This window comes from Chelonia mydas, chromosome 9 (assembly GCF_015237465.2).
Source record: "Chelonia mydas isolate rCheMyd1 chromosome 9, rCheMyd1.pri.v2, whole genome shotgun sequence".
Classification (NCBI taxonomy): Eukaryota; Metazoa; Chordata; order Testudines; family Cheloniidae; genus Chelonia; species Chelonia mydas.
In genome coordinates this window covers 57,359,979-57,503,838 of record NC_057855.1, presented here as the reverse complement: position 1 = coordinate 57,503,838, position 143,860 = coordinate 57,359,979, and the positions used below count along the sequence as shown (strand labels likewise).

At 47.1% G+C, this 143,860-nt stretch overlaps 3 protein-coding genes across 11 annotated transcripts in view; all 3 read right to left on the bottom strand.

Moving 5' to 3' along the window:
* Positions 1-45,670: 45,670 nt before the first annotated feature.
* Positions 45,671-69,949, bottom strand: LOC114018591. 5 transcript variants are annotated; one of them, XM_037909392.2, is made up of 8 exons: positions 69,563-69,949; positions 68,181-68,309; positions 61,785-61,917; positions 60,458-60,633; positions 53,886-54,064; positions 51,409-51,553; positions 50,349-50,479; positions 45,671-47,218 (listed from the first exon to the last, which is right to left on the bottom strand). In XM_037909392.2, exons 2-8 carry the CDS (start codon positions 68,233-68,235, stop codon positions 46,292-46,294), a joined length of 1,746 nt encoding a protein of 581 aa, XP_037765320.1. In that variant the 5' UTR covers positions 68,236-68,309; positions 69,563-69,949; the 3' UTR covers positions 45,671-46,291. The 5 variants fall into 5 exon arrangements, with proteins under 5 accessions (XP_037765320.1, XP_043378739.1, XP_027674430.2 ...); XM_043522804.1 differs by lacking the exon at positions 69,563-69,949 and adding an exon at positions 69,129-69,241; XM_027818629.3 differs by lacking the exon at positions 60,458-60,633 and having other exon boundaries at positions 61,798-61,917.
* Positions 69,950-74,177: 4,228 nt separating this feature from the next.
* On the bottom strand, positions 74,178-103,829 carry FAAH2 (fatty acid amide hydrolase 2). 5 transcript variants are annotated; one of them, XR_005226783.2, is made up of 12 exons: positions 103,453-103,748; positions 98,772-98,854; positions 96,261-96,397; positions 94,166-94,375; positions 88,320-88,439; positions 87,312-87,447; positions 85,917-86,034; positions 82,856-82,975; positions 80,763-80,874; positions 78,926-79,120; positions 76,905-77,351; positions 74,178-75,167 (listed from the first exon to the last, which is right to left on the bottom strand). XR_005226783.2 is itself a non-coding variant. In XM_037909007.2 (11 exons), the coding sequence occupies exons 1-11, from the start codon at positions 103,681-103,683 to the stop codon at positions 77,176-77,178; spliced, it is 1,638 nt and encodes a 545-aa protein (XP_037764935.1). In that variant the 5' UTR covers positions 103,684-103,829; the 3' UTR covers positions 75,496-77,175. The 5 variants fall into 5 exon arrangements, 1 of the variants encoding a protein (XP_037764935.1); XR_006283833.1 differs by lacking the exon at positions 74,178-75,167 and adding an exon at positions 75,496-75,647 and having other exon boundaries at positions 75,688-77,351; positions 103,453-103,755; XR_006283834.1 differs by lacking the exon at positions 74,178-75,167 and adding an exon at positions 78,571-78,751 and having other exon boundaries at positions 77,220-77,351; positions 103,453-103,751.
* A 19,824-nt stretch (positions 103,830-123,653) lies between these two features.
* LOC102946163 (transmembrane protein 47) overlaps positions 123,654-143,860 on the bottom strand; it is a 21,366-nt gene continuing 1,159 nt past the window's right edge. The window contains exons 2-3 of the mRNA XM_027818620.3: positions 126,753-126,893; positions 123,654-124,979 (exon numbers count right to left, since the gene is read on the bottom strand). Coding sequence (XP_027674421.2) covers positions 124,798-124,979; positions 126,753-126,893 — 323 coding nt within the window. The 3' untranslated portion in view covers positions 123,654-124,797. The remainder of the gene's footprint in view (positions 124,980-126,752; positions 126,894-143,860) is intronic.

Sequence of the window (143,860 nt, the reverse complement as noted above, 5' to 3'; positions counted from 1 at the left end):
CTGGCCCCATATATGGTGTTCATAGTAAGACATTCGTTACATTAGTTATTAAAAAGGGTGGTAACTCTAGAAAATTGCTTTACACATGAGCTGTGGTTTCCAGATCTCCCGTTTAGAAGCCAGACATGCCTATGTAGTCTCCCATTCTCCATGGGGTCGTTGTATATTTAATTCTGTCTGGCTACCTATAGGGTATGCAGGGCTCTCACCACAGGAGCATCTGAGCACCTCACCTGAACTCAGCTACCTGCATCTTGTTTAAAAAAACAATTGATCAGTGAGATCAGGTTGCTCATGAATAGACTGGTCTTTAGTAATTTAAAAATAATTCTAGCCCTTATGCAGCATTTTTAATCAGCAAATTTCAAAGCAATTTGCAAAAGTGGTCAGTATCATTAACCCCAAATGGGGAAACTGAGGCACACAGCGGCAGTGACTTGCCCAAGGTCACCCAGCCGGCCAGTGGCAGAGCCAGAAATTGAATGCTGGTCTCATGAGTCCCAGTCCACTGCCCAATTCATTAGGCCACACTGCCTATTTGATCCTAATTTGACCCAGTTATGCACAAAACTAGACCAGGACAGGTTTCAGAGTAGCAGCCGTGTTAGTCTGCATCCGATGAAGTGAGCTGTCGCTCACAAAAGCTTATGCTCAAATAAATTTGTTAGTCTCTAAGGTGCCACAAGTACTCCTTTTCTTTAGACCAGGACAGTCCATCTCACTGGCTGTAGAAAAATTCTGGCATGCTATCTTGTGGTTCTAATGAAGCAAATCAAATCAGGTCTAAGACCAAAGCAGGGAGATGCAGGCAGGTTTGCATGCACTTTCCAGCGGTCGATGCCAAACTAAATGTCAGATTTGGTTTGATTCCAGTTGGAGCTGGACAGGACCTGCCCATTAGGACCAAACTCTGCCTGGCTTATCGGTGCTGCCAGCCAAGTGAAAGAAAGACTCAGTAATGGCTCTTACCTTGCACCCCATCGCTCTCAGAATACATGGGATAGGTGTCCATGTGGCAGGCTGCCAAAAGCACTGCCAGGGTGCACACCAGAACCCGGGGATGCATCTCCTGGACTCCTCTTCTCCTTGGAAACTTGATCAACGTTGTAGGAGCCTGCCAGCCTGATGCAGGGCTAGGAAGGGACCTCTTCTTTTATACATTCCTCGTGTATCAATCTCTGTGAGATCAATGTGTCATCATTGTGATTCTCATCTTCCTAGCTGGCCGGCCATCCATCCTGGTGACAGAGCCAGGCATCACAATTGTCACCTGGGTGCCATCCCTTAAATCTCCCCCTATCGCCACTTGAACAGGTGGTGTTAACAAATGTTTGGACTGGCCCTTGAAGAGCCCCACTGTTTACGTTGGCCATGCTGAACAGGAGAAGGGGTAGTTCCCCTCTCTGCGCCCTGACGTCACGGGCCTGAGAGCCTCACAATGAACATAGCAGGTTTCGGCCAATGCTGAGTGGAAAGCTGAGGAGAGACGAGAGTGAAACAAAACTGCCATTTGTAGAAAACCTGCAGTTCCTTTTCACAGGACACTGCTTTCCAAACATCACTGTGCCATTTTCCCCAAAAACCCTTCAGATCAGGACTTTCCCAGCCAGGGTTAATGATAAAGGCCCAGATCTGCAAAAAATATTTACGCACCTATAACTCCCATTGATCCTAACTACCTTTGAGGATCTGGGCCAAAGTACCCCACTTCAAGACATCCCCTCCTATTCCACTCCCGCTGAGAGATAATGCAGACCCTCTTCCACAGGACACACACTAGAAGTCCCCATTCTCCAACAACCACACAAGTTTAGTGGTCATCTTCCCCCTCCTTGAAACCACAGGTCGGAACAACTAGCACAAGGCTGCTGCTGAAGTTCGCAAGGGGACCCCTTTTCTTTCACTGAACCCCAAGCTATGGCTAAAGGGCCTCCTTCTAGGGGATGCCAAGATTAGTACAATCACACCAGGGTATTGATAAAGTCCCCTCTCCCAGGGATGCCCCGATTAGGATGGTCCATGCCCATAAATGTTAGGGGATTTTCACTGGGTTGTGCGATTTTGTACACACTGCACCATTCATATTTGTTTCTATATTCTGGAGATTTTCAGTTTTGAGTTTAATATTTATTCTTCCATGTGCAAAGGTGGTGGCAGGAGATCAGGGGAGGGAAAGCATTGCATTGTTGGCTTCACTCCACCCTACACACGCTCAGGCAATGGATATGAGCATAAATAGTCAGGGGGAAATTGGGACTAAACTAAGGTGTCTTATGAAAGATGGAGGTTTCATGTGTCCCTGGTTAGCTCTTTGGGGCTCTTCCCCTACTTCTCCCACTCATGGTCTCCACTGGCTGGATGTTCCACACCACGGTCACTATCACACAGCCAATGGCAGATTAGCCACTAGGTCCAAGCCCTTGGAACCCAGCCAACTGGGGGCCCCAAGCTTCCGCCTGGTGGGTTGGGTGGGGGAAGCCCCTGTGCCCCCCCGACCCTGTCCCCAGCAGAAGCTGCAGAATGAGGGAAGCCCTCCTCCCAGCAGCACTGCTCCACCCCATCCCCAGCAGAAGCCATGGGACGGGGGAAGCCCTTTCCCCACTGGCAGCACCCCACCCCATCCCATCCCCAGCAGAAACTGCGGGACAGGGGAAGCCTCTCCAGCAGTGGGGGGGGGGGCGGGGCAGAAAGGAGCAAATGGGTTGTGGAGTGGGCAGAATGGGGGGGACCATGGGTGGAATAGGGGCAGGGTCCCGAGGAAGGGGCAGAAAGAGGTGGGGCTGTGGGTGGGGCTGCAGATGGAAGAGGTGGAACGGGGGCGGGACTGCAGGTGGAAGGGGTAGGGAGGGGCCCCCTACTTGTTCTGGCCCAGGGCCCCAGGAAACCTTAATCTGCCTCTGCACACAGCCCTTGCCATGGAAGAGTGGACAGGGCTTGTTGGAGTCCATCCACACCATCTACTGAGTCTATTGAGTTGAACTATTGAGATAGGTGAGGTACTGACTCCCCTTCCTCTCTGCTGTGCAGCCAGGACATGCTCCCCCACCGGTGTCCCGGCGCCTAATGAATGGAAAATGTAATGTTCACCACTTTACAGTAACAAGCATCATCAGTGGTGTTGCTAGAGCCCAAGCTCTGGGATCTTCCTACCCATCAGGATCCTAGAGCCTGGGCCCCAGCCTGAGCCAGGAAGTCTACACAGCCATGAACCAGCCCGACGGCCCAAGCCTGCGAGCCCAAGTCAGCTGGCACAGGCCAGCTGCGGTGTCTAGTTGCTGTGTAGACATTGCCTAAGGGGAAATGGGGCCAGCCACACCTGTGCCTGAATTAATTAGTTGCTTCCAGCCTGAGGAAGCAGGGCTAAGAGGGGTCAGGTGACAGATTAATGGACACCTGGGCTTATCAAAGGACAGAGAGCGTGAGCAGACTAGAGAGGGAACCACAGGCTGGGTGGCTCACGCCCAAGGCAGGGTCTGTAGGGGAAAGGGAACGTCACAGGAATCAGCCTGGGCCCAGTGTCTAGCCCAGAGCACAGAGAGAGAGAGAGAGACTCTCAGATGTAGCCCAGAAAGGGACAGGGCCTAGACGATGGGTTGAAGAGAAGTCCCCAGTGGCAGAGGGACCTTTTTGCTTGTTTGGGACTTTTTAGTTGGATTTTGCTACCCCAGGAGGGGTCTGTTTGCTGTGATGTGGCTGGAGGCTAAGCCACATCTCCAGCACAGATCTATGTGTGCAGTGCCAAGGAGACCAACCTCAGGGAGGGAAACTGAGGCTGACAGTGCCAGCTGCATCATGCTCAGCCAGCAGGGAGCACTATGGGGCAGCCACGACCTGTGATGGGGGCTAGTGTATATTCCATAACATCACATTTAAAGGCTTGTTAGAAATTGCACCAAGATATTTCCAAAGTAATTGGCAATAAAAGAGATTCTTAGAAATGTTGCTCAAAGGAGGGGTCATGACTCCAAAGAGGGTTGCAAATAGGTGCCAGGGGATCATGACCAACTTGCCTTTCCCGTAGTGTATGTGTGTGTGTGTAGCGGTGGGGGGAGTCTTGCCATAGACTAAGCTTTTGGGGGCCAGGGACCGTCTTTTGTTCTGTCTCTGCCCAGCACCTAGCACAGCAGGGTCTTGCTCCATGAATGGGGCTCCTGAGCGCAACGCTCCTACAAACCATAAATAACAGTAGAGGAGAGGAGGGATGTTGGAGGGGCTGTGGGTTGGAAAAGGCTGAGGAAGAAAGAAATATTTTGCCTTCCACTTGCTGAGAAGAGCCAAATTAGATACAGCGTGGTTGGGGGACTCTTAGACATGCATTTGCTGTTGCTCCCTCTCCTAAATTGAGGCTCATTTTTCGTGCAGCAGCTTGAGGGACTGGACTAGTGATCATTACCTTTGTCTGCACGTCATCACCCATCAGCCAAGGCCTAAATGAGACTGATGAGGCCCAGCACTTATCCATCCTCCACCCAAGTGCCAGCCAGATCAGACTATTCTCCTCTGATGAAATCCATTTCTATTTCCAATTTGTTTCCACTGTCTGGATGTCAGATTTCTTGAGATAGAATGAAATATCCCTGATGGGGACCCATCACTCTTGTCATCAGACGAAACAGGCACGGGGGCCAAGAAGTGAGCCAGAGAACAGTCACAAAGGGCCAGGTAAAAAGGTGGTGTGAGTGCAGAGATCGGCGATTACGTCCTATCAGTGATATAGCTTTGCTGGTCCCAGTCTAGCCCAGATCTCAGAACCACAGCACAGCTGGCTGGCAGATGGTGCAGGTTGGGATTGATAGTCAGTGACTGAGATTTAGGAGGGCCCAGGGCTAAAATAGCACAGAGAGCTGCAGGCCAAGAGGAAAGGGCGTTGGTATTGCTTTGTGGAGGCCCAGGACTTGGAGCACGGGTACAGCGTGGGGCACGGGTCACTTGCTGGAGGATTCTCTGCACCCTGAAGTCTTTAAACCACGATTTGAGGACTTCAATAGCTCAGACCTAGGTTAGGGGTTTGTTACAGGAGTGGGTGGGTGAGATTCTGTGGGCTGTGTTGTGCAGGAGATCAGACTAGAAGCAACTGAGGATGTATTAAACTCCCAATGTTACAGCTTCTCTTTGACCTTGGATGGGTAGATGCTGCCACCACCCAAATGCAAAAAAAAAAAAAACCCTTTTGAGAACCCAGAAAGGCGCACTTGGGAATTCCTTCCTGTGGGGTACCCTCAAGCCCTTTCACCTCCCCTCCAGAGAACAGCTGAGAAAGAAAACAAAGGAAATCAGCTGTTGCCACCAGCTAATTAAACAACATAAGCACAAACCTCTTAGGGACACAAAGATCCAATCTTGTTCTTAAAAAACGTAAATTTTATTAAAAACAAAAAGAAAGAAAATACATCTGGAACATAGGCTTTTTGCTACATCAAAAAAACCCCCAAAACAATTACAACAATTAAGCATCATGGTAGCTCTCTTGAGGGTTAGCTTAAAGATTACAAGCAAAACAAAAGCACCTGGTGTTAGCACAGGGGAGTCCACAAGCCAATAAGAAATAAAAGAAATAACCTTAATCGCGTCTTCCTAGACCTTCCCTGACTTACTTACGTATCTGGGGTTTCAGAGAAGCAATCTCTAGGTATGATCTGATGGTTTTTCATACCTGGCTTAAAGCTTCCTACATCATAGTTCAGCCCTGTTCCTGCTCTGCGTGTCCTCTCTCTGGAGAACAACAAACAGACAAAGGGAAAGTTTTTTCCCAATTTTAAAAAGTTCTAGCCCTCCCATTGGCTCTTTTGGTCAGGTGCCCACTCCCTTCTTTTTACCTATGGGCTTTTTTAACGCTTTACAGGTAAAGCAAGTAGAGAACAGATATCAAGAGGGATTTTATAGATAACTGGCTGGCTGGGTGTCCACAAAAGGGAGCTACCCCCCGCCTCATTTATCACAGGTTTGAATGTGCCGTATGTGGTTGCCTGATTACATCCTCTATTTTATACATTTCTGCTGTTCACGTCGTCTCCCTGGATGAACAGCAATATATTTGCTAGTGGTCTCATGGTCTCAAGCTCCCACTGCTCCATTCACCTCGGGTAGCTCGTCTCCCTGCAAGCAGTTCCCTATCCCTGCTCTTGCTGGTGGAGCTGCAGAGGAGAGACCCATGCAGCCACACTGTCGGCGGTGTCTGCTGCAGGCGCCGCCCGCCTCAGCTCCCATTGGCTGGGGGAGAGAGACAGAGATACCATCACTAGTGGCCAGACAGAGTCTGCCATGGAGGCAGCATCATTAGTTGCTAGGCAGAGTCCGCCATTGAGGCAGTGTCACTAGTCACTGGGCAGAGTCAGCCGGGGCGGCATGAGGCCATCCCCCCTCCCCAAGCGCTGACTCCGTGGCCAATGGGAGCTCCGGGGGAACGGCGCCTGCACGAAGGCAATGTACCTGGTGCCTACAGATAAGATAAGTTGAAGATAAGAAGAAAGCAAAGAGGTTCTTTCTAGCTGTTGGCATTGCAGGTCTGTGTAATGAAATGGGGCCCTTTATTTAGTTTTTTACCCACTGACCCATGTAATGTTGGGAGGTTGTGTAGGACGAGCACCAGCAGGAGCACCAGGAGGCACTGAACCTGATGGGAGCATAATCCCAGACACACAGGGAGGGTTAGAACCACCCACTGCCCCATCTCTTTAGGGTAGTAGCCATGCTCCTCACCCCCTGCACCCCCTGTGGACAGACCATGACTGTGCCTCCTCCTCAGCCGCTTTTATGCCCAAGGAGGCCCAGCCCAGCAAGGTCCTGCCGTCAGCAGAGCGTGGAGTGTGGGAAAGTGGAGCAGGAACTGCCTCGTGGTAGGATGGTGTTGGTGAAGGTGCTTGGTGGTCCCTGAGAGACCAGGTTTCTATTCTTGGTGCTGCCTCTGCCAGTGATGTCCTGTGTGACCTTGGGCAAGGCCTCAGTTCCCCAGCTGTCACACAGGGATAATAATAACCCATTGTGCAGGGATAATAACCCATCTCTCTCTCACACACACACACACACTCACACACATGGGTTGCTTGTAAACAGCCTTACAGAGAGACGTCTCGACCTAAAAAAAGGAAAATTGACGACGAACACCGCCAACTCTAAGATAAGTGGACTGTTGATTATTTTGTCATTGGGTACAAACAGACTGCCTCATGCTTGATCTGCAAAGACAAAGTTGCTGTTTTAAAAGACTACAGTATCAAATGACATTACACAACGAAACATGCACAGCAATATGATAAATATGAGGGAGAAGAGAGAGAGAAGATGGTCTTACAATTGAAAAAAGAATTAGCGAAGCAGCAGCAGCTTTTTCAGAAAGCGATAAAAGAGTCAGAGTCAGCAGTTTTGACAAGTTAGGTCATGAGTAAAATGATTGCTAAGTGTGGGAAGCCATTTACGGATGGTGAATTTATTAAACAATGCTTTATTAAAGCCAGTGAGATCGTATATCCCATAGGCTGATATTGCTGAAAACATCTCTTCTATCTCCAAATACAGTAGCAGAGTGTATTCTTGAGCTTTCTAAAGATATCGATGGACAGCTGGTCAAGAAAAGCACAGCTTTCCGCGCATATTCAATCGCAATTGATGAGAGCACCGATTTGGTTGACAGTGCGCAGCTTGCCATATTTGTGAGAGGCGTTGATGAAAACTTTGCAGTAACTGAAGAACTGCTCAACTTGTCAACAATACGTGGTAGAACAACAGCCAGTGAAATTTTTCACTGCCTCACGAAAGCACTGGAACAACGTGGACTGCCATGGCACTTGTTAGCAGGCTTAACCACTGACGGGGCCCCACCAGTGATTGGTCAAAAAAACAGATTGGTAGCACTAGTACAAAGAAAGATGGCCAAGCAAAACGCTGAGCAATCAATAGTGGTAAAATGCATCACTCACCAACAAGGACTGTGCAGTAAATCTTTGAAATCTGACAATGTCACATCAGTTGTTGAGAAATGTGTGAATAACATTCGCTCAAGGGGCTTGCAGCACAGACAGTTTCATGCTTTCTTGGAGAAAACTGAATCTAATTATGGTGACTCACTCTACTTCACTGACATGCGCTGGCTAAACAGGGGTTCTACTTTAAAGAGATTCTTTGAATTGAAAACAGAGGTGAAAAGATTCATGGGAGAAATTAAAATGCCTGTACTACAATTTGAAGATCACAAATAGATGACAGATCTTGCTTTCCTTGTTGATGTAACACAAGAGCTGAATACCCTAAACCTGAAGCTGCAAGGTCCAGGCCAGCTGGTGACAGCAGTGTACGTTAATGTGAGAGCATTCACAACTAAACTAAAATTGTGGAAAAATCAGAATTCTCAGGGGAATCTCACTCATTTCCCAGCATGCAAGTCACTCATTTCCCACATGCAAGTCACTTGTGGAAGAGCTCGGCTCTGAAATACAGGTCAGTGGTTCTGAGTACACTACTAAGCTTGACCTGCTTTTGCAAAAATTTGATCAGCGGTTTGCAGATTTCAGAAAGCACAAAGAAAGCTTCGATATGTTTGCTCATCCATTTTCTGTTGATCTGGAAATAGCACCATGGGATTTACAAATGAAACTTATTGATATGCAGTGCAACACATCTTTAAAGACTAAATTCAGAGGAACCGAGGATGTCACAGAGTTCTTCAGACAGCTACCATCATCTTCCCAAATCTTTGCAAAACCTTCAGAAAAATCATGACCTTGTTTGGCAGTACTTACATTTGTGAGAAACTTTTTTCCACAATGAATGTAAACAAGTCAAAATACCGAACACAACTATCTGATGCACACCTTGCTGCAATCCTGAATGTTTCAACTGCTCAGTCACTGAGGCCAAACATCAACAAACTGACAAAAATGAAGCGTTGCCAGGCGTCTGGCAAACACTAAAAACTCTCTGGCAGGAGAAGAATTGCATAAAGTTGTATGACAGTTTTATTATTTCTAAGAAATTCTAAATAAAAAATACAATATAAATGTTTTATTTTCTGAACACCATCTTCAGTGACATTATTGGCCCACTGGAAAGATTTGAGGACTGGCACTGGCCCTAAGGTAAATTGAGTTTGAGACCCCTGGTCTAGATAATAGTTAGTTTTGCCTTGAGTGCAGAGGACTAGACTAGAAGACCTCTGGAGTCCTACGATTCTATGATTTTCTAGTCCTATTGATTCTATTATTTTCTAATCTAGCTTTTCTCAGAATGACTCTGAATCTCTGATCACACACTTCACCACAGAAGGCCCTAGCCTGAAATGCCCTTCCCTCCTCCCCACCCCCAGTCATAAAGCGACAGCTTGCAATCCCAACAGAATCCTCATTGCATAGAGCTACCTTAATATGCTCTGTAGCCAGTGGCGTCTCATCTTCCACAGAAATGCAGGGGATGTGGCTGGGGAAAAAGGGGCATGGCAGACCACGCCTATCCCAACTGCCAGAACAGCCCCCTGGGGGCCATGGGTAGCCAATAGAAAATAGAGCTGCCCTGAGGATGCTCTCACTTGTGTCAGAGGGTCAAGGATCTAGGGGGATTGCAAAAATAATTTAATGCAATCTCAATCTTTCAACAAGCACAGCATGGTCTGGGGTCTCCTTTTCCTAGCCCACTGGCCACAGAGGGATGCAAGAGAGACACACAAGAAAGGAAATAAATGTGGCTGATATGCTGATTTAGCCACATCCCGTTGACTGCACATGGCCAATGCCCCTTAATCCAGAGGACTAGCCTACACTGTTTCCCTGTTTTCTGTTTCGCCTCTCATACCCACCAGAGGTCGCTAGAGCTCTCCCATCCACAGCTGCAGGGGAGTGGCTCATTAGGGCTTGCTTGGACCAGAGTCAATGCAATGAACTGAAATGCCCATAGTTGTTCTGAGTAAATCTCAGACTCACTTCCACAAGCGCTGGAGATCACAGGCTGTGACCAGCGTTGCCACCTCTGAGATACAGGAAAAGCAGCCACTGGAACCTCTGAGAGGCAGGAAAGCCAGCCACTGGTCAGCCCTCACCCACCAGCAGAAAGGGGCCTCATGCTGATACAGCTAATTATTACTAAAGTGTTTTAGAGAATGATTGTACATACACACACACACGTATTTGTGTGTTATTTTATCATTTGTCTTACCTTATCCTAACCTGGCGCCGCAGTTTGGACCATGGGGTGTGAATAAGGCTACGTTTTAGTCACGGGTATTTGTAGTAAAAGTCATGGACAGGTCATGGGCAGTAAACAAAAATTCACAGCCCGTGACCTGTCCATGACTTGTACTATATTCCCCTAACTAAAACGTGAGCCATGGGTACTCTGGGGGAACGGTCCAGGGGCGCCACGAGTGCTGGTGGGGGCGGGTGGCAACGCGCTGCCCGGGACTCCTGCTGGTGCTGGGGGAGGGAGGGCAGGTGGTGGCGCATGTCCCGGGACCCCTGCTGCTGCCAGGGGAGGGGGCCCGGGCAATGGTGCGCATCTCAGAACCCCTACTGGTGTTGGTGGGGGGCAGGTGGCAGTGCACGGCCTGGGACCCCTGCTGGTGTTGGGGGAGGGCGAGAGTTGGCAGGGCTGTCAGGCTCCCTACTGGGCTCTGTGTGTTCCTGCAGCTCCTAGGGGTAGGAAAGGCCAGGGGAGCTCCCTGCAATGCCCCTGCCATGAGCTCCAGCTCCTCAGCTCCCATTGGCTGGGAATCGCAGCCAATGGGAGCTGCAGGGCCGGTGCCTGGGAGCACGGGCAGCGCACGGTGCTCCCTGGCTGCTCTACCTATGAGCTGCAGGGACATGCCAGCTGCTTCCGGGGAATCTCCACAGAGGTAAGCGTCGCCATGCACCCCAACCCGCCACCTCAGCCCCAACCCCTTCCTACACCCAAACTGACCCCAAACTGAAGGATGTGGAAAAATTGGAAAGAGTCCAGCGGAGGGCAACAAAAATGGTTAGGGGACTGGAACACATGACTTATGAGGAGAGGCTGAGGGAACTGGGGATGTTTAGTCTACGGAAGAAAAGAATGAGGTGGGATTTGATAGCTGCTTTCAACTACCTGAAAGGGGGTTCCAGAGAGGATGGCTCTAGACTGTTCTCAGTGGTAGCAGATGACAGAACAAGGAGTAGTGGTTTCAAGTTGCAGTGGGGGAGATTTAGGTTGGATATTAGGAAAAACTTTTTCACTAGGAGGGTGGTGAAACACTGGAATGCGTTACCTAGAGAGGTGGTGGAATCTCCTTCCTTAGAAGTTTTTAAGGTCAGGCTTGACAAAGCCCTGGCTGAGATGATTTAACTGGGGATCGGTCCTGCTTTGAGCAGGGGGTTAGACTAGATGATCTCCTGAGGTCCCTTCCAACCCTGATGTTCTATGATTCTATGATTCTATGACCCAGCAGCAGACAGTGCTGCTGGCCCAGGGGCTGACTGATCTGCTTGGGCAGCCACACTGGGCGCTGCAGAAGTCATGGAGGTCACGGAAAGTCATGGAATCCATGACTTTCATGACCTCCATGACAGACATGTGAGTTGTAGCACTCTAATGTGAAAAAAACACAGCACATTGAAGCTTTTAACCAGCAAGGCAGTAAAAACCTGGCCAACTTAGCTGTGACCAAGGGAAATATTCTATTTAAATTTTCAGTGGGGACATTTGCAGCAGGGGCTGTATGACAGTTAGCTGGAGACTTTCCATTGTCCTCATGAAAAGACTGTTTGCCAGGCTGGCAAGCCAGGAACTTCAGAAGTGGAAACATTATTAAACAGCATCTGCGAAAGATTTGTTGTGGCTACTGCCCCTTTGAGCTGCAAAAGCCCAACAGGTCAGGGATTTATTCCATTAATCTATCTATTGTGCTGATGGTATCTGAGTGCTTCACAATCTGTAATGTATTAACCCTCACAACACCCCTGTGAGCTAGGGAAACATTGTCCTCATTGTACGGGAGGAGGCACAGAGTAGCTAAGTGACTCGCCCAAGGTCACAGGCAGTCTGGGGCAGAGCAGTGACTTGAACACAGGTCTCCTGACTCCTAGACCAGTGCCCGCCCCACTGGACATCGCTTCCTACCAATCAGTACTAAGCAGAGTGATACCGACATGCTACAGCTCTGCAGCTCAGGCTGCCAGCAGTTGGTATTACAGCTGCTGCCTGCACGGCCCAGGGAAGGAGTGGGAGTCGGTTGGGTTATTTTAGCCCATCATGGTTTCATATTTGTTTACAAAGAACCTGAGAACCAGCCTAAGGAGAAGACTATCCTCTCAAGTGTCTACACCAGCGTGCTCCCCAGCAGATGATTCAATGCAGATACAAAGCATGGGGGTACGTGTGGGTGGCATCAAGGCTATAGCAGACTGGGGTTAGGATGGCTGCATTACTGATGCATGCTGAAGCCTGCATGTGAATTATGCAGATCCTCCCAGAAGTGCAGCATGGGCAGTACTCAGGCCTGGGTGAATGACAGAGCTAATGAACCACAAGGCCGCTTGGCTAGAAATGGCGCTAAGGGAGAGTGACTAGGGGCTCCCATTCTAATGAGTGAAGGCATTTGTTCTAACCCCGACAGGTCGTGAGATAGCAGGACTTAATTCTTCAGCATCGTGATTTATAGACAAGCTCGTTTAGAGCCTTTCTAGAGATTTAAATATTGATTAACTATTTCCTAGTCAGTCATTGCTAGTAAAGCTGCCGCCCCCTGCCTTCCTGGATGTTTTCCTATTTTCTCCGAGGCCAGTACAATTAGCTTCAGGGCACTCAGGCAATTCGGTTTTATCAGAATTAGTATTAGTAATAAAAATACCCTGTACAATATTTCTGAGCTAGCTTTTCTGAGTAGGGCTCACTTCAGCTGCTTTTTCCTATGTTCTTTGATCTGGCAGCTGCAGGAGTCAACGTGCAGATCACTGAGCAGACAGCAATGGAGAGCCAGACCAAGGGGTTAAAGATGAGTCAGAGCGCACACAAGCCTGATTTGTCTCTTACATTGGTGTTTCAGGAGCTGTGCTCAGAATGAATCACAGCCACCCCAGGCTGGCTTAAGGGACCCCACTTGCCAGGTCTGAGGCCAGGCTGCAGCCCAAATGTCTACACTGCTATTTTCAGCCCTGCAGTGGAAGCCCCAGTCAGTTGACCCAGACTCTGAGACTCGGTGCTGGGTTTTTTTTTGCTGTGTAGATGTCCCCTGGGCCTACAGTACTGCAAGCCTCAAGAGACCAAATATCCAGAGTCAGACACTCAAAAATCATGAGCTTGCCCCCAAAATCATGAGGACTTTTTATTTTATTTTACTATTAAGTCAAATCAGGTTTTTGCAGCCTGGCTTTTTAACTCCCTGCTAGTCCTCTGCCTGTGTGTGTGTGGGAGGGGAGGGAGGATTTCGGGCATCTGTAGTGCATGTCTCTCCCTGACTGCTCAGATGGAGACTTCACTTACCCTCCCCTCACCCCTAAACTAGGAGAACTGCTGGCCAGTCCCCATTATTCCCCGCGCAGCAGCAATACTCCTCTGCCTCCTCCTGCCTATGGACTTCTCTACCTGGCACCCAACACCACCACTTCCCCGACTCCCCGTTTCCCTGCTGCCCGTGGCCCCAGGACCCTCTCTGGGGGTCACACATGAAGGCAGGGCAGGTCTCTGCCCTCAGCCCCAAGGCTCTCACATAGCACTCTTCCTGCATGCCCAGCCCTGAAAATCGCAGGGTCCCATCATGTCATTAGCAACAGCTTCTCCAGCAGGCACTAAAATCCCATGATGTATGATCAGTTCACAGGAGCTGACAACACTGCCCCCTACACCCTTCCTGCTCAGAGGGGACCCCCTTCCTCACCACTGCCTCCCTCAGCCTACCTCCTACCTCCTCATTCCCCTGCACCCCTCAGCCTTCCTCTAATCCCTACATCTCCCTGTACCCCACTTAGCCTATCTCCTGCCCCCAACATCCCTCCAAACTTGATTCCACTCTTTGCTCTTGTCTTTCTATATAGGTTTTTAGACCATGGTAATCTCCATAGTAATGAGTGCCCGCTAGTAGTGCATTAAGTAATGTCTTGTGCTGTTTGTTCTCCACAGAGGGAGAAGCATGTGGAGTGGGATGTGTCATTTTGGGAGTGTTTGGGATGGGTTTTTTTTTTATACATACACCTGTTGCCATGTGTTTCTGTTAGAGAAGACGGTCAAAGAAATGCACCTTGCCCTGAGAGGAGAAGGGAAGGAGGCTTGCGATGGTCCTTAGCCCTTGGGGAAGTTCAAACAACAGTCTTGGACTGGCCCCCATAGAAAGTTGTGTCTAACACAGAGACGAGATTCACTCCTATTGCTGGGAGTTCCATTGGGACAGAGGAACCAAGCTGTCAACCATAGTCTTCATCCTGGAGCTTTAGATGGTCTTTAGGAAGCCACGGACCACTTTGAAGATAATAGCCATGAACTTAAACTTGATATTTAGCATGTGTTCAACTCTGTTGTTTTTATTAGGTTTTCTCTGTAATGCATTTACCTTAAGAATAAATGTGCTTGCTTAGACAGCGCCGAGTGGTAACTTGTAACTGCAGGCAATACACTGTCCATAGCCCTTGGAGAGAAAGTAGCACACAGGCCCTGACCGTTGGGCAGACTGGCTTGCTGGGGATATCACAGCATAAGGCCAGGAGCTGTGCACCCTTAAAGCCCCCTGTCAGAAGGGAGGGGGAAAAGGGTCTCTGCCCAGAGACAGGTGATGGCTGGAGACCCAAGACCTGATGGAGCACTCCTGGAGCAGACCATAGACAGGTGCAGTTCCTCTGAAACTGCAACAACTGGGAACTGATGGGCAGGATTCCTTGGGAGGCTAATATGAGTAGCAAAGGAGACCAGGAGAGCTAGCTGTATTTTGAAGAAGCCTTATTGAGGGCGCAGGAAGAAACCATCCCGATGTGCAGAAAGAATAGCAAATATGGCAGGCGACCAGCTTGGCTTAACAGAGAAATCTTTGAAGAGCTTAAACACAAAAAGGAAGCTTACAAGAAGTGGAAACTTCAACAGATGACGAGGGAGGAGTATAAAAATATTGGTTAAGCATGCAGAGGTGTAATCAGGAAGGCCAAAGCATAATTGGAGTTGCAGCTAGCAAGGGATGTGAAGGGTAACAAGAAGGGTTTCTACAGGTGGGTTAGCAACAAGCAGAAGATCAGGGAAAGTGTGGGACCCTTACTGAATGGGGGCGGCAACCTAGTGACAGATGATGTGGAAAAATCAGAAGTATTCAATGCTTTTTTTTCCTCGGTCTTCACAGACAAGGTCAGCTCCCAGACTGCTGCACTGGGCAACACAGTATGGGGAGGAGGTGAGCAGCCCTCAGTGGTGAAAGAACAGGTTAAGGACTATTTAGAAAAGCTGGACATGCACAAGTCCATGCAGCAATGCGTCCGAGGGTGCTGAGGGAGTTGGCTGATGTGATTGCAAAGCCATTGGCCATTATCTCTAAAAACTTGTGGCGATTGGGGGAGGTCCTGGACAATTGGAAAAAGGCAAATATACTGCCCATCTTTAAAAAGGGGAAGAAGGAGAATCTGGGGAACTACAGACTGGTCAGCCTCACCTCAGTCCCTGGAAAAATCATGGAGCAGGTCCTCAAGGAATCCATTTTGAAGCACATGGAGGAGAGGAAGGTGATTGGGAACAGTCAACATGGATTCACCAAGGGGAAGTCATGCCTGACCAACCTGATTGCCTTCTATGATGAGATAACTGGCTCTGTGGATGTGGGGAAAGCAGTGGACGTGATATACCTTGACTTTAGCAAAGCTTTTGATATGGTCTCCCACAGAATTCTTGCCAGCAAGTTAAAGAAGTATGGATTGGATTAATGGATTATAATGTGGATAGAAACATGGCTAGATTGTCAGGCTCAATGGGTTGATGTCTAGTTGGCAGCCGGTATCAAGTGGAGTGCCCCACGGGTTGGTCCTGGGGCCGGTTTTGTTCAACATCTTCATTAATTATCTGGACGATGGGATGCATTGCACCCTTAGCAAGTTTTCAGATGACACTCAGCTGGGGGGAGATGTAGAAATGCTGGAGGATAAGGATAGGGTCCAGAGTGACCTAGACAAATTGGAGGATTTAGCCAAAAGAAATCTGATGCGGTTCAACAAGTGGAGAGTCCTGCACTTAGGATGGAAGAATCCCATGCAGTGCTACAGGCCAGGGACCAACTGGCTAAATGGCAGTTCTTGCAGAAAAGGAGCTGGGGATTACAGTGGATGAGAAGCTGGATATGAATCAACAGTGTACCCTTGTTGCCAAGAAGGCTAACAGCATGTTGGGCTGCATTAGTAGGAACATTGCCAGCAGATCAAGGGAAGTGATTATTCCCCTCTATTTGGCACTGGTAAGGCCACATCTGGAGTATTGCGTCCAATTTTGCCCCCCCTGCTACAGAAAGGATGTGGACAAATTGGAGAGAGTCCAGCAGAGGGCAACGAAAATTATTAGGGGGCTGGGACATGACTTTCAAGGAGAGGCTGAGGGAACTGGGCTTATTTAGTCTGCAGAAGAGAAGAGTGAGGGGGGATTTGATAGCAGCCTTCAACTACCTGAAGGGGGGTTCCAAAGAGGATGGAGCTAGGCTGTTCTCAGTGGTGGCAGATGACAGAACAAGGAGTAATGGTCTCAAGTTGCAGTGGGGGAGGTTTAGGTTGGATATTAGAAAACACTGTTTCACTAGGAGGGTGGTGAAGCACTGGAATGGGTTACCTAGGGAGGTGGTGGAATCTCCATCCTTAGAGGTTTTTAAGGCCCGGCTTGACAAAGCCCTGGCTGGGATGATCTAGTTGGTGTTGGTCCTGCTTTGAGCAGGGGATTGGACTAGATGACCTCCTGAGGTCTCTTCCAACCCTAATCTTCTATGATTCTATTATTCTAATATGGTAGTAGTGTGTGTGGGATCTGTGACAGTGTGAATAAGTGCCAACAGCAGTGACAGCAAGTTCTGTGGAAGGAAAAGCATAGAGACAAGTGTCTCAAATCTTTTCAGGAAAAAAGAAGAGCAACAAGAGAGACAGGAGCAGGAATTAGGAACCACTGCAGAAAGAGCACCAATCGGAGGTGGTGGCTATGCTGCGCTTAACTGATCTGAGAGGGGATGGGGTAGCCCCTCCAGACAAGGAGCAAGGAAAGCTCCCTTTTCCTCCTACAGGGTGTGCTGGGGGCTGAGGAGACAGTACCATGCAAACAGTCCAGCAGTGGTAGCCATGGTGGTCACTGGTTAGAGGTCCAGAGACATGAAGGCTATGTGGAGAAGGCTGCTTGTGCAGGAGGCAGGCCTGAAGCCACAGAAGCTTGGTGCCCAGGACAAAGGCCTCTGGCTCACCCAGGAGAAGAAGGTCAAGGCATACTCTGGGAGCTGGGAGAAAGGACATGGAGACGGTACCCTACCAGGGCTAGCAGGCAAACAGGTGTGGGTGTGGTGTACCCCAGCACTCTGCCTGTGGCCTGAGTCAATATGGCCGCCACAGACAGCTCTGGGATTCTGACTGCGGGAATGTGCAAGCCTGTATTTTGGGTTGTGTTACTTTAAACCAAATCCAGCTTTTTCTCTGGGAAGGGCAGAGCAGGTGAATCAAACTCCCGCAGTGACTCCAAACATGCAGAGGGAGATGTCAGCCAAAATGCAAACAGAGAAGGGCAGGAGGGGAGTTGGATTTCCCACTGCGGGCAACATAGGAACCGAGCTCTGAGACAGCTGGGAAGGAGGGGGAATGATGTGGGGTGAGAACTCCTTCAGCAAGGGCCAAATCAGCCTATACAATAAATGTGGGAGAGTGGGCAGCAGGGATTGTCACGCACGCACACATACATGGATGCTCACATGCACAGAGGATAGGCAGGACAAGTTCAGATATCAAACAACAAATCCCCCAAAAAATCACAATATAATCAGGTTTTTTAAAATTTCCTGAATTTTGGGCCAATCTCTTGATTTTTGAACTTCTGGGGTTAGCAATACTGTTAGAGTGGCCTGAAAAATGTGGGAGGCCTGTCATGACCCCAGCCAAAATACATTTTTATGCACTTGATACAGACAATTCACAATTGTATGTATACGTTTATTACATAAGAATCACATTCAATTTTTACTGCATGAAAAATTTCATACCTATTTATTTTTATTGATTTTAAATGCAGAGAGAGATGGGCACCAGAATTTCCACTGAGGCAGGGTGAGCAGAAAATTCAGTTAAATTCCCTAGCTATAGATAATATTTTGTTTAATAAATCAGTAAGTTTTAAATGCAAAACATGTTTTGATAAATGTTTCATTCTTTTGTATCCAACACATTTAAGAGTTTTATTTAACATTTCTAACTGAATTTCAATTTCCATCCAAATACATTTTGATAGAAAACACAAGTAAAAAATTAATCATCATCTAGTAAATAAGAAATGCTTCACATTTTGTAACATTATAAAAAATGTGAAAAATAAGAATCTGAATAAGTGTAAGTTAAGTTATATAATTTCTTAAATAAATGTGTATAGATATGGTGTACACTCCTGCGTAGCAAAAGAAGCATCAAATTTAGTGTTAAGGCTATATTTAGTTGCAAATCATTATATTTTAATGCTTACCAACCAATGAGAATTAACCTTTTGTTAGAAAAATAACTAAAAAGTACAAATACAAAATAAAATTAAAATATTTATTTAAATCAAGGTTTCCTACTTGCTGATTAAAATCATTATTAAAATTGGTGATTCAAATGTCTTCAGCTTAAATCAATCCACCCTGCAATGAGGTGATAACTAGTTTAGATTTTTAAATTTTAACCTGTTCTTGGCTAACAGTGGCGATTGTCCAACATAACCTAACAAAACAACTTCGAAAATTCTTCATGAGTAGCATTATTGTCTGATATATTCTTCCATTTCATACAGTTCTTCTGAGCTGCAGAATGTCTTCCTTTTGCCCAGACGTGTTGAAAGCATGCTACAGGAGGACCATTAAGCTTGAGTCACCTGCAGGATGTCAGTATGCCAACATGAATTGATGATCTTGAAGAAGTACTTGTTCATAGCACTAAATCCACATTCACTGATGGCAGGCAGTAATTTCACACAAATTAAAAGGTTATTCAGAGCATCAAGACGTAGTTTCACTCCAAAATCTTTGTAAGTTCAGGAGGCTTGCAAAATCTTTCTTCAGGTATGTTGGCAACAAGAAGAAAGCCAAGGAAAGTGTGGGCCCCTTACTGAATGAGGGAGGCAACCTAGTGACAGAGGATGTGAAAAAAGCTAATGTGCTCAATGCTTTTTTTGCCTCTGTCTTCACTAACAAGGACAGCTCCCAGACTGCTGCGCTGGGCATCACAACATGGGGAGTAGATGGCCAGCCCTCTGTGGAGAAAGAGGTGGTTAGGGACTATTTAGAAAAGCTGGACGTGCACAAGTCTATGGGGCCAGACGAGTTGCATCCGAGAGTGCTAAAGGAATTGGCGGATGTGATTGCAGAGCCATTGGCCATTATCTTTGAAAACTCGTGGCGAACGGGGGAAGTCCCGGATGACTGGAAAAAGGCTAATGTAGTGCAATCTTTAAAAAGGGAAGAAGGAGGATCCTGGGAACTACAGGCCAGTCAGCCTCACCTCAGTCCCCGGAAAAATCATGGAGCAGGTCCTCAAGGAATCAATCCTGAAGCACTTACACGAGAGGAAAGTGATCAGGAACAGTCAGCATGGATTCACCAAGGGTAGGTCATGCCTGACTAATCTAATCGCCTTCTATGATGAGATTACTGATTCTGTGGATGAAGGGAAAGCAGTGGATGTATTGTTTCTTGACTTTAGCAAAGCTTTTGACACGGTCTCCCACAGTATTCTTGTCAGCAAGTTAAAGAAGTATGGGCTGGATGAATGCACTATAAGGTGGGTAGAAAGTTGGCTAGATTGTCGGGCTCAACGGGTAGTGATCAATGGCTCCATGTCTAGTTGGCAGCCGGTGTCAAGTGGAGTGCCCCAGGGGTCGGTCCTGGGGCCGGTTTTGTTCAATATCTTCATAAATGATCTGGAGGATGGTGTGGATTGCACTCTCAGCAAATTTGCAGATGATACTAAACTGGGAGGAGTGGTAGATACGCTGGAGGGCAGGGATAGGATACAGAGGAACCTAGACAAATTGGAGGATTGGGCCAAAAGAAACCTGATGCGGTTCAATAAGGATAAGTGCAGGGTCCTGCTCTTAGGACGGAAGAACCCAATGCACCGCTACAGACTAGGGACCGAATGGCTAGGCAGCAGTTCTGCGGAAAAGGACCTAGGGGTTACAGTGGACGAGAAGCTGGATATGAGTCAGCAGTGTGCCCTTGTTGCCAAGAAGGCCAATGGCATTTTGGGATGTATAAGTAGGGGCATAGCGAGCAGATCGAGGGACGTGATCGTTCCCCTCTATTCGACATTGGTGAGGCCTCATCTGGAGTACTGTGTCCAGTTTTGGGCCCCACACTACAAGAAGGACGTGGATAAATTGGAGAGAGTCCAGCGAAGGGCAACAAAAATGATTAGGGGTCTGGAACACATGACTTATGAGGAGAGGCTGAGGGAAGTGGGATTGTTTAGTCTGCGGAAGAGAAGAATGAGGGGGGATTTGATAGCTGCTTTCAACTACCTGAGAGGTGGTTCCAGAGAGGATGGTTCTAGACTATTCTCAGTGGTAGAAGAGGACAGGACAAGGAGTAATGGTCTCAAGTTGCAGTGGGGGAGGTTCAGGTTGGATATTAGGAAAAACTTTTTCACTAAGAGGGTGGTGAAACACTGGAATGCGTTACCTAGCGAGGTGGTAGAATCTTCTTCCTTGGAAGTTTTTAAGGTCAGGCTTGACAAAGCCTTGGCTGGGATGATTTGATTGGGGATTGGTCCTGCTTTGACCTCCTGAGGTCCCTTCCAACCCTGATATTCTATGATTCTATGATTCTATGAATCTCATGAACATACAGCTGAAACTGACAGCAGAATTCCTTTATTTCCTTTTCTCCATGCAAACCACTTTGTTCTCCAGTTGGCCAGAATACTGGATCGAGAACATTTATACTGGCTATGAGCTCTCTGTCCGTCTCTGGGGCAAATTGTTTCTTTATGTTGATGGAAACTATTGGTAATATTGCATGGCATTTATTGATACATAGTGTGTCTGCTGCTTTCTGTGCTTTGAATAAATAATCACCTGGTTGTTCTTTCATGGCTTTAAAAATGTCTACTTGCTTAAGTAACAACTTGTGTGCAGTCACAATACTTACATCAGTCTTCTGTAAACCTCTGCTAGTTCCGTGCATTCTAGATGAGCATCATTCAACATTCCCAAGTCTTTCAAAACTGCATTAGATGTTATCTTTGTCTTAAGGCCATCATACTTGCTTCTCTCTCTATTGTCTTGAGACATGTCTTGGGGGGCTTCTTCAAAGCGCCTACATGAAGCTGAGTAGGAGTTCCAGGTGGCATTTGTGGTTCTAAAACTTAATGCCACCCAATGGGTGTCAAGAATTTTGCCAATCTTTGGCAATTCAGATCCAGTTTCACTGTCATATCTTTCAAGGGCTCTTTTGTCTTTTGGTGACAGGCTGTAAAGTAAATACAGAGATCCTACCAAAAATATGAAGTGGTTGACACCAGAAGTTTCATTAACTGTATCTTCAATAGCCACTCAAGTCAGTGAGCCAAACAATGCCAGGTAACAACCAAGATGGTTAATTCTAGCTTCACCAGACTGCTATTTATCCCCAACATTATGTAAGCTCCATCAAAACACGTTCCTACCCAGATTTCTTGAAGAAGAGATTTCTCTGTACCACAACTTTCAAAATATGCCAGGAGGTAACCTTTGATATCCTCAACTGTCATTTCACTAAGCTCAACCAAACCAAATAATATAGTAATTGGATTATCTTCATTTCCAAATAGGCCACACAGATAAATAATCGGCATAGAAGAGACATTATTGATGGCCATGCTTTCTTTTCATCAAAATAGATAGTTTCTTTCCTTATAGATAGTTCCTTTCCTTTCCTTATGTAGCTAACAAGTTTCTTTTTTATTTCTAGAGCAATATGACCAATAATGTCTACAGCATCGTGTTGCTTTGCAGAACTCTGCCTAGTTCAATTCCATTAGCCTCTTGAATACTACTAGTTTTGGATGATCAGCAAAAGTCAATTTATTTTTGAAATATAATATGCAGTCCTAAACACTTGGGTAGTTGTTTCTGCATGGCTGGAATTACTAATATTTACTGAGGTTTCTAACTTACTGTCCTGTCTTTTATCATAATTTCTTCTGCTGCAATGTGTATTGTGCTACTGGATTATTTTTCAAAGCTGTTTCTGTCTAAAACACCTACCATTTGAGAAAATGTTATGTGTGTGTCAATCCACTTAGCCAAAAGTAATCCGTGAGGGAGCAGAGACAGAGACTGGGCACAGCATGATCGCATGCGCCAGGTCCAATACCATTCAAATTTGGCCTGGCTACTCCTCTGTCATGCCAGCAGGGAAGGGGTGCCACCATTATACTGCCAGCTCTGGTTACTGCATCCCCATTGGCAGAGGTGCGCCCCAATCCACCCTACCATCAGTAACGGAGAGGTGGTGGGACCAATGAGTGGTGTTGTGACCTGGTGCATGGGCTCCTGTGTTGTTCCTCATTGACACAGACTCTGACTCCTTCCCAAGCCACCCAGCTCTCGTTACTCCCTCCCCACTGGTGGAGGGGTGCCACTGTTGGGGGGCCTCACCAGAACCTGGAGTACTCCCAGCCCCCAGACTGTCAGACAGTGGAGAGACAGTACCTGGGGCTGGGTGGTGTGTGGTGAAGATGAAGCCTGTGTTGATGGGGAAGCAGAACTGACTCACTGAGTGGAGCAGTACAAGGCAGCATCCATCTGGCTCAAACATAAAAAAACAACCCACAGTCTTCGTCTGCGATCCCCTGTGAGAGCCCTCACTTTAATCACTGTCCATGTCTGGGTGAGAATCGGTAGCTCTGTGAGGCATGAACCCTGAGCCAGTAGCTCAGAGAGGCGTGAACCCAAAGCCGATAGCTCTGAGAGGCGTGAATCCAGAGCCCACAGATCAGAGAGGCATGAACCGAGAGCCAGTAGCTCTGAGAGACATGAACCAAGACCCGGTAGCTCTGAGAGGAATGAATCCATAGCCGGTAGCTCTGAGCGGCGTGAATCCAGAACCAGTAGCTTTGAGAGGCATGAACCAAGAACCGGTAGCTTTGAAGGGTGTGAACTGAGACCTGGTAGCTCTGAGAGAAGTGAACCGAGAGCTGCTAGCTCTGAAGGACATGAACCCAGGGCCAGTAGCTCTACGAGGCATGAACCCAGAGCTCTGTGTGGTGTGAACCCAAAGCTGATAGCTTGGATCAGTGTGAACTGAGAGCTCTCAGAGGTGTGAGCGCTGAGGGGTGTGAACAGCCCTAGCCTCTCAAAGGCATATTAATGACACTCAGACATGGTGATGGGTCTGCAAACAGCAGTCCAACAGAGGACTGTGTGTGTGGCTGGGCATGGAGAAGCACTCCAGCTGCTGGGCTAAGTACTGGGGGCCTGCCTCTCTGTGAGGGGCAGGTGACCCTGCTGATGTTCCTAGGGGGAGAAGAGGGCTCTGGTGGGAGGGAGGAAGGCCACTACCCCGCAGATGTGGGGAGGGGGACAATGGCATAGGGTGGCACAGTGAAGCCATGGGACCCCCCCACATCATGGTGCAGCGAGGGCCCTGAATTGCCTTACCCCAGCCCTGAGCCCAAGTACCAGCAGAGCTGCTGCCATGTTACAGCAGGATTGGTATCGATGCTCCTTTGCAACGTCTCAGTCCCTGTATCAGCAGTCACATGTGATGATCCCATTCAACCTTGCAGATCTGATGCCTTCTGTAATACACACAGCATCCCTGCAGCACAGACACAGAGCTCTGGGGCAGTTGGACCAGCCTCCTCAGACAGACCCCTGGCCTATAGGTAAATTCGCCACACACTGACACGCTAAGTTCTGGAAACACACGGCTGCTGAGACTGGATATAAAGAAACCTCCCCTACAACCTCAGCACCCCATTTGAATAAAACCACAGGAACCTTGGCAGCTGGTCTCTGTCTCACAGTGCTAGGCACAACTGTTATTAACCACCGGCACCAGGCATGCCTCATTTTACTGTTGTCGCTAATCTTACAGCTGCTGGAAAATTCTATGCAGCGCAGCGTGCTTCTAACTGAGTGCAGCATGGATGCAGCTTGAGAAAGTGAGAAAGCCTATACATCTCCTCGGAAACTTTGGCTCTTCAAAGGTTACACTGAAATGTCATCAGCCTTTTGTCTTTTTTCCATTGTTAATGATTCTGTTGAATAAAGCACACACGCCATTAGCTACCTCGTCTATATACTGAGCATAGGGCTCGGGTAATTCCCCAGCTCTTGTGAGTAATCCATCCGAATTTCCATCAGCGAGAGATCCATGCATGTGCCAGCTTCCCAAATGAGACACATTAGTTGTTAAAGCCCAGAACTGAGCATCAAGGGATCTAGGGGTCTATACCCAGTTCTGCTACTGAAACACTGTATGAGCCTGGGCTGGTCACATAAAATGATCTGTGCCTCAGTTTCCCTAGCTGCAAAATGGGGATAATAATATGGATTTAGCCCACAGGTAGCAGGCTTTGGGGATTAATTCTTTAATGTTTCTAAATTGCTTTGAGCTCCTCATACAGAAGGTGCTAGAGAAATAGATCACATTAGCATCTCACCTAGCTCTCTCTGCACTAGTTTCTCTGCAAACAGATTATACAGGGAGAAAGAGAGAGTACCTCTTTCTTGCACTGCTCATCTCTCTCCATCCCCATCTTTTAATATTATTTTTTTCTAACATTCAGCTGGGCACTTAAATAACCCACCAAACAGCAATGATAAACATGGACTCAAGAGTGCAACACAGAGCTGGTGGAAAATTTCTGCATTCTACTTTGTGAATGAAAAATATCATCAACATTTCAAATTTTAATTTAAAAAAAAACATAGGGAACAAAATTCAGAAATGTTGGGAAATGTCAGGTTTCAGAGTAGCAGCCATGTTAGTCTGTATCCGCAAAAAGAAAAGGAGTACTTGTGGCACCTTAGAGACTAACCAATTTATTTGAGCATAAGCTTTCGTGAGCTACAGCTCACTTCATCGGATGCATTCAGTGGAAAATACAGTGGGGAGATTTATATACATAGAGAACACGAAACAATGGGTGTTACCATACACACTGTAACCAGAGTGGTCACTTAAGGTGAGCTATTACCAGCAGGAGAGCGGGAGGGTGCGGGGGGAAACCTTTTGTAGTGATAATCAAGGTGGGCCATTGTGATATATCATTGTGATATATGCCATCATGTGCCAGCAGTGCCCCTCTGCCATGTACATTGGTCAAACTGGACAGTCTCTACGTAAAAGAATAAATGGACACAAATCAGACATCAAGAATTATAACATTCAAAAACCAGTTGGAGAACACTTCAATCTCTCTGGTCACTCGATTACAGACCTAAAAGTGGCAATACTTCAATAAAAAAACTCCAAAAACAGACTCCAATGGGAGACTGCTGAATTGGAATTAATTTGCAAACTGGATACAATTAACTTAGGCTTGAATAGAGATTGGGAGTGGATGGGTCATTACACAAAATAAAACTATTTCCCCATGTTTATCCCCCCCACCCTCACCCCCCGCTGTTCCTCAGACGTTCTTGTTAACTGCTGGAAATGGCCCACCTTAATTATTACTACAAAAGGTCCCTCCCACCCCCCCACCCCCGCCGCCGCTCTCCTGCTGGTAATAGCTCACCTCAAGTGATCATTCTGGTCACAGTGTGTATGGTAATACCCATTGTTTCATGTTCCTGTGTATATAAATCTCCTCACTGTATTTTCCACTGAATGCACCCGATGAAGTGAGCTGTAGCTCACGAAAGCTTATGCTCAAATAAATTTGTTAGTCTCCAAGGTGCCACAAGTACTCCTTTTCTTTTTGGGAAATGTGTTTAACCCCATTTTTCACACACCTCTATTAACTACCAAATCTGTGTGTTAATGTCTTTTTTCTTTTGCTTATAGACCAGCCATTTTGTATCCTGCCAAGATGCCAAGAGTTGACTTTTTTTGTTTTAGTTTTGCTTGCTTGCAACCAGCTATTCTTGCTGCACCTGAATTCAGTTTTAATTCTTAATCTGAGTTGATATCAAGGGTTAGGTATGGTTAGGCAGGGCAGAGACCTGATTGGCTGGATGTTTTAAGTCTGAATTTTAGATAGTACTTTCACCTTGACTTCTAAAGTTGTTGAGTTGCGTCCTGTATTGGTCATATATTTAGCTGTCATTCCCTAATGGGCAATGGAAATATCCCCATCAGACTCTAAGTCTGCAGCATAAAGTCTATGACAATCCTTGGTGGCTGGTCTCTGTTATGCCATTCATTTTTCTTTCAGTCAGCCTGTCCTCCTCTTCAGGTGAAGATAAATGTCTGGAGACAGCAGCCACCATGCCTATTCTTTTGGTTTCTACTTCAGGACTGAAAATACATCTGGTGACAGATTGGGAGATTTAAATCCACTGAGTAACAGTTGCAAACACACCCAAGTGATTTAGAAGCCCAACATCTTGCCTACTCTAGAAGGTTGTCTCACTTTAATGAGTTATATAGTTAAAGTGGTACAGCCCCCTGGTGTGGATGCAGCTGCACTGGTGAAAAGGTGCTTTACACTGGTAGAGCTACTCCCATCAAGGCAGGGGAATGAGCTGTGTCAGGATAAGGCACCCACACTACAGCTTGTAACAGTATAACTATTTCATTAGAAAAATGACACCCTAACTGACACAGGAAGGATGCTCCAGTGATTAGATATTCTGGGCTGGGTTCAATCCCTGGCTCTGCCACATCCTGTGTGACCATGTTCAAAACACTGAGCCTCTCTGTGCCTCAGCTCCTCATCTGTACAATGGGGATGAGAGCCCTGCCTTGCCTCACTGGGGTTATGAGGCTGTTGGAGATTGTGAGGCGCTCTCATACTACCCTGATGGGGCAACACATAAGAACCTCAGATCAGTAGTTATACTGGCAGAACGTTGAAGTGCCCAAGTCTCATTGACTCTCATCTCACAGATAAATTATTGTACAATTGTCAAACATAGAGGCCCAGATTCTGATCTCCCTGACACCGGAAGTACATTGGCTTCAGCATTTCTCCTCGTTTTCACTGGTACAAGTGAGACCAGAATCAGGTACATCTCACACACATCCACCACTTGAGAGAAACCCACAGGTCTGATCATCCTTTTGATAACCCAGCCAGTCACATTCCACCCTGCTGCAATTTTACAGGTAACCTCAGAAAGTGCCTGTGCACACTGGCACATTGCTAAAGGCACTCAGTGTTGTACCTGGTGGATCCCCTGGAACCAACCAATCTGAAATTGGAAGATGAAGGTGCAGGACTGAAAATCTGAGTGTAGGAACAAGGCTGCCTGAATAGCTGTCAGGAGCTCCAGAGGGCATGCAGCACATAAAGGCAACTACCAGCTCTCTGCTGAAAAGGAGCCAGAGAATTGTGCTATGTGGTGCACACTCCATGCTGCAACTATAGCCACTTGGGATGGACTCCATCTCCAGGACCTGCTGAACAACATTCTAATACTTCAAACTCATATTGAACCCTTCCTCAGAGGATCTCAGAATGCTGCCCTCAGGATTAATCAAACCTCAGAATAAGCCTGTGGGCTGGGTCTATATGGAGGCATAAAGAGGTTACGTGCCTTGCCTCAGCTCACACAGCAAGTCAGTAGCTGAGCCAGACACTGAACTCATGAGTCCTGATTTGCAATCACTTGCTCTCCAGCTATGTAGCCCATACTCCCTCTCCACCCCAAAGAGGTGCCTGAAAGAAACTGGAACAAAGGACTGTAACTACAGGGGGTGTGAGTGATTACTGGACCCAGGCCATAAGCCACAATGTTGGTCTGAAAAGGACTGGACCCAGACTAGGAAGGAGTCTAGTCTGTGAAAAAAGCTTATTGGGACATCTCTGAGGGTGAGATTTACCTGTATTCAGTTTCCTAATGTATTAGGCTTAGACTTGTGTGTATTGTTTTATTTTGCTTAGTAACTTACTTTGTTCTGTCTGTTATTACTTGGAACCACTTAAATCCTAACTTTTTATATTTAATAAAATCACTTTTGCTAATTAATTCATAGAATCATAGAATCATAGAATATCAGGGTTGGAAGGGACCCCAGAAGGTCATCTAGTCCAACCCCCTGCTCGAAGCAGGACCAATTCCCAGTTAAATCATCCCAGCCAGGGCTTTGTCAAGCCTGACCTTAAAAACCTCTAAGGAAGGAGATTCTACCACCTCCCTAGGTAACGCATTCCAGTGTTTCACCACCCTCTTAGTGAAAAAGTTTTTCCTAATATCCAATCTAAACCTCCCCCATTGCAACTTGAGACCATTACTCCTCGTTCTGTCATCTGCTACCATTGAGAACAGTCTAGAGCCATCCTCTTTGGAACCCCCTTTCAGGTAGTTGAAAGCAGCTATCAAATCCCCCCTCATTCTTCTCTTCTGCAGACTAAACAATCCCAGCTCCCTCAGCCTCTCCTCATAAGTCATGTGCTCTAGACCCCTAATCATTTTTGTTGCCCTTCGCTGGACTCTCTCCAATTTATCCACATCCTTCTTGTAGTGTGGGGCCCAAAACTGGACACAGTACTCCAGATGAGGCCTCACCAGTGTCGAATAGAATCCAGAGTAATTAATCCAGAGTAAGTAATTAATACCTGGGGGAGCAAACAGCTGTGCATATCTCTCTATCCGTGTTACAGAGGGCAGACAATTTATGAGTTTACCCTGTATAAGATTTATACAGAGTAAAATGGATTCATTTGGGGTTTAGACTCCCAGAAATACTGAATACTGGGTGCTGGGAAAGTCACTGTTAACTGAGAAGCCCCTGGGCTATGTGAAACTTAGTTCCAGTGAATTGCAGAGAGATGTGGCCCAACCTCTGGGTCTGTGCTGAAGCTGACTGGAGTGTTAAATTCAGCAAGATGGGAGTGGAGGAAAGCCTTCTCTAGCAGGGGGGTTTGTTCTCAGTGATATTCCAGCACATCTAGTGACAGTCTTGAGGGAGTTTCTGTGACCAAACCTGTCACAATCCCCTCTGATGACTGAACGAAAACCAATGATATTTAAAAAAAAGCTTTTTAATTACTGTCTCACCCAGCACAAGACATACATCTGGCGTCAGCCCAGGCTGATTTCTAGAGCAGCATGATTAATTCCGAGCAAACTATTTTTCAGAAGATTTGAGCCTCTCTGATTTCAGTGGGACTTGTGTAAATCACACTGAGCTCAGTAGAGTTACTCCAAATTTACATGGGTGTAACTAAGACCAGAACCTGACTTCTTTCCTGCTCATCGACTATCTGTGGGCAGCTCATGATTTTCCTCAAATGCATTGCTTATTCCAAGGTTAGTAATGGGCATTGTTGGTGAGTTTAATCATCTCTGAGCAGTTCAGAAAGGTCTTTCCACCATCAGAATGACACTCACAACACTGACACTGCCTTGCATCCTCTCAGCCCATACCCATGTTATACCAATAAAATAAAAACCAGCAGGATGTTATTAAAGGGGAAAAGGCAAAATGCCACATTTATTGTGAATACAGAAAGAATCATAGTAAGCAGTTAGTTATAGCTATAACATTCCATTCAATTTCATATTTATTCACACATTCATTCATACACACACACACACACAGGTTCTGCAAGGTTGTTATCATAGTTACCAGCCTTAGAGTTGCTCATGCCAAGCCACTGGCCAGGTGGCCAGGACATGAGGAGGGAGCAGGGCCTTGTCAGATGCTCATCTAACGCTCCTGGAAGTTGGTTTGCAGAATCAGTAACACTTGACAGAACGATCACTGGCAGAGTCGACATAAATGGGGCATGTACACGGCCAAAGCAAAGTCACTGACACGTGAGCAAACGTTGCCCAGTTTTTTCAGAAGAGCTCTGCATCCCAAATCAGGAACAGATTTTCAGAAGTGCTCAGCATATCAGGTGGCTATTGGGTGCAGAGCTCTTTAGAAAATCTGGCATCAACTGTGGGTGCTGAACACTTGAAAAACTGGCTCTTTATTCTTGAAAATTTGACCCTTTGGGCTTCAGTGGTGCATCCATAAGTGGTACAAAGGGCGTACGCTGGTGTGTTCTGCAGTACTCATCCAGCTGCAATTATTTCATTCTAATGAGGCAAGAGAGGATGAGATCCGCTGAAAGTTTTTCTTGCCTTTTTTTTTTTTTTAAATAAAATTATTTTAGGTCCCAAGTCTCTTGCCATAGAAGTTCATCGGAATTTTGTCATTGACTTCAATGAGAGCAAAATGTGGCCCTTAGTTGCCAATCCAGAATGGAAGAAAACAGACATTTACAGAAGAAGGATGAGTATGTTTGCAGCACAGTCTCCAAAAAGAGTTTCAGAATGACAGCCACAGACAGAGCAATGGCCACCCCCAAATCATAGAACAGAGCTGGTGAGTGAGAATAACTCTCGCCAGATTTAGCAGCTCAGAAATGACTATGCCTGTGCTCATGAAGGGGAAATGGAACTCAGGGTTTCAGTTTGCTGCTGGAAACTTTTCTCAGAGTGCAGAGAACCTGGGGCTCCCTTTGCCGGCACACACATCAGAGCGGCTTCCTACACATCTATCCGGGAGTGGATCCCAGCCAACAGCCCCAGTGCTCTCGCCCTACTCAGCCCCTGAGCAAAGGCATTGGAGATGTGGCTACACAGCATGCTCTAAGTGGTGTCCGGGGTAGATCTGTATTCCCAGGCAGAAATAGAACAGTCACCTGCAACATGTTTATTATTTCCCTGGCATCCATTGTGATCTGCAGCACCCCTACTCGTCCTGCCCTGGGCCTCACACAGTTCTGCTACTGCACCTCAGCCCTGACTTGCAGCACCTTGTTTTCTTGTCATTGTCAGGGCGGGCAGATATGGCCAATCATGCTGTCCTGGATGGTGACTTTGTGATGTGGAGAAATATTGATTGTAATCTCCCCAGGGCAAGGACTACCTTTATGTTCGGTATCTGTGCAGAGTTTAGCATAATGGGGCCCTGATCTCGGCCTGGGTTCCTCCAGACACTCCAGCAATACAAAAAAACAAACAATAATAATAGACACTAGATCAGCTAGCCTCAAACGCCCTTCTGTTTGAGAGAGTTAGAGCAGGTGTATGTCTGTGCGCACCCAAGCACTTAGTGTGTGTGTTTTAAACTAGCCTCTGTCAGTTCATACAGAAATTCTGGTGAAGGACAGGAAAGAAACCTTGTTAAATTGCCATCTCACAACTGCAGCTAATAAACCACAACCTGGGGCCGCCGGGAAGGTGCCTCCATCAGCTTTTTGTTGTGATTTGTAGATTAGTTCAGGGCTGGGTGTTTCCAGACATGAAGAAATCCTGCTGAGCAAAGGGGATAGAGGCATTTTGTCTCATTTTAGCAAAACTGAGGAGTCCCATCCCCCCAAGAAAGATGTGTCTAGGGACACAAAATTGGTTTCCTGCCTGTTAGAAAAAGTTAAAGGATGATATAACACAGCTCCATAGAGATCACATAGGGGCAGATTCCTTACTGGTGGATCCACTAACTTTGATAGAGTAGCACCTAGGGTGAATTTAGCTTGTAGATTCTAATAAGGCTGTTGCTGGACCATTATATCTTAATGTTTAAATCCTGTCCTTTGTTTTGCTGTAACACATTCTTAGGTGCCACTGTACTCACTTGGCTTCTGTAGAGATTGACTTGAAATGATGAGCTAAAAGGAAAGCGTTTCTCTCCTTCCAAGCTATCTCTGTTTTTCTTCTTACCTCATTTTAAGTTCTATGCCCTGGCAATCTCACTCTGGCAGCGTGGGCTGGGGAAATTTAATTAGATGGGGAAAATATAATGAACGTCAATTTTATTTTCGGAGAATGTGGTTCTCTAGGTTTCCTTAAGAAGAAATGAGACAATCAGTCATACTGTTTTACCCCAGGAGCAGGGGGACAGGCTTCAGGCAGCATGATAGGCAGTGTAGGCTAGTGGATAGGGCACTGCCAGGAGAATTGGGTTCCATTCCTGGCTTGGTCTCTGACCTGTTATATGGCCTTGAATGAGTCCGGCCTGTGTCTCCCTTATTACCCCATGTTGGTCTTGTCGATCTAGAGTGAAGGCTCCTTGGATCATGGGCTGTCTGCTATCGTAATGAGAGAAAGCCTGGAGCACAGGGCCTGCCTGAACCACAGTCAGCAAAGCCAGGCCATGCTAGGAGCCAAAGTCAGGCCCTGTCATAGAGCAGACGCTTGCTCACAAGTTCACTGACCGGTACATGAACTTGGCAAAGAACAGTTCAGCGTTGCTAAAACACAGGCACTCCTACGAGGTGCTAGGCACTGAGTATTCATGTAAACACATTCCAGAGGGCTAGCACAGGCACATCCCACCCTAGAGTTCTCAAGTAACAGCATAAACACAATCCTGGGCGACTGTACAGGAACACACTGACCCCGAGCCACACAAGGATGGGAGAACAGGATAATGACTGGCAGGGGTGAAAGTGAGCTGGTATGGGCTGGTACGGCATACCGGTAAGAACCCGCACTGGCCCGTACCCAGCCCACATTAAAGTGCTTTAACACCCCTGCCCCTTTTGCTCCGTCCCTCGGCCGCCGACAGGTGGGGAGGGGGTGGGGGCAAAGGAAGCAGCTGCCCCGGGACCGGCAATTTAAAAGGGCCCAGGACTCCAGACGCCGCCCGGAGCCCCGGGCCCTTAAAATCACAATGGGAGCCCCAGACAGTGCAGGCCAGGCGGCCTGGAAGGGCAGGGCTGGCTGAGTGATGCTGACCCCCCAGCCCCGCCCCTTCCACCCAAGACCCCACCCCTTCGGGGGGCTGGAGCCAGCTCCCACCCCAGTAAGGGTCCTGAGTTAGTTTCACCCCTGATGACTGCGGATGTTTTGTTCATACCAGCAGGTTCAAGGTATAGGGTGAGTAACTAACCACGTCAGGACTGTGATATGTAACTTGTTTGTATCATCGTATAAAAGAGCAATCACAGGAGGGGCATGTTTGTCCAGCTGAGGGAGCGGCAGAAATCCTGCTGCTGACTGAGCTGGTCCATTGATCACGGGCACACGCATTAGTGTGCCTGTAGCACTTACGGGGCTCTAGGACCAAGCCTCAATGACAATAAATCTGGCTAAGCACCTTCACCAATAAACCGAGTCTGTGGTCTTTCTGGGTAGTACTATCGATGTCTGCAGAGCCAGCTGTCCGCAAAGCAGGCTATCTGCAGGGCTGATACAGCATACGGCAAGAGCCTACACGCACGCCAACTGACAACATCTGCTACTATGTGTTTGCACAGCACTTAGCACAACTGGGCTTCCGCTCACTAGCGTCTCTAGGTTCTGCTATAATAACAATTGTTAATATGACTTGGGGCTGGGTTTCCTTAGGTCTATGGCACACAGAGCCCTGACTGTGTTAATTGGAGAAATGTCCTTTTTCTGCTTTATGTCTGCATTTAGACCATTTGCCATGTCTTTATCTTAAGGTTATTATTACTTGTTATTGGTATTATCTTATACCCAGGAGGCGCAGTGGTGGACCAAGACCCTGTTGTGCTAGGCACTGTAGAAACACTGTATAACAAGACAGCCTCTGCCACCAAAGAACTGACTAAGCATAAGACAAGAGACAACAGATGGATGCAGACATCCGGCAGGGGCCTGGAAGGAAACCATGACAATATTGGTCAGCATGCGGAGCAATGGTCTCAGCAAAACAGAACTTCAAGAACCTTAATGATCTGGGCCTAAGAGCTCTCCCACTCTGAGACGAGGCCCATTGCCTACTACTGCACTCTTCTGCATGACAGAGTTGTCTTTCACAAGGGTAAAGCCTATGTGAGCTTTCTCAGGGACTAGCCCAAAGGTATGGAGCTTGCTGTGAGGGAAATCTAACAACCATCACATACATTGCCAGGTTCCATTCCACCTGCAAAGAGCATGTCTCCAGCCAGCCTCACTCATAGAAGCACAAGAGCACATCAGGCATAATTCAGCATTTCAAAAGTCCTCACATGGCTTTTCCCCAGGGGGAGAGAGAGAACCACACGACAGCTACTAAACACCCCTTTAATGTATCTCAGCAAGATGTTCCGATACCACAGTGATGGACAAGATAAGAACCTGAATAAAGTTTCTCTGTTCTGAAAACTGCTCTATAATGACTTCACAGTCCATTATGCATCTGTTGATGTTATCTGGTTACGGTCATATATACATATATTTAATTATGTAACTTTTTAGTATAATTTAAATAAAAAAGCTAACAAGCTTCTGTATAAATAAATCTCCCCCCTCCCCGCCCCGCTCCGCGCTATTCTATGGTCTTGCACAATTAAAGGTGTTCAGAGGTTTCCAGTACCATTGTCTGACAAGTTTTCAATCAAGATGGGCTGTTTTTCTAAAAGCTCTGACCTAGGAATTACCGTGGGGCAGGTCTCTGGTCTGTGTCACACAGGAGGGCAGACTAGATGATCCCAGTGGGCCCTTCTGGCCTTGGACTTGCTGAATCTATGAAGCACCCAGCATTGGCAACTGTTGGAAAAAGGATACTGGAGTAGAGGGACCATAGGTCTGGCCAATGTGGCTTTCCCTATGCACTTCTATTCTTCGTAATGTACTATATTTCACAGGTAATCCACTCTGTACACAGGGGCAGAATACCTCAACAGAGGCATCACCAGCTACCTAACCAATGGCATTCTTATGTGTGACTCAGTGCTTATTAATCACTTAAGGTACATCTACACTGCAAAAAAAACCCACCAAAAAACACACTCTGTGGCAGCAAGTTTCAGAGCCTGGGATGACAGGCTTACACTATGGGGCTAAAAAAAACCAGCGTAGATGTTCCCGCTTGGGCTGGAGCCAGGGCTTTGAGATCCTCCTCCCCCACTGGCTCTCAGAGCCCAAGCAGGAATGTCTATATGCTGCTCTTTTTAACCCCACAGTGCAAGCCTGAGTCAGTTGATGCGTACTTACAGACTCAAGAACATAAGAACAGACATACTGGGTCAGATCAATGGTCCATCTAGCCCAGTAGCCTGTCTCTGACAGTGGCCAATGCCAGGTGCTTCAGAGGGATTTAACAGGGCAATTATCGAGTGATCCACTTCATCCTCCAGTCCCAGCTTCTAGCAGTCAGAGGCTTAGTGCAGGGATAGTCAATTATTTTTTGTCAAGGTCCAAATTTCTTGGTCAAAGTATAATCAAGGTTCAGGCTCCAGAGAAAATAATTTTAAAAAATAACAATGACAATAAGTAAATAAAAAGAGTTTGGGGTCCATTCAAAAGCATCTTGTGGTTCGGATTTGGCCCACGGTCCATCTATTGACTATTGCTGATTTAAAGACACCCAGAGCATGGGGTTGCATCCCTGACTATCTTGGCTAACAGCCAGTGATAGACGTATCCTCCACGAACTTATCTAATTCTTTTTTGAACCCCATTATAGTTTTGGACTTCCCAACACCCCCCAGCAATGAGTCCCACAGGTTGTGGGAAGAAGTACTTCCTTATGTTTGTTTTAAACCTGCTGCCTATTAAATTTCACTGGGTGAGCCCTGGATCTTTTGTTATGTGAAGGGGTAAATAACACTTCTTTATTCACTTTCTCCATATCATGCATGATTTCATAGACCTCTATCATATCCTTAGTTGCCTCTTTTCCAAACTGAAAACTCCAAGTCTTTTTAATCTCTCCTCATATGGAAGCTGTTCTATACCCCTAAACATTTTTGTTTCTCTTCTCTGTACCTTTTCCAAATTCTAATAAATCTTTTTTGAGATGGGGCCACCAGAACTGCACACCGTGTTCAAGGTGTGGGCATATTGTGGATTTATATAGTGGCATTTAGATATTTTTTGTCTTATTTTCTATCCCTTTTCCAATGGTTCCTAACTTTTTGTTTGCTTTTTTGACTGTTTCTGCACACTGAATGGATTTTTTCAGAGAACTATCCATGATGACACCAAGGTCTCCTTCTTGAGTGGTAACAACTAATTTAGAGTCCATCATTTTGTATGTATATTTGGGATTATGTTTTCCAATGTGCATTACTTCACATTTATCAACACTAAATTTCATCTGCCATATGCTTGTCCAGTCACCCAGTTCTGTAAGATTCCTCTTTAACTCTTCACAGTCTGCTTTGGATTTAACTATCTTGATTAATTTAGTATCCTCTGCAAACTTTGCCATATCAATGTTTACTCCTTTTTCCACATCATTTATGGATATGTTGAACAGCACTGGTTCCAGTACAGATACTTGGGGAACCCTGTTATTTACCTCTTTCCATTCTGAAAACTGACCATTTATTCCTACCCTTTGTTTCTTATCGTTTAACCAGTTACTGATCAATGAGAGGTCCTCCCCTCTTATCCCATGACTGCTTACTTTGCTTAAGAACCTTTGGTGAGGGACCTTGTCAAAGGCTTTCTGAAAATTCAGGTTCACTAGATCCACTTGTCCACATGTTTGCTGATCCCCTCAAGGAATTTGAATAGATTGATGAGGCATGATTTTCCTTTACAAAGGCCATGTTGACTCTTCCCCAACAAATTGTGTTAATCTGTGTGTCTGATAATTCTGTTGTTTACTATAATTTCAATCTATTTGCCTGATACTGAAGTTAGGCTTATCAGCCTGTAGTTGCGAGGATTGCCTCTGAAGCACTTTTTTAAAAATGGGATCACATTAGCTTCTGCCAGTAATCTGGTATGGAGGCTGATTTAAACAGTAGGTTACAGACCACAGTTAGTAGTTCTGCAATTTCACATTTGAGTTCCTTCAGAACTTGGGTGAATCCCATCTGGTCCTGGTGACTTAGTACTGTTTAATTTATTAGTTTGTTCCCAAACCTCCTGTAATGACACCTCAATCTGGGACAGTTCCTCTGATTTGTCACATAAAAAGAATAGCTCCAATATGGGAATCTCCCTCACATCCTCTGCAGTGAGGACCAATGCAAAGAATTCATTTAGCTTCTTGGCAACAGGCTTGTCTTCCTTGAGTGATCCTTTAGCATCTCAGTTGTCCAGTGGCCCTACTGATTGTCTGGCAGGCTTCCTGCTTCTGATGTACTAAACAAAAATGCTGTTAGTTTTTGTTTCTTTTGCTAGTTGCTCTTTGAATATTTTTTGGCCTGACTAATTATAGTTTTAAACTTGACTTGCCAGAATTTATGCTGCTTTCTCTTTTCTTCAGTAGGATTTGACTTCCAATTTTAAAAGCTGTTTTTCTGTATCGCTCTTTTACTCTGTTGTGTAGCCATAGTGGCATTTTTTTTGGTTCTCATATTTTTTTTGTTTTATTTGAGGTATATGTCATAAATATAAAGGGAAGGGTAACAACCTTTCTGTATTTTACAGTGCTGTAAAATCCCTCCTGGCCAGAGGCAAAACCCTTTCACCTGTAAAGGGTTAAGAAGCTAAGATAACCTAGCTGACACCTGACCCAAAATGACCAATGAGAGGACAAGATACTTTCAAATCTGCCGGGGGGAACAAAGGGTTGGTCTGTCTGTGTGATGCTTTTGCTGGGAACAGATCAGGAATGCAGCCTTACAACTCCTGTTAAATTAGTAAGTAATCGAGCTAGAAATGCGTTAGATTTCCTTTTGTTTAATAGCTGGTAAAATAAGCTGTGCTGGATGGAATGTATATTCCTGTTTTTGTGTCTTTTTGTAACTTAAGGTTTTGCCTAGAGGGATTCTCTGTGTTTTGAATCTGATTACCCTGTAAGGTATTTACCATCCTGATTTTACGGAGGTGATTCTTTTACCTTTTCTTTAATTAAAATTCTTCTTTTAAGAACCTGATTGATTTTTCATTGTTCTTAAGATCCAAGGGTTTGGGTCTGTGTTCACCTGTACAAATTGGTGAGGATTCTTATCAAGCCTTCCCCAGGAAAGGGGGTATAGGGTTTGGGGGGATATTTTGGGGGAAGACGTCTTCAAGTGGGCTCTTTCTCTGTTCTTTGTTTAAAACGCTTGGTGGTGGCAGCATACAGTTCAAGGACAAGGCAAAGTTTGTACCTTGGGGAAGTTTTTAACCTAAGCTGGTAAGAATAAGCTTAGGGGATCTTTCATGCAGGTCCCCACATCTGTACCCTAGAGTTCAGAAGGAACCTTGACATGGTGGCAGAGCGGTGGGATCATTTTGAGATCATTTTGAACCAGAAGCACAGCAGAATTTTAAAAGGTTTTGTAAAAGTGATTGCAGCTGTCGATTCTGTCTCTCCACCTGGGGGACAGAGCAGCAGGCATAACAAGAGGATTTTTCTGTAGGCTGAGAACAGCTATCAGAAAAGAAAAAAAAAGGTTGTAGCACAGCAAAATTTTACAAGCCAGTTTTTGTTTTGTTTTGTTTTCTTTCTAACTCTCGGGTGTAAAGTTAGTTAAAAACAGAGAGGTTAGGATGACAGACTGCACTGTTCAACAGAAGTTGGAATTAGCCAGATTTGAGGCTGAGGAAAAACAAAAGGAACATGAAAGACGGGTAGAACTCAGAAAGATGGAAATGGAGGCAAAAAAAAAAAGAAATGGCAGCCAAAGAAAAAGAAAGGGAGGATGCCCACAGGAGAGCTATGGAGGCAAAGGAAAAAGAAAAGGAGGAGAAGAAAAAAGAGAGGAAGCATGCACTGGAGATGAAGAAGGCAAAGGCTCAGCAGAATATACCGAATAACCCAAACAGTCCTTCCCCAACAATCCACAAATGGGAGTGACTATGTCCACAGTATGATGAATCCAGTGATATTGCTGAATATTTTCTCACCTTTGAGAGACTGTGCACACTCCATCAAATTCCTGAAGCTCACAAGATGACCACATTGGTTGCAAAATTGACTGGAAGAGCTCTGGACATATTCAATAAGATGCCTATTGAGGAGGCTTCTGACTATGGTAAATTTAAGGATTTGGTTTTAAAGCAATTTAAAGTTACACCTGAAACTTACAGAGTAAAATTTAGAGCCCTTAAGAGAGGACCTGGACTAAGTAATGTGGCTTATCTAAACCAGATGAAGGATCTGTTAGATAAATGGGTCAAAGGAAGGGGTGTAACTAGTTTTGAAGGAATGTGTGATTTGATGATTCAGGAGCAATTCCTGAATATGTCCAAGGAGGATATAAAACAGTGTTTATGTGATAAGAAATTGGACTCAGGAGAAAATGTTGCTTCTTATGCTGATCAATACAAGCAGTCCCAGACCTCCAGAGAGGCAGGGAAAACCGGAACAAAATGGGTGGAGGGAGGAGAGAGGAACAACCCTGGTCACAGTTGGAGCAGATACCAGAAGGGACACCCTCAGACCACACCATACTACCGGGAGCAGCCCAAGGCCCCAACTACACACCAAGGAACACTCCAGACACCTTATCGTCCCGCCACACCATTCTCCAGCAACCCACCTCGCCCCAGTGACCCATCAGCTGGACGATGTTTTAAATGTCACGAGCTGGGGCATGTAAAGGCCAACTGCCCCAAGAACCCCAACAGAATCACACCAGAGGTCCTCAGGCCCAGATACCTCCCAGATACCTCCTCAGAGCGGAGGGAAACTGTGAGTGTAGGCGGGAAGAAGGTCACCGCGTGGAGGGACACCGGAGCACAAGTGTCAGCTATCCCTGCTTCCTTAGTGGACCCCAATTTAATCGACCCAGAGGTCCAAGTGATGATTCAACCCTTCAAGTCAAACTCTTTTGACTTGCCTACAGCCAAGTTGCCGGTCCGGTACAAGGGCTGGTCAGGAACATGGACTTTTGCAGTCTATGATGATTATCCCATCCCCATGCTGTTGGGAGAAGACTTGGCCAATCATGTGAAGCTAGCCAAGAGGGTGGGAATGGTCACCCGCAGCCAGGCTAAACAAGCTGTCAAACCTAGCTCTGTTCCAGAAACTTCTACCAGGACCCGGTCAGAGGTTATGGAACTGGACCCCATGCCAACATCTGCAACAGCAGTAGTGGATCCAGTCCCAGACACCCAGACAGAGCTAGTCTCAAAACCGGAACCGGCGGAACAACCAACACCAGAACTATTGCCAGCACTGAATCCAGTACTTTCAACCCCAACACCAGAGGGCCCCACTGAACCTGCACCGGCAGCAGCAGATAACCCTACACAAGAGGTTCAGCTGGAGCCTGAACCCCAACATAGTGCACCAGCGGAGAGCCATTCACAGTCAACGGAAACAACCATCACTTCCAGAGGGACCAAGCCCAGGTCCACAATCCAATGAGGAACTGATGTCTCCAGCATCAAGGGAACAGTTCCAGGCTGAACAGGAAGCAGATGAAAGCCTCCAGGGAACTTGGATGGCGGCACAGAGCAACCCACCACCTCTCAGCTCTTCTAATCGATCCAGGTTTTTTGTAGAAAGAGGATTTTTATACAAGGAAACTCTTTCTGGTGGACGCCAGGAAGACAGGCACCCTCAAAGATAGTTGGTAGTTCCAACTAAGTACCGAGTAAAGCTTTTAAGCTTAGCCCACGATCATCCTAGTGGCCATGCTGGGGTGAACAGAACCAAAGACCATTTGGGAAAGTTGTTCCACTGGGAGGGAATGGGCAAGGATGTTTCTACCTATGTCCGGTCTTGTGAGGTGTGCCAAAGAGTGGGAAAACCCCAAGACCAGGTCAAAGCCCCTCTCCAGTCATTCCCCATCATTGAGATTCCATTTCAGCGAGTAGCTGTGGATATTCTGGGTCCTTTTCTGAAAAAGACAGCCAGAGGAAAGCAGTACATACTGACTTTCATGGATTTTGCCACCTGATGGCCGGAAGCAGTAGCTCTAAGCAACACCAAGGCTAAAAGTGTGTGTCAGGCACTAACGGATATTTTTGCCAATGTAGGTTGGCCCTCTGACATCCTTACAGATTCAGGAACTAATTTCCTGGGAGGAACTATGGAAAGCCTTTGGGAAGCTCATGGGGTGAATCCCTTGGTTGCCACCCCTTACCATCATCAAACAAATGGCCTGGTGGAGAAGTTTAATGAAACTTTGAGGGCCATGATACATAAATTCGTAAATGAGCGCGCCAATGATTGGGACCTAGTGTTGCAGCAGTTACTCTTTGCCTACAGAGCTGTACTCCATCCCAGTTTAGGGTTTTCACCATTTGAACTTGTATATGGCCGGGAGGTTAAGGGGCCATTACAGTTGGTGAAGCAGCAATGGGTGAGGTTTACACCTTCTCCAGGAACTAACATTCTGGACTTTGTAACCAACCTACAAAACACCTCCGAACCTCTTTAGCCCTTGCTAAAGAAAACCTAAAGGATGCTCAAAAAGAGCAAAAAGCCTGGTATGATAAACATGCCAGAGAGTGTTCCTTCAAAGTAGGGGACCAGGTCATGGTCTTAAAGGTGCTCCAGACCCAAAAAATGGAAGCATCCTGGAAAGGGCCATTCACAGTCCAAGAGCACCTGGGAGCTGTTAATTATCTCATAGCATTCCCCACCTCAAACTGAAAGCCTAAGGTGTACCATATTAATTCTCTAAAGCCCTTTTATTCCGGAGAATTAAAGGTTTGACAGTTTACAGCCCAGGGAGGAGATGATGCCGAGTGGCCTGAAGGTGTCTACTATGAAGGGAAAAGTGATGGTGGTGTGGAAGAGGTGAACCTCTCTATGACCCTTGGGTGTATGCAGCGACAGCAGATCCAGGAGCTGTGCACTAGCTACATGCTGATGTTCTCAGCCACTCCAGGACTGACTGAATGGGCATACCACTCCATTGACACAGGTAATGCTCACCCAATTAGAGCCCAACCTTACCGGGTGTCTCCTCAAGCTAAAACTGCTATATAACAGGAGATCCAGGATATGCTACAGATGGGTGTAATCCGCGCCTCTGGCAGTGCCAGGGTATCTCCAGTGGTTCTAGTTCCCAAACCAGATGGGGAGGTACATTTTTGCATGGATTACTGTAAGCTAAATGCTATAACTTGCCCAGACCACTATCCAATGCCACGCACAGATGAACTATTGGAGAAATTGGGACGGGCTCAGTTCATCTCTACCTTGGACTTAACCAAGGGGTCCTGGCAGGTACCGCTAGATGAATCCGCCAAGGAAAGGTCAGCCTTTATCACACATGTCAGGCTGTATGAATTTAATGTGCTCCCTTTTGGGCTGCGGAAAGCACCCACCACCTTCCAAAAACTTTTAGATGGTCTCCTAGTGGGACTGGGAGAATATGCAGTCGCCTACTGTGATGATGTGGCCATATTTTTGGATTCCTGGGCAGAACACCTGGAACATCTACAAAAAGTCTTCGAGCGCATAAGGGAGGCAGGACTAACTGTTAAGGCTAAGAAGTGTCAAATAGGCCTAAACAGAGTGACTTACCTTGGACACCAGATGGGTCAAGGAACTATCAACCCCCTACAGGCCAAAGTGGATGTTATCCAAAAGTGGCCTGTCCCAAAGTCAAAGAAACAGGTCCAATCCTTCTTAGGCTTGGCCGGATATTACAGGCGATTTGTACCGCAATACAGCCAAATCGCCACCCCACTGACAGACCTAACCAAAAAGAAACAGCCAAATGCAGTTCAGTGGACTGAAGAGTGTCAGAAGGCCTTTAACCAGCTTCAAGCGACACTCATGTCTGACCCTGTACTAAGGGCCCCAGACTTTGACAAACCATTCCTAGTAACCACAGATGTGTCTGAGTGTGGTGTAGGAGCAGTCTTAATGCAGGAAGGACCGAATCAAGAGTTCCATCCTGTCGTGTTTCTCAGCAAGAAGCTGTCTGAGAGGGAAAGCCACTGGTCAATCAGTGAAAAGGAATGTTACGCCATTGTCTACGCTCTGGAAAAGCTACGCCCATATGTTTGGGGACGGCGTTTCCACCTGCAAACTGACCATGCTTCGCTACAGTGGCTTCATACCACCAAGGGAAATAACAAAAAACATATTCGGTGGAGTTTAGCTCTCCAAGATTTTGATTTAGACATACAACACATCTCAGGAGCTTCTAACAAAATGGCTGATGCACTCTCCCGTGAAAGTTTCCCAGAATCAACTGGTCCAAATCATCCTTAAGATGTGGAAAATATTGTCAGTCTTTATACAGTTAGTAGTATATTTAGAGATGCAGGTGTCTTATTAACTCTGTTTTCCCCTAAAGCTCCAGCAAGAAATCACAGCCAGTGTTTCATCCTATCTGTGATTTGGGGGGGCGTGTCATAAATATAAAGGGAAGGGTAACAACCTTTCTGTATTTTACAGTGCTGTAAAATCCCTCCTGGCCAGAGGCAAAACCCTTTCACCTGTAAAGGGTTAAGAAGCTAAGGTAACCTAGCTGACACCTGACCCAAAATGACCAATGAGAGGACAAGATACTTTCAAATCTGCCGGGGGGAACAAAGGGTTGGTCTGTCTGTGTGATGCTTTTGCCAGGAACAGATCAGGAATGCAACCTTACAACTCCTGTTAAATTAGTAAGTAATCTAGCTCGAAATGCGTTAGATTTCCTTTTGTTTAATGGCGGTAAAATAAGCTGTGCTGGATGGAATGTATATTCTTGGTTTTGTGTCTTTTTGTAACTTAAGGTTTTGCCTAGAGGGATTCTCTGTGTTTTGAATCTGATTACCCTGTAAGGTATTTACCATCCTGATTTTACAGAGGTGATTCTTTTACCTTTTCTTTAATTAAAATTCTTCTTTTAAGAACCTGATTGATTTTTCATTGTTCTTAAGATCCAAGGGTTTGGGTCTGTGTTCACCTGTACAAATTGGTGAGGATTCTTATCAAGCCTTCCCCAGGAAAGGGGGTATAGGGTTTGGGGGGATATTTTGGGGGAAGACGTCTTCAAGTGGGCTCTTTCTCTGTTCTTTGTTTAAAATGCTTGGTGGTGGCAGTATACAGTTCAAGAACAAGGCAAAGTTTGTACCTTGGGGAAGTTTTTAACCTAAGCTGGTAAGAATAAGCTTAGGGGGTCTTTCATGCAGTTCCCCACATCTGTACCCTAGAGTTCAGAGTGGGGAAGGAAGCTTGACAATATACATTTAGTTTGAGCTTCTTTCTGTTTTTAAAGTTTCCGTGCAGCTTGCAAGCATTTCACTCTTGTGACTGTTCCTTTTATTTTCCATTTAAATAGCTTCCTCACTGTTGTGTAGGTCCCCTTTTTGTAGTTAAATGCTATTGTGGTAGGTTTCTTTGGTATTTTCCCCCCTACCTGGATGAATCTTTCTCACACACCCTACTCGCTGCTGCCAGGGGTGGGGGGGTTTCAGTGCAGATGTAGCCTTAGGAAACCATGACACCATGGGGATTGGATTTTCAATGGGGTCTAAAGGAAATGGGTTCCTGATTCCTTTAGGTCTCTTTGAGACTCTCACCTGAGGAGATCGTGCCTAGCACGTGTCCCAAGTGCAATTCACTTCCAGAAGATGGGCCCCATGTCTCACACTTGCTGATGGAAGTGCTGTGAAAACCTGGCAAGGGAAGGTAAAGTACCTGATGATTTCATCTTCTGTTTCTGATGTTGAGTCAGGAAGGACCCCTTTGGGTAGCCCCCTTTCCCTGTCTTCAAGATCTCACATGCTAGAATAATTACACTGTGCTGCGATATGTTCTTCAGATGAAGCAACTAACCCCAGATTTCAGAACGAAATGAGGCCTGGTATCAATGCTGTGGGGATCAGTGGAAAAGGGCATTCCAACCACATAGCCAGGTGCCATTTGTACATCTGTGAACAAAGGGTTTTCAGAGAGGAAGGGACAGATGGAGCAGAAGAGAAAGCCAGAGAGCAGGATGATGAATCAATTAGTATAGCATCTTGGGAATGCCCCTGTGCCTAAGGCTGAGATGGTGTTTTCACCCAAAGCCCCTACAGAGGGTTATGGAAAAGGAGTGTGCTTTTGTCGCCTCAAATATTGGGGAAGAGTCATGCATCAGTCACCAAACTCTCATCAAAACAAGGGTGTTAACAAAATGCAGAACAGCCAGGATTTTTCTCTTTTTCCCCTGTTTTCTGATACCATTTCTACCCTACCCCCTTCTTCCACAGAGCCTTCTTGGATTTTCCCCGACCAGCCTGGAGTTGGCAGGTATCTCCTTACTATGCTCCAGGGCTTACAATCTATCAATGTTCATACTGCATATAACATGGGTGAAATCTGACTTCAATGGAGCAAGGATTTCACCCCATGTATCTAATCTGGAGTGCAACTTCAGAAGCAGATCAGATAGTCAGCAAAAGATGATAACAGAACCCATTACTCTAACCTAAAATAACCCCAAAATTATGGAGGAGGGAAGGGAATAAAAACAAACCAACCGTTATTATAAAACAGCTATTGAAACAACTATCTTTTCACAGGTGATGGCAACACATAAAGCAGGTTCTGAAAAGCAAGTGGCTCCCTTTCCCCATAGGGAAACCCCCAATTTTCCTAGTATATTTCTCATACATTTGCTGCAGCATATTATAGCTTTGTGTAATGTATGCAAAGCTGGACTGATCTTGTGTGACGCAGAAGACAGAGCATGAAAGAGAGACATTTCCATAATAAGTTAGTGTTCTAAGAAAGAGATACTTACAATGTACATTCAATGTTTCCAGCTTCACATCAGATATATACATATACTAGAGAGAAAGTCACCCCCTCAGTTTGTCTGTCACTAAAGCTGTATGAGAAATGTGATTCAATCAGGTCTCAGGAACCACTCAGAGCCTTTCCCTTGTTTTTGCTTTGTGTGGATGTTTTCCTTAAGTTTCATGTTCAGATGGACCCACAAACTCACACTGAAACTCAGTCAAAACCATGAGTCTCCACTGGTTTCTATTGCAGGTGGGCCTGAACCAAAAAGGCTGTATCTAAATTTACAGGTCAAACTATCTCTATTGGCCACATGGCCAAGTCCAATCACCCTGGCAGTGAACTTCCAACTGAGGGGCTGCTGTTCAGGGGTGAAGGTTCCTGGATTTGGAGCTAGGGTTTTGGTTTTGGCCCAGTTCCAGAGTCTGATCTCACTGGTTTTATGTATATAACACTTCAGTGGTGTCAATCTTGATTCACACCACTACAAGTGAGTCCAGAATCAGATCCCCTGCACGTGGATAAACATATGGGAAATCTCCCTGTACACTAATGTCTTCTTCCCAGCTCCAGTATCATTAGCTACAAGACAAGCACTTGAGGGTGTAATTCATAGCTAGAGAAAGTCGTGATCTTAGTGTCATCAGCCTTTGGGTACAGCTCCCCACTGGGGTCATTGCTAAGCTCTGTGCACTCTGGGAAGCCATGCTGCTCTTGGCTCATAGGTAGGTATTCCTGCTGCTCTACATCACTCTGACCCAACCTTGCCAAATCTGCTTTGTGGTCCTTCATTGTCTTATCAGCAGTGTGACTATACAAGTGCGTGGGAAAAGGAGCAAGGTGGTCTTGTGTTTCTTCATTGACCTGCAGTTTCACGGAGCTGAGAGGAATATCAACCCAGTCCGTGAGTGGCCACCCTCTCCTCTTGCCATCAGTGTTCTTTTTAAGGTCTCTGAGGCTGAAGGTTGATGGTGAAAGACTGCAGGTTTCTGATACTGAAGGTGAGTACTTGCAATAAACCTGGAGGTGCAGAGGAATCTGAATCTCTGAGCAAGTCCGGAAGCCCCTGTCACTCATATAACCATCTCTGGACAGTCCTGCTGACACTGGAGATAGCTGCTCAGAAAACACCAACTGGCCCATAGGAAGCTGGACCTCCAGTGCAGTCCTGTAGTTCCCCTCACCTATATATCCATCCTTCATCTGTCCTGCTGATGACAAGGGGGCTTCAGAGTCTACAGTGCCAGCAAACTCCAGCTGGCCCGAGGAACTGGAAGAGACCATGTTTTCACAGTAGTCTGGACCAAACCCATTGGCACAGTAACCTTCCTCCTCCCAGGCCTGGCAGCCTTCTGGAAGTAGCTGGATTTGGAGTCTTTCTTGCTCCACTAGGGAGTTATCATTGAAGGCAAGCCCAGCCACTGAGATCAGAGTGACAGAGGCACCCTCGAGGTCATGGGCAAGTGACTTGTTCCAGAGATTCACATTTAGCTCTTCATTCAGAATAGCCTGCCAAAAATGAACAACAAATCAATACAAAGCAATAACAGAGACTCACATGTGATGGAAATGAGCACCACAGACATGCTCATCAACACATGAATAAACTTCAGTACCTCCAACTGCAGAGAAGGGAACAATCCCGTGAGGGACTGCTCAGTGAAATCATAAACCACAAGGGAAACCTTTTGGAGTGGTTTGTTTGCTAAAGTGATTCTCTCATGGTTAGCACCAGTAACAGCCACAGCAATTCATTTTCATTCCCCTTTTCCTAGTTACTACACATGTATCAGTTTCAGCTAAAAAGACTCTACTTTCCAGCAGACACAAATGACTGCAACAATAACTTCCAGTACATAAACTGGCAGGGAACAGGAAAACAATCTGACACTGCCCTCTGTAAGGGACTGTCTCAAAATGAGGCATGGGTGAACCTGTCCTCCTGCCTAGTCATTTACACCACTCTTGTCACTAACATAAACGTAAGAACGGCCATACTGGGTCATACCAATGGTCCATCTAGCCCAGTGTCCTGTCTTCTGACAGTGGCCAGTGCCAGGTGCCTCAGAGGGAATGTTCAGAACAGGGCAATTATCGAGTGATCCATCCCCTGTCATCCAGCATGGATGCAGTTTGAGGAGGGGGTTGGGGGGGTATTGTCCCCCCTCCAACTGCAAGCCTCGGGGTAGGTGTGGAATTTGCCCCTCACTCCAGGTCCTGTTGTCCTGGCTGAAGCTGCCCCCCTTCCCCCAATATAGACATCCAACTAGACCTATATCCAGTTCCAGCTTCTGGCAGTCAGAGGCTAATGCACACCAAGAGCATGGGGTTGCATCCCTGCTCATCCTGGCTAATAGCCACTGATGGAGCTATCCTCCATGAATTTACTAATTCTTTTTTTGAACCCATTATAGTCTTGGCCTTCACAGTATCCCCTGGCATTGAGTTCCACAGGTTGACTGTACAGTGTGAAGAAGTACTTCCTTTTGTTTGTTATAAACCTGCTGCCTATTAATTTCATTGGGTGACCCCTGGTTCTTCTGTTATGTGAAGGGGTGAATAACACGTCCTTACTCACTTTCTCCACACCAGTCATGATTTTATAGACCTCTATCATATCCCCCCTTAGTCATCTCTTTTCTGAGATGAAAAGTCCCAGTCTTACTAATCTCTCCTCATATGGAAGCTGTTCCATATCCCTAATCATTTTTGTTGCCATTCTCTCTACCTTTTCCAATTCTAATTTTTTTTGAAGGGGCAACCAGAACTGCATGAGGTATTCAAGGTGTGGGCGTACCATGGATTTAGATAGAGGCATTATAATATTTTCTGTCTTATTATGTATCCCTTTCCTAATGATTCCCAACATTTTGTTTGCTTTTTTGACTACCGCTGCACATTGACTGGATGTTTTCAGAGAACTATCCGCAGTGACTCCAAGATCTCCTTCTTGAGTGGTAACAGCTAATTTAGAACCCATCATTTTGTATGTATAGTTGGGATTATGTTTTCCAATGTGCATTACTTTGCATTTATCAACACTGAATGTCATCTGCCATTTTGTTGGCCATGGTGAGTGATAAACAAAAGCAATAGTACTTTTCAATTCACTTCATACAAGTACTGTAGTGCAATCTCTATCATGAAAGTGCAATTTACAAATGTTTAACATAAGTAGTTAGCACTAGGGCTGTCAATTAATCACAGTTAACTCAAGCAATTAACTCAATTAATAAATTAATTGTGATTAATCACAATTTTAATCACACTGTTAAAAAATAATAGAATACCAATTGAAATTTAGTATAAATATTTTTGGATGTTTTTCTACATTTTCAAATATATTGATTTCAATTACAGCACAGAATACAAAGTGTAGAGTGCTCACTTTATATAATTACTTTTATTACAAATTTTTGCACTGTAAAAAAACAAAAGATAGTGCAATCTTCAAACCAAAGCATGAAGAGGCATACAAATGTTTAGCATAATCTGGCTCGTAAGTACCTTACAGTGCCAGCTACAACAGTGCCATGCGAACGCCTGTTCTCACTTTCAGGTGACATTGTAAATAAGTATCAGGCAGCATTACCTCCTGTAAATGTAAACAAACTTTTTTGTTTTAGCAATTGTCTGAACAAGAAGTAGGACTGAGTGGACTTGTAGGCTCTAAAGTTTTACATTGTTTTGTTACTGAGTGCAGTTATGTAACAAAAAAATCTACATTTGCAAATTGCACTTTCACAATAAAGAGATTGCACTACAGTACTTGTATGAGGTGAATTGAAAAAATAGTATTTCTTTTGTTTATCTTTTTACAGTGAAAATATTTGTAATCAAGAATAATAATATAAAGTGAGCACTGTACACTTTGTATTCTGTGTTGCAATTGAAATCAATATATATTTGAAAATGTAGAAAAACCATCCAAAATATTTATAATAAATTTCAGTTGGTATTCTATTATTATTTAACAGTGTGATTAAAACTGTAATTAATTGTGCTTAACTTTTTTAAATGAATTAATTTGTTTCGAGTTAATAGCATGAGTTAACTGTTAACCTACTTAGGAAATATCTCAGCTTCACCCTCTTTGTTATTCTCCACTCTTCCCCTCTTGAATTGGCTCGTTAGCACTGACCCCCCACTTGGTAAGGAAACTCCCATCTTTTCATATGCTGTGTATTTATACCTCCCTACTGTATGTTCCACTCCATGCATCTGATGAAGTGGGTTTTAGCCCACGAAAGCTTATGCCCAAATAAATTTGTTAGTCTCTAAGGTGCCACAAGGACTCCTCGTTGTTTTTGCTGATACAGACTAACATGGCTACCACTCTGAAACCTCTTCCCCTCGTGTCTCCTTCCCGAAGCTCCCTCCAGTGCTCTCCGTTAGGTATGGCATTCACTCAGTGATTCCCTAGTCAATCACTGTTCATCCCGACCAAACGTATCCGTGTAAACTCACAGCCCAGCAGAGAGAACGAAGAGCTGCCAGTTCCAGAGCAGGAGGCATGCTCTGTAAGAATTAGAGGGGTTGGGATGTCCAGCCAGTGCACAGCCTAACTGCTGCATGGCCTCAGCAGTGTAACAATAAAGTGCCATTTACTGATGCTTGACAGGAGTTGTTGCTCACTCACCAGTGTTTTGGGGAAGGGCATTTCTGAGACGCTTGAATACATGTAGAGCTTGAGGAAATAGAAGCCAACGGCGCTCAGCAGAAGCAGCAGGAGGAGGGCAACCAGAGCAAGAACAAGGTCCCAAAGGAAATCTGAAAAGAATTAAGAACAGTTCAAGCAGGGGGGAGAGAGAAATGCTCACACTGATCCACCTTTCGGGGCCTGATCATCTGGACTGCTACATGTCACATCGAGGTCTTACCAAGCAGTGCGAGTTACCCCCATCACTTACACCAAAGGAGGTGCTACCTGCGCCCTCTCGTCAGCCAGCTGGGGCCTGGTCAGTGACTGAAAGGGTGCCCTTGCTGCACCACCGGAGGTGGTGGAGGGGGGGCGGGCTGTGAAGAATGAGGGGAGAGGGAGAACTGCACTCCCCCTGCTCCTCATTATTTTAACTCTGGACATGTACCAGTTCACTGGTGTCCAGGTTCTCTGAGCAGATGTAGCAACGTGCACCTCCAACCCCATCTCCAACGAGGGCAACTGGTCCAAAGCAGCCCTAGTGGCTGAGCCATAGGCAAGTCCTTCATGAGAGCTGTGCTCCTCTTGGTGCCTGCAAGTCACTCTTGCATCATGCACACTTTGCTTTCCTTTGCGGAGGCTACTGGAACACGCCCACAGCTGGGTCTTGTTCAATGGCAGACATGCTACAGGATGGGTGGGAGGACATTAGCACCTGAGTGCTCTTTGCAATCCAGGTAAGAGGGGCACAACATGCCATCTGTAGTTAACTCCTTATCATCTCTAAGTGGCTACCCTCAGAAACAACATAGTTTGGAATGCTTAGCAAAACTCCAGCCATGTTACAGCGTGGGAGCAATGACTCTCTATGCTCATGTGGCTCTGCAGATTCACCAAATTCAATCACACGGCTTATCAGGTCACCCTCCTCTCACAGACTCGGCTCTCTGTCTCTCTTGTCCTTGATGGCCATGGCCCTGACCAATCAATCCATCCCCAGATCTAAACCAGAAGTCTGAACAGGGAATACAGCAGTGGCACTGCCCTGTAGCTGTCTTACCTGCTGGACTGTCTGGAGTCTTGATACATTGCACAGACACCTTGCTTTGCTGTCTGACCACACGGGCTGTGACACAGTAATTGGTGTTTGGTTTCAGGAACTCAAATGTGTGCGAAGTTATCTTGCCCTCTGGCTGAAGGGACACCTTAAGGAGAGAGGGAGACATTGCCATGATAGCACCTGCCTAACAACTGCACCATGGAGCAAAAATTCTCTCATGTCACCCTTGTGAGGTGTCTATGCTTCCTGACTCCTGAGGGATATGACACATCCTTCAGCAGAAAGCTACTGTCATTTTAAAAACAGAGGGATTGCCAAAATAGATCAGACCAGGCGGTCCATCTAACCCAATATCCAGGGACTAGTACCAGATGCTTCCAAAGAAGGTCTAAAACAGGGGTGAGCAAACTATGGCCCATGGGCTGGATCTGGACCGCGAGCCTCACCATGCAGCTCAGCCGTGCTCCGATGCTCCGGCTGGGGCGCTGGCTTGGGGGCCGCACCTTGAGGCTTGGTCCTGCTCCGATGCTCCGGCGGGGCGCTGGGTCGGGGACTGCACCACACGGCTCAGTCCGCCTCCGGTGCACTGGCTGGGGCCGCACCGTGCAGCTCCCGGAAGCCACGGCACAGCCCCGCTCCAGCTCCTATGCACTCCAATGGGGTGGTGCCTGTGGATGGGGCAGTGTGCAGAGATGCCTGGCCACGCCTCTGCATAGGAGCCAGAGAAGGGACATGCCACTGCTTCCGGGAACCGCTTGAGGTAAGTGCTGCTCGGAGCCTGCCCCAGCCCTGATCCCCCTCCCACTCTCCAAACCCCTCAATCCCAGCCCAGAGCACACTCCTGCACCCCAAACCTCTCATTCCCAGCCCCACCCCAGAGTCCATACCCCCAGCCAGAACCTGCACCCCTTCCCGCACACCTGCCCCAGCCCAGATCCCCCTTCCACCCTCCGAACCCCTCGGTCCCAGCGCAGAGCACCCTCCTACACCTCAAACTCCTGATCCCCAGAGCCCGCACCATCTCCCGCCCCAATTTTGTGAGCATTCATGGACCACCATACAATTTCTAGTCCCTGATCGGCCCCTCCCCCCGTCTAAAACCTCCCCAATGGACAAAAGGGCAAAAAGGCAAAAAGTTTGCCCACCCCTGGTCTAAAACCTCCCCAATGGATAATTCCACAGTAACATGGCTGTGGGATCAGTTTCTTCCTAAGAAGAGGTAGTTAGTGGCTGGTTTATGCAGGTTAATATCCATGTGCATTTTTATCTTAGCTAATGTAATTTCAGTCATTTTTCTTATCCATGAACACAGTAGCACAACGTCTAATGCTTTCTGGAATGCTGTCGAGCTGTTAGCTTCAGTATCTTGTGGCAAGGAATCCAATATGTTCATTATGCAAAAAAGCCTTTTTTTATGTCAGTTTGAAACTTGCTGCCTTTTCATTCCATTTAGTGTCCCCTTTGCATTAGGAGAAAGAGAAAATAGAAGTGTCTGATTTATCAGTCCCTCTTATTCATTACTTTATATATCTCCGTCACATCCCCTCTTCCACGACTCTTCTCTGACTTAACTACTCCTGCTCTGTCAGTCTCTCTTCATTGCCTTTCTCTGGACCTTTCCTGACTGCATTTTGCTCTCTGCAGCTTCCTGTCAGCTAGTTCCAGTGCAGATTATGTTACACCATCACTCAGGAGTTTTTAATCACCTCTAATAAGTACTTTCCATACCTAATCCATAGTTCAGTCCACATTTCTGTTCTTGATGTCTTCCCACTTTACACATGCCATTTAATGGCTTCTAAGGCATTCCACTCTCTCTGCCCTTCTCTTACAAGAGTTCCCTCTCCGTCTCCTGATTAGGGATGGGTGAACTAGTTTGGAAAAATAAGAAACCACCCCTATCCTCAAGCCTTTGCTAGAACCCAGTCCTAGAAACAAACTCAATCCCTTTTGAAATGTTCGCAGGAGTAGTTTCTTGCCCATCTCCAAACATCTGGGTCCCAGAACTAGAGGTACCAAACCACCACCAGGAAGGGTGCCAGCAGGACCGGCTCTAGTCCACCAGGAAAGCAAGCACGTGTTTGGGGTGGCACAATTCCAGGGGCGGCATTCCAGCCACCCTTTTTTTTTTTCCCCCTTGGACAGTTGCGCTCTCAGAGCTTGGGACGGCAAATTTTTTTGCTTGGGATGGCCCTGGGTGCCAGCTGGGATCAGAAGTTGAAGGACCAGTAATCCTGATCCTGTAAGATTTCCAACCCAATTTTGCTCAAAATTTGCCCAATTTTGACTCAGGAAGCTCAAATAAGCATCCAAACTTTGACATTCTTCTAGCCAAACCAAACCAAACCCAACCCCTGCCCCTTGTGAGGTTCACCCAGCACAATATCTGATATCACCCACCACTCTGCCCAACCTCACATCACACAGAAGTGTGTAACCTCCTCTTCTCCTCCCGTCACACTGTGAATGTTGCTTACGTTGTTGATGTGAACGCCCTTTTCGGAAAGGCTGACCCGGTACTTCCAGTTCGGTAGCACTTTCTGGACTGACTTGTAAGTGCCATTTCTCCTGCGGTAAGGGGTGAGTGGCATGGACAGATTTACGGTCAGATTCTCATTCACCAATATAAGAGTCAGGTTAGGGGGACCCACAATCGCTGTGAAAATCAAAGAGAAAAGGCACAACTGTCAGGCTACTTGTTTCCTTAGAACCAATCACCTTCTTTTTGTAGATTCCTGTCCTAGCGTTTGGTAACTTCATCCGCTGTCATGGTAGGTCTGGCAGTAGTGCTGCCGGGTGGTGACATATGCCATGTCTGGAAGCTACAGAAACTATCGCAAATTTTCAGTTGGCTACCGCCCATTAGCACCTGTTTCCTGCTAACCTGCTCTGTGCTTCTCAGCTTACACGCATCTCAGGCCTCATTAAGCCTACTGCTGCCTCTAGGCAGCCTGAAAGTCCAAGGAATTTAAGTCTCCAAGGAATTTTTGAATATTCCACTGGAACTCTGTAGCTCAGTGGCCACCAACCGCTCAATCGCGATCGACTGGTCAATCCAAGAGGATCTCCCAGTCGAATGTGATCTCTGGCAGTTCAGTGGGGCTGCCGCTAAGGCAGACTCCCTGCCTACCCCGGCCCCACGCTGCTCCCAGAAGCGGTCAGCGCAGCCCCGTGGCCCCGGAGGTGGGGGGGCAGGGGTCTCCCTCCTTGTGCTGCTCCTGCCTGCAAGCACCTCCCCCACAGCTCCCATTGTCTGGGAGAGCAGCGGGGGTGGTGCTTGCAGAGAGGAGTGGTGCATAGAGCCACATGCCCATGCCACGCCCACCCCCAGGGACCACACCTTCCGGGAGCAGTGTGGGGCCAGGGTAGGCAGGGAGCCTGCCTTAGCCTTGCTGCGCCCGCCCCCGACCTGGAGCCGCCAGAAATAAGTGCTGCCCAGAGAAAGGCTGTATACCAACCCCCCTCCCAAAGCCAGCACCCCAAACCCCTCCTGTACCCCAAGCCCCAGCCCTGACCCCCCTCCCAGAGCCAGTTCCTTTGTACCCCCTCCTGTAACCAACACTCTGCCCCAACCCAGAGCCCCCTCCTGCACCCAAACTCCCTCCTAGAGCTTGCATCCCTCACCCCCTCCTGCACCCCAGCACCCTGCCCAGGCTCAGCACAGAGCCCCCTCCCACACTGCAAACCCCTCGGCTCCAGCCCAGAGCCTGCACCCCATCCCGAACTCCAGCCCCCTGCCCCAGCCCGGTGAAAGTGAGTGAGGGTGGGGGAGAGCGAGCGATGGAGAGTGGGGGGATGGAGTGAGCGAGACGGGGCTTTGGGAAGGGGCAGGGCTTCGGGGAAGGGGCGGGGTTGCCCCTTAGATTCCAAAAGTGATCTTGGATGTAAAAAGGTTTCAGACCACTGCTGTAGCTCATGGCCTTGCTGGGCAAAAGAGTTAAGCGCATTTTATCTCAAGAGCCAGATGGGCTGGCTTTTCCCAGCAGGAATCTACAACTCAGACTTGGAGTTATAGTATGAATTAAATCTTCAAGTAGAGCCAAGGCTCAAACTCTGGCTGCACATAGACACCTGAGATGGGACTTGGTCTTCAGGACTGCTCAATCCTGAAGAGACACCCAGCTCCTGGGATGACAGGATTTCTGTAGAGTAGCTTTGGAAATAATTTTTTCCCCAGTGTATCATTTCAATGAAATTGATTTTTTCCCCCATTTTCATTGAAATTTTTCTACATTTTTTTTCAGATTTTGGTAGGAAAACTGATAATCCCAAACTAGAAATGTCTGCAAAAAACTGTCAGTTCATCAAAAAGCAATTTTCAATTGGACTAACCCTAACCCTAGACTTTTGCAATAGAAAACTTTAAATTGTGTCTAGAATTCCATCTTTGTGTTCATTCACTGTGTCAGTCACAAATCCTCAGCCTTGGAGCAAGAGGGGAATTTACTCAGTCTGGGTAATCATTCAGTACCTCCATTACTCAACCAATGAATTCCAGCCTTGTCCTGAGCAAACGCTCCTAAGGGGGAAATCCAATCCCTGAGTCTATTCTGTGCTATTCTGTTCCATCCTACCTAGGACTTAATACTGTTATCCCATCCTGGGCTATTCCACAAATCACGTGGAAGGACTGCGTGGCCGGCAGAAGATCCAGTCTCTATGGCTCCCTCACTGCTCTTAGCTCTCCATCTCGCACTCCCTTGCACCATTGTCAAAGCTCAGTAGGAGTTTCAGTCAGTAACAGAATCCTTTAACTGGGTTATTTTCAGCCAGTGTGTTTCAGTCCATTTATTCCAGCTCTTTTTCCCCATTAAGTCATGAGTTTTACAATGAAACAAGAAGTTTCCAAAGCGACTACACTTTTGTTTCACTTGAACATCAGAGACACTCAGAGTACAACAGTAGAAAGCTTGGAACAAAGGAAAGAGGCATTAACCCAGTTAATAGTGGCACCAACCACTTTTAATCCCCAATCCCTTTGCCATTCCTTCCCAAAAAGTGATGCCCCTGTCCTCAGTTAATCAGCCCTATTCAATATGCAGCCTTTACACACACTACACATACCAACCAACATGCAACAATGTGAGCGTGCTCAGTGCAAATATACAGCAAGAGTGGCAACTGCAGTGCTAACCACTGTGTTTCAGCTTTTGCTAATGTCTTAACCAAAACCAACCAATGGGAACATAATGCAGGACATGGAAACTGCACACTCAAAAGCCACTGGAGAGATTAAAAACACAGGAATTTTTTTAAATGCTAAGAAATGGCTCTAGTGCAGAGATGTCCCTGATTCTGCTTGGCAGTGTTCTCTGAAACATTTTCTGTTAAGTACCATAACACTTCCCTTTCACTGAGATTCACAAGTTCATAATTTTTATAGGTATTTGTGCCCAGGATTTATTAATTATTATTGGTATTACTACAGTGCTCAGATGCTCTATTCTGGGATTGGGGCCTCATTGTTCTAGGCACTGTTGTAACACTGACAGACCCCATCAAAGGTAGGCGGGATCAAACCTGTGACCTCTATAGGTTAGTGCATGAGCCTCTACAGCATGAGCTAAAAGCCAACTGGCTCTTAGCTAAGGCTGTAGAGGAGACTCATTCATCTCTTTCTCTCTCTCCAAGTGGTCTCGATGCCACTAGAGTGGATGGAACACCACACCCTGGAGGTGTGTGGGTTACACTGTACATAACGGAAAATTGGTCTGGGCCCCAAAGAGGTTACAATCTAAGTCTGTCAAGGATTTGCAGGAAGATTGGCCATATCTAATTCTGTCTAGACTGGACACAGAAAAGACACTGCAGGTTGCCCAATCTTCTTCTCCAGCTAGACTCCAAGGGCATCATCCTCTATTGCCAGGATTCCTATGCCCTTTCCTTTAAAGATAGTTGAAGCCATAAATTCCAATCTTATGCTCTTCAAGAGCTCCTTTTACCGCCCCAGATAGTTTCCTGTTCCAACTCTGTCTAGAAAATAGAGAGGCACACAAATATGGCACCTGGCACCAAAGGGTGGCACCCGCTTCCGCACATTTTCAGAGAGCCTTCTGGATGACCTGCCAGCATTCACAAATCCTGAAGTCACTTTTGAGGCCCACGAAAGGCCATGTTGTTGCAACGCTGTGTCACAGGATGACATTCTCCCTGCATCCAGCCATGATGATGTCAACATGATGATACAACAAACCATCATGTTTCACTGCAATGTGCCTCACTACGTCATGACAACAGCTGAGTTTTTCTACTGTCAGACAAAATCCTGCAAGTGGCAACTCCAGACTCTCACTCCCATGTTAAATTTACTCAGATTAAAAGGTAAAAATTAGAGTATTATGGCTGCTAACTCTACATATTCACCTAGTATCTGAAAACCAAGGTTTCTCCATCTACTCGATATACTATCACCTACAAAACTTCTGGAATCAGAATTTAGCTGTCCGGGGTTACAGGATTGGTAATTTGCAGTGTTGTTAGCTGTGCTGTTCCCAGGATATTGGAGAGACAAAGTGGGTGAGGTAACATCTCTTATTGGACCAACTTCTGTTGGCAAAAGAGACAAGCTTCCAAACTACACGGAGCTCATCTTCTTCAGGACCTGAACACAAGCTCTACGGAGCTCAAAAAGCTTGTCTCTCTCACCAACAGCAGATGGTCCAATAAAAGATGTCACCTCGCCCACCTTGTCTCTCTAGGATTGGAAATGGCTTGCACCCTGTCTCATCCAAGTTGCTGTTTTCAAATCAGGATCAGGTTGACAGTGGGTGACAGGGGTTATCATTTGACAGTTGATGAACAGCCCATATGATATGAGGAGGTAGTCTCAGTCCAGGTCCTAATGGTGGGACATACGTCAACCATGTAAATCCACCATTCCAAACAGCAATATCAGCAAATGGCCAAGGAATGAATGGGCATGGAACTGAACTAACCTTTCACCCTTCAATGGGCTCCCTACAGGTTACAGTGAAGGCATTTTGGCTGGGCAGTTCTCTACCTCTAATTTACTTCTCTGCAGTCAGAGAATGAAGCCATGCAAGGTGAATCCATGTTCAAAAATGCCCCACTGCACCTCTGGCTGGCCCTAAAATGCATCTAGAGGAACACCTGAGATACATGCCTTCCCTGAGAGAGCTGGCACAGCAGAATGGCTACAAACAGGAAAGCACCTGGAGAGAATGGCTGGAGTAACCAGCTCTCCCAGAATTGACAGTGAGATATGAGCAGGTTGTGACCTCAGAGAGGATTACAAACAACAAAAGGCAGTTACAAGGAAGAATCAGAAAAAAAACTCCTCCCCCAGCCTCCCCTGCTGTGACTCAGGCAACCTGCTATGCACAAACCCTCCTCGTTCACTCCTCCACAATGATATGCTTGTGGGGTGTGGGAGAGGCTCTGGGACACAGAAGTATGGCTTGGAAGACACTTGGTCCTTCTCTCTGTCTGGGACTCTGCATAGTTCTGCTAGCAGCTAGCTCCTTTCTGGCAGGATGACTCTGCGTGGACTCCTAGGTCTACCGCTGCCCAGCAGCTGTTTTTTGTGTCCCTGTCTAGCTGTCTGCTCTGGTCACCACTGGGGCATCTCAGCACTTTCAGTCACACTCAAAATGTGAATCTGCATTAGCATAGAGAGAGGCATCCCCATCTTTCAGAGAAAATGTTCCCTGCCATGGACTCTCACCCCTCCCCTCCCCAGGATCTCATGGGATTCATCAAGGACAAGACACCCAGCCAGTAAGAACCTTCTCCCACCCAGCCTTCTCTCCCCATTGCCCAAGCTCCCTCCTTCTCCACCCCTGTCTCTGACTCACAGGGGTATTTTCACTATCCACTTTTAATCTGTAAACCTGCCCCCTTGACTCCATCTCCTTCTCACTTCTCAAGCTCCACTCTCAGCCCTTCTCTCTCCCTCTATTTTCAATCCTCTTGCGTGCAGGGCTTCAACATGTCCTCATTTCACCTGCCCCCTCTGACCACTACCATCCACTCTCACTACTGCCCATGATCCCCTTGCATAACTTCAAAGAGTGTAAGGCCAGCTGGGACCATTACACCATCCAATCTGACCTCCTGAATAGCACAGGCCATTAAATTCCACCCAAACACACTATACTGAGTCCAAAACTTCAGTCAAACCAAAGCATTTCAGTCCTCAGGAGACTAAACCATTGTGAGGCCAGGCACCAGGAGAGAACAAGATGCCATCAGTGCCTGAGGCCCTTCCATGGCAGGGAGTTGATCAGGTGAGGACATTGCCCCATGCTGCAGCGGAAGGCAAAAAACCCCAAGGTCCTTGCCAGTATGACCAGGGGCAAAATTCTTTCCTGACCCCTAGACTAATGATAAGTTAGATCTTGAGTATGTGAGCAAGACACACCAGCCAGGCATCTAAGACAGAGGATTTTCTGTACCACCTCGGAGCACTGGTCCACCCCAACCAGTATCCTGTCTCTAGCCATGACTGATCTCTGATGCTTCAGAGGAAGGTGGGGAAAAAACAACAACCAGAACACAACTGTCTATCAAAGAAAAAAATTCCTTCCCAACCCCTGAAGGCAACCAGCTGAAGCCCTGAAGCATGAGATTAGATTGTAATGATTGTCGAAGTGTTATGAGCAATTAGGCAAACCTCTTCTCTGCATGGCCCATGAAAGAATGGGATTAACAGGGAGATTCACAGATTCCAAGGCCAGGTGTGATTGTGACCACCACCACCATCCAGCCCAACCTCCCCATCCCAAACACAGACACAGAGGCCTCAAAATTTCTCCCAAAAGTTGGATTTCATCTTTCCTGTACTCCCCAGGCCCTATTCAAAACACTGCGACCTAAATCACTATCCTCTTCCACCCTGGTAGATCATTCCCACCTTCTCAGAACCCCGGTTGTCTTCCCATCAGTGTCGACCATCCCATAATCCCTTCCCATCTTGCTCCCCAGTGAGCACAGGAACCCATCTCCAGGAACTCAAACCCATGGGGAATCTCCCTCCACACAGTCACTGCTATGCCCCTCCTACTGCCCTTGGGCTCCCAAAGGTCCTTACTGTCTCTGTAAGGTTGCAGTTCATTGGAAATGGCCCATTTGGACACCCAGGCTCCATCCATGGCTCTCACTCTGGCCCAGTACATTTTGTGTATGTCTTCAAAGTACAGTTTGCATGTGTGCGATGATCTGGTGCTGTTCCTCCAACAGGTGTCCACTTTGGTCCAGTTAGAAGAGCTGCACATGGAAGCAGCCACAGTAATGCAACAAGAAGGAGCCATCAGCACCCCTTACCCACCACCTCCTCCCAGCTCCATTTAATCCCCCCTCAGACAGGGAGACTCCAGAAGGAAAGACCTTGCTCAGGTGAGTCAGGTGGGAATCTTGTGGACTGAAGAGGGAGCAGCCAAGACTGATCCTCTGCTCCACCTCCACCCCATCCACTGCCATCTTGGCCCGTGGAAAGGGACAGAAAATATGCTTATATTTTTACTTAATTAAAAAACAACCCTCTGGCTGCCATAGTGCCCTCCACTTCCTGCTCACTTCCTCCCTTTCTGGTGGGAGGTTCACATGTCTGCTGTTGGTCGGGCTGCTTGGGCCAGATTAGATTTGGGCAAAATGTTTCAGACAAATAGTTCATTCACTGAAAAATGAAGTTCCAGTCAACCTGAAATTATTTTCTAAATTGGACACAAACTGTCTGAATGGTTTCTGCCCAAAGTTTGTTATTCAGGACTCAGATGCCATTCAGAAAATGGCTGCTGGTGGTGCCCTCCTTATAAACTTCAGCCCCGTGGTTAGGACACTCACCTGGGATATGGGAGACCCAGGTTTAATTCCTCCTTCTCCACCTCAGGCAGTGGGATTTGAACTTGCGTCTCCAGGAGAATGCTCTAACCACTGGGCTCTGGGATAATCTGGGGCAAGTCTCTCCTGTTGAAGCTGTTCCACTTTGAATAAATAATTAGCCATTGGAGGACAGACTTGAACCTGGGGACATCCCAGGTGCATACCCTACACATTATAAGAAGGGCACCACCACGCTCCAGGTTGTGAATCTAGCCCTTCAAAAATGTTTGAAAATATACATTTTGGGTCAAATGAAACATGTCTCATTTGACCCAAAATGGATTTTTTTCAATTTGTAGAAAATGATCGCAATCCTGGATTCGGTTTGGATTTAACTGAATTCTTGTTTGATTTTTCAAAACTGCCATGGAACCTAAAAATCATTTATTCGCCCAGGTAAAAGAGGGAAGCCAGGCAAGGGTCCAGAAGGGTGGATAACCTGACCGTTAAGAAACTAGAACCCTAGAATGCAGAGAGGTTAAAGATGGGCCTAGGAATACACAAAACTGGCTGGAAAAAGAGTCAGTCTGCCTCACCGCTGTAACATACCGCTGGAACTTTGAACCTCGTATTGGGTACCATTGCCTGAGCCGGAACCGGGCTCCCACACCAAGAGAATATGGAAATTTTCACATGTTAGCGTCACATTCTGTGGAGGAGACAGCATCCCTTGAAATGAAAACAAAGGAAAGCAGATCAATAGCATTATAACCCTACAAGAAGAGAGTGCTGCTTTCCTATTGGTCAGCTGCAGCATATGAAGGATGCCCAAAGTATAACATTTCAGCATCTAAGGAGGTCATTGCAGCATGTGGATTTATCCTGCACAATTGTCTTATTTCCTCAGCAACAACAGTACTTAGCATTAGTTCTGCTCTTGGTTATACCCATGCAATCTGAGCCCTGGTCTACGCTACGAGTTTAGGTCGAATTTAGCAGTGTTAGATCGACTTAACCCTGCACCCGTCCACACAACAAAGCCATTTTTGTCGACTTAATGGGCTCTTAAAATCGATTTCTGTACTCCTCCCCCACGAGGGCATTAGCGCTGAAATCAACATTGCCAGGTGGAATTTGGGTTAGTGTGGACGCAATTCCATGGCATTGGCCTGTGGGAGCTATCCCAGGGTATTCCATTGTGACCGCTCTGGACAGCACTTTGAACTCAGATGCACTGGCCAGGTAGACAGGAAAAGCCCCACGAACTTTTGAATTTCATTTCCTGTTTGGCCACCGTGGCAAGCTGATCAGCACAGGTGACCGTGCAGATTTCATCAGCAGAGGTGACCATGGAGTCTCAGAATCGCAAAAGAGCTGCAGCATGGACCGAACAGGAGATACTGGATCTGATCGCTGTATGGGGAGATGAATCCGTGCTATCAGAACTCCGTTCCAAAAGACGAAATGCCAAAATATTTGAAAAAATCTCCAAGGGCATGAAGGACAGAGGCTATCACAGGGACCCGAAGCAGTGCCACGTGAAACTTAAGGAGCTTATGCAAGCCTACCGAAAAACCCAAGAGGCAAATGCCCGCTCAGGGTCAGAGCCCCAGACATGCCGCTTCTATGATGAGCTGCATGCAATTCTAGGGGGTGCCCCTACCACTGCCCCACCCCTGTACGTGGACTCCTGCAACGTGGGGAGTCTCATGCAACAGGGATGAGGATTTTGGGGACGAGGAAGATGATGAGGAGGGGGAGATTGAAGACAGCGCACACGAGGCAAACGGAGAAAGTGTTCTCCCCAACAGCCAGGAATTGTTTATCACCCTGGATCCAATACTCTCCCAACCTGGGCTCCCAGACCTTGTAGGCGGAGAAGGCAGCTCTGGTGAGTGTACCTTTGTAAATATAATACACAGTTTCAAAGCAAGCGTGTTTAATGATTACTTTGCCCAGAAGACTTGGGATGCATTCGCGGCCAGTACAGCTACTGGAAAAGTCTGGTAACGTGTCTGGGGATGGGGCAGAAATCCTCCAGGGACATCTCAATGAAGCTCTCCTGGAGGTACTCCCAAAGCCTTTGCAAAAGGTTTCTGGGGAGGGCAGCTTTTATTGAGTTCTCCATGGTAGGACACTTTACCACGCCAGGCCATTAGCACGTAGTCTGGAATCATTGCATAAGAAAGCATGGCAGTGTCTGGTCCCAGTGTTTGCTGGCATTTAAGCAACATCCATTCTTTATCTCTCTGTGTTATCCTCAGAAGAGTGATATCATTCATGGTCACCTTGTTGAAATAGGGGAATTCTATTCAGAGGACATTCAGAGGTGGCCGTTCCTGCTGGGCTGTTTGCCTGTGGCTGAAAAGAAATTATCCCCGCTATTAGCCACATGGTGGGGGGACGGGTGAAGCCATCATCCCAGAGAATTGGGTGTGGTGGGGGGTTAGTTGGGTTTGTACTGCACGTTAAACCGAAAACATCAGCCCCTCCTTTTAAATGGCCAATGTGTCTTTTTCAATTTTAATCTCCCTTTTTTTCCTCCCACAGCTGCAAATGTTTCAACGCTGCCACTAGCATCTCCATCCCAGAGGCTAGCGCAGATAAGAAGGCGAAAAAAACGCACTCACGATGAAATGTTTTCTGAGCTCACGCAGTCCTCCCGCACTGAAAGAGCCCAGCAGAATGCGTGGAGGCAGACAATGTCAGAGTCCAGGAAAGCACAAAATGAACGCGAGGACAGGAGGGACGCACAAGAGGATAGATGGCTGGAGCAACAGGAGAGGTGGTGGCAGCGTGATGAGAGGAGGCAGGCTGCAATGCTGAGGGTACTGGAGGATCAAAGTGATATGCTCCGGCTTACGGTTGAGGTGCGGGAAAGGCACAGACCACCACTGCAGCCCCTGTGTAATCAACCGCCCTCTTCCCCAAGTTCCATAGCCTCCTCACCCAGACACCCAAGAACACGGGGCGGGGGGAGGGCCCTCCAGGCATCCAACCACTCCACCCCAGAGGACTGTCCAAGCAACAGAAGGCTGGCATTCAATAAGTTTTGAAGTGCTGTGTGGCCTTGTCCTTCCCTCCTCCCCTACTCCACCCCACCCGGTGCTTCCCTCCTCCCCCATCCCTCCCGGGCTACCTTGGTAGTTATTCCCCTGTTTGTGTGACGAATTAATAAAAAATGCATGAATTTAAAACAACAATGACTTTATTGCCTCTGCAAGCGGTGATCGAAGTGGGGAGGGGAGAGCGGTTGGCTTACAGGGAAGTAGAGTGAACCAAGGGGACGGGTTTTCATCAAGGAGAAACAAACAGAACTGTCACACCGTAGCCTGGCCAGTCATGAAACTGGTTTTCAAAGCTTCTCTGATGCGCAGCACACCCTGCTGTGCTCTTCTAACCGCCCTGGTGCCTGGCTGCACGTAATCAGCGGCCAGGCGATTTGCCTCAACTTCCCACCCCACCATAAACGTCTCCCCCTTACTCTCACAGATATTGTGGAGCACACAGCAAGCAGTAATAACAATCGGAATATTGGTTTCACTGAGGTCTAAGCAAGTCAGTAAACTGCGCCAGCACGCGTTTAAACGTCCAAATGCACATTCTACCACCATTCTGCACTTGCTCAGTCTATAGTTGAACAGCTCCTGACTACTGTCCAGGCTGCCTGTGTATGGCTTCATGAGCCATGGCACTAAGGGGTAGGCTGGGTCCCCAAGGATAACTATAGGCATTTCAACATCCCCAGCGGTTATTTTCTGGTCTGGAAAGTAAGTCCCTTGCTGCAGCTGTTCAGACAGACCAGAGTTCCTGAAGATGCGAGCATCATGTACCTTTCCCGGCCATCCCATGTTGATGTTGGTGAACCGTCCCTTGTGATTCACCAGTGCTTACAGCACCATTGAAAAGTACCCCTTTCGGTTTATGTTCTGGCTGCCTTGGTGCTCCGGTCCCAAGATAGGGATATGGGTTCTGTCTAGCACCCCACCACAGTTAGGGAATCCCATTGCAGCAAAGCCATCCACTATGACCTGCACATTTCCCAGACTCACTACCTTGATAGCAGCAGCTCAGTGATTGTGTTGGCTACTTGCATCACAGCAACCCCCACAGTAGATTTGCCCACTCCAATTTGATTCCCGACTGACCGGTAGCTGTCTGGCATTGCAAGCTTGCAGAGGGCTATCACCACTTGCTTGTGAACTGTGAGGGCTGCTCTCATCTTGGTATTCTTGCACTTCTGGGCAGGGGAAAGCAAGTCACAAAGTTCCATGAAAGTGCCCTTACGCATGTGAAAGTTTCGCAGCCACTGGGAATCATCCCAGACCTGCAACACTATGCGGTCCCACCAGTCTGTGGTTGTTTCACGGGCCCAGAATCGGTGTTCCATGGCATGAGCCTGCCCCATTGCCACCATATGGCCAAATTGCAGGGGCCCGTGCTTTGAGAGAAGTCTGTGTCAATGTCCTCATCACTCTCGTCACCGCGCTGACATCGCCTCCTCACCTGCTTTTGCAGGTTCTGGTTCTGCATATACTGCATGATAATGCACGAGGTGCTTACAATGCTCATAACTGCCACGGTGATCTGAGCGGGCTCCATGCTTGCCATGGTATGGCGTCTGCAGAAGAGCAGGAGAGCAGAGTGGCAGCGGAAGCAGTCGTTCAATGACGATGGTTTGCAGACCTACTGCACTGTCTGCTGCCAGGACACAACAGCTAAGCGGGCTGCATGCTTGCCGTGTTATGGCGAGACAAGAGCAGCCGAGCAGAGTTGCAGCGGAAGCAGCCCTGCGAGACCACCAAGAAAGCAGGAGAGGAGAGTGGCAGCGGAAGCGGTCGTTCAATGATGATGGTTTGCAGACCTACTGCACTGTCTGCTGCCAGGACACAAGAGCTGAGCGGGCTGCATGCTTGCCGTGTTATGGCGAGACAAGAGCAGCTGAGCAGAGCTGCAGCGGAAGCAGTCCTGCGAGACCACCAGGAAAGCAGGAGAGGAGAGTGGCAGCGGAAGTGGTGGCTGATGACCTGCGAGGTGGATTCATGAGAGCAGGAGAGCAGAGTTGCAGCGGAAGCGGGAGCCCATGAGACAACATGGAGAAATTGGCTATCGAGAGAAGAGCAGGAGAGCAGAGTGGCAATGGAAGTGGTGGTTCGATGACAACGGTTAGCAGTCCTACTGCACCGTCTGCTGAAAGCAGTATGGTGCCCGCACGGAAAAAAGTGCAAAACGATTGTCTGCCGTTGCTTTCACGGAGGGAGGGGCGACTGACCACATGTAGCCAAAACCACCCACAACAATGTTTTTGCCCCATCAGACATTGGGAGCTTAACCCAGAATTCCAGTGGGCGGCGGAGACTGCAGGAACTGTGGGATAGCTACCCACAGTGCAATCCTCCGAAAGTTGACTCTAGCCTCGGTACTGTGGACGCACTCCACTAACTTAATGCGCTTAGTGAGGACACACAGAGTCGACTGTATAAAATTGCTTTCTAAAAATCGACTTCTATAAATTCGACCTAATTTCGGTTCAAGCTGAAGTTCAAGCAACCTAATATTCTATTGTGCCCAAGCGCACACAGAGTGATTAGACAAACCTGCAATGTTCAGACCAGTCTTAGGCTATGGCTACACTACGCAACTTTTAGCAACATGGCTGTGCTGCTACAGCCGTGAAGGTGCACAGTGTAGCTGCTGTTTGTTGGCAGGAGAGAGCTGTCTTGCAGACAAAAAACTTCCACCCCCCACAAGCGGCAGCAGCTTTGTCAGCAGGAGAGCGCTCCTGCCACAAAGTGCTCTTCACAGAGGCGCTTTTTGTCAGTAAAATTTTGTTGTTCGGGGTGGGGGAAGGTTTTAACACTCCTGAACGACAAAAGTTTTGCCAACAAAGTGCCAGTGTAAACAACATCTCCGTCTAGAGCAGTGTCCCTGCTTCCTGGCCTTGCTTTGCTGGCCTGCACAATGAACTAGAAGTGTGTGGGTGGGGGAACCTAGTGCACAGTCTGCCTAGAATTAGAGCTGTTTGAAAAATGCTATAAGTTTTGTGTTAAAAAAAATAGATCAAAGTACAAAACGTGCATTTCGTTTGAATTTTTTTGCAGAACTTTTAATTTTTCCCAGCAAAATGAAAACCTGAAAACCAAAAAAAATTGTAGGTTTTCTTTTTTTCCTCTTTTTTAAAAAAAACCTCCTTTATCTTTATCTTTTTCTACCACTGGAAAAAGGTGGAAAAATAGGAGAGAAAGGAAAGTAAAACCCCCAAAATGAAAAAAATGATTTTTTTATTTGGTTTTAGTTTTGTGGCCAAAAAACCTGCAAAATTTCAACCAAACAAAAATTTCAATCCAAAGGAAATGTGTGTTGGTCAAAAAGTTATTTTGCACAAGAAAAAAAACCCAGTTTGACAAAAAAAATTTTTGTCATCTCTTTCTAGAGGTGGGAAAAGATTTCACTGTGTACACATCATGCATGTAGGCACACCCTGTAACGTATATAATCCATATGTACACAGAGGACTCTATTGTTATTCAGTTTCTCCTTTCTGCTTCCCACACAGGTGTTTAATTATAGTTTCAAACTGCCCATGGACGGTGATGTTTGGGTTCTTTATCTCATCAGCCACACGCTTTCATCGAAGCATTTTTTTCCTAATAAATTCTCAATAGCTTATCAGTAACAAGGCTCTAAGCTATGCAGAGTTTTGAATGACTTGTCCTGTTAGGATATTAACAAGGCAGGCTGTCAGAAATCTTTTGTTTTGCTTATAGCAAAGGTCGGCCTTTACTTGGACTCTTCAGTAGCAAAGCCACTGCACTGTTCACTGAGCTTTTACTTTTAGGTTTTCCAGGTATTTGACAGAGGGAGATCCTAGGGGGCCAACACTGCACAGCTGTCCCGAGGCTACATAAACATTTTTGCCAAGGATTGTGAATCCTTTAATGCCCCATAGCCACCCTCTTCTTGCCAGGTCACAGTGTCACAAGGGTACTTACCCAGTAGGAGGATCTGACGAAAGAGGAGCAGAAGCACACTCAATACAACACGCATGGTCCTGCACTGCTACCGGCACAGCCACGTCCATCTGTCCCTGTGTCCTACATGTGCGTCCTGGAGCCAGTCGCCTGCAGGGAGGAATGGAGAGAGAAGAGCACAACACTCACTTGGTTACTCATGCCAAATGCAAATATCTGAGAGAACTGGAAACCAGGACTAGTGAAACACAGCCAGAAAAGAGCAAGACGGCTGGGGAAGGCATGCCCATGTCACGTGCCTCTGTGTCTGTGGTTGCCACCTACCCCCTGCAGGCACAGGGCTCACAAACCAGCAAGCCATGGTGAGGAAGCAACCACTGGTGGTGATTGACTCACCGACTGGCTTGCCATGAGTCACACACACAGGTCCGCAGCAAGCACCCTTGCTGCTGTGTGTCACCCAGAGGCAGGCTAGCCTTCAAGCCACACGGGCCCAGGGATGGCTGATGTGAGGCCAGACACATTCCAGCCCTCACCTTTGTGATTTGCTACGTGGAGCCTGCTCCTGTCTGCCTAGAGCTGCCCATAGGACAGAAAGTGTATCCTAAGGAAGAGACGGGCAGTGTGGAGTCTGGGCTGCTGCTGAGTCAGGTGTGGGGTAGCATGACAATCCTCAACAAACTTCTCCAGGTGGCCTGCAAATAGTTATAGCAGAGGGGAATTCCCAAGCAGCTCAGGGTTGGGCAGAGCTAAGGTTTTCCCATACATAACAATGTTACAAACCAAAGGTTTCTCTCTCAGGACCTGCCAAAGCTAGAAATAGGGGGTGGAGAGTGGAGTGCAGCGGGGAAGATACTGTTGTATGCAGTTGGGGCTCTGGCTGCTGAGCTGGATCCCTGCAGCAGAGAGGAGCCTTGGGCAGCCACATTCCCCATGATTTAGCATGCTCGGGGCTGAAGCACTAATCACCATTGCTGCAAACTCAGCAGAACCAGTCCTGTGACAGGGATGCGAGTCTGCAGTGAGCTGGGCACGTGCTGGGGAAATTGCTTCCTCCTTGCCGAAGGGATGGTTCAAAGGCAGAGCAGAGCTACGAGGAAGGGAATAAAGATATGAGACCCCCAGCCCTGTGATGGCTTCATGACACATCCCCTGATGCAGCGACACACTTTGGAAAAGGGATTCGGCTGTTTACACCACACAGTGCGAAAGCAAAGAAACCACTTCAAGCCAGGGGGTGTGGGAGCACCCCCCCACCTCACCCCCCGCACCTATGCCCCTGCAGTATGTACTACACATATTTCCCCAGGTCTTTGGAGAACAAAAACAGCTCTGTCAAAGCAGGACCTGAGTTACTGGCAAGACAGTCCTTTACATCTGGCTCCCTCCCGCCCCTCACATACCTGAGGACAGATCCTTCTCTGTCTCATCTGTCTCTCTTCCAAGCGAGCAGCCCCCACGGCTGGGCTCTGAGAGGCTTTGGGTGACGACTTGCCACAACTGCACCGAGTGACTTTTGCAATTCATGTCCTTTTCCTGGTTTCGTCTCTCTTCTTTTCTTCCTTCCTTGTTGATGGTTTCATGCACGGCTCAGGCGGACAGAGTGCTAATTCTATCCACACCATTGCCTCCCTCTTCTGGGTCAGCAGTGCCCTCAGGAGGTGGTGAATCAATACAGCCTAGCCTAACATTCTTTGTTGTATTTGTCAAATCCAATGGTGGCTGCCAGTTTCACTTGCTAATCTGGCACACCTCTCAATAGCACTGTAAGGTCAAAGCAAATATTTATGGCACATGCAGAAGGCTACAGCACAGCAAATCCTCAGTCTATTAACTCTTTAATACTGCCTAACACTTGAGCATGCTTGAATGTGTCCAAGCAGGCATTCATTTGGAAATGCATCTTCATTCTAAAGGTAAACGACATTTTTTTATTTTATTAAATTTGTGTGTTTAACAAGACAGAGAGTTTTCGGTTGGACCAGTGAAGAGTTTACAATACCTTGCTTGTGATTCCTGGCCAAAACCATTCTAAGAGCTGTCCAACATTTTTTGCCCTTAAAATTTGCTGTATGGTGTTGCTGCCCTGTTCCACCCCAGAGATGGCTGTGTAACGGACTCACAGGTCGTGCCCATTCTTGGCCCCATACGGTCCCTGGGGGGAACCCCCTTCAGTGTGACAGCCCCTCCTGGGGGTCCACTCTCTCTCAGGGGTGAAGCCCCTCCGCCTCCTGGAACCACACCACTCTGAGCCTTAGCACGCCTGTCTCTCACTGTGGGCCCCCTCAGGGAGTCCACTTGCTCTGGACTCCTGGGGCCTCCACTCCCAGAGGGAATAATGCAACCCTGATCTCTAGATCGGAGTGACTCTCAGCAGCTTAAAACAGGAGGGTTTATTGAGCATCTGAACCCAGCACAGGAAACTCTTAGGGCCCTCAGACCTGGCCTCCCACACCACAGTACATCTAAGTCTCCCCTGCATTCAGGTAGGCTCTGCCTGCTCTCTCTCTCTCCAGTCCCGAAACCCTGCACCTTCCAGCTGGGCATCCAATATCAGGGGCCCCAACAGCTCCTCCTCTGTCCTTTGTCTTCCATCCCAGGTAAACAGGTCGCTGGGGCCCTCTCTTCCATCCTTTGTTCCCCTCTGGCTCCAACCAGTTGGTCAGGTCACCAGGGTCCTCTCTCCTCATCCCTTTGTCCTCCCACTGGCCAGAACTAACTGACTGCCAAGCTAGGGTGGGCCTCTTTGTCACCAGGTCACCAGTTGTTAGGGTTCTCCATAGCCAGGCCATTGTCCGGGGGTCCCAGCTGCTAGGCGAGGTAACATCTGGTCCTCTACAACAACAAACCTTCTCCCACCACCTTGTTAAAACATGCAGCACACAGGGAAGCTGAGGCGCACACATGATATTCATGTAAAACACTACAAAAATCCCCAACTTCATCACAGGTGGCATTTCAGCAATACTAAGGAATCCCTATATATTCACAGGGCTCAGCTATCCCTTTGTGAGGCTAAGCCATGCTGTGGAGGGGAGGAGGTGGTCTAACAGCCCAGCGGAGATGGTCAGCAGGCATTATAGCTTAGCAAGGCATAACACTGTCTGATCACTGAGGGCAGTGTGCTGGGATGTGCCTATTGCTACACTTGACCAACAGGTCTGGCCAGCACTACCCATGGAGAAAGGATCCTATCTGCACCCACATCCCACCCAGGCATGGCCCCTCCACTCCCTCTCCCCTTTAGACAGAACCAAAGGGCAGGAAAGCTTCCTACACCTTCCCCACTGTAGGACACCTCTAAAGGTGGGGCATCATTTGGCTGACCGCCTCCGACTTTCAGGAGACTCCTTCAGTACGAGACACCATTATTAGCACAGTAATACCCACTCATCTCTGCTCTTATTCAAAGAGTTCAAAGACCTTCCCAGAGTCGTATTAATGGTACCGGATTTATTGGCATCGTTACAGGACCATAAACCATAGCTTGATTACTGTACCCTGAGGGCAAGCAGCCTCCCCAGTTTGCATCTAAAAACCTTGCCAGTTTCACAATGAGAATTTGCACTAGTGCTTTGGGATCCTTCTGTATAGTCCTGACTTTCAAACCAATAAGCATGATTTTTTAAAAAATGGAGTTACTATAGCCTTGAAAACTTGTCATGAAAACTTATGAGCCCACACATTTAACATGATGACTTGTATAAGGGGGGGAAAAGCTGTTCCACTGGCCTTGGGGTAGAATTTTGCAGAGATGTCACAGTATCTGCCTTGTCTAGGGGTTTTCTTTCAAGGTCATTAAACAATGGCATGATTTTTCTACAATAGGTGGAACAAGCAGAACCCAAGAAGTTTCTATTGTGAGACTCTGTGCCCCAAAGCAATAGCCTGGTGCCCCCATATTCAGCACTGTCATGTAATTAGGATATGTTTTGTACAAAGTATGTCTTGTGGGGTATCATTCTAAAAGTTTTGATCCGCTAAACGTTAATTTCTCATTGACTTGTATGTGTTATCATTGTATGTGAAGTTTTGCTATGTGTGTGTGATGGGTTCAGACCTTGGGACGGTCACTTGATGTGCTGAAATTACTTCTAGGCCCATTTTCTGTGCCAGCTTGGGACTCCAGAACCCTGCCTTGTTGAGCCAGAAATGCTAGCCTGCTGCAACACAGACCCAGGTCTGGTCCACGCCTCCAAAGCTGCAGACTTTAACCAAAAACAGCTCAGCAGGTTACCTCTCCAGCACCCAAACACCCAGTTCCCAATGGGATCCAAACCCCAAATAAATCAGTTTTACTCTGTATAAAGCTCATAGAGGGTAAACTCATAAATTGTCCGCCCTCTATAAGACTGATAGAGAGATATGCACAGCTGTTTGCTCCCCCAGGTATTAATCACTTACTCTGGGTTCATTAACAAACAAAAGTGATTTTATTAAATATAAAAAGTAGGATTTAAGTGGTTTCAAGTAATAACAGACAGAACAAAATAAGTCACCAAGCAAAATAAAGCAAACACACAGAAGTCTAAGCCTCATACATTAAGAAACTGATTACAGGTAATATTTCACCATCATAGATGTTCCAATAAGCTTCTTTCACAGACTAGACTCCTTCCTAGTCTGGGCCCAATCCTTTCCCCGGTACAGTCCTTGTTAGTTCCAGCAGACATCTCAGGTGGTAAGTAGGGGTTTTCTTATGACTGACAGCCTCTTTGTCCTGCTCCACCCCCTTTCATAGCTTTGGCACAAGGGGAGGATCTTTTGTATGCGCTTGGCCCCCACCCCTCCTTCTAAATGGAAAAGTACAAGATTTAAGATGGATTTCAGTACCAAGTGACATGGTGAGACCTCATTCTTCATTACCCACAGGCTGGCCCACATGTACACAGGAAGGCTTGCAGGTAAATAAACCCATTCACAGTTCACTGATTCTGAAGCATCCTTAATGGCTTCCACTTGATATGTTTACATCAGTAATACAAGTTTATATCTTATGTTTCTTAATTCAGACATAGAAATAATACATGCAAACAAATAGAATGAACACACACAGTAGATTACAAGCTTTCTAATGATACCTTACAATGGGTATTTATCATAAAGCATATTCCAGTTATGTCATATTCACATTCATAAGCATATTTTCATAAAGCATATGGAGTACAACGTCACAGTGTGTGTTACTGAAAGATGTTGTGAAGTTGGAAACACCCACAACAAGCCTTTCAGGTACAACAATGAAGAAGCTAGACCAGGGGTAGGAAAACTATGGCCCACGGGCCGGATCGGGCCCCTCAGGGCTTTGGATCTGCCCCGTGGGATTGCCACCCCCATGGCACCACGGCCAATGGGAGCTTCGGGGGAGGTACCCACAGGCAAAGGCAGCGTGCGGAGCCCTCTTCCCCCCGGGGCCGCAGGGATGTGGTGCCAGCCAATTCCCAGAGCGGTGCGGGTCTAGGACCAGGGCAGGCAGGGAGCCTGCCTTACCCTGGTGCGCACCGCTGCCAGCTCGGAGCCACTCCAGGTAAGCGGCGCCAGGCCAGAGCCCGCACCCCAAACCCCTCCTGCACCCCATACCCCAACTCCCTGCCCTGAGCCCCCTGCCACACCCTGCCTGCCCCCCAACCCCCTAGTGCACCCCACACCCCAACCCCCTGCCCTGAGCCCCCTGCCTGCACCCCAACCCCCTGGTGCACCCCACACCCCTCCTGCACCCCAACCTCTTGCCCTGAGCCTCTTGCTGCACCCTGCACCCCCTTCCCTGAGCCCCCACACACTCCGCACCCCTACTGCACCTCAACCTCCTGCCCTGAGCCCCCTCCCACACTCTGCATCCCTCCCTGCACCACTGCCCTGAGCCACCTCCTGCACTCTGCACTCCCTCCTGCACTCCAACCCCCTTCCCTGAACCCCCTCGTAAACCTCACACCCCTCCTCTGCCCCAACCCTTTTCCCTAAGCCCCTTCCTGCACCCGCACTCCCTCCCGCACCCCAACCCCCTGCCCCAGCCCTACATTCATGGCCCTGCATGCAATTTCCCCACCCAGATGTGGCCCTCAGGCCAAAAAGTTTGCCCACCCCTGAGCTAGACAGTGCTAATAGCCCATCAGCAAAGACAATGGACCATGGAAAAGGTTTGTGCTCACCTGTGTACCCTTCAGCCAGCCTATGAATAATGGCTGCTATGACTCAGCAAGGCATGCAAGGGCATGTGACCAGACCACATGACACTGAACTCCATTTTGGTACCTGTATTTTTCCACAGTCTGGGCTGGGAACTTAGCTTGGATAAAGGGTTCCTGCCATAGACAGTGACTATATAAGGTGGGGAAGTGACATCATGATTTGTCTTCACTCCCCTGCAACTCAGCACCTGGAAGAACCTCTAAAAGACAAAGGACTTGGAATGGGCGAGGGGAACCCAGGCTGCACTGCAAAGGCAGCCTATGCCTCAAGAATTCGCAAGCCTGCTTGCATCATCAGTCAGGGTGAGATATTGCTAATTCAAATCCTATCTGTCTAGTATATTAGGCTTAGTTTGTGGTTTTATTTCCTATGTAATCTGCTTTGATCTGTTTGCTATCACTTATAATCACTTAAAATCTATCTTTCTGTAGTTAATAAACTTGTTTTATCTTAACCAGTGTGTTTTTGAGTGAAGTGTTTGGGAAAATCTCAGCTTGTTCCCCACATCAAGGGGGAAGTGGATTAATTTAATGAGCTTGCACCATACAGATCCCTGTGCAGTGCAAGGCAGTATAATTCTGGGTTTATACTCCAGTAGGGTGCAAGGCTGGAGAGCTGGTGCTTCCACAGTTGATCCTTAAGTGGCTTTGGTAAAGCACCCAGGTAACTCAGCTGGATGTTCGGCACCACCTGCTGTTGCGTTGGGTGACAACAGGGCCTGGAGAGGCTGGCTGGTAGCAGCAGCAGAGCAGTGTGAGAGAGGCCAACCCAGATGAATTGATAGGGCGCACAGTGGTTCCAACGGCTCCCAGACTGCACCTGGGGGTAACAACAAGTCACATCTATGTGTAGCTAAGTAGCTGGGTATGACCAAAATTAGGGCATTGGGTTAAATAAAAAGTGAAGAGTATGTGCACAGAGTACATGATCTGCAACATTTAGCAATTTGGCCTCTTAAACAAATAGATACTGCTGACTTGTGACTGAATCTAAACATGGTAACAGTCAAATACCTGAAGCAAGATTTTAAAGTGTTCTGTTCAATAACAAGGGGAATAACTAAAGGAGACTCTCATCAGGGAGTGCTGGCTGATTTTAGTTTGTTTTTTCACAACTTAGAAATATAACCAATTTTTTTTTCCTACCACTGAAATGCCGCCACCTCTGGAGTGGTGGGTGATAACTATACTCCACAAACACCACAACAGAACAAGGGTTAGGAAGAAGACATAATGAAAAACATGGACTGAGTTCACACACTGATGTGATTGTACGTGCTGGAATTTGGATAAGCTAGCCCTCGACAGGAGTGCATGCACACCCTGGGACCTTTAACGACCACAACTGGAAACGGCTTCAATTGACATCTCATGTGAAATACAGCACACCACCACGATGCTGGGACGTGGTTCAGGGGAACAGCGCCCTCAGTTTTCTTTGGAGTCTCCTGTGCAGGAACATACTCAGTGCAAGCCATTTAGTTGGTGACATCCAGTGAAACCACAAAACCTGGAACCATATGGCAACGATTGCAAGCTTTCAACAATGAGGACACAGTTATGCCATGAACTGGAAGGATGCAATCTCTTTAATACCAGCTGAGTTACTTACATTTGATAAACATACACCACTGCTCAAAACAAACAGCTGGTCGCCCACAGTGCTTGTGCGCACCCTCTTGGGGGCCACATGAAATTAGGGCCCAGAGCCAAGGGAGGACAAAATTCTACACCTAGCAGTACAGTTACACTTTTCTGAAGGGAGATGACGGAAAAGACTTAGGCAGCTTAGTCACAATCTACTGTCCCAATGGAGTGGAAAAGAAAGGAAAAGCTGGAGAAGCCATCTAGGACTCTAGGAGAAACATCTTCTCCCGTTTTCTGGTGCAATACTGATCCCAGCAGAGCAGGTATCTCACAGCAAGAGTTTACTCTGAGCCAAACCCATGGCTGGCAGTGTGCAGGTCAAAGGCCAATGCTTCCTTTGCCCCTGAAGGAGCAGCTGTGCATGAAGAACTGGAGGTGGTGCTACCAGGCTGGGCGCCCTGCCTTCGGCGCTAAATGCTTTAAAGCAGAAACACACCACATGCAACCCCTTTCCCTTCTGCAGTTAGTGGGGGAAATACAAAAACCTGTTCACTTGGACTCAGCTCAGCTGGGCTGCAGGTAACCAGTGACTGTTGTTTGTGGACAGTTAAGTTAGGCAGGGAATGAGAAAGCAGAGCATCCCAGCTGCACAGCAAGCAAGTTTACACATTCATGGGAGTTTTGAACATTGCTCTCCAGCAGGCACCATGCTGGAAGATTATTCCCTAAATAACCCTTTAGTACCCACGGTCCAGCCTGCCCCTTCTACCTGTCCCTTTCCTTTGTCTTTAAGAGGCAAACATAACAGAGAAAGAAAATAACTGAAAATAAAAAGTAGTGATCTCACAGTGGCAGCCCACCTAATCTGGGCACATGCTACCACCTCCCCCAGCAAGGGCATGAGCCTTCCATTCAGAATCTATGAGAACTCTGAGGTTCCTACAGAAAGAAGCTGGTAGGGGATACTCACTCGCTCCTCTCCCATCATCGTCTGCCGGAAGACGAGAAAATTCCAGTTGAAAACATGAGCTCGAGCAGTAGCACCTGGCCACTGATTGGAGGAGAATGAGCACTTGGTCCTGGCTGGGTTAGCCTGCCCACGCTGCTCCAAAAAGGAGCTTGGGTTGTGTGGGAGGGAGCATTACTGTTCTGATCCAAACAGGCACTGATGCCCATTGCTAGCTTTTGGGAAAAGGATTGTCTCCGTGTTCCTGCCATGAGGGGGTCCTAGGAATTCAGCGTTACGATTTTCCAGGGCAAACCCAGCCTCCAAAAGCTTTCTCCAGGTATCGAGCCATAGCCAGTGTCAGATGGTCATTGTGCGGGCCTGCCACGACTTGAATTCCCAACGGAAGTCCCTCACTGCTCAAGCCCAGTGGGCACTGGGTGACAGGCAAGCCCAGGACATTGAAAACAGCTGAAAGAAAGAGAAGGGCAGATCAGAATAGACACAAAGTGCTCCATCCTTGGTCCTTCTCATCCACGTCACTTGCTGTGGCTTCTGGAGAGTTCACAGGGTAAGCAGTGAGTTTGATCCAGTACAGACTGCAAGGACAGTTTGAAAATATTTAAATCAAGATGGATGTTTTTTCTAGAAGATCTGATTTAGTTCAAACGGGAATTAATTTAGGGAAGTTCTCTATACTGTGTTACACAGGAGGTCAGAGTAGATGATCACAATGGTCCCTTCTGGCCTTAGAATCTAGGAATCTGCCCATTTTAATGAGAAATCTGCATATTGGAGCCTCCAACTAGCAGTGGATCTACAAGTGCCACTAAATTGTTGTATCTCATGTGATGCAGTAGTTTGACCTTGTGAGACAAACAGTCACACAACATCACCACAGTGCATCAAAAGATCATGACCTTGAGAGGCCCTTTTTCATGATGATGTTCTATACAGTGTCAAGTTATTCCAAAACCACACTGCATCATAGTGCAGCACTGAGACAAAGGGACTCAAGACTTGAGAAAGCCATGCAAAGCATATCAATGGGGCAAATCCTGGAAATCTCAGGATGGGTGGCAACCCCTGGATGTTCGCTAGAAAGGGGCACATGTGATACAGCTTTAACACCCATCCTGTAAAGAGGATGAAGGTGACCAGTTAGGTTCCCTGATATGAGGGTTCCCATGCTACTGCAGTCACACTTCAGTCAAATGGCCATCACCAATAGGAGGCCCAGAAATACCACATGGATTTAAAGTGTTGTTGTAGACACTGTCCATCACTTATAGGGTGGTGAGAAGCACCTGTCACAGGCTACAACTCCATTAGCAAGGTAACTGCCCCAAATTAAAATGTCTTGTAGGGTCATCCACACTGCTCTCTCCACCCATGTCAACCTGGATATAGTGTTGTGTTCAGATAGCACTTACATGGCTCCTTTAACACAGAAGCAAGAACTCAAGAGTTCATCCCAAACATAAGTGGGTTTCTGCTCCCACTCCTCTAAAAGTTTACTCTTCAATTAATGGGCAGATGCCCCTGCAGAGCATCTGCATAAGTCTCCTGATGTGCAACCAGAAAAATCACATCTCAGAATGAACTCTACAGTAGCATCTACACTACTGTAGCCCCTAGAGGTTCTGAGCAGGCCCTAAGCAGCACACAAAGGAGTAAAACAAAATCAGACCTGCTCCAGAAAGCTCCCCATCTAGGATTATGGGCCAAGAGACCACCAACACAACCACTGCTTGGTAGCAACTGCTTTGCAGCACAAGTGAGAGGCACAGTGCATCCCGCTAGAGGCTATGATTGCCACCTCTCGCATTCTCCAGGGTGAGACAGCATATGGCTAGACTGCTCTCTCGAACCTGTGAATACATTTCCCCAATTTTTAAAAGGAAAGATTCTCATGAGACCTACCGCTCATTTTGATATGCTTTCACTACTGGGAACAGGTCTTTTGAGATAGTGCTATGCTATCCGATTACTTCTGGCACAGCTGAGATTGCCAGCTTGTCTCCCACCACTCAAGGGCTGCTCACCTGTATACGCGAAGTTGAAAGGCATCCCCAAGGGAGAGTAGTGCTTAGGTGCCACTATGGGGTGGGAAGGGTACAAAAGCATCCCATCAGTCCCCAGCAAGTTCATCATCTCAGTCCGCAGGCTGTGTCCCATGCTCACCAGCTTGGCATTCCCACCAGGGTTGAGTTTCATCAGCTTCTCTGTCAGTGCCAGGGCTATAGAGCAACAGCAAACACACATGTGGTATTCCAGAGAGGCAAACAAGAGACAGCACATCACACAGTGTAGTCTCCTTTACAAAGCACCTTGGGAAAATATCCCCTTCTTAGCGAGATTAGACACGGGAGCATGGGAATTGCTCCAGGAGCAGGTGGGAGGAGACTGTTTCCCTCCTGGCTTGCATGTGGCTAGAGCAAGTGCTGCCCATACATGCAGGATGATTGAATGTGACATTCTTCTCCACAGGTTTCAGAGTAGCAGCCGTGTTAGTCTGTATTCTCAAAAAGAAAAGGAGGACTTGTGGCACCTTAGAGACTAACCAATTTATTTGAGCATAAGCTTTCGTGAGCTACAGCTCACTTCATCGGATGCATTCATTCACCGATGAAGTGAGCTGTAGCTCACGAAAGTTTATGCTCAAATAAATTGGTTAGTCTCTAAGGTGCCACAAGTACTCCATTCCTCTCCACGTTGACCAAAGAAGCTGGGAAGATTAATATTAACTCCTTAATGTCTAAGAACCACATTTGTTACATGTAATAGCAAAGAATTCAAGGTTGAAGGGGTTCAAACAGCTCTATGTGAGGCACCTGAAGAGTTTGTTTGTTTGTTTTAAAGAGAAACATTCCAAGTCTGAGTCAGAAAGAAAATACTCCTGTCTTCTCACAGCGTCATCAGGAGCATGTCATCCCCTGCCCATTGAGATGTGTTCCCAGAAGCATGGACTGACTCAGATGAGAAACTAGAACAACCAGATCTTTTTGTTCTATAATTTCTAGAAGGTTATTGGTATATTCTTCCCCTGTGCTTCCCATAAAATCTGCCAGTATGAGACCACACCCTACAATACATTGTCCAATGTTTTATCTGATATAGTTTTAAATGACTCAAGCAACGAAGTTTCCACCATTTCCCTCAGGAGATTATTCCATAGCCAGATAAACCTCATGACCTCAGCATTCAGAAGTTTTTCCTAATATTCCACTTACATTTTCCTTTGCAAAGAATCACCCTAAATAATTCCCCTTCATCCTTGGCATTTGCATACTTCAAATATCTGCACACACTTACTGTATATTATTAGAAATAATTTTACCTGCCTTGAGCCCAGAGAAAAACCAAACCAAAACTGGAACGAAGAGGGAACATTCCAGTAAAAAGCTCAAGAGCCAGAAAACAGAACTCCCACCCAACTCCATACCATAGCTCCCAATATTTTCTATTCAGTCATATGCCACAAACATATATATCTTTTACCTCCTTCAAGTGCTACATCACTTATAGCACTGTATATGCTATAATATGTATACAATCACTCATGCCCTGTTAAATGCAGCAATCTTTTGGGTGGAATGTGGCAACTGTGTATAACAGCACATAGCTATTGTTTAGGATAGGATGTGAAGAATACCTTTTCCAACTGGAAGAGCTGGGTAGGAATTTAAGGAGTCAGAATGTATTTACCCAAGTTGGAATCTGACCAAACACTGGCCAAACTATCATAATCTTACAAAGAGAGCTTCTTTCATAGCCACAGGCTGTAAATTAGGATTATAAACAACTGCAAATTCATTTTAACTTGGGTTTATTTATTTTTTTAAACAGAAAGCCCCATTAAATGAGATGGCTTGACTTTACCAATGGCTGGGATGGTGTGCAAAGACATCCCCAGGAACCATTTCATCAGCTCCCACAGCGGCCATACAGGCTTCCCATGATCCCCAAGCAGGTCTGTGAACAGCTGTGCTTCCTGCAATTAACACACACATCACATCAATGCTGGCAGTGGGTTGTAGTTAATATGCAGTGAGTGACAGGATAAGAGAAAGCTCTGAACCCCTCATTACCAGCAGCATTATCACAGTCACCAGATTATCTGCATTCTCTGCTGAGCAGGGTGGGGAGACCACATACTGCACCAAAAGTGACCAATCCCCATCCATAGCTGAACAGAAAATTATTGTTAAATACAAGACTCACATGGGGCGTTGGCAGGTTTCCCACGCACTGCTAAACCAACTGACGGGCCCACCACATCCGGGAGAAAGGAGGAACCGAGGAGGTATATTTTCAGTTGGCAGGGAGATTTTGTACTGGTTGTGGGGAAATCCTCATCAGCAAGGAGGGTGCTCAACCACTGGCACTGTCTGCTTCTGATGGTGTACCCCGGATGAGGCAATCAGAGGGGCAGAAGTAAATATTTTTTAGGGATGTTCACCATTTTTACATGAATGTTAATGCTTTTCTCTCTGGATCTGGAGAAGAGGAAGATTGATGGAATGGGACATGGCAGGGCTGCTTGGGATTGCATCTTTCAGGGAGATGAGCCTTTTTGCTATTTGCATATGTAGCCCATGAAGTATGCTATGGGATGCGGACATGAAATACTGTTGTACAGTGCTTGGAGGTCAGGACAAACACTAAGAAGAGTCAGAAGTAATAAATAAAATGAGTGAGAGAGAAGAGGGACACCAGCAATTTAAGCAAACCACAGAGCAGGTAGGTATTGTAATACAAAAGCTGTATAACACAGACCTGCCAATGAAAATTAACACTAACTTGCAGCACTGTTGACCACTATATGCTGGCTAGTATATACATCATCCACACCATATATACACATGAGTATGCACTAAGCACAAATAGCGTTAAGAACAAATATCATAGCAGTTATATAACCTAAGTTGGCTTATACCTATACTATAATCCTGTTCACTTACGGTAAGTATCCCATAACACCTTGCATTACCTGACGTAAACCTTAGCTTAGGTAGATAGGAAAGCTGTCAGGATCAGTATCTATGAGGATTTTACCATAGTAACAGATAGGAGTTATTCTCATGGACAAGTACCGGAATGTGCCAAAGGAAGAGGACAAGACATATGATTGTTCTACCCAGGTGCAAACCAAGAAGGTACTTTCACGAACCAGAACCTGGAATGCTAGTATCCAAAACAAAGATAACGAAAGGAACAGAACAAGGAACTGCGACAAACTGATGGGTTGAATTTTAGTGACATCTAAAGGAATATGTAACTTGTAAAATCATCCTATAGATACTAACCAGCTGAAACATGTAACTCTGGAAGCAGACTTTCTGCGTAAGGTGACTGTAACAATGCTGCACGGGTCTGCTCCTGGAGACCAGCATCACATAGAACCCTCTTCCTGTACTGTATTATTATTGGCTCACAGCAATAAACCTGACTGACATTGGTTATTTGGTCTCAAGTATATTTCATAACAAACCAAAGTGTGTCAAGCAATTGACTATAGAATTTATCAACAGCATCTTTAGTTTCAGTCCTGCCCATCTCCACTTCCCAGCAGTGTTAATGCTCCTCAGTCCTGACCTGCATCACCCTGCTGCTGCTGACAGCGAAAAGAGTGAAAAGAAAGCAAAACTAGCGAATTAGAAAACCATCTGCTTAGCTGAGTCTGTAAGGACTTGCACAGAAAAGGCCAAAGCAAGAATGCTAAAAGGGGTCCCTCATCTGCTAGATCACTGGATTTACAGTCACCTCACAAGTGGCTCACACAAGAGGATAATGCTTAAAGTTACAGGAAGATAGAGGTAGAAGTGGGGAGCGAGACAGTGGAAGAAGAGAGGAGACATGCAGCTGGGTCCCAAACCTATCAAGCATGTACATGTCCCCTTCTCTGTCTACTGACAAATGACAGATTCCTCTCCGCTGCAGTATGCTTGTGTCCTGGTCAGAATCAGACGCACCTGCCCATCACTGTCCCGGGAAGACATCATAGCAGACCAGATCTGGAAAGCGTACTTCATCTTGTGGATTGTTACGTGCTGAACTTGGACCCCAAACCGAGTCTCCAGGTGCTCCACCACCTTATGGAAATACAAGGGGAAGAGTCTATCCATCATGTTATGTGATACTTCACTACTCTTAGAAGCAATGAGAGATTGGTGGGTCTGGGTAAAGCTAAGGTAGCTAAGGCCAGTGGGCCAAACACAGCCCACAGAGTTGTCACACAGAATGTGGACCCGCGCCCCATTTTTATTATGTAGCTGGGTACTACAAGTCCAAGGCATGCAAGTCTCCATATTCAAGGCCAACAGGTAGAGTCTGCTCCATTTTATGAAGATCAGATGTTCCCTAGAAAATTTCCATTGCAACTGTCAGCTGAACAAAGTCACGGTACCCCAAAGCTAGCATCAAGGGGACCAGAACAGAACAGGACTTTTTTAATATAGCATCTTTCATCATCAGGTACAGTGGTAGAACACTCTACTGGGCAAAGACTGTGAGAGCAAAAGGGGAAAGGCACTCTACACACAGCTGTGGCCCAGATCCACCCTTGGATTTTATAAACATTACATTTTTATAACTAGTATTATGGCTCTTTCCCTTCTAAAAAATCCCAAAGAATCTCCACAGTATAAACAAGGAGACTTTTATGCAGGTAAAATATAATTATCCAAACTGGAATTTGGCAAGAACATTGAACAACCTATTCTTGTGTAAAGAATTCATGGCTCACTCTGCATGTATGACTTGTCCAAAAGCTAGACATTAGAACTGTTAGATCTTTAAGATTCCACATAAACTGGTACTAGATATAAGTAAAAAGACCTCAGTTTAACGTCTCATCTGAAGGACAGGACCTAAGCAGCAGCGTCCTAGCTCTGTGCTGCTGGCTCAGCATGAGGTCAGATCCCATCTCTTAATGATGTATGCAATAAGTGCCAAGTTTCCTGTATACAACTCTGACAATGCACTACAATTTCAATTTGTAATATGCCCTGGCTATTTCAGTCCTGCTCTCCTCTGTGCAGATATTGACAGTGATGCAAATTATTTGGTAGTTTTATAATTTAATTAACTCCTGGGGGAAATCTGTGCCAAAAAATTAAAATTTTTGCACACAATATTTTAAAATTCCTCAAAATTCTGCATATTTTATTTGTCAAAATAACACAATATAATCATACCAGTATCAATTATTTTGGTAATTTATTTCAAAATACCTGTCAGCAAGTATGTCTGTAACAATACAGACCAAAAAAAAAAAAAAATCTCAATTTTTTTGACAATTAGATTCCTTACTAGACATATTAATGCAGAACTTTGAGTAATTCATTTAAATTACAATACAGAACTGTCAGGGATAATGGAAGAGCTGAGGAAGAGGGAAGGAGCCTGGAGTGAACCTGGAGGGTTGTTGGGTGTGGTTGGGAGAAGTATGGAATGGATTTTTTTCAGGGGGTAGGGGCAGGATTGTTCGGAAGTTGGGGAGCCTCCCCCATGCAGACCCTGGCGGATCCCAAGCCTCTCCCATTCTGTCAGGCACATCTGCCCCTGTCCCCGCACCCCACATCCCGATGGGTCTCTGCAGTCCCCCACTCCCATTCAGCTCCTGGCTCAACACTGTCACCCAACTAGCTCCTGAGCCCACACCCCAGTCTGTCCGCCTGTCTACCCATTCTGAACTCTAGTCTGTGACCCACCCTAGCAGCCCCATATGCCCCACTCTGTCCTAACAGGCCAGGTGCTGTGACGGACTTGTACTCCTGGAGGAATTTTGTGCCACTGCGCGCATACAGAATTTTTTTTCTTCACAGAAAGTGCTGTAGTTCCTCCTTTTGCCCACCAGAGGCCACTGAGGCACCAGAACAACTCTCTGCATTCATACTGTTGGCTGTTCTGGTGCCACAGTTGCCTCTGGCGGGCGAAAGACCGAATTGCAGTATTTCTGGAGCAGAATGTATTTTCTGCAGAAAAAAATAAAATTCTGCTGGACACATGAATTCTGCACATGTGCAATGGTGCAGAATTCCCCCAGGAGTACATAATGTGAACAAACTTCCACTGGAGATTAGACAGTCAACCAAACTCATCTGGTTTATGACTGACATCATAGCTAAGACTGCTAGTTGGTCATGGAAGTCACGGATTCCGTGACTTTCCGGGACCTCTGTGACTTCTGCAGTAGCTGGTGCGGCTGGCTTGGGGGCCGCCTGAGCAGCTTGGACAGCCCCTGGACCAGCTGTACCAGCCACTGCTGGGGCAGTCTCGGGCCACCGCGCCACTGCCCCCGCAGCAGCAGCAGGAATTTGGGTGTGGGAGGAGGCTCAGGGTTAGGGCAGGGGCACGGGAGAGGGTGAGGGCTCTGGGTAGCACTTACCTTGGGGGCTCCCCGGGAGCGGCAACATGTCCCTCCCTCAGCTCCTACGCTCCCTCAGCTCCTACGCTCCCGGCCAATGGGAGCTGTGGAGCCAGTGCTTGGGGCAGAGGCAACGCGCGGAGCCCCCTGACTGTGCCTCCGCCTAGAAGCCAAGGGACATGTAGCTGCTTCCAGGGAGGCACACGGAATAGGTAGGGAGCCTTCCAGCCCCAACCCCTCTCCCACCAGCACCAGTGGGAGTTCTGTGGCACACGACCCCCCACCCCGAGAACCCGCGGTGCCCTCCCACCAGAGCACTCCAGATTTAGTCATGGGTAAAAGTCATGGACAGGTCATGGGCTGTGAATTTTTTTTTTTACCACCTGTGACCGGTCCATGACTTTTACTAAAAATACCTGTGACTAAAATGTAGCCTTAATCATAGCTAATCTCAGGCTTCCTACCAGCATGCTCTTGATTCAACTGATTAGCACCCCATTCAAAAGTACTAGCATATAAGAGCCATGATAAACAAGAGATGGAACAGACATAGGTAGAGCAGGTCATCTCTTATCCAACTGACTCTCTGAACCTCTCCCTCCAGGTTTGTCTACCATGCTTCTCACCATGGTATCCGAATGCCTGAATAACCAAGTCCCTCTTACCTTTCTCTGGGCCTGAAGAATTTCCCTGTCCACAGGGGACACGAAAACTGAACCCCCATCATGCTCCATGCAGTAGAATTTTACTTTCTCCAGTGACACTTTTTCATCCAGCTTCAGCCTGCAGTGGAAGGAACAATACCTGGGTCACAAGTCTCCATCTCCTGCTGTTCCCTAGATGGAAACACTGCTCACACACTTGCTAAAGTTCCTCAGGATGTTATACTACATCTGTCATGTTAGAAAGGAGACAGTTGCTACTGACATACAAATAGCTAGGTGTTGGCATTAAATATATCTGGCTGCTTGCCTCAGTGTCACACACAGTCACTGGGTCAGCAGTTTCCACATTTCTTTTTTGTTTTAAGAAAATCTTTGTCTCCCAAGATGCCCCTCCATATTAAATCGCTCAGCCAACAGCAAGCGTTAGGAACAACATTCAGCATGTGCACTGGACAGCCAGTGCGGAGGTAGACACAAAGCTGAACACGGACATGTAAAGGACACATGTGCAGCAATAAGCCAGTAAAGGGGCAGAAGCAGGGTAGAAGCACCTACAAGATTTCCCCCTGTTCTCACCACTAGTGCCTCTGCAGAAATAACTGTGATCAGTTGGAAGTCTGTACTTGTGTGCTGTCAGACTTTCAGTCTCTTCTCCTCCATACAGGATAGGGAGGCCTCAGGGAGCAAAAGCACAGACCCCCAACTGGCTAGGGTGCTTTTGTCTTCTGGAATGAAAGGACTACACCTGAATGTGCTGAGGTAAGGGCAGGGGGAGGGATCCAAGAGCAGCCAGTAAGGGTCATGATGGCTGGGATGAGGTGGAGCGGCTGTAAGAATCTAGCCAGGTAGGAGGGAGAAGTAACCTATAAGATACTGTACACTGACTTTGCATTTATTTTAAGCCATTTCCCACGTTCTGGGCCCCGTGAGGAGAGCTATTCAATCAGTATAATTCACTCCCTCCAAAACTCTGCAGCAGAGGACTCACTGTGTGAAGCTTCAAATAGACAGAATGTATACCACTCACAAGGGGGAGGGATGACTGCCTGTGGGGAGTCAATGCCTATGGCACCTGCATACAGGAGATCCGATACAGAGACTAATCCCAGTGTCAGATGCCAAGCTGGCACTGCTGCTGAAGAAGCAAATCTGTTGTGCAAGATGCGGCACATTTGTGTCCCTGAGTTTCCCTATGAAGACTTAAAGATTTCTGCAACCTGAATTCTAAGACATCCTCTCTTGATAGACTAGCTTCGAGTCATCAGCCAGGTTGGACCAGTTACTTAACATATGGCACACGAAAGGAGTAATCAGAAATAATCAGATATTTGCCTTGCTGGCCAGAAAGTGGTTGAGATCAACGATGAGTTTCACAAAGTGATAAGAGCGACCTACTTTCTGACTCCAGGCCCAGCCATGACCCTCAACATGGGCTCCAGGTCCTCAGCATAGCGACACATGGGACCCGTGCACAGGAACTCCGTCCGTACCCCCAGAGCATTGGGGAACTGACCATCATTGGGGACCACCCCTAAAAGCGCAAAGGCACACGAGTTAGTTGTTACATGGCAAAGTGCATCCTTGCAAACACAACTTCAGCCAAGGTGATTGTCAGAGAGGAGCTGCCCTTTGGATTTCCCCATATGAGAGCGCCATTCACATGCTCATATGATTCACATGCCACTTGGGGAAAAAAAGTGCTCAGCTGAAACAGACCAGAGCAGCATGCCGCTTGGCTGCCTACAGTCCAGCCACACTAGGTCGTCCAGCCACTAAGTTACATGGTAATGAGAGGCTCACAGAATAATGACAGGCTGCAGCTACAAGAACACCCAGCCATTTTGTTGCTGAGTCAGAAACACTGACCCTGTCAATGTCCTATTGCAAGGATTTGGTATCTAGTGTGTCAGGTCTGATGTCACCACACTTTCCCTGAGTTTAACTCATAAGAACAGCCACACTGGGTCAGACCAAAGGTCCATTTAGCTCAGTGTCCTGTCTTCCTACAGTGGCCAACGCCAGATACATCAGAGCAAATGAACAGAACAGGGCAATCATTGAGTGATCCAACCCCTGTTGTCCAGTCTCAGCTTCTGGTTCCTAAAATAAAGGAGACAGGGTCAGCTTCTCTAACTTCTCAGGCCAAATTCATCTCTGGTGTAACTCCACTAGCTTCCAGGGACTTACACTGGGGAGGAATTTGACTTCCAGCATCCAGCAATAAGCTAGTACTGAAAATCCTCTCTCGAAAAGATACACATATGTCACAAGGGGGCACACAGAACACCTCCCCACACACCCACACTGATGCCTGTGGTTACCCTGCCAGTGGGAAAACATCCAGCGTCATGTCTGACTCGAGGGGAGAGAAGATGCAAATTCTCAATCCTGGACACTTGGTACCTGTGGTGGGTTTATGTCCAAAGATTCCATTGAAAAAAGCAGGCATCCGAATGCTGCCGCCGATATCTGAGCCCACCCCGATTACGGAACAGGCAGCTCCCAGGACGCAGCCCTCACCACCTGCATGAAAACAAAAACCAGAGACTTATCACTTTTCCCTATGTCCACTGCATAATGCGCTGTGGCAGCCAGCTAGCCTGTGGCAGAACAAAGGAGCTCTGCTTGCTCTCCCTGCAGAAAGTCGCAGAGTTTAAGGCCACAAGGGACCATTAGATCTGGCCTCCTGCTTATCACAGGCTGCTAACTTTGACCCAGAAACCTCCATGCTGAGCCCTATTACTTTTCTTATTTCAGTCCTCAGGAGACTAAACTGCTGGTGCCACAGGCAAAGACCAGGAGAGACCAAGGTGCCACCAATGCCCGAGGCCCATGTGAGGGCAGGGAATTGATTAGGTGAGATACTCTCAGATGAGCCTAGCAAGTGATCCACCACCTCATGCTGCAGCAGCAAGATAAACCTCCCATGGTCCCTGCCAATCTAACCTGGGGGAAAATTTCTCCATGACCCCAAATATGCTGATCAATATGACCCTGAGCATTTGGGCAAGACACTCCGACCAGGCATCTAAAAAAGCCGATTCTCTAAACTTCAGGGCACTGTCCCACTGGCATGGCACGAACGAGCCGGTGATACAGAGGCAGAAGCAATGTAGGAGAAGCTGCAGATTCCCGCCCCGCCAACACACACACCCCTGTTCCATCCCCTGGTGCCTCTGCAAAAATAATTGGTCAGTTGAAAGTCTGTGCTTGTGTGCTGTCATACTTTCACCCTCTTCTCCTCCATGAAGGATAGAGAGTCCACCCAGTCCAGGTGGTCCATTTCCACCTAGGAAGAATCTCTGATGCTTCAGAAGAAGGGGGGAAAAACCCCAAACAAAACTAGAATGGACCAACTGCACATTGGAGGAAAAAGTCCCTCCTAATCCCTGCAGGCAACTGGCTGAAGCCCTGAAGCTTGAGACCAGATTATAGTTATTTAAATGCAAAACTGCGAGTGTTATGAGTATGCTGAGGGCAATGCAGGCAATCCTGTTCTCCCCAGGAAGAAGGGAATTAACATGGAGACCCAGATTACCAAGCCAGAAGGGACCACAACTGTCCACCACAAATCCCACGAACCTAGCCGCAGAACATCTCCCAGCAGCTGAATTAAAGCATATCTTTTAGAAAGACAGCTAATATTGTTTTAAAGACTCCAAGCACTGAGGAGTCCACCACTCCCACCAATCAGCTGTTCTAACCACCCTCACTGCTATAGGAACTTCATCTTCCAGATGCTGGGTCTTGTTATGCCTTTGTCAGCATGGCTGAAAAGTCCCCCATTCTCAGACTTCTTTTCCATGTGTAAGTACCTATGCACAGTGACCAAGCCACCCCACCAACTTGTCTTCGGGAAGCAGAATAGACTGAGCTTCTTAAGCCTCATATTGTAAAGTTTGTTTTCCAGCCCCTGGATCACTTTTGTGCCCTCCTTTGAACTCTCTCCAGTATTTCCACAGCCTTCTTGCAGTAAGGATCCTAGAACACTGTTCTATTCTATTCTAGCAGCAGTCTTACCAATGCTGCATACAGAGGCAAGAGCTTTACTTCTACGTCATGTTTGCCTTTTTATACATCCCTAGATCACATTGGTCCTTTCTGCACAGCACTGCACGGAGACCTCATGTTGAGGTGATTATCTACGATGACCCCTAAGTCATTCCCTGAGTCACTACTTCCAAGACAGTCTCCCATCCTGTAGATGTAACTCGCATTCTTGGTAGCCAGATGTATTATGGTGCATGTGGCTGTTCTGCATCCCCATCTTCTCCCATAAGTCAGCCACATTGGATCATTCATCCTTGGCTCCACCACTCTGACAAGCCTTACATGTGATCTTTCTGCCCCAGCCCCACCTCCAAAAGAGCCCTGAAGACAAGGATTTCTGGGGTTATCATTACCATTGTTACATATATTACAGCAGTGTGTATCTGCCCCAACCGAGGACAGGCTCTATTGTGCTAGGCGCTGTACATACACAGAGTAAGAGAGACTGCTTCTGCTCATAACAGCTTCTCCTTCTCTCTTCCACTCAGTGACTTTCTTTTCACTCTTTGCTGACATCTCCTTCCTGCCAGCCAGCACTCCCCCATCTTCCATCTAAATTCACTGCACTCAAAACCAGACACTAGCTGATCCTGGCTTCATGCCCTAAGCTGTTGAAGGCTAGAAGTTCTTTCTGTTAAGGCAGCATGTTCTGCCCCCAGAGACATGAGGAGTTCTCCTGAAAGACATTGCGTCACTCAACACAACCCCTTTGGTCAGCTCTGAATGGTACTGACCACGCTCCAAATACAGTCTTGTCTACACCTGCTCAGCCAGAAGGAGGGGGGCCCGAGTGTGGACCAGAGGAGTGAGAGATAATAAGGTGATCTCTCAGGACTCTGCTAGAACCTTTCTGGCAGTGATAACCAACCATCCGAGTGGGGAGCAATCGCGCACACAGATGGAACAGGAGCCTCCAGCTACACACGCACGAGGGGACCAGTAGGAGAAGAGCAGCTTCTTGCCCATGTGATTTGCCCAATTTGTGTAAATATGTCAGAACTACTCAGTGATGTCAGCATGAAGCTACTCCAGCAAGGAAGCCCTGAAGTGACACTAGATGAGAAGTAGAGGAGATATCTGTCACTGTTCAGTGCAACAGCACCTGTATCTCTCCTCAGTTGTGCAGAAGGACACGCACTCTCAGGCTTTCAGCTCCCCGTTTCCTTACATAACCCTTAATTTGAGTTGAAACCTCAGCACAGGTCATGTCCCCTTTTTTCTGAACTCCCTGAAATCTTATCCTACACATTGTATGGGTCAGCTCAAACCTTTGCAACAAAACTTGCTTACAACGATTATAATCTCTATAGTCCTTCCTTCCCGTAAGGGTAAAAGTGTCCACAGCCTTTGTCCCGGACAGCAGAGGAGTCAGGTGTCATGTCCGCCTTTCCCACCTTATTCAATTCACACCCCTTTTCAAAAGGACGTAGGATCCACATCACCACACTCCCTATGTCGAGCAAGCAATTTGGAGACTACACCACCTATGGGGACAGGTAACTGGGGACTGGCTTCACCTACTGGACTATGGTTCTGCTGGAGCAGTTTCTCCAACTCGATCTGATATTGGTGCTCGCTGTCCTCTTCTCTCACCTCATGCTGCTTCTCCCTCTTTTCTCTCTCACACTGATGCTGCTGCTACCAGTCTGCAAGCTGCTGGTTTCCAGACACACTCTCTAGCTGGAGCTTGCCTGGCTCCAGATGTTGGGCTGTCTACCATTCCTGTTGCAGTGGTGTTCTTGGTCTGGACGGAACACAGTTGCTGTATCTGTCAGTCTCATCCCTGCTTCTCTCCAAGGTGTTGGCTCCAAGACTCTCCCCATCTGCTAGGCCCTCCGCCAGCAGGCTGGAGGTTCTCTTTGAACTTGGCATTGTTTCTTGACTGGTCATGGGAATAGAGCAAATCAGACATAGGTGAGAGGTTTTTCGCAGGAGTGGGTGGGTGAGATTCTGTGGCCTGCGTTGTGCAGGAGGTCGGACTAGATGATCATAATGGTCCCTTCTGACCTTAGTATCTATGAAAACTCACTATGAGTTTGTTCTTTCTTCAGGCTGATCTCCCTTTTTCTGCATCGCTGAATCAGCCCATTTGTCTACAGCTGTTGACAATTCATTTTCCCATCTCTCTTTTCACTATTCCTTTTCCCAAAAAAAGACTTTTTTTCCCCTCTATATTTTTCCTTCTATAGAACTTACTTTTACTGAACTTAAGCAGGTCACACTGTTACAGTTTCCATCACTGCCACCACAGATGTCACGGGTCAGGGCAACTGCCCCTGTATTTCCCCTCTGGGGTCCAGTGAGAGCATCCACTCTCAAGCTTTCAGCTCCCTAGAAGTTGCCTTTCTACAGTGGAGACATGTATCTCCCTCCCTCCTGACTGGGGCATCCAGGGTGAACAGTTCCCGGCCTCCACTGTGTATTTCCCAGCACAGACAGTCAACCTGAAAAAACCTGCTTGCTTTCTCTTCAGAGACTGATAACTGAGGTACTACTACAGATATAAGTTATGAAACAGCCCTTCCTATGCAAATCTACTTTATTCTTAAGGCAAAAAGCATTACAGAGAAAACATTACAATCAATAAAAGAACCTTCAGGCCTACTAATAAGCTTACCAGTGATCACCCCACCCTCTGGGTTTCTTTGTGGTTACAAGTTCACCAGAGCTTCAGCACAGAGCAAGCACACATTCTTATGAGGCCTCAAAAGAACAAGTCCTTCCAATCCTCCCTTAAGGGTCCTGGCCATTTGTTGGATCAGGCAGAAGGCCCTGAGTCATTTAAAAATCAGGCTTGTACACAGAAGTCTTTTCTTTGTCTGTTCATCGCTGCAGAATCCAGTTTGAACCACTATACAGAGAGTCCTCGGACTTACGACACAATTTGTTTCTCAGAATTGCATTGTAAGTCGAAACCGCTTTTCCCAAAGGAATCAACAGTATAAAGGGGGATTGGTTCCTGAACCAAGGCTTGATACACTATTTTCACCACAATAACACAGATTTTTGTACCAAATGAATTATAGATGACTAATGTAGCAACATCAATGTATTTATTTGATAAACAGCATTCGAATAAATGTATAAAATCACATATGCTTTGACTTTCCAGAACTTTTTGAAGGGCTCTTGGCTGGGGGCTTCTCTGAAGTCTGGGCTGCAGATTTCTCTGCAGTCTTCTCTGGAATCTTAAAGAAAGTATCTCAGGAAGTTTGGACAGATGTTCTCCTCTTCTCCTTGTAAATTTCTCTGTAGCAGCTGTACATGTTGTATATGTCCCTATTCACAGACGCACTGCGTTCAGTGATGGGAGACAGGCTGTGCAGACAGCAAGGGAGGCAGGCAGCAAGGCAGGCAGCTGCTCAGAATGCTGGCAACATACTTTGCAGAACTGGGCTTGCTTTTTACAGAATTGTTTGTAAATAACTTTGTGGTCATATTATAATGAATGGAGCTGGAAGGAGGTCCCTTGCAGTCGCTTGTCTGATTGGCTTCCCCGGCCAGGGTAGCTTGTTGCCGGGTAGCCTTGCTGCTTGTTTTTGTTTGGCTCCCAGCCCCGGGCTCAGCCAATCAGAAAGCTTGAACAGTGAAATTGTGATTGGCTGAGGCTCAGCATGTGATGTGTGCTGTTCTCCATGCTGGCTTTCATCATAAGGGCGAAACAAGCGTCATAGGGGTGAAACAGGCTGAAAGTGAAAAGCTTTGTAAGTGGCGTCCGACGTAAGTCGGGCATCGTAAATCCAAGGACTCCCTGTATGCATATCCCCTCCAGGGGCGGGGGTGTTCTTCAAGGGCTGATGCCAGAGGAAGTTCATTAGCATACCTTCTCCCTACTAGGGAAGGTACATATAATGCCACACACCACATACACGGTTGCATTTTTAATACAATATACTCGAAAGTTATTAACCCTAATTCAATATGGTTTAATTTAATTCAATAAACTTATCTTATATACTGAACAAACATTATAGAATTTACAGAATATCATCAGTCCGTCACAATGCCCAACAGCCAAAACGTTCTCCTTTGAATTCCCATTGTATCAGATTGCCCACATGCTGTATGACAGCTATGTGTGTGGCTAACCAGTTAACCATCTGCAGAGCTTTTAAAGTACAAAGTGATCAACAAGAGGAATTTGGCAAACTCATCTGTGCACTGCAGTATTGGCTTCCTGCCAAGAGGCACCGGCTCACCTGAGCTGCCACCCACGATCCTTTGCAGGTCATATGGGTTGTTCGTTCTGCCGTACACATTGTTGCTAGATTCATACCACATGCACAGCTCACTGCAATTGGTCACACCCAGTGGAATTGCACCAGCTTGCTTTAACCGCGACACCACCAGAGCATCTGACGTGGAGATCAAGTTGCGACGGCTAACCAGGCCAGAGGTGTTGGGCATCCCTATGGTGACAAGATAAAAACCAGATATAGTGGGTCAGAGATGCAATAACAATCCCCTTGAGATTACAAGCTATGCCAGTGCGAGATCCTATGGATGGGTGATCATTCCATATGCTGCCAAGATCCAGAAGGAGGTCTCATCCCCAAGAAATAACAAGTGCCTCATCCTGCTTCCATCCCCAACAGACCAATAGTGATTTCTAGGCAAGATCACCAATTCCCCCAACCCAGAGAGAGCATGCCTGGTACCCCCAAATCCTCTAACAGTGATGCTTGGATCCACATCCTCCCACCCCAGGGAGAGGAAACCTTTCAAAAATCCTACCTTTGCGCTCCACTGGGAATAAGACTGCTATGCAATCTGTGTCACAATCCTGATGCAATTGGGAGAGCACATAGAAGTACATCTCCTTCCTATGAAGGGCTCATCAGCAATAAGATAACCTTTCAGAACACTATCAGGACACCAGATAGTAACCTTCAGGGAATGTCTTTGCTATTTATTTTGATTAGTAAAAGGGCACCTAACCCTGAGTTCTTACATTTCAAACAAAACAACTGTAAAAATATGAAAAGATCAGAATGAAAAACAAAATCTAACTAATCGGCAGCCTACAGAATGTAAACAACAAGACAGCTAAGCACACTTAACAAAAATATGCCACCCCCGCACCATAACACTGCTGCTTCTATCCAGTGAAGAAACTAGTTAATAATCCGCTAGACAATCTCCACTTCAAAGGGGTTCTGATCTCCTTACATATAATTGGGGTACCTTGCGCACTTCCACGTTCCACGCATGGAAGGAGAGCAGAACGGCCTGGAAGACATCTACTGTGCACACTGGAGACGATAAATGTAATAACTCTTAGGGAAGCAAGTGAGCTCATTTGTGAAGTTCAGCTACATGGGTATTTTACAGTTATTTACAGAACACCTGTAAAACCAAAGTGCTGGGCAAGGGATACTATCCACTGATCAAGTATTTTTAATGTGCCCATCTAGTATTAAAAAGAAAAAAAGTAAGAGACCAATGATCAACAGCCATGACACAGACCTGACCTGAGTGGCCAATGACTAGCAAATGAGAAATTAGGCTACAACCTCAGTGCAGCTGAGCAGAAGGTATTGAGATAGCACTGAAAGTGATGGAATACGAGGAAATGAAGAGTGTTCTGGGACATGGTCCAGGGAAGCTCATGATAGGAGGGAGAAAGCAAATATTTAGGGAGCAATGACTTAACTTCAATGAGTCAGTTAACATTCCCACACAAAGAAAAGGCGTACTTGTGGCACCTTAGAGACTAACAAATTTATTTGAGCATAAGCTTTCGTGAGCTACAGCTCACTTCATTGGATGCATAAGCTTTCGTGAGCTACAGCTCACTTCATTGGATGCATCCGATGAAGTGAGTTGTAGCTCACCCGAAAGCTTAGGCTCAAATAAATTGGTTAGTCTCTAAGGTGCCACAAGTACTCCTTTTCTTTTTGCAAATACAGACTAACACGGCTGCTACTCTGATTCCCACACAGTGGGTCTAATACAGTGCCATGCAAAAGGGAGAGGAAAGAGACTGACAGGAAGAAGTTGTCTGCAGTGCTGTTGTAGCCATGCGGGTCCTAGGATATCAGAGAGACACGGAGGGTGAGGTATTCTCTCTTATTGGACCAACTTCGGTGTAAGCTCGAACAACAAAAGTGGGTCTAACAAGAGATATTACCTCCCCCACCCTGTCTCTCTCAGGAGGCAGTTGAATTCAGTTTAGCCAGCTCCACTACTTGGCCTCCCTGCAAAAGCCACAACTCTCATGAGAAAGGAGCAAACTGACAACAGGCTGCAGAGTAAATCCAAACAGCGCCTGGTAAAGCTTGTGTGTAAACGCACCATGCAGCGCGAAGGCCTCCTTGACGGTGAAAGGAACCCCCAGGAAGGGAAATTTTTCCTGCAGGGAATCTTCATCTCCATGGCCTTCCGAGAGCAGTTTGTCAACATGCTGGGCCTCCTGAAGGGCTGCATCGAACCTGAGGGGAATGGTTGGGAAGGAGGGGGAGGGGAGAGAACACTGGTCAGTCTCCGACTGGACTCAGATGAACCCCCAGTCCATTTCTAACCAAATCCCAACCAACATCTTAGTGGGCTGAAAAGCCGTTTAGATGGGGGTGGTCAAAGAAAGAGAAGGACTTGGTGAAAAATAAGTAGGTTAATGTGTTAAAAGCAGATAGATTGTAAAGGAAACAACACAAAGCAACCCATTACTCATTTCCCTACCCCCATCACTAATCCCTTCACCATGGTGAGCCTTTCTCTGGCCAGCTCCTGAACAAGGGAGGGGGGTGGTGAGTGAAGACAGGACCGGGAATCAGGAAATCTGGGCTCCATTCCCAGCTCTGCCACACACTCACTGTGTGAGCTCGACCGAGTCCCTCATCTGTAAGACAGAGGAGTTGGGGCATTAAGTTTATTAATATTCGTATAATGCCTTACGATTCTCAGAAGAAAAGAGGCATATGAAGTATAAGGCAGATTGCCAACTTATTTCAATACTTTTACAGTTATAGATCAGGCTGCTCCCACACAATGAATGACAGACACACACCAGAAATTGGTAACTTAACCAATTCTACTTTTTTCCGAAAATAAATGAACACTGTATATGTCCTATCTATGCAACATCTTTAGGGCAGACAGACCTGCAATTAAATGCATTCACCACTAGGTGTGATTGGTCCCCAAATACCATAACACCCATTCATCAATAGCTAGCGATGGATTAACCCAAATGTCTGTGTTTCTTCTGCATGTGAGTCTGAAAAAGGGATGAATGAACTAGTCCCAACAAAGTAAGAACCAACTTGAACACAGACTCAAACCCTGAAATGAATCAGCTGCCTCTGTTTCCTAAAGCCACTCAGAAGCAGCAGAATACCCAGGAGACACGCCACGTTCATGGCATTTCCAGCCTCATGGGAATTAGAAAGTACAGTATTCTCATCTAGAAGCTTGTGTTTGCAGGACTTCTGTGACTCAAGTGACACAGAAAAGTTCTGTCCATCAATACTATAATGTAAGTAATCATTCAATTAGAATAGAAAATTAAGATAATTTACAAAAACACACACACGTGTCACAAATTTTAAAATGATTAGATTGATTTAAAACTATTCTAGATTCTGCCTGTGAAAGGCAAGAAAAAATTATTCATAGAATCATAGAATATCAGGGTTGGAAGGGACCTCAGGAGGTCATCTAGTCCAACCCCCTGCTCAAAGCAGGACCGATCCCCAATTAAATCATCCCAGTCAGGGCTTTGTCAAGTCTGACCTTAAAAACTTCTAAGGAAGGAGATTCCACCACCTCCCTAGGTAACACATTCCAGTGCTTCACCACCCTCCTAGTGAAAAAGTTTTTCCTAATATCCAACCTAAATCTCCCCCACTGCAACTTGAGACCATTACTCCTTGTTCTGTCATCTGGTACCACTGAGAACAGTCTAGAGCCATCCTCTTTGGAACCCCCTTTCAGGTAGTTGAAAGCAGCTATCAAATCCCCTCTCATTCTTCTCTTCCATAGACTAAACATCCCCAGTTCCCTCAGCCTCTCCTCATAACTCATGTGTTCCAGTCCCCTAATCATTTTTGTTGCCCTCCACTGGACTCTTTCCAATTTTTCCACATCATATTTTTAGCCTCTTCCTTGTTGCAAAGGAGTACAGGGGAAATGGAGCAGATATAAATAGCTGCAAGAGGCTCAGTGAATTCAGGGCTGGAATAAAAAGGTATACGGTTGATAGCCCTGAATCCTCTATTTACCCATGGAAATAGTGAGAACATGCTGTGAACGTTAATTGTTTAAACAGTTCTCACTGTGTTTTATGAACAGAATGGGCTCTGTCTTGTATTCCAACACTTTTGATCTGGAGAATGATCATTGATAGATACATATTACTGGAATATGCATGATTCATTAAGGGCACAGTCACTTGGTCAAGTTTAATTACTTGCTAGGTGTATATTGCTTATAGTTACAGAAGATGTCAGCAAAGAAAGTATGTACTATGAGCAAGAAGAACAGAGCTTCTCAACCTATCACAACCTCCCCAGGAGTCAGTGACAATTACTTTCACCTAAACTATGGGTTAATCTTGCAATTCTAACAGATGGTTGAGGCATTCAGCACTGATTCGTTGCATAAGTCATGTCTGGTTGACAAGTCACTCGGTCCTGACGTACCCCCTCCCCCAGCAAGCATGACATGGCGGGGGTGGGTGATCACATTTGGAAAGGTGAAGAACCTCGCATGGAGGCTGGTTATCTTGCCTTGTTGCCGATGATGGCTTTTAACAGCTGCTAAACTGGACTATGAAAAAGTCCATTTCCCACCTTTCCCCTGGCTCACCTGTCCTTGACAACTGCATTGACAAGCGGGTTTATCTCCTCGATCCTCTTGATATAAGCCTGAACAACATCAGTGCATTTTACCTGCAAAAGACAACAACAACAGATACTAACTAGGACCGGGTGGCTGGACAGAGGGTGAGTGGGAGGCTGCTGGTCACCAGGATGTTTGGGTAATTAGAGATTTGAGAAAAAGAGAAGAGGGACCTAAATTACTGCTCTCCTGGGACTGCCTTTCGGCTCCCTTGAGCCCCTATATATTACAGTTCGCAGGGTGGCAGTCACTTACCTCCCTGACCACTTCACTTCCCCCAAAACACCCATATACCCCAGTAGCCATTTCCCTGGAATTCCCATTCAAATGAATGGAAAGTCACGATCTCTCCATTGCAAATTCAATACATAGGGATCAGCTAGCCATTATAGAAATGCAGCCACCACAGCCCCACAATACAGATCACTTAGCAACCCTACACCACAGATCAGGATAAGAAGCATGCCCAGCGTAAAATGGCATAGGGAATTGGTAGAATGAAGTGACAAAAGCTGGAATTTAGCCAAGACACTTGTGTAAACTGTGCCAAATGTGCCACAGAATCTTTCATAAAAACTAATTATGTTTCCACAGCACACTTCCCACACCTTTGCCCAAAGGCTCCCTGGGGCGGAATGCGATAGCCATACTACACCAGCCACATTTGCTAAACGGTTTAGGACAAGCAATGGAAAACACCTTCACCTAATGACAGCCACAGTTCACAGCCTCAGTTTGATATTTCATCTGACTGACAGCACGTCCAGTAGCACAGCACCTCTACTGTTGTTTAAGAACCACATTGCCTTCAATATTGAATAAGGGTGAGAATGCCCCCTACTGATTCACCACTACCAAAAATATATTGCTTTGCATTATTAGGGGTTTATTCAGTTAAAATTTAAAGAGGCCCTGACCAGAGATTTATCTGATACTAGAGCAGGGCAGGCAACTTGATTTTATCCTACCAAATAAGACTACTCTATAGTTTGGCCACCCTTTTTCATATGTGATTATGCCATTCATGTTTTCATACAAGGTATAAAAGTTTTGGTACAAGGAGGATTATGACCTATGGTGATTTTGTAGGAAGAAAAATGAAACAATGACATTTTTTAAATATATGGAACATTATTCCCTATAAGTGTTGTTGACTTAATTTTCATTTAATTGTTAATTGTTGTTGACTTAATTTTTATGCAATTATAGTATTTAGATTGTAGGCTTTTTATGGCAAGAATCTGTCTTTTCAATTGTCTGTGAAGTGTCATGCAAAAATGTATAGTACTATAAATGTACAGAGAATATACATTCAGTTGGATATTAGGTAAGATACACAAACAATTGCATGGACTCCTTGCTCCAAAGACTTTTCACTTTAAAGGCAAAAAGGTACAGTACAGATAATAGAAAAGGAGTGACAAGTCACTTCCATGCCTAAATAAAATCTATCATGTACCAATGTTGGTGCAGAAAGGTAGCCATATTCTACTTCAGCACTTGCTCATTTCAGCATAGGCAAGTAATCTAAACCCTGCACAAGCAGCTCATTAAGTACTTCAGGATGATAAGCATAAATGTAGTATTTAAATCTAAATGTGCTGTGACTTTACAATACACCTACTATCTCCTTAGGCAATCACATAACACTGTTATAAATATCTATCCAAGTATTTCTCCTCATAAACCTGAATGACTGCTTCACAAAGTACACATAGAAATATTCACAAAGTACACATAGAAATAAATAGGACTAGTTACACAGGAAACCAATTAGCCAAATGCTCTGCTCTCCCACAAACACATATACAACTTAAATCTTTTTTTGAAAAGATTGGAGTTTGCTGTGCCTGAGGAATTTAGACTCCCCAGAAGAATGCTACTGCCATAGAATAGACCTTCTGACCTCTGCGCAGGCTCTGGACTTCCACTTTCAAAAGCACAGACGCAACTATGCACAGGATCAACTACACAATTTTTTACTAATGGGAACAGGACAGTTTTGTTCTTTATCAGATATTACACAACATGCTGCTAGATCTCTAACTGCACCTACTGCAATAGGGATCATAATGTGTGAAAGAGACGCAGCACAGATTGTATTAATGACTGGAAATTTCTAATTTCTAATCCTAGCTCTGCAGAACGGGACAAGCCACTTAGCCTGTCCAGATCTGAGTTTCCCCAAATGAAAAACATTTACTCACCTACCCTGCAGGAGTGTTGGCATAATTAATGTTTCAACTGTGCTTTGAAAGAGTAGTGTTATACAGCTGCTCTTAATAAATATTATACTATTACTGGCAGGTCTGTACCTTGGGAGATTATAGCTATATTGCAGGAACACAGCAATGGATCAGCCAGTGTATGCACTGTTTAAGATTGCATGACTCCTTACCTAGCACAAGTTGAAAACACATGCATTCAATGCTTAATTTGTGTCAGTGCTGAGCCCCAGCACTTCCAGGCTTGGCAGTTCATAGGCCCAGCACCTCTGGGCTTGCCACATCAATTATGAAAGTAAAAAAACTGCTTGATCTCCGGCACCTCTTTCATTACAAATTAAGCACTGCATGCATCACTATTTCATCTTACGATAGTGGAAAAACATCTCCCTCTGAAACAATATACTGATCATCCACCTCAGTATAAAGCGCTAAAACCTTCATCTCACCCACAGCCTAGAGAATAACATCAGAAATGTAAAATCTCAGAACTGTGTACAGACAACTTTTCACATGTTAGGAAAATCAGATATTCGTTACACCCCAACTGTTACTGACATGGGTTTTGTCATGCATTAATAAGGCATCCAGTGCTCAGTGTCACAACCTTCCCAGAGGATTGAGAAACATGAGACTGATCATAAAAATGAGGAGGCTGCTTTCACACCAGATTGTGACCCATGGCAACTTTAATATAGCAGTGTGGCCTACACCAACTCCCAGAAAACAATGCTGCATAAAGATTAATCTTGAACCAAGCGGAAGTCATATTAATGTAGATTAATACCCATTACTTGCAATGTAGACATTCCCATTGCCTCACTGGGTATGCCACCATTGCAATTAAACACCTGTGATTCAGGCTTGCAGGGCTGGGGTTGCAGGGCTGTAAGATGGCAGTATAGATATTAGGGCTCACACATGAGCCTGCGCTCCAGGACCCCATAAAGGGGCTGGTCTCAGAGCTCAGGCTCCAGTCCGAGCGTAGGTAGAATCTTCACAAAGTGCTACAGCTGCACCACTGCAGGGCTGTAAGTATATACCAGTGTTTTTCAACATAGGGGTCCGCAGACTATGTCTAAGGGGTTTGCAAAAGGTGACTATGAAAATAAAGTTTCAGATCCCAGAAAAGGCATTCCGTATGTGAATACCCTGACCTACAGCAGTGTTGTCATTACCGTAGAAGCCTGCAGTTTAGCGCCCTTTCTCAAGCTGCATCAAATGCCATGCCGAGCAACGCAACATTTATAGATGAATTCTGTTCAGTCAGTTTTCAGTCTAAGATTTCTATGATAGTGATCCGCAGACCACAGGTTGAATTTCCAAAGGGGTCCGCACCTCCATTCAAAATTTGTTAGGGGTCCGCAAATAAAAAGAGGTTGAAAACCACTGGTGTAAACAAGCCCTTGGATCAGTTTAGAATATGTGCCAGGAGCTGCAGTCTCTGGAAGTTGCACTGCTCGTTACGGTGGACTTGTCATTTCTGCATTGTATGTTGACACATTCCCCCATCAAGGCTTGCCTCCACTGAGAATTATATGATAGTTACTTCCTCTATATAGAATTCCCAAAGGTCCCCCGTCTCTCAGAACTGCCTGTATTTCAAGGATTATTATGCCCAAATGGGATTACATAGTGTCCTTACCAGGAGAAATCGATGGCTTGTTTTGCCAAGGACAATCAGCTCATTACTAGAGGAAAGGAGAGGTCTAGCTGGGAGTTTATGGAATTCATATGTTCCACAGCATCAGCTCTCCAGACATCCCCTCCTCCCATAGTATTGAGCCAACAGACTCTGGTCATGTCAGCCAGGTCTCTCTCTCCCCAGCAGATGCTCAGGATGATCTATCAGACAAGAGAAAGAAGAGAGAACTAGTCCTTTCCCATAGGAGAGTGCACTTAGAATGCCTCTGGATGGCTATTGGCCAAGGCAGCCTGATCAGGGACCTGGCGCCCTTTGGGTCTATATCCTCTCCTCGTGCTGAGAGAAGCCCACAAAGGAAAGAAATGGGGTTGCCCTCACCCAGCACACATATATCCCATCCCATCCCACCGCACACAGCTGGCACTGGGACTCCCCCTGCTACCCACAAAGTGCAGCACCAGGTATACAGAGTGTGCCCCCCACCCCAGGCAGGCACGATGTCAAGCTATAGAGAGGATGTCCCCCATCTCTGGGGGCAGAAAGGTGCAGCAATGAGTGCATGTAGCGGGTCCCCCACACACCCGGGGGGCGGGTCGCAAGAGAGGGCGGAGCGCACAGCGGGTCCTCTCCCGCACGCGGGGACTCAGAGCCGGGAGCCGGGAGCGGCCCCTTCACTGCAGCGCACAAAGCTAGGCAGGGAACCCAGGAGTCCTGCCCTAAGGGCGCCACTCCTGGGAGGCGAACTACAAATCCCAGCAGCCCCCGCCCCTCCTCTCACCTCCCGGCGGCGGATGCGCCGAGCCAGCTGCCCGGCCGACAGCTGCAGCAGCGGCTGGCCCGGCGGTGGCACGCAGCGCGTGGGGGGCGCCCCGGCCAGCGGGGGCAACGTGCGGGGGCCGGGGGCGAGCGCCGCGGAAGCGCGCGCCGCCAGGCTTAGCAGCATGAGGAACGCGCGCGACAGGAGCCGCAGCAGCAGCACGAGGCAGCGCTCCGCGCGCGACAGCGCCATAGCGAGGCAGGGTCAGGAGGGGGACCCACAGTGCACCTCGCGGAGCCGCCGCCGCCTCTACAATCCGCAGGCTCCCTCCTCCCTGCCGGCGAGGGAGCTGGAAATGGCACCGCCCCGCAGGGCGGGGCAATAGGAAGCGCGCCCCCTAGGGAGGGGCGAGCGCTGGGGCACTTGCGGGGGGGAAGGGCGTGTCAGAGGCCGGTTGAGGGAAGGAATCCCAAGCCCTGGGCAGCACTCACTGGGGAGCCCGTGGCCAGCGACACCCCGCCCCCGCCCCCCCCCGCGGCCAGGGCCAGCGCTGCCAGGGCAACGCTCCCCCCGCCCACCAGAGACAGCGCTTCCAGGGCAACCCCCCCCCGCCCACCAGGGACAGCGCTGCCAGGGCAACCCTCCCCCTGCCCACCAGAGACAACACTGCTGGGGTAACCCTCCCCCTGCCCACCAGAGGCAACACTGCTGGGCAACCCCCCCCAGCTAGGGTGATCATATGTCCCGTTTTTATACAATCTACCTTGTACTTGCTTACAGCCGCATGAGATACAAGGAGCATATCAACATTACAGAAAGATAATTAGTGACTTCTGCCTGCTGCTGACAGGGAAAGCTTGTCCCAAGTTCTTGTGAACACAGGAGTTAGAGCTCCTGTTCAGATACCAGTTTTATAGCAACCTTCCCACCCCGTGGTCATCACCAGAGTTCAAACCCTAAACCTTCTGCACTAAAGCTTAGAACAGTACCACTTGAGCTAGAAGAGCAACTCCAGTAGCAGCTAGCAGTGGTAGGTTATTGTCTTTTGGAGTAGCTACTGGAGAGCAGACATGGTTTAATTTATAAGCATGTTGCACAAGAGACTATGAAGAGACACATTCAGCAGTTTTCTACTACTACCAGTGGGATAGTCATGGTGGAGACTGCATGCTGTGGCCAGTCCACCTTTCCCCATGGCCGTGTATCTGCTGAGGGTCTAAGCAAGTGATAAGAATACTGGCTGGACAGTGACAGAGACAAGCTTGTGAACGTCACCATGCTTTGAGAAAATGAGACAGGGAACTCTGCACACAGCATCCAGCCTTAGAGCAGAACAGATGGAAGTGCTGAGAAGCTGAACCTAAATGTGCCTCAGCACGTCTCATGTGGCAATTTCTCTCTCGTACAAAGGGGTTTTCCTCCCTCAAGGATGCTGAAGGAGACAGTTTCTCATTTCGAAAGCTCCCTGGGTGCAGTAAGCCACCTGTAGGAGATTTGGCTAGTCAAGGCATTTATCTAACACCAATAACGGTAACCACCTGAGTCAGTAGGCACTGACCCTCATCATATGCCACTGGTGTAAAACCTCGTGGAGCTGGTATATCCTGTCCCAGTGGATAATGTTACAGCACCAGTCACTATAGTATCTAGGCATCAAGCCTTCCTCCCTTACTTCACTCCATACAAGTAGAGTATGTCTCCTCCCCATGACATTTTAAATATGACAACACAGGCTTTTCCCTGATCAGATTGTACAACTAACCCAGATAATCTGGTACCTGCCTCCATCAGGAGCCAATACCTGATGCTTCTTATGTAGGCCATTCTCGTGCAGATTCTCGTGCACCTGGCCAAGCATGCAGTGCAGTATATGGGGTGATGAGAAATTGCTTCCTGATCCCAGCAGGTAATTGCCCTGAAGCATGAAAGTGGCTTCTCTCATTATATTAGCTCATGCATCGGTGACTGGTATTACGCATAATGCAAACTCAGTCAAGATCTCTAGTGTAGATAGATCCGTAGTTTGATCTCAGTCTGGCTTCTGTTGAGCAAATTTCCACACCACAATTGGCCCTCTTGTTAACCATCCCAACAGCCAAGCTAAGGACTGCATGGGCCATGGAGACTGACTGCCTCATCCCTAGAGGGGACTCCTCCAAGGTAGCCCTAAACCCAGCGGAAGTTTGCACCATCACAGCTTATGTTGCTCTGTGCAATAAGGGTGCCAGTGTCCAGGGCTATCATTCTAGCACCTTCTATCAGCTAGAAACCAACACAGTAAAAAACCTGACCGATTGTAAATAGCGCCCCCCCCCCCTTTCCTTTTCCCTGTTAGCTTTAATGTAATAGGTGCATTCATTTTTTAGCATAGATGGTGCACTGGCCATTGGAAACCTTTAAACAATCTTTGGATGCCCACAGAAAACAAGTGGGCTGCAGTGAGCAACATGGGGGCTTGTTCTATTCACAGGGTCTGTGAGCTCAGCTTCACCCAGACAGTTTATGATGTAATCAGGGGCCTCCTATTCTATGGCTCTTCCATTGTGCTATTCTCCCTGCACTTCTAAGAGCAGGGCTGGGCCCACCATATGCGGCCTGCCAGCTACCTGAGCTCTGTTTCCTTTCAGCCAGGGGGTGCCTAACAGCCCTCATCTCAATGAAACCAGGATAGTCAGACTTAAGGTGGGGGGGGGGGGCGTGATTTGTGCTGCTGAGTCCCAACAGAGTAACACAATCGGTCTCTGGCCAGATGAGTGAACAATCCAGGGAGAGAAAGAGAGCAAAAGGATCAGCTGGCCGTGCACAAAAGCCCAGGTTCAGACAGGCTGGGACAGGGAGCTGTGTTTTGCTTCTGATTGGTGGAGTGGTTGATGAGTCCTGAATACCAGTCCAAGACCCCAAATTGCATGCTTACCTCTGAGAAAGTGACAGCATCATGTCAGGAGCTCCTTGCAGAGCCTTGAGGGTTGAGGGGAAGTGGGAACCTCACCATGCATAGCACTGGTCACAGGTACAGAGTGAGTTTTCCAGCAGAGGGGTCTCTCTTCATCAGGGCTGTACAGTGTCACCCGGCCCTCAGCTGTTTATATATGGCTTGGATTTATCTGGGACCTTTCATCCCGAAGGGGCCCAAAACACTTCACAAATGAGACAGCTCATCAAGATCTAATAGGTGGCCACCTTTCCTCTGAGCCTGGTTTTTGGTTAAGACACTGGACTGGAAGTCAGAGGACTTCTGTTCAATTCCTGCCTCTGCCAGAGACTGTGTGTGACCTGGGGCAAGTCACTGTATCCATGTCTCCGCTCTCCATCTGTAAGATACCGCCTCACTTGTCATATCTCTTTAGATCAGGGGTCTCAGACTCAATTTACCTTAGGGCCAGTGCCAGTCCTCAAATCCTCCCAGTGGGCCAATAATGTCACTGAAGATGGTGTTCAGAAAATAAAACATTTATATTGTATTTTGTATTTATAATTTCTTAGAAATAATAAAACTGTCATACAACTGTATACAGTTCTTCACCTGCCAGAGTTTTTAGTGTTTGCCAGACACCTGGCAACACTTCAGTTCTGTCAGTTTGTTGATGTTTGGCCTCAGTGACTGAGCAGTTGAAAACTTCACGATTGCAGCAAGGTGTGCATCAGATAGTTGTGTTCGGTATTTTGACTTGTTTACATTCATTGTGGAAAAAAGTTTCTCACAAATGTAAGTACTGCCAAACAAGGTCATGATTTTTCTGAAGGTTTTGCAAAGATTTGGGAAAAATGGTGGTAGCTGTCTGAAGAACCCTGCAATATCCTCGGTTCCTCTGAATTTAGTCTTTAAAGATGTGTTGCACTGCATATCAATGAGTTCCATTTGTAAATCTCATGGTGCTGTTTCCACACCAACAGAAAATGGATTAGCAAACATATCGAAGCTTTCTTTGTGCTTTCTGAAATCTGCAAACCGCTGATCAAATTCTTGCAAAAGCAAGTCAAGCTTAGTAGTGTATTCAGAACCAATGCACTGTATTTCAGAGCCGAGCTCTTCCACAAGTGACTTGCATGCTGGGAAATGAGTGAGATTCTCCTGAGAATTCTGATTTTTCCACAATTTTAATTTAGTTGTGAATGCTCTCACATTATCCTACACTGCTGTCACCAGTTGGCCTGGACCTTGCAGCTTCAGGTTTAGGATATTCAGCTCTTGTGTTACATTAACAAGGAAAGCAAGATTTGTCATCCATTTGTGATCTTCAGATTGTGGTACAGGCATTTTAATTTCTCCCATGAATCTTTTCACCTCTGTTTTCAATTCAAAGAATCTCTTTAAAGTAGAACCCCTGCTTAGCCAGCGCACATCAGTGAAGTAGAGCAAGTCACCGTATTTAGATTCAGTTTTCTCCAAGAAAGCACGAAACTGTCTGTGCTGCAAGCCCCTTGAGTGAATGTAATTCACACATTTCACAACAACTGATGTGACATTGTCAGATTTCAAAGATTTACTGCACAGTGCTTGTTGGTGAGTGATGCATTTTACCACTATTGATTGCTCAGCGTTTTGCTTGGCCATCTTTCTTTGTACTAGTGCTACCAATCTGTTTTTTTGACCAATCATTGGTGGGGCCCCGTCAGTGGTTAAGCCTGCTAACAAGTGCCATGGCAGTCCACGTTGTTCCAGTGCTTCCGTGAGGCAGTGAAAAATTTCACTGGCTGTTGCTCTACCACATGTTGTTGACAAGTTGAGCAGTTCTTCAGTTACTACAAAGTTTTCATCAACACCTCTCACAAATATGGCAAGCTGCGCACTGTCAACCAAATCGGTGCTCTCATCAATTGCGATTGAATATGCGCGGAAAGCTGTGCTTTTCTTGACCAGCTGCCCATCGATATCTTTAGAAAGCTCAAGAATACACTCTGCTACTGTATTTGGAGATAGGAGAGATGTTTTCAGTAATATCAGACTATCGGGATATATGATTTCACTGGCTTTAATAAAGCATTGTTTAATAAATTCACCATCCGTAAATGGCTTCCCACACTTAGCAATCATTTTACTCATGACCTAACTAGCCAAAACTGCTGATTCTGACTCTTTTATCGCTTTCTGAAAAAGCTGCTGCTGCGTTGCTATTCTTTTTTCAATTGTAAGACCATCTTCTCTCTAGCTTCTCCCTCATATTTATCATATTGCTGTGCACGTTTCGTTGTGTAATGTCATTTGATACTGTAGTCTTTTAAAACAGCAACTTTGTCTTTGCAGATCAAGCATGAGGCAGGCTGTTTGTACCCAATGACAAAATAATCAACAATCCACTTATCTTGGAGTTGGCGGTGTTCGTCGTCAATTTTCCTTTTTTTAGGTCGAGACATCTCTCTGTAAGGCTGTTTACAAGCAACCCATGTGTGTGAGTGTGTGTGTGTGAAAGAGAGAGATGGGTTATTATCCCTGCACAATGGGTTATTATTATCCCTGTGTGACAGCTGGGGAACTGAGGCCTTGCCCAAGGTCACACAGGACATCCCTGGCAGAGGCAGAACCAAGAATAGAAACCTGGTCTCTCAGGGACCACCAAGCACCTTCACCAACACCATCCTACCACGAGGCAGTTCCTGCTCCACTTTCCCACATTCCATGCTCTGCTGACGGCAGGACCTTGCTGGGCTGGGCCTCCTTGGGCACAAAAGCGGCTGAGGAGGAGGCACAGTCATGGTCTGTCCACAGGGGGTGCAGGGGGTGAGGAGCATGGCTACTACCCTAAAGAGATGGGGCAGTGGGTGGTTCTAACCCTCCCTGTGTGTCTGGGATTATGCTCCCATCAGGTTCAGTGCCTCCTGGTGCTCCTGCTGGTGCTCGTCCTACACAACCTCCCAACATTACATGGGTCAGTGGGTAAAAAACTAAATAAAGGGCCCCATTTCATTATACAGACCTGCAATGCCACCAGCTAGAAAGAACCTCTTTGCTTTTTTCTTATCTTATCTGCAGGCACCAGGCACATTACCTTCATGCAGGCTCCATCCCCGGGACCTCCCATTGGTCAGCGGAGGCAGCGTGCCCCCTCGCGCTGTCATTGGAGCCTCACGAGTCACGCCACCTCCCAGCCTGTTTCCCACCCTTTTCCCTCTCCCGTGGCCTCATGCCACCCCGGCTGACTCTGCCCGGTGACTAGTGACACTACCTCCATGTTTCAGTGTGGCAGCCGTGTTAGTCTGTATTCGCAAAAAGAAAAGGAGTACTTGTGGCACCTTAGAGACTATTAATCTTTCCCTGTTTGCTGTAGAGGATGTTGATCAGGTGGTTCCGCAGTTTCTTTGAGAGCGTGTGCCACAAGTAGTCCTTTTCTTTTTGCGACTACCTTCATGGCGGACTCTGTCTGGCCACTAGTGATGGTATCTCTGTCCCTCTCCCACAGCCAATGGGAGCTGAGGAGGGCGGCGCCTGCAGCAGACAGAGATGAGAGTGTGGCTGCATGGGTCTCTCCTCCACAGCTCCACCAGCAATAGCAGGGACAGGGAACCGCTTGCAGGGAGCCGAGTTACCCGAGGTGAATGTTCCCAGGCCACAGACCTCAAAAGTTTTATGAGCCAAGCTGCCCGAGGTGAATGTCCCCCAGGCCACAGACCTCAAAAGTTTTATGAATGACACATTGCCGAGAGTCCCAGGAGCAGCAGGATGGAGCAACGTTGTGGGGAGGAGCATGTGAATCTCTCTGCCTGCTCCACTCCTCCCCACTACTTGGCCGGGAGCCACGAGGGCCAAATGAAAGAACTTTTTAAACAATTTCCGTGGGCCACAGTGGAGAGGTTCTCGGGCCGCAGATGGCCCATGGGCCGGGACTTTGAGACCCCTGACCTATATAGAGTAGAACAGAACCCCAAGCATTCAAAAATCATGATTGGTTTAAAAATAATAAATCTGAGGTTCTTTTTATTGGTCTTTCGGTGTCATTGTGACACATTCTATGTGACTTTGTGCAGGTATGCTGATGAGTGTGAATGTGATGTGGCTGGAATATGCTTCATGCAGGGGGTCTCTTCTGGGGTATCATTGTGGAGCTTGTAGTCTACTGAGCATGGTCATCCTATTTGTGTGGATGTATCACACTTGTATCTGGGACTGGAGATATGGAGTGTGGCTCTGAGGGCCTATTGTAATTATGCAAGGTGTGGGCCATTGGTGGTGGTTTGGAAACTTGATGGCTCTCATCGACCAGGACAAGTGACTGTGGATGGCTCTGTTTGCAGGCAGGCCTTCCTGTGAGTCAAGCTGGGAGGAATGAAGGCTTGGGGTCTCAAGGACATGTGGTCATGTCGCCTGAACTGGAATCCGTCTTTAACCTGGTGTTTTTCCATTGAGAAGGAGGGGTGGGAACCCAGAGGGACAAAGGATTCCCGTCTTGTACAAAAGATATATAAGTGGGTGGAACGGACCAAGGGGGAGCCATCATGAGGAATCCCCTAGCTACCACCTGAGCTGGAACAAGGGCTGTACCAGGGGAAAGGATTGTGCCCAGACTAGGAAGGTGTCCAGTCTGTGAAAGAAACTTATTGAAACATCTCTAAGGGTGAGACTAAATCTATATTCAGTTTTTATTACTGTACTAGACTTAGACTTGCGTGTTTTATTTTGTTTTGCTCGGTAATTCACTTTGTTCTGTCTGTTACTACTTGGAACCACTTAAATCCTACTTTCTGTATTTAATAAAATCACTTTTTACTTATTAATTATCCCAGAGTATGTATTAATATGGGGGGTGTGGGCAAACAGCTATGCATATCTCTCTATCAGTGTTATAGAGGGCGAACAATTTATGAGTTTACCCTGTATAAGTTTTATACCGGGTAAAACAGATTTATTTAGGGTTTGGACCCCATTGGGAGTTGGGCATCTGAGTGTTAAAAACAGGCACACTTCTGTAAGCTGCTTTCAGTTAAGCCTACAGCTGTTAGGGGACGTGGTTCTGACCTGGGTCTGGGTTTGCAGCAGGCTAGTGGGTCTGGCTCAAACCAGGCAGGGCACTGAAATCCTAAGCTGACTGGGCAGGAGAGCAGGAGCAGAAGTAGTCTTGGCACATCAGTTGGCAGCTCCCAGGGGGTTTCTGTGATCCAACCCGTCACAGTCATATCCACTAGAGTTCACATCTTCAAGCTTTTCTCCACAATGATGAGGGCTAGGAACATTTTTAAGTGCAAGCTGAGATTCTCACATAATCACCTGAATCCAGGACCTGGGACTTTGAGCATCAAATATCACAAAACACATGGAAAAAATCACAAGAGTTGGCAGCAAGGCAAAGAGGTCCTGCCTTCAAGTATTTGTTTTGTATTTGCATCGACCAGTTGTATCTCTTCACTCTGCTTGTGTCTCTGGCGGAAGATTGGGAGTCAAAGGACAAAATTCTCAGATAGAGCTTACAGAGCCAAGGGAAAACCTTGAAATGAAGGGGAATTCATTTCCTTATCAAGCTGTTTTTATGGCTGCAAACTCCATAAATCAGCATTTGTGCAGCCAGTAATTCACAGGGAATACACAGTGGGAGAACACCAGGGTTTCATGGGACAAATGTAAACCTCAGTCTCCCAGGAGGGATAGTCTTCATCTTGATAAGAGTCTGCTAAAATGTATCTTAGAGACAAAAGCCTTGCCGTGCTTAAGGTTTTGAGATATGTGATGCTGTGGAATGCTTTGGAAACAGGATATCCAAAGACTATAGTATCAGCTTTATAAATGTGATATGTAGCTTTAGTGGCCCACTAGGGATTGTAGTCCTGGCACATTGGATGAGCTATAAGGTATGACATGGTATGATTAAAATATGACCACATAGATCATTGTTACTACCACTGTTATATAATTGCAACAAATCTTGTACAAAATGAGGCATGTAAGATGTCTATGGAAAGGTTATGATTAGCTGAATATGATTATGCTATTTGTATGCATGTATCATTTTTGTACTTCAAGTTATGAGTATTGGCTCTATATCTGGATTTCAAATGTTTGCTCCTGTAACACCCACAAAGTATTTCGCAAATTAAATGGCTCATTAAGGAACACTTAACTCACAATGGACCATGGGAGATGCCTATCTACAGATAATAGATTTTCCTGCTATGACTAAGCGAAGTCATGCATGGACATGTGATTTGCTCATGTGACTCCAAACTCCATCTTTTACTGATAATTTTCCTCTAGCTGTGCTGAGGGCTTTGTTTGAAACACTAGGTTTCCCTCCACATGACAGAAGCTATAAAAGGACCCGGAAACATCTCCATTTTGCCTCTTTCTTGCTCAAGCCTCAGGACTATGGACTTATACTAATGGGAGCATATATTGTAGGTATTTCATAGAATCATAGAATAGAATATCAGGGTTGGAAGGGACCTCAGGAGGTCATCTAGTCCAACTCCCTGCTCAACGCAAGACCAATCCCCAACTAAATCATCCCAGCCAGGGCTTTGTCAAACCTGACCTTAAAAACCTCTAAGGAAGGAGATTCCACCACCTCCCTAGGTAACCCATTCCAGTGCTTCACCACCCTCCTAGTGAAATAGTTTTTCCTAATAGCCAACCTAGACCTCTCCCACTGCAACTGGAGACCATTGTTCCTTGTTCTGTCATCTGCCACCACTGAGAACAGCCTAGCTCCATCCTCTTTGGAACCCCCCTTCAGGTAGTTGAAGGCTGCTATCTAATCCCCCCTCACTCTTCTCTTCTGCAGATTAAAAAAGCCCAGTTCCCTCAGCCTCTTCTCATAAGTCATGTGCCCCAGACCCCTGATCATTTTTGTTGCCCTCCACTGGACTTTCTCCATTTTGTCCACATCCTTTGGGGGGCCCAAAACTGGACACAGTACTCCAGCTGAGGCCTCACCAGTGCCGAATAGAGGGGAATAATCACTTTGCTCGATCTGCTGGCAATGCTCCTACTAATTCAGCCCAATATGCCATTAGCCTTCTTGGCAACAAGGGCACTTTGCTGACTCATAGCCAGCTTCTCGTCCACTGTAATCCCCAGGTCCTTTTCTGCAGAACTGCCACTTACCAGTCGGTCCCCAGCCTGTAGCAGTAAAATGGGATTCTTCTATCCTAAGTGCAGGACTCTGCACTTGTCCTTGTTGAACCTCATCAAATTTCTTTTGGCCCAACCCTCCAATTTGTCTAGGTCACTCTGGATCCTATCCCGCCCCAGCTTAGTGTCATCTGCGAACTTGCTGAGGGTGCAATCCATCCCATCATCCAGATCATTAATGAAGATGTTGAACGAAACTGGCCCCAGGACCGACCCCTGGGGCACTCTGCTTGATACCGGCTGCCAACTAGACATCGAGCCGTTGATCACTACCCATTGAGCCTGACAATCTAGCCAGACTTGATAGTCCTTTCGTCTGATCCATATTTCTTTAACTTGCTTGCAAGAATACTGTGGGAGACCATATCAAAAGCTTTGCTAAAGTCAAGGAATATCACGTCCACTGCCTTCCCCATATCCAGAGCCAGTTATCTCATCATAGAGGGCAATCAGGTTGGTCAAGCATGACTTGCCCTTGGTGAATCCTGATCACCTTCCTCTCCTCCAAGTGCTTCAAGATGGATTCCTTGAGGACCTGCTCCATGATTTTTCCAGGGACAGAGGTGAGGCTGACCGGCCTGTAGTTCCCTGGGTTCTTCTTCTTCCCCTTTTTAAAGATGGGCACTATATTTACCTTTTTCCAATCGTCTGGGCCCTCCCCTGATCTCCACGAGTTTTCAAAGATAATGGCCAATGGCTCTGCAATCACATCAGCCAACTCCCTCAGCATCCTTGGATGCATTGCATCCAGACTCATGGACTTGTTCTTGTCCAGTTTTTTTAAATAGTCCTTCACCTGTTCTTTCACCACTGAGGGCTGCTCACCTCCTCCCCATACTGTGTTGCCCAGGACAGCAGTCTGGGAGCTGACCTTGTCTGTGAAGACTGAGGCAAAAAAAACATTGAGTACTTCAGCTTTTTCCACATCATCTGTCACTAGGTTGCCTCCCCCATTCATTAAGGGTCCCACACTTTCCCTGACCTTCTTCTTGTTGCTAACATACCTGTAATATACCTCTTACCTTTCTTTCTTTCTTTCTTTCTTTCTTTCTTTCTTTCTTTCTTTCTATAAATAAACCTTTAGATTTTAGATACTAAAGGATTGGAAACAGTGTGATTATTGAGTAAGATCTGAGTTATATATTGACCTGGGTCTGTGGCTGATCCTTTGGGACCAGAAGAACTTTTCTTTTGATGAAATTGGTTGTAAAGAACCACTCATCTTAAAGTCTAGTGTTTTTGGTGGTGATACAAGGACTGGAATACCTAAGGAAACTGCTATTGTGATTTCTTGTTAGCCAGTGTGGTGAAACAGAAGTTTACTTTTGTTGCTGGTTTGGCATATCTTAAGGGCGAATAACTGCCAGTTTGGGGGTATATCTGCCCTATTTCTCAGCAGTTTGTCCCGAATTTGGTATTCTCATTTGTGACCCACAAACACACGGTGACATAGGGTTTCCTACATGAACTAACAACCCAAATCATCAAAGGGAATCAATGGAAGTTAGGTAGCTAAATACCTTTGAGGATCCAGGTCTAAAGTCACTGGGGGATAATTAAAGTATATCCGTTCTACAGGTAACAAGTTCCACCCCCTGGAGAAATACCAGATCTTTGGTTTGATCTTTTTCAACAAAGCTAAGAACACAAAGGATTTGAGACTGCATAAAGTAACCATCTTGTATAAGGACACTCACACTCAGTACATGATGAGACTGTGACCAAGAGGGACAGGCCCTGCACAAATGGACTGATGTACTTTAGTTCTTTCAGGGTCTCCACATGGAGGATGGGTGGCTGCCTGGTAAAATAAACCTGCCTAAAGGCTATTTATTATTTTATGGATGTAATTGTTTTTTCTCTGTAATGCTTTTGTTCTAAATAAATAGTACTTTACTTTAGGAAGTCTGGATGGTCATTGGATAACCCTGTCGTTGTCCCTGGGAGAACAAGATGGCAGGTGCAACTGACCTGCTGAGAGCATCACAGTGGACTGCAAGAGGCTGCAGCCTCAATTCCTCGTCTGGAGGGAGAAGATTGAAGGATCCCACTCCAAGAAAAGTGACAGTTGCAGGCCTGAGACCTAAGTGGAGTGCCTACAAGGAGGCCAGGAAGAGGTCAGAGCTACAGTTCTCAGCAGCTGTGACAAGTATTCCCCAAATTCTACTTTTAAGCTCCCTCTCCTCCACAAAAACCTCCAAATTATTCAAGACAAATGGAGGAATGGGAATGGGCAACAGGGGATAGATCACTTGATGATTCTCTGTTCTGTTCATTCCCTCTGGGGCACCTGGCACTGGCCACTGTCAGAAGACAGGACACTGGGCTAGATGGACCTTTGGTCTGACCCAATGTGGCCGCTCTGATGTTCTTATGAGGAGAAATATTAATTTAGGATAGATTAGACAACATGATTGAGATTTTGGACTAAGATAAAATAAAAGTGTCATTCACTTTTGGAAAACTCTTTACCATCACGGCCTAGGAATTTCACATTTGTTTCATTCAAAAGTCTTTTATGATATCTGTTGCACAGGATTATTTTTGAGGAGTCAGGCTGCTGACTTTTGGCGTTAATTTCCTTAGCCATTGGAATGGATGCAAGCTTCATCAGCTGCTAGCAAGCTTTAAGGCACTCACAAGAACATGTGGCAGAATTTCGGAAATTCATTAAAGTGATCCAGGTGCAAAGGCTGAGCTTTACAATAGTCTCTCATTCCAGTCAAAATGCAGGGAAACTTCCATGTTCTATTGATTTTTCCAGCCCAGCTTCTGAGTTACGCACATGTTCTTGCTCTCTTTCCTTCCCCCTACCTTTTTTAGTGCACTTCAAATGGCACTGGAATTATTTCACTGGCGAGAGTGGGCAAGCTAAACAGTCAGGCCTTGAAAAATTCTCCCTGCAGGTAGTTCACATGAGCCAATACATCCTAGAATCATGCCTTGGCACAGGTTACAAGATCTGCTAGCCCCAAAGTTTAGGTTTCTTAGATTTGTAGACCCAGATTTGGGGTGTGACTGGTGCAGAGTGTAGGTCCTGGGGTTGGTGGTGCAAAGGTGGCTTAAAGCTCACCTTTGCACTCTTCTAACTCTGCTACAGCATCTGTGCTGGCCACTCTTTCCTAGGTGCTTATGTGCCTACCCCCACTCAGTAATATCCAAGCAGTAATGCAACCCTTAGGTTGCTCCAGCTTGCAGCAACTGTAAACAGTTCCAAGGGGCTAAAAACACAACTGAGGACTGATGCGGAATACGGGGATCCTGGCCCTGCCACCTTACCTTCAACCACATTCCCTTTTCCCTGCCACACTGGCATCTGGGGCAGGAAAAAGTAGCTGGAGAACCCCCACTGTTGGCTGTACACTACAGAAGGAGCATCCCATACGGGTGATCCTCCTCGGGCCAAAGCAGGCCACCTGCCTAGCACAAATCAGCCATACAGTGGGGAACTTGGCTTATTAAATCCTCCAGCAGATCTGATACCCCTTCAAGCTCTGCTAGATCCACAGCTCCAGCTGGGAACATTCAGGTATTAGATAGAATCTTACAGAGTGTTGTATATAAGAATTAGAAACCACTTTGTTCACCTGGTGTTAAGGGCTAAGATTGTAAGTAACTTGAAGAGAAAATAAAATGTTCTCAATGTAGCTGTTGTTGTGAAGAGCCAGTTTCACTATTTTACAGTTTCTGAAACTTATGTTCCACTTGTCCCTCCCCCACGCTGTCAGGCCTTGTGCAGAGAGGGATTCAGGTGGTGATCAGGTTGAACTAGAACTACCTCTTTTGTGATGAGCCACGCAGATAGTCTCTGGCTCCTCCATGCTGCATTTAAGCCAGCGTCTCCCTTAGTCTTTGTTTGGCAACTTCAGCTTTAAAGAGCAGAGCTTTGCAATTCACACCAGATTACATGTCACTTCCTTAGCACTAGTGAAATGCAGTTCCATTAGGCAAGATGTATGTTAATACTGTCCCAGTTAACAGCTATTACTACTCAGTCAGACTAACTCAATGAATGATCTGGAGTCATCCCAATAAAGCAGCTATTCCAGTTCACTGCGTCCCAGTAAAGCAAAGTACATTTGGATATTTTTCATTAATTAGCACCTTTTATTCCACAGCATTTTACATGTTCTGTAAGTAAGTGTCAATACTGAGGGGAAAACAACTGCATTTTATTTATTTATTTTAAACATTAGAAAGACAGTTAAATGGGAAGCAGTAAGTAGGGAGATTATTTTACCTTGGTGAGACCAGTACTCGAATACTGCGTACAGTTTTGGTGTCCGCATTTTAAGGAGTGTGTTGAAAAATCAGGGAGGATGCAAGAAAGAACCACAAAATTTAATTGAGGGCTGAAAAAAATGACTTACAGTGAGACACGGAGGAACAAAATCTGTTAAATTTATCAAACAGATCAAGAGGTGACCTGATTACAGTGTCTAAGTACCTTCCTAGGGAGAAAATACACAGTATTATAGGGCTCGTTAACCTAGCTGAGAAAGCCATAATAAGAACCAATAGCTGGAAACTGAAGCCAGACAAATTCAAGTTAGAAATAAAGGCACACATTAATGGTGAAGGTTAATTGGCACCAACTACAAAGGGAGGTGGTGGATTCTTCATTTTGGCTGGAGACTTTGAATGAAGACTGGGGCCCAAATCCTCAAAGATATGGATGTTCCTGACTTCCACTGATTTCCATGGAGCCCTCCCTCACCGTTCCACAGCACCAAGTCCTTTTCTAAGCGTTGATTTCAATGGAAGTTAGGGGCCTAAATACCTTTGAAGAGCTGGGCTTGGATGCCTGTCTTTAAGATGCTTTAGCCAAACAAGTTATTGGGTTCCATACAGAGGTAACTAGGTGAACTGTAACTGCATGATATACCAGAGGTCAGATTAGATAATCTAATGGTCCCTTCTGGCTTTAAACCCTATGCATCTATAAATCTAAAGTGCAGGTTAAGTGATAAAAATGCAACTGTGGAAAGTGCATGTGATGTTTCACTCCATATTCTTTATGAAAATATGCTTATGATATGAATATGACATAACTGAGTTATACTTTATGCAAGATTGGTCTTGTAAGGTATTAGTGGGAAGGTTATGATTTACTGAATGTGTTTATCCAATTTGTATGCATGTATCATTTCTGTATCTAAAGTTAGAAATATGGACTTTGTAATAGTTACACCTGGGTGTGTACTGGGAAGACACCCACCAGACAACAGGCCATCAAATTTGATGAGCCATCAGGAAGGAACAACAAAACCATGAAGATACTAATCTCTCTCCCTCCTGGGAGGCATCCGGAGACCTAACTGTGACACTACTAGATCAGGTAGTCTTGTCACCTGATACTAAACATTATCTGGGACTTCTTGTAACTTTCCACTGGAAGGGAAGGGGGGATCAAGTTTGGGAAACAAAGAATTCCCACCTTATGTAAATCCTATTTAAGGGTGGGGAGGAAGACAAATGGGACTCCTCCTCTCCATGGCCTGTCTGCCCAAGAAGAGAGACCGCTAAAGCCACCTGAAGGGAAGGCAAAGGGCGGGTGTCTAGACTGAGACAGGGGTCCTGTCTGAAAAGAAATATAACTGGAACTCTGAACCACAGAAACTTTGCAACCTGCGTAAAATAACATTTAGGGTGAGAATTTACATTTTGTAACTTGTTTCTTAAGTATACTGAGCTTAGCTTGGGTATTTTGCTTTATTTGGTCAGTGATCTGCTTTGTTCTGTCTGTTATCTCTTATCTTCACTTAAAATTCACCTTTTGGTAGTTAATAAACTTATTTCTTGTTTATAATATAACCCAGTTTATGTGATTCCTAACTGGGGTGGGGGGGGGGGGTTGCATATCTCCCTCCACATTGAGGGAAGGGGTGAATTTCATAAAACCTTTGGGTTTGTACCTCATAAAGGGAGTGGGCATCAAGGTGTTGGGGCAAGCCTCTAAGGCTGAATCTTTCCAGAGAGGATCTCTGTATCTCTGTGCAGTTGGGTGTGGCCCTGCCTGTATGGGAAGAGGCTTGTGAGCCTATCCCAGCAAGGCCAGGTAAAGGGGACCCAGACTGGCGGAATAGGCTGAATGAGTGGCACCCCAGCACATCAGGTGACAGCCCAAAGGGCCCAAACCCATCTCAGTGGCGTAGTCGAGCAGGATAGTGTGCACAGGTTTTTGCCCTGAAACACTGGTGGTGATTTTGAGTGAGTTTTAAATGTGGTGACTGGATAACAGACAAAGTGGTTACTGGTTTGTTATTTTCTGTTTGCTTATTTCAGGCAAGAGAAGTAGGGACAGGAAAAATAGAAAAATGAGTGAAAGTGAATCTACCAAAATGTTGGAGCTCTGCAGATTTCAGGCAGCGGAAAATGAGAAAGAACATAAAAGATGTATGGAATTATTGGAAGCAGAAAATGCCGGGCAAGAAGCAGAAAATGCCAGGGAGAAAGCAGCCCACGAGAAAGCGATGGAGATCCAGAAACAAGCCCTGGAACTGAAAGACAAATAAATTGAGGCCCAGAAGCAAGCCATGGAACTGAAGCAACTCGAGGCTGAGAGGGAAAGGGAAGCTCAGAAGCATGAACTGGCTGTAATGGAGTGGAGGAGACAGAACCCCACACCAGGGGGCTCCACCTCTCCAAAAATCCATAAGCGGGAGCAGTTGTGTCCACCATATAGCGAATCTGGTGACATTGCTGCATATTTCATAGCCTTTGAGAGACTGTGTATGCTCTATGTGATTCCTGAGGATCAAAAGATAACTACTTTGGTTGCAAACTTGACTGAGAGAGCTCTGGGCATATTCAATAAGATGCCACTTGGTGATGCTTCCAATTAAGGTAAATTTAAGGACTTGGTTTTGAAACAGTTTCAGATTACACCTGAAATTTAAAGAGTAAAACTCAGAAGCCTTAAGAGAGGGGCTGGATTAAGTAATGTGGTTTATGTGAACCAAATGAGAGATTTACTGGATAAGTAGGTGAGGGGGAAAGATATTACAAGCGTTGAAGGAATGTGTGATTTGATTGCTCAGGAACAGTTCCTGAATATGTCTAGTGATGATGTAAAACAGTGTTTATGGGATAAAAAGGTGGAATCGGTCGATAAACTTGCAGTTTTTACAGATAAATATGAGCAATCCCAAGCACCCCATAGGAATAAATCACAGGCAGAGGAGTTAAATTTTGGTGGGAAACGAGGTCCCTGTTTTACCCCTGGGAAGAAGGAGGGTGGATGGGAGGTTGGGCATTCACCTCCCCAGGTTCACTCCTCCAGTCCTCATCCCAAATCTCCTTTAATATTGTCACTACTGCTTACAGTGTAATAATGCTCCTGCTTGTAGCACAGTAGGGGTGGACATGTGTGCTTTGCTTGCGAATAATGCAGCCATCTCAAAATCATACTAATGAAACCAGCGGTAGAAACAACGGAGGAGGGGCCTGGCTGGCCAAGACCCCAGAACGATGGTTCGGCAGCCACTCCGTCTATGTCGACACTCCATGGCACCAAGACTCAGAGATCAGCTCAGCTGACTCAGACTGGTGGGGCTAAAAACAACAGTGTAGACATTTGGGCTCAGGCTGGAGCCCAGGCTCTGAGACCCCCTCCAGTCAGGGGCCTCAGAGCCTGAGCTCCCCCACAACTTGGACTATCTAGGCTGCAATTTTATAGCCCTACAGCCTGATCCTTAGTTGCTGACTCATGTCACCCATGTGACTTTTATTGCAGTGTCGACATACCCTTACTCCCTTCAGCCACCTGGGTCAAATAGCCCTCCTCCCCCCCACCCCAGGAAGCACCTTCACAGCCTGCGACTGCAGACATCTGGCAAGCTAATCGCCTTCAGAGAAACACTTTAAGAATGGGAAGCAATGACTTTGGGATGGGAGGTTAAGGGAGTAGCCAAGTGCTTAGAAAACAACGTGGTGCTGGAGGGGTTAGTGGAGATTGATTTTATAACTAATTTTGCTAAATGTTGTGGGGAAAAGAAGAAGGCAAGAGAAATATAAAAATTAAGGATTTTTTTAAGAGGAAAAAACCTCTAACAAGCTGTGCAATCTCTCTCTGATCATTTTGATAGAATGCTGCATCCCATTCTTCCAACTTCATCTGTCTTTATATTATAAGCTCCTCAGGGCAGGGACCATTTCTTTCTATGATGCAGACCTCTGGATGCTCCCATTATAGCAACACACAAACAATATCATATATCTTATATGTAGTAAGTGCACTCTCAGGCTCCTGTATTCACCACCTTTGTTTGGATCTCAACTGGTGACTTACGCTGATTGTACAGAGCAGGTTCTGTCCATAACCACATGGTGGCACTGTTGCTTTGTTTCAACCTGGACTGTGTAAGATAACCTCTCAAACCTTTGAATTTTGTATGTTTAGGTTAAGCTAGAGGATCCACAAGAGTGATGATTAATTAACGCTTTGAGCATGAGGTCTGAGAAGACACCATGTGAGTGGACTGGTGTGCATTATGGGGACCTCCTGATTTTATATATCTATGGTTTCTGTAGATCAGGGGTGAGGAATCTTTTCTTCTATCAGGGGTCACTGACCCACACAAAAAATCAGGTGCAGGCCACACACCGTGGGGGCACGGGGCTCAGGGCTTCCCCCTGCAGTGGGGCAAACTGGCACTCGCGGCTCCAGCCCTGCAGGGGGTGGGTGAGGGGTGGGAGTGTGGAAATTGCTCATGAAAGTGAATAAATATTAATTCCATATTTGTATATTCAGGTACTCCTGATGGAATTCTGCACCAAAAATTAAAAATTATGTGCCAATAAATTAAACATTATGCGCACAATATTTTAAAATTCTGCAAAATTCTGCTAATTTTATTTGTCAGTAAATAAATGTGGCTCCAGTATGGCAGTGGGGAGTACAGGCCACTGGCTGCATTGAGATGGGAGATCATCCTGAAGCCCCCACTTCCCCTGGTATAGGGACTCTGCAGTGAGACTGCACCTGACCCTGACAATGCAAGGGCTGGGCCTGTCCCAGAAACACGCTGGGGCCCTGTCCCTCTTGCCAGGTGCACTTGATGTGGGTGAGCGGGTCCAGCCCAGCAGGATCCAAGCATGGAGGGGCTTAGTGTGGGGGGATCCAGGTGTGGCGTGAGAGGTTCCTGTATGGGGCATTTTGGATGCGGGTGGCTCAGTGGGAGATCTGGATGCACAGAGGCTTGCGGGGCGGGGTGGGGGGTTCCAGGTGCAGGGGCAATGGGACTCAGCAGGGGATCCTGGTGAGGGTGGTTGGCACTCAGCAAAGGGGTCTGGGTGTGGGGAGATGGGGCTTGGTGTGGGGGGCTGAGTGGGGAAGTCCAGGTGCTGGGGGAGTGGAGCTTGATGGGATGGGGGTCCAGGTGCAGCTGGTTGGGGATCAGTGGGGTGAGAGTCCGAGGGGGCTCCTCAGAGGGGTCCAAGTGTAGGGGGGTAGGAATTGTCAGGGTGAGGGGCCTATGGGCCTGCTTAACGGGAGAGCCCCAGCTGCTGCCAAGGGGATGCTGCATGCTGGGCTCCCACTTTTCCCCTGCGATTCCCCTATCCCCTTTTCTTCTCCATCCCCCTCCCCTCACTTCCACATTCCCCTCCCCCACCCTGTTCCACCGCCCCTTCCTTCCATACTGTCTCTTTCCTCCACCCCCACTCATCCCCCTTCCCTCATTTCCCCCCACCCCCCCTTACCCAGCCCCACTGCGGTCACTCATTGTTGCACAGAAAATAGGAAGGCTTCCAGCACACAGGAGAGGAGCCTAACTAGCACTAGGACCCAGCTGCAGTGTCAGCAGAGCCCAGGCATAGCCTCCTTCAGCTGGGCAGCTCTGTGCTTGCAGAATGAGGGGGGCAGTGGCAGGTAACCCCATGTGCTGCCCCCATGCCTCGCCTCTGTTTGGGGGGGCAATCCCCACCCCAAAAAAAGTGCACCCATGGACATCCCCTGCCCCTTGCACAGTTTCTGGTCTGTTTTCTGCAGGAATTCTGCGGGGGGGGGGGGGGGGGGGGGCATTTTCTGCGGGCGCACAGTCCAGCAGAATCCCCCCAGGAGTACACCAGGTAATTTGGCCTATTTCAGAGGCCAAATGAAAAAGTGGTGGTACTAAGCCATAGGAAGATTTACCGAGATTTGGCCTGTATGTGAACCAAACACATTTCAGAAGAAACATTCCAACTAAGGTGTCAGTACAAATCCATGGAATACAGTCATTTATAAACATGATCTACTGTGCAAGCTGTAATACTGCAAAAGCTTAGCTGGATACCTATCTCAGTTGTAGTTGTGGGCACCTTGACAACTCAACTAGGTAAGACAATGTATGTCCTAATAAAAACCTATTCACCCAATAGTAAGACAATTATTGCTTACAGTATTTTTTGACAGTACATGTTGCCATTAAGCCAAATCCTAAGTTTTTCCTCCCTCTTGCCTTTATTTGTTTGTTTGTTTGTGTTTTTTGGGGGGGAAGCATTTTTATTATTGACATAGGCTGGAAGGAATTCAGGCATAGAAAGGCTCATACTATTTCAGGAATGTTTGCTTTGCAGCACTCCCTCTGCTTCATCTGCTGTGCATGTTAGCTCCACAGGGCTCAAACTGCAGTGCCTGCCTATTTATATCCCAGACCTTTACAGCTCTGACCTCTCTTCATACGCTCTAGTGGCTATGTCATCTGAGCCATTAAAGACAAAGAAATGTATACGCAAGTTATTTCTCTAATTTATTCTTCTTTGCATCAGAAGACATTCTGCACTGTGCAACCACCGAAAGGCAAGATGCAGCAGTCAAACTCTGCACAGTTATCTTCTCCAGGAGCTAGTGGTCACTCCTAAGTCACATGGAATAGACAAGTCTTTAAAAAACCCAAGCTCTGTATGATTTCTTACAGCACCATGTGTCAAAATTGTATCAAAATAAAAGCATGCTTCACCTCTTAACTAATACAAGTCACTCTCTACAATTCAGAGAAAACTGTCCTGTATAAAAAGGGAAGGGAAAAAACCATGAGATGACTGAGAGATTAGCTGGCTATTTTGATGAGCTATAATCCATTTCTCTCTCCACATTCCCCCTATCACCTTAATGAGCATCCAGTTCCAGATCTTCACACCCACCTCTTTCATTAAGGCTTGTTGATTTCTTGCAAAACTTGTGTTTCAGTGTCTTAGAACAGGTACTCTAAAAACCCCAGTGGGCCCAACAACCCTCCTCCCTTCCCTGCCCATCATGTTCTGGTCCAGTCAATCTAATGATAGTCCAGTGATCTGCTGTGGCTGGCAAGCTCCTCTGCCCAACCCTAGTTGTAGGCGTCCTCGTAAATATCCGTGCGTAGGCAGTACAGGATGGCTGCACCCAGCATGAAGATAACGGATCCCCAGCCCAGGCCGTACCCCCAGTTGAACTCATGGTAGCTCTTGAGCATACTGCTGTCGATGAATTTGATTGGATAGAGAATCAAGGCACACACTTGGAGAACCACTGGAAATGGGGAAAAGATATCTGGTTAAAGTCTAGAAGAGGAAAGAAGTAATGCAGCAAGTTCATGCAGCAGCTGCTAGTGGTTTTATTGGTCTTGGTCACACAAATCTCCCAACCTCCTTCCCATCCAGCTTGTCTCTTGGGCAAAGTACAATCGCCCTCTTTCCCTCAGGTGTGCCTGGCCCAGTGTAAATGGTACCAATGCTGTGAACTTCTTCACCACAGTGCCGTCAGCCTGATAGGATGCCAGCAGCGTAAGCATCCTCCAAGCTCAGCAGCTATCACTGCTTGCTCTAGCTCACTTGTCAACTCCCTCACAAGAATGTCCTGCTCGTGATAGCCCAGCATCACCGCACTTCTGCCTCAAGCCCTTTATCTCAGAGCCTTGATGCTGGAACCCTGCACCAGCACTTTTCCCTGTCTTACTCAGTAAAGCCACAGATAGTGCCGGATTCTTTTTCAAGCAGTCTTCCTCCACCTCACTTTCCATATGGGATGAAATTTAACATTAGTACGATATTAAGGCACTTGCAAGATCTAGAGCAGAAGTGTGCCATGTAGAGTTTAGACCATCTCTATTTAGATGAGAGTGTAACTCGGGGCATTTTTTGGTATTGGAAAGTCTTGGTTGGGTTTTTGGCCATGCAACAGCAGAACAAGGAGGGGTTGATTCTAAATGCTATTTTATGCACGTTCCCAGCCCAGATTTTGGAGAAGGAGAACAGGTGGGCTAAACACAGTAATATTGTGCCATTAAAGCAGTTCAAGGCAGTGTCAAACCCCTTTAAAACGGAGCCATAAGAAGAGATAAGGAGTTCATAATGGACTTCTACCTTAAGTGAATTAAAATGCAAAAGATTTTAAAATTCTAATTTCCTCTGCTCTCTGATGTTTTCTTTTTGCATCAGTCACTGGAAGGGGTGAACCTGAACAGGCCAGCTTTGCATTATAGTCCTTTCCTAATCATTTTACAGCATAAGCACAACCCTGCTGCTGTGTTCGGGTTCACAGCACTACAGGGAATTTAAATCTCAGTTTCCACGGAACATTTTAGAAAAAGAGATCATTTTTATTCATGCACAATGAAAACTGGGGCCCTAAACTAAACTGCCGCTTCCCCCTGCCACTGCTCAAACAGTAACATTCTGCTTTTCAGTCCATGTCAGATTTATTTTGCCTTATGTAGACAAGATTCATGAATCTTGTAGCCACATCCCTAACAAAATGGTACTCCAGTGTTCTTCAGTGAAACCCAACACACTACAGCTTATCACAGCCACACTGCAGTTTCTGGAGAGCGTGCTAGATAACAAGAGTGCATGGTAAAGAATTTAAACCAAGTTCTTTGCATCTTATGGGGACATGCTATGGCTAGCTGTTGGCAGCTAGATAAAGTGTGACCACACCCTGGTGAGGCCCCTACTGGTGAGAAGGAGGCTAAGGGCTGCACCTAAGGGGGGCAGACTAATACCGCTGATCTTTAATGCAGAGTTGCAGCCCAGAAAAGCTGCAGGCCCCAAGAGATCCAGAGTTCCCATCTTGAGCCAGAGGGCCACACCTCTGCATTAAAGATGAAGCAGGTTTGGATCACATTTCACAATTCTGCAGATCTTATTTAGTCTGTAGGCTCCAGTTTTTGGAGCAATCTGATGGCCAAATCCTGCTCTGCTCTAGGATTTCAATGGAGTTCTAGGAGACTCAAGTCAGGAGAGACTTTATCCTTTAAAGTAGCCAAATTTGTATTCTCTTTCTAGAGCAGTTACTTATAGGTACCTGCAACCAAGAGGAGAACAGCAACAACTCTGTAGTACCGCCTGGGAGTGCCTAGGCAGAAGGAAACCAGGGAGGCGAGGAACGACAGGAAGGTGATAGTGGCTGCCGTCAGGATTAACACCAGCGTAGCCACTTGCCAGTCTAGAAGAGGAAAGGACACAATTGGGGAAGAACCCCTCGTTAATGAGGAAACACCCTCAGACTCTCAGGCTGCAACAATAAAACATCCCCACACTAACCCCATCCTGAAGTCTGGATTTTCCCATAATCTTCAAAAATCCTAATGCCCAGCCACTGGTTTCACAGTACTTACAATCTACCAAGCATAACACACATATTATAGATTAGAGAGCATTAACATTTCAGAAATGCAATTCATGGTGGGGGAGGTTTGGTGATGGTGACCATTTCTGAGCCTGGAAATCTGACAGCAAGTGAAACTGAAGGAGGTCATAGAATGATCTGCAGAAAAGCAACAGAAGAAGCCTTCCAGGAAAAGTAGGGGGTAACTACAGACAAGGAGGGACTAAGACATTATGAGAAAGTTAGAACATAGGGACACAACTAGGAAAAGGAAAGATTTAAGAAGCCCCTTGATGCCTCATATCTTGGATTTCCAAAGGGAACAGAAACTACATTTTATGGGTTCATTGTGGGTTCACCATTTTATGGTAGCACCAAAATAATCAACGGAGAGTTAAATGCAGTTCTTCTTATGATGCCTGAAAGAGTCACACAAGAACTGTAGTGCCTCTCAAAGAGACCATGGACCAAATTAATGGCTGACACAAGCAGGTACAGCAATTCCAGCTACTTCAAAAGAATGGCCCTCGGACCCCAGCCTGTGTCTAGATCTGACCTCTGTGTCTAGCAGTTTCATCCTGAGCACCTGGTCTGAGTCACATTTTATGTACCTTTAGTAATCAAGAGATGAGTTAAAAACCCTTCAATCTAGTCCATGTGATTTCTCCCCATAAAGGAGCTGTATGAGGATAATTAAAAAAAAAAATCTTGCCTTTTTCAAACTAGTTACAAACCACTGGGGTTAGAGCTTCCCAATTGTATTGGAGAAAGAAAATATAACTTTAGAGACACTGATATCTCAAGGTCAGCCATTAGTATCACTCTGGTTCCACCATGTCTTGCCTGACAGTCAGGAAACTAGGGAGTTTGCCTTCTTTTTAAAAATGCTCCTAGATCAGGTCTCAAACACACCAGAGCACATCTGGTACTTTTAGGTGAAACATAAATTTAAACTCCCACCCTGGCCCTTCTGTTCACCGCAGTGCTGGCTTTGCTGCAGAGGAAGGGGCTGCAAAAGGGTCCCTAACTCTCTCTGGAGAATTACTATCTTTGCTATGTTCGGTTCCTTGTTGTTTCAGGTGGTGTGTTTGTTTTGTTTTGGGGTTTTTTTTTTGCAGTTTAATAGCAAAGTCTATTGTTCAGATCAAAAAAATATGTATATACACAGAGAATGTAAAATTAATCCAGGCCCCCTCAAAGTCTGGCATCAGGGGGATGCTGCCCATCTTTCCCTAGCCATGTCCCATTTCCTGCCTCTCCCTTCTCAGAGCAAAGGATAGAACCCAGGAGTCCTGACTCCCATCCCCCCCGCTCTAACCACTAGACCCCACTCCCTTCTCAGAGGTGGTGTTCAATCCAAATGGCCAGATGACAGCAGAGTACTGGGGACTGATGAGTTTCTCTTCCGTTTCCCTGACGAGAAAAGGATTTTGGACCACATTCTTATCTCAGAGGGGGTGATCTTGAGACATCCTGGCAACATGCAGTCATCTGTATGCAATCCGGCAGCTCTTGTGGATGTATACTGCCATAGATCAATGTACGCAGATCCCACCAACACCGGTAGGAATTTTGTGCAGATACGAGCCCTGCACTCCAGAACTTACTGTTTGTTTTCTAGCCAGAGGATAACGAAGGGATTTCTCTCACAATGTGGACCACAGGAATAAGTTTCTTTGCAACTGTTAATATTCTGAATGCATACCTCTCATTTTCAGGTTTGGGACAGTCAGTATCTTGCATGTCTTAATAGGTCAGGCAAGCCCTAACCTAGTCAGTTACACTCAGCTTGCCTTGCCAGTCCGCTCCATTTGGGCAGGAGACAAGTTTGGGTGGAGCTGTTCTCACTAAAACATCCAGCTCCTCTCCTGGTGTCAAGATCATGTGCATTAGAAGTTTACAAAACCCAGAAGTTAATTGCTTTGCATGTTCTAAATGTGTTTTACTGCACCAATTCCACATCACAGGGTGTTACTTTGCAACATTACAGTGATGACATCACTGAATCCTACTGCAAGGGCTGGTGAATTTAGTCTTGTTTCTGTGCTAGAAACAGGGACCTTACTCAGAAGGAAATGGGATCCTGCAACAAGACAGGTTGAAGTTGTAGAGCAGGGATTAACCAAAAATAAATACTTTCAGAACTACGTTGGCAGATACATTCTACCCCTCTCGGAACAGGGCTAACTCATGGTATGAGGCAGCCAGAAGGAAGACTCCATTAGTCAGCCTTTGCTAGAGATCTTCCACCCTCATAGGACTCAAGCAGGGTTTGCAAGTCATAGAATCATAGAATATCAGGGTTGGAAGGGACCTCAGGAGGTCATCTAGTCCAACCCCTTGCTCAAAGCAGGACCAATCCCCAATTTTTGCCCCAGATCCCTAAATGGCCCCCTCAAGGATTGAACTCACAACCCTGGGTTTAGCAGGCCAGTGCTCAAACCACTGCATCCATGCAGTGTGGACGTGCAACCATGCCCACTATATTCCTAACTAAGAACAGTAGGGCAATGGAACAGATGCCTAGGGAGGATGTGGAAGCTCCTTCACTGGAGGTTTTCAAAAAGAGGCTGGATACCTATCTGTCTTGGATGGTTTAGACTGGGGCGGACAAACTTTTTGGCCCAAGGGCCACATCTGGGTGGGGAAATTGCAAGCAGGGCCATGGATGTTGGGCTGGGGCAGGGGGTGGGGGTGCAGGAGACAGTGCGGGGTGTGGGAGGGGGTGCGGTGTGCAGGAAGAGGCTCAGGACAAGGGGGCTCACAGAAGGGGGTTGGGGTGCAGGAGGGAATGTGGAGTGAGGGAGGGGGCTCAGGGCAGGGGATTGGGGTGTAGAAGGGGTGTGAGGTGCAGCAGGGGGCTCAGGGTAGGGGGTTGGGGTGCAGGGTGCAGCAGGGGCTAAGAGGGGTTTGGGGTGCAGGAAGGGTGTGGGGTGTGGCAGGGGGTTGGGATGCGGCAGGGGGTTGGGATGCAGGCAGAGGGCTCAGGGCAGGGGGTTGGGGTGCAGGAGGGGGTGCAGAGTGCAGGAGGGGGCTCAGGGCAGGGGTGGAGGAGGGGGATGGGGTGCAGCAGGGGGCTCAGAGCAGGGGGTTAGGTTGCGGGGTGCCGCAGGGGGTTAGGGTGCAGGCAGGCTGTGGCAGGGAGCTCAGGGCAGGGAGTTGAGGTGCGGGGTGCAGGCGGGATTCGGGGTGTGGGCTCCAGCCTGGTGCCGCTTACCTGGAGCAGCTCCAGGGTGGCAACAGTATGCACTAGGGCCAGGGCAGGCTCCCTGCCTGCCCTGGCCCTGGGCCACTCCGGGAAGCGGCCAGCACCACGTCCCTGCGGCCCCTGGGGGAGGGAGAGCAGAGGACTCCGAGCGCTGCCCTTGCCTGTGGGTACCTCCCCCAAAGCTCCCATTGGCCGCAGTTCCCCATTCACGGTCAATGGGAGCTTTGGGGGAGGTACCCACAAGCAAGGGCAGAGTGTGGAGCCCTCTGCCCCCTCTCCCCCAGGGGCCACAGGGACATGGTGCTGGCCGCTTCTGGGAGTGGTGCGGGGCCCGCGGTGCCACGGGGGAGGCAATCCCGTGGGCTGGATCCAAAGCCCTGAGGGGCTGGATCCGGCCAGTAGTTTGCCCACCCCTGGTTTAGACACAACAAATCCTGGGCAAGGAGTTGGACTAGATGAACCTTCTGATCCTGTCTAAACCAGCCATATTAAGCTCTTCACCCTGAATTGGTTGCATGTGCAGGGATAGAAGAGAGCTTGTTTCTCCAGGGCCAAGAAACAAACCCAGTCACAACAGGGCATTTCAACACAGCTATGTCTATCTCGAGACCCTGGAGGGCTAATCCACTGCTGCTCTGCACCTTGCCTTAGGTACACCAGTGCAGAGTGGGTGTGAAACTGACTGTAAAACTCTGCCTAATCAGAATGTGGTTTCTTCTTTCACTCAGGGCCGGTGTACCTAACATAGGGTGCAGGGCAGCAGTGAATCAGGCACTGTCTTTTACAAGACTGGGACAACAATCCTGAAAGGAAAAGGATGGAGGTTGATGGCAAAAACTGCCCAAGGAGAGGTGTGGGGAGAGTAAATCCTGTGCTGGGAGTTCATTCTAAGCCAGGCTGCAGCCTGTGTGAAACACAAACAAATGAAGCATCTGGAAATGTTGGGCTTTTCACTCATCTTTTATTGCCACAACAAAGGACTTTCCTGAACTCCTATTCATCAGCAATTACTAGCAGGGCCATGTCCCAAACTCCCTCAGCCCCATGTCAGCATAAGCCAGATGGAGCTGCAAGGACAGAGGAGCCTGGGGGAGGGAAAGGGCTCCTTGCATTGCTTGGGGAAGAAACAGCCTGGTTTTGGAGAACAATGCTGCAAAAGCAGGGGGAGGGGAAGAGCCCAATGGCTGATTGTTTACATAAGCAGGACTCTGCCATAGCTCCACAAAAGCTTGTCTGGCCCTTTACCCACCTCCTTCGCAAGAGAATGCTTGCTATTGACCTGCCCTGGTACAGCGCAAGGTCCCTCCCTCCCTCCAGCTCTTGTCCTGGCACTTTCCAAGGGGAAGGGGAGCAGAGGGGGCTCTCCTCCAGCTCAAAATATTGAGCCTCTAAAGCTCAGTTGAAAGTTCAGCCCTTGAACAGTTAGGCCAGGTCTACATTAGAACTTTTCCTGGTACAATAGTGTCAGGTGTGATTTTTTTAAATTTTTTTAATAGTGTTTCTATATTGGCAAAAGCCCTAGTGTAGATGCAGTTATTCCAGCATGAGTCCATTCGCAGGTATAGCTCATTTTGTCTCCCACAATTCTACAATCCTCATCTGACTCATTGCTGTCCCAGTCTTACCCCTCCTCCAGCTCTGCTACTGCACCTCAGTCCCAAAGCACAGCACCCCTTGCTGTTAATGGCTGACCTGGGGCACCCATTAGCATGGCTGGGAACTGCTAAACATTGTGATTCTGTGGTGTGGCAGGAGATGGTGATGACCAAATCACTTTTGACCTCTGACCACCAAAGATGTCCAGATAGGCTAATGCCCAGCCTACCCTACTGTCCTGCCACAGGCCCCAAGAACCTGCTTTTCATGAGGATCCTTTTAAAGTGCCTTGCAATAAACTGGCTGCAGGAAGGCAGCACACACTGCAGCCCTGTGAACTGGAAGTCCTGTGGGACACATGGTTAGTCCTGTACCCTTGGCAACTGACTAAATGAACTCTCAGTAGTGATTCTAACGTCCTTTGTAAAGCAAGCTGTGGGGCAGGTGAACTACAGTCACCACACAGAGCAGACCTACAAACACACACCTCCCTTGCTGTACCTACTGAAGACATACTTCTTTGACAATTAGAAGCTGGGCAGCCATTTAGGGTCTGTCTTCACTGCAGTTAACCTGGGCTCTTACCTGAGCATTGCCCTGAACCCCTCTCCAGTCCGCACACATAAACCTTGGGCATAAGTTTTGTGATGCTTTCAACCCAGGCTAGCTGGCTCATCTAGGGCTAATGCCTAAATAAGGCTTTCATTCAGGCTGGTGAACCACGATATTTACAGGGAGGATGCAGGTGGAGCCACTCATGTGCTTATAGACCTCCCGGTTCTCCCCATGTGCTGAAAAGGACAGACAAGCTCCCCTACAATTCACTCCAGGAATCAGAGCAGCTCAGCTTAATGCAGCACACAGAACCCTGGGACGCAGCCTCAGAAGTCCTAGCAACACATGAGGAGGGCACCAGTGAGGACAGTAATTCTGGCATGGCTTTACAGGGTGGCTGCTCATACCTGAGCTAAGCTAAACTGGATATTCAGACCCAGGTGCCTAGCACTTGAGTTAAATCTGCAGTGAAGACATATCCACAGAGGTCAAAGTACGAGACCGGTGTCTCATGCCAGAGAGGAGTAGCGAATAGGCACAGCTGCAACTGAGTTGGCAGGGTGGAACGAACTCCCCTGCTGCATAGGACCTACTGTGTCTCAGGTAAGGGAATGGCAAAAAGGGGTAACCTCTCAAAGAGTCTGACACCCCTAGGCCTCCTTGTGGGATGGCAGTTAAGTCATCCCATGCCAGGCCAGGTTCACTGGTCTGGAAGGAGAGCAGCAAGAAAAACAAATCTGAGGGATTCACCACAGACTGAGATGGAGGGAGGCCAACAGACCGAAGGGGACTCTGCAAAGTCTCAGCCACACAGACCAGCTGGAAAGAGGGAAACCAGAGGCCCTATGGGATGTCGCCAGGGAAACCAATTCTGGGTTCCCAGAGGGGCCTATTGAGCCAGTTCTGTCATGAATATCAGGGACCCCAAAGAGACTGGTGGAATAGGAGATCCAGAATGGATGCAGCAATTTTGGCTCCATTTAATGAGGCCCAGATGTGAGATGGGGTAGGCAGCTGTACAATAAGTGTCATGCGCAAGGAAAACAGTCAGTCCTGTCAGGGATGGAGGAGAGGAGTTGGAAGACGGCTACACAAAGCTCTGGAAGTACACTGTCAAGGAGGCAATGCAGATGTGCTGTGCGTGGGACGTGCAGCAGGGAGAACAGGAGTCATTTGATGTAGATTGCCTTTCACCAGAAATGTCGAGACACTTTGCAGAGAAGGTTAGTATCTCAATTGTGGGTGAATTGAGACTGAGGGGGACACTATTTACTGCAGACCACACAGGTCAGTAGCAGAGCTGGGAACATAACCAGATGTCTCGATCCCTATCCACTAGCCCCACCTGTCTTAAAGCATATGCAATATTGCAAGGGTGGCCAAACTGCGACTTTTACTGTGAAAGTGCAGCTCGTGGAGCTCCCCACTACACGCCACACCTTCCACCTAGCAGACTGAGAGGAAAGAAGCTTGAGGCATCTACCTTGCTGCAGGGCTTCTGCAAGAGACAACTGCTGCCTGCTGAGTGGGAGCACAATTTAAAGGTTCCCCTCCCCCCAACAGCTTGAGTCACACATCCCAGGTATGCCCCTCCTTACCCTCAGCAACCCCTCCCTGCAGCTCCCAGGTGTTCACTCCCTGAGAAGAGGCAGTGGCAAAAGGCTGAGAGCTGCAAGACGGGCTGCTGCTTTTGCTCCACAGCTCTACCTACAGCTCCTAGCTGTTTGCGCTGGCTCTCCCCATGGCCACAGCTCCCAGCTTGCCAGCTCCAGCAGCTGCCATGCAGGGAGGGGGCTCTGCAGCACCATGTAACCAAGCCGGGCCAGCAAGCCCTGGCAAAAAAAAAATCTATGGGGTACAAGTGACCCCGTGTGCCCTCCCCCACATCACCTATGGCTTCTGCCCAGTGGGGAAGAGGGGTGCTCGGGCCTCCAACCTGGTAGGGCATGCTAGTGTAACCCTTCTGCCTGTCAGAGTTGGCAGCAACAAGGGCCGAGTTCAGTATCTAGGGGTTCCATTCCAATAACACAATGCAAAACCGGCTCGAGCCCCCACCCAGTGACCTGGGACAAATATACCACCCCTGCTGGGTGCCTCCAAGAGGCAATACTTCCCCTCTCGCAAGCACATAGTCTGAGTGTAGCAAAAAAGCCTTTTAATAACAGAGAGAAACAATGTGGCATTATGTTGGGGAAACACAACCCATGAGCAAAAAAACCCACCCCAAGTAAATTGGGGTGTGTCCTTTCCCTTGGGTTCTTGAGTCCAGCAACCAAAATCACCCAAAGTCCCAAAAGTCCAAACGACCCAAAAGTCTCTGTCCCTGGTCAGGGCAGCCCCAGAGTTCAAAAGTTTATCTGCAGAGTTTTACCTCCCAACCTGGGTGGAGATTGGGGGGGCGGTGTTAAGGGGCACCTTACATGGTCCAAAGCTGATGGCCCCACCTCTCCATGGGGCTCCGCTCTGCCAGCCGCCCCATGAGCTGCTCTAGGCAGCTGACAAACTGCTGTGCTCTGCTCCACCAGCCGCTCTGCTCGCCGTCCCACAAACTGCTCTGCTCCACAAGCTGCTCTGCTCACCGTCCCACAAACTGCTCCACCATATATCTTCAGGCTCCCCCCACTACTTAACACGACACTCAGTGATTTCAGCTCTCAGTAAGTTTAGCTCTTTTGTGATTTCAGCTTGTAGTAGGGGAGCCTCAGTGCTGGTGCACCATTAGCCCAAAATGAATTCAGCTCAGCAGCCTGTAACTAAACTCCTAATGGAATCAAAATTAGCTCTGATATTCCACAGTGGAGAGAGGAAGAAGTGCAATTAGCATGTAAGGCCTTCACCAGGGGGCCCATACCACCAAATATTAATACCTATCCCCAACCTCTCTCAATTCACAGAGTTTTGGAACCCATGTCCCTTGCCTAGCGAGTGCTACTTAGTTGATGGCAAGTTCCTCCATCATAACAAAAGGCTAAGTACAGTTCCACTGTCCTTGATTCCCATAATCAGGGTAACAACAATTTATTCTTCCTGCCCCCTTAACAGAGACACTGGGGATCCCACAGCAGCCAAAGTGACCATTTGGGCAGCTATGGCCTCATTCTAGGCGGGGTGGGTGTGCCTATGCAAATGAGATTGGCCCCTGAAGTTCTTTTCCACAACTTGCCACACCTCACCACCAGATGTCAGGGTGGAGCTCATCCTGACTCTGCTTACACTAGCATGGCCCGGAGCTTCAGCAAGAGCAGGTCTGAAGTCCCGAGTCTTGGCAGGCATGCCCCAGCAGCTATCAAACATCTGAAGACTGTTGTATGTGGCTCGGAAGGTCTGTAAGTTTGGCCACCCCTGTAACATTGTATAGAAGAAACTCATTCCGAGTGTAAGACCTGCTGGAGGCAGGGGTAGGAGTGGGTTTTAGCTTGAGTGAGAGCTGTGTGAGGGGAGAAGGTTTCAGTGTGAGCACATCTGGGGGTGCAGCAGAGAAGAACTATGGGGGTCACTGCAGGAGTGAAGCTGGAAGGAAACAGCTCAGCAATGTGTAAGGGGACTGTTGTCCCCTCTACTAACGTTCATTGGGGGTGTTTTAGTTGCTAGCTCCCAGTACTAAAAAGGGGGAAGGGTCAATGGGGAATCAGGACCCTGAGACTGACAGCCCCCAGAAACAATGGGGAGAGGCAAATGCTCCAGGTCAGCCTGAATGACAGGGCGAGCAGGCTAATCAGGGAGTCAGGGGGCCAGGGAGGTCCCGTCCTCCATGACAGCTGGATTTGCCTGGGTCAGACAGAGTGGGGCCGAGCTAAGGAGAAAGCAGGGGCTCAAGCTGAACTGGGGAGCAGAGCTGTGCCAGATCCAGAGGGACCAGAAAAGCAGCCCAGAGAGAGCAGACCCTGTCCTGGGAGCAGAGCTGCAGCCCCAAAACCAGAGGCACAGCCCAGAGAGAGCAGACCGTGTCCTGGGAGCAGAGCTGTAGCAACCAGAGCCAGAGGGGCCAGAAAAGCAGCTCAGGAAGCCGGTCAGTGCTGGGAGCAGAGTCACAGAAGCAGCCTGCAGAGCAGACCTGTCCTGGGAGCAGAGCTGCAGCAACCAGAACCAGAGGGGCCAAAAAAGCAGCCCAGGGAGCTGGAGGCAGAGCAGCAGCAGCAGTGCAGAGACTGAGTGGTGCAGCTGGGGAGACTGGGCTGGAGCAGTCTGTAGCTGGGTGCGGTGAGCAGCTGGGGAGAGCGAGGCGGACCCTGGGCAGCGGGCCCAGCACAGGGTGATGCCTCAGCCAAGAGGCTCTGCAGGCCAGGCTTGGATCGTAACCCCGTCAGGGCGGGGGTGACACTGGGAAGAAGGGTCCTACCACTTAGAGCCTGAGAGCGTGTGGCCACCACCAGAGCAAGTGTCCAACCCACAGCGTCCCTGCGGCAAAGCCAGGGCCTGAGAAGAAGGCCTGGGACTTACAAGGAACAGACTGTGAACTGCCCTGACATTCCAGAGACACTGTTTGTGATGTTCCCTGCCACAGAGCGAGTTGATGTGTTTCCTTTAACCTTTCCCATTTTTCCTTATTCTTTTTAAAATTAATTGTTGATTAAATAACTTGCATTTGCTTTAACTTGTATATAATGGTCAGTGGGTCAGAGAAGTGCCCAGTGCAGAGAGAGTACCCCGGAGTGGGGACACCCTAGCCCCTGTCCTAGGTGACCACAGCAGGGTTGGGGGTCGAGCCCCCCAGGAATCCTGGGCCTAGCCTTGTTGGGGTTACGAGGACTCTGCCAGACAGGAGAGTGGAAGGGGAGTCCTCAAGGGCAGGGAGGCCACTGGGTAAAGGAAGTGGGAGCGAGGACTCAGATCCTTTCGCTAGCCCACTTCACTGGGGTAGTGCAGAAGCTAGGAAAGTTCCCCACAATAGCGGGACTATTCCCCCACTTACAAATGCAGGAGTGGAGTCTGTATGCTGGGGGTTGTAGTTCCATCAATAAAACTTGGGGCGGGGGTGTCACCCAGTGTGCCTGGGGTAGCCCGCACTGAAAATGCCAAGGTCAGGGCAGGATGCAAAAAGGAGAGCAGATTCTCCCAAAACTGATGGTTAATACTGAAGTTAGACTCACCCCCCAGTCACAAACTGCTCCTGATCCCCCACACTGGTTATCAAGAAGCTAAAAAAAGAAATCACACAGCCCCCTTATTGAATTCCAGTTCTCTGGCTCCCAATCAGCACCTAGGTCCAATACAGTAAGAAGTTGTTTAAAAACTCTGCTCGCTATATGACATGTTCTTCTGAACCCCCAAGGGCCAGCCACGTTGCCAGGTCAATATTAGGTTGGATCTTAGCCAAAATACTATGCTGCGAGCCAGTCCGTTAGTGTCTAAAACGAAAGGTTTATAATAAAGAAAAAAGAAAGAACAAGAAGAGAGCTGTTAAATGGTAAAGTAATTAAATACATTAAGAGACTTCAAAGTCCATATATCAGGTTCTTAGCAGTACTGGTGAGTTTGCTGGCTTGAAAGTCCTTCTGGAACACATCCACAGCTTGGATGGGTCATTCAGTTCTTTTTTCAGAGCTTCATTTATAGAAAGGTTACTCCAGAGGTAAGAATCATAGGAACTGGAAGGGACCTCGAGAGGCCATCTAATCCAGTCCCCTGCACTCATGGCAGGACTAAGTATTATCTAGACCAGGGGTGGGCAAACTTTTTGGCCCGAGGGCCACACTGGGACTGCGAAACTGTATGGAGGGCCGGGTGGGGGAAGGCTGTGCCTCCGCAAACAGCCTGCCCCCTGTCCCCTATCTGCCCCCTCCCACTTCCCTGCCGCCCCCCTTACTGCCCCCCTCAGAACCTCTGACCCATCCAACCCCCCTGCTCCCTGTCCCCTGACCCCCGCCCCAAACCTCCGCCTCATCCAACCACCCCCTGCTCCCTGTCCCCTGACCGCCAACCGGGACCCCCTGCCTCTTATCCAACCCCCTCACCATGCCACTCAGAGCGGCAGAAGCTCGCAGACCCGCTGCCTGGCCAGAGCCAGCCACGCCACCCGGCAGGAGCGGCGGGCCAGAGCGTTGGCAGCATGGTGAGCTGAGGCTGCGGGGGAGGGAGGACAACAGGGGAGGGGCTGGGGACTAGCCTCCCCGGCCAGGAGCTCAGGGGCCAGGGAGGACAGTCCCACGGGCTAGATGTGGCCCACAGGCCGTAGTTTCCCCACCTCTGCTCTATGCCATTTTCTAAATCATTGATGAAAATATTGAATAGAACCAGACCCAGCTCCATGCCCTTCCAGCATGACTGTGACCCACTGATAACTACTCTCTGGGAACAGTTTTCCAACCAGTTTTGCACACACCTTACAGTAGCTTCATCTAGGTTGCATTTCCCTAGTTTGTTTATGAGGAGGTCATGCGAGACAGTATCAAAACCTTTACTAAAGTCAAGATATAAGAAGCAGGAATGAAGACAAAATGAAGATGCAGCTGTCTTTTATACCTTTTGCCATGTCCTTTGTCTTCTGGGGCACCTGGCATTGGCCACTGTCGGAAGACAGGATACTGGGCTAGACGGACCTTTGTTCTTACCTAGTATGGCCGTTCTTAGGTTCCTATGTCCCAAACACAAGCTTCACAGCACATGGCATGGAAAAGCCTTAGAGTTCTCTCCATAGGCAGGCCCCTACATGTCTTGCTGACTCATCAGGTGTAGTCCCTGGCTTTTTTCAATGGGTTCACTGTATAGCCAATGTCCCTTAATGGGCCATCAAAAGCAGGCTAGGCAGTGCTGATGCCAAGCTGTCTGGGGGTGTCACCCAGAACCACAGCACCAGTGTTGAAATACAGATATACCATACATATCTATAACTCACAATACAAAGGTGATACAAACATATAAACAAGATAATCATACTAGGCAAATCGTAATATTTTCAAAGATACCTTAGATGACATATCTGGTCAGATTCCTTGCAATTTTATAATACTGGTATCAACAATATCATAAAGTGTCTCCCAGATTCCATACAGCATCACAGGGGGGCTGTTCACAGACCTGCATGAGTAGGGCAATACTCATGATCTCAGGCACCTCTGACATTTGCAGCAGTCTGATAGTTTGGCCAGAAGGACAGCCAACTGCTTCTCTGCTATTGTTTAAGAATCCGTTTAAGACAACTTTCTTCTGCTTTGAATCTGACATCCTGCACATTCTCAGCTTGTGTTTCACAAAAGGAGAGGTCCAAAGAATGTTTGGCATGGTATCCAGCTTTATTGGCCAGCGGACAAACTGTCCCATCTCCAGAGCAGCCAAGTCAATTAAGGGAGCAGTGAGTCAGCCACCAGCTGAAATCTACTCCCAGTGTACCACCCTGGTACAAGCAACCCTAACCGTTCCACCTTTACGAGAGTCGGCTGCAGTTTTCAGCTGTCCATAACTCCCAGATAAAAGCCAGTACTGTGCATTTCTCTAATGGCTTGAAAGATCCCAAAGCACTTTACAAGCAATAAGAATAAAGGATTGCTTCACCCCAAACTGAAATGCAACCACCTCAGGTGGAGAAGCTGAGTGACATTACTTTGTTTAGGACAGGAAGTGAACTATAGCCAATTAAATTCCCTCTGCAGTTTTTCAGCAGACAGTGCAGTTACCCAAACTGGAATTTGTCCAGAACACTGGGGTTCATTCCCCTGCTCTTGCAAGAAGTGTGATGGGAACTTTAATAGCCACAAAGTGCTTCAGCATCTCAGCTTCAAATCTCACCCAGAAAGCAATCTCCCAGGAGCTGAGCAGCCATTGGAGCACCTGTTCTGAACCAATTCAGAGGGAAGTCTATCTTCTAGAAAGTACCAACTCCTACCCCAGCACTAAAGCCTTTATAGGAGGGCCTGTTTGAAATTCAGGAGACTTTACTAGATGATGTTGAAAAACTGGAGGTGATGCAGAGAAGAGCCACAAAAGTGAACATGGCTTACAGTGAAGGACTGAGCTCCCTCTGTTCATGTTATGATTATGAAGGATGAAACTGAGATTGACTTGATTATAGCCTAAGTACCTTCAGGAGGAGAAGACTCTGGGTCCTACTGGCTCTGTCATCTCCCGGAGAAAGACAGAACAAGAACCCATGGCTGGAAGCTGACACCAGACAAATTAAAATGAAGGCACAAGTTTTTAACAGTAAAGGTAATTAACTTTGGGAACAACCTCCCAAGGGAACTGGTGGATGCTCCATGTCTTGGAGTTTTCAAATCCAGACTGATGTGTTTGGCTAAAGCATCTTCCAGAAAGCCAAATTAATAAGCTCAATAAAAGGGTAACTGGTGGAGTTTAATGGTCTGTGTTATACAGGTCAGACTAGATCTAATGCTCTCATCTGGCCTTAAGCTCTACAGTGCTCTAGACATGAAAGTCAGGCAAGTCCATGAAAAGAGAACGAGCCTTAATGCAATGAAACTTCTTGTGGGTTGAATTCAGACTCTTAACAATACAGAACAAATAAGTGGAGAGCAAGGGCTGTGAATATGGGCCAGCTAGTGCTGCCCAGACAATTCAGATGGCTGAGCACTAGTTTCCATGGCTGAATGAAGTACCAATGGGCAGCCCCAGAGAAGTTACTCAATTCCCAGGCTCTGACGTGGTCTGGAGTCAGCCCCATAAGGTCCCCTGTTCACACCCACTGCTGTCCTGTCTGGGAGGAGCAGCAGCTGCCCAGTTGCTTTGTGGGACACTGAAGAAGACAGGCAACTGAAGGCCTTGGTATAAATCACAGGGGTAAGTTCAGAAGAGAGGAGGTAGCATAATGAATGGCACACATCTGCTTCCCCCTACCTTTGACAGTACAGCCTCCTTCCTTGAACAGAAACAAATGGACACACTTTCCTCCAACCCCCTTCCCCATTTTTCCTGGTTGAGTTGCTGCTAACAAAGAGCAAAAGAAAAGAGGTTACAGTGTGAGCTCCCCTTCTGCCTCCCCCTTTCATTGCCTCAGTGCCACAACTCCTGTCCTGTTGTTTCCCCTCTCCAAGAAAACAGACCCCAGGGTGGGGAGCTCAGAAGCTTCCTCCTCCCCTGCCATTCTCCCTCCCTTATACAGCCCAGCTGTGCGTGGTAGATAGCAAAACTAGAACTTCACTATGCAGCTGTATATACATCTAAGCAGCTGATCATCTTCACCCAAGACCATAAAGGAAGGGAAAGTTAAGACAATAGCCAGAATAGCCTGGCTTGATCTCCACAAGAAGGGGGAAAAGAGATCATATACAAGCACCTAGACTGGAGCTGATATCCCCCTCTGTGGACAGATTACAGGACTATGAACTCTCCTGAATTCTGTGCTTGTTCAGAGGTAAAGATGCCTTCTTAGACTTTAAGGCCAGCGAGGACCATTATAATCTGACCTCCTGCCCCACACAGGCCAGGGAATTTCATGCAGGGATTTCTGCACTAAGCCCAGTGATTTCTACACCCTGTAAAGCTGTGCTGAAGTGAGTCATGCTAGTCACTCACTCAGCAGTTCTACAGCCATCTTCCCCCTTTCACCCACTCCCTGCCATTTGAAGCAGGAGAACAGCAACAGGAACAGCAGAGAGTTCCCAAGGCAACCTGCAATGGAGCTTTGGGGATGTAGCCAATCTTCTCTGGATACAGCAAGAGAAAGCCAGTCTCCAAACCCCTGGAGCTCTGACTGTGACCCCAACCCTGCTCAGGAGACTTATTTTAAGCCAGGCTGGTTGGCCCAGCAGAGCCAAGTGCTGACGGAGAGGATCTGGGAGACAAAGAAGATGAGACAGAATGCATTAGTACACATTACTACATATATTGAGACCTCAGCTATGCTTCCTGCCTGCCTGCACCATCACTCACAACTTGACCTGGTTTATGCTTACTTCATTTGCAGGAGGCTGGGGCCCCTGAGACTCAGGGTAGTGAGCAGAGGAAACCCAGATGAAACATTTTTAGCAGATGGACAATGATCCCTGCATGTCATTTGAAGGCCAGTTTTGATTTCCTCCCCCAGAGGTAACAGCTCCATAAAATATTCAACTAGGGACCTCAAGATAACCAAGACCTATCATGGCTGTAAACAGAGAGGTGTGCAGACACCAGAGAATAGAGTTTGCCGCCACCACATCTCTGTTATCCTGTCTTGCTTTGGGATGAGATGGCTCATGCTGTGAACATCTGTTCACACCTACAACATATGAATTCCTATATTGAAAGATCAGTGTGGTCCGTTTAATCTGTCTGGTCATGCCCAATGCCAGATTCTTCAGAATAAGGCATCATACACCTGCTGTCCCATAAGGGTCATTTCTTCCTGACTCCATCTGATCAGCTTCTGCCCTGAAGCACGAGGAGTGAGAGCCCTTGTCATTTTATCCCACCTAGTGTCACTGTAGTGAATTCTATTCTTTGTCAGATAAACATGCAGGGCTTGACACTCCACTGCTAGACTGGATGTTCAAAATGGACGTAAAATGCCAGCAAATCAGAATTTTCCACTCTGTGTTTTACATCCACATTGCACAGGTCTCAGTGACAACAAAAGGTGAAAGGCCAGTGGAGAACCAGGCCTGCAATCTGTTTAAAGGGACATTTTCAATGTCATGAAACTTACAAGACAGACTAATGATCTCTGTAACCAAAAGATTTGCAAAATACTTCTTTATTGTTACTTTGTGTTTTCAGTTTCTTCAGAGGAAACAGATTCCCCTGTTTGTGTAGGTTTTACACAGCTACAATGCAGCCTCCTGAATGGACCATCCATTCCACTCATCACTGATATGGAAAATGCTGGGTTACACTTTCTCTCCCGGGGCACTGTCTCAGTGCCAAGTTATAGGATGGGCTGGGCCAAGAGCCCAATAAACCTCTGCTGATACTAATCAGTAACATTTCTCTTGTGAGCCAATGGCAGACCTGTTTGGCCTGGAGTTACCAGTGCAACCTCCTTGTAAAGAACAGGTGCTGTTCTCCCCTGCATTGGATGCCCTACAATAGGTGCAGTTGTGTATGGAGTCGCTGGCCAGCACAGCTTCAGGAGTTTTCCATGATGAAGCTCCCACCAAGATCTATGCCCTGTTGTGTGGGGGAGTCCCATCAGAGAGGGCACTGCACTCTTGAGATGCATTATTTCATTGCCCAAAACCTTGACAGCCAATAAGTAGATTCCAGGTGCTTCGACTTCAACTTATTCAGGCCAAGGAGCCACCCTCAAATTGGATTCAGGCACCTCACTTTCTCATTTAATCAGTGGAGCCCAAAGCACTTTATTAAAGCAGGTCATCCCCATTTTACAGATGGGGAAACTGAGGCACCAAACAGTAAGCGACTTGCCTAAGGTTACCCAGCAGGCCAGTGGCAGAGCTGGGAACAGAACCTAGGTCTCCCAGGTCCCAGTGCTCCATCCATTAGGCCACACTCTCTTTTACAACCTTTAAGTTGAGGTGAGGGAGGTTTGATCTTCTCATGAATTACTCTGCTC

What these genes read in the sequence shown, in the direction of transcription:
- LOC114018591 (XM_037909392.2), bottom strand. Translation starts at nt 68,235, where the DNA reads ATGCGTGTTGTATTGAGTGTGCTTCTGCTCCTCTTTCGTCAGATCCTC. An exon ending in TCGTCAGATCCTCCTACTGG is followed by an intron (nt 61,918 to 68,180) that starts GTAAGTACCCTT and finishes TTTCATTTCAAG; the next exon opens with GGATGCTGTCTCCTCCACAG. An exon ending in AGGGCGTTCACATCAACAAC is followed by an intron (nt 51,554 to 53,885) that starts GTAAGCAACATT and finishes TCTCTCCTTAAG; the next exon opens with GTGTCCCTTCAGCCAGAGGG.
- FAAH2 (XM_037909007.2), bottom strand. Translation starts at nt 103,683, where the DNA reads ATGGCGCTGTCGCGCGCGGAGCGCTGCCTCGTGCTGCTGCTGCGGCTC. An exon ending in AATGCAGTTGTCAAGGACAG is followed by an intron (nt 96,398 to 98,771) that starts GTGAGCCAGGGG and finishes CATTCCCCTCAG; the next exon opens with GTTCGATGCAGCCCTTCAGG. An exon ending in CCCGGGACAGTGATGGGCAG is followed by an intron (nt 80,875 to 82,855) that starts GTGCGTCTGATT and finishes TGTTAATTGCAG; the next exon opens with GAAGCACAGCTGTTCACAGA.